At 39.5% G+C, this 144179-nt stretch overlaps 7 protein-coding genes across 12 annotated transcripts; 3 read left to right on the forward strand and 4 right to left on the reverse strand.

The window, feature by feature from the left end:
* Window positions 1–16388: 16388 nt before the first annotated feature.
* LOC116324635 (D(1) dopamine receptor-like) lies at window positions 16389–21149 on the reverse strand. The gene is made up of 3 exons (XM_039616344.1): window positions 21056–21149; window positions 20857–20972; window positions 16389–20064 (listed from the first exon to the last, which is right to left on the reverse strand). The coding sequence occupies exon 3, from the start codon at window positions 19684–19686 to the stop codon at window positions 18574–18576; it is 1113 nt and encodes a 370-aa protein (XP_039472278.1). The 5' UTR covers window positions 19687–20064; window positions 20857–20972; window positions 21056–21149; the 3' UTR covers window positions 16389–18573.
* A 15906-nt stretch (window positions 21150–37055) lies between these two features.
* Window positions 37056–43534, reverse strand: nek12 (NIMA-related kinase 12). 2 transcript variants are annotated; one of them, XM_039616353.1, is made up of 3 exons: window positions 42027–43534; window positions 38308–38463; window positions 37056–37890 (listed from the first exon to the last, which is right to left on the reverse strand). In XM_039616353.1, the coding sequence occupies exons 1-3, from the start codon at window positions 43123–43125 to the stop codon at window positions 37886–37888; spliced, it is 1260 nt and encodes a 419-aa protein (XP_039472287.1). In that variant the 5' UTR covers window positions 43126–43534; the 3' UTR covers window positions 37056–37885. The 2 variants fall into 2 exon arrangements, with proteins under 2 accessions (XP_039472287.1, XP_031601186.2); XM_031745326.2 differs by having other exon boundaries at window positions 38271–38463.
* A 112-nt stretch (window positions 43535–43646) lies between these two features.
* Window positions 43647–46451, forward strand: pin4 (protein (peptidylprolyl cis/trans isomerase) NIMA-interacting, 4 (parvulin)). The gene is made up of 4 exons (XM_031745210.2): window positions 43647–43813; window positions 43987–44054; window positions 45102–45221; window positions 45913–46451. The coding sequence occupies exons 1-4, from the start codon at window positions 43777–43779 to the stop codon at window positions 46069–46071; spliced, it is 384 nt and encodes a 127-aa protein (XP_031601070.1). The 5' UTR covers window positions 43647–43776; the 3' UTR covers window positions 46072–46451.
* A 1170-nt stretch (window positions 46452–47621) lies between these two features.
* On the forward strand, window positions 47622–52977 carry faf2 (Fas associated factor family member 2). Its single transcript, XM_031745232.2, has 11 exons — window positions 47622–47745; window positions 48591–48659; window positions 48757–48891; window positions 49193–49269; window positions 49367–49505; window positions 49610–49695; window positions 49916–50007; window positions 50737–50914; window positions 51877–52048; window positions 52135–52278; window positions 52542–52977. Exons 1-11 carry the CDS (start codon window positions 47683–47685, stop codon window positions 52722–52724), a joined length of 1338 nt encoding a protein of 445 aa, XP_031601092.1. The 5' UTR covers window positions 47622–47682; the 3' UTR covers window positions 52725–52977.
* A 989-nt stretch (window positions 52978–53966) lies between these two features.
* Window positions 53967–67985, reverse strand: rnf44 (ring finger protein 44). Of its 4 annotated transcripts, none has more exons than XM_031745228.2 (11): window positions 67711–67985; window positions 63169–63361; window positions 62763–62985; window positions 62361–62528; window positions 61768–61941; window positions 61486–61647; window positions 59481–59596; window positions 58660–58747; window positions 58286–58407; window positions 58102–58201; window positions 53967–58005 (listed from the first exon to the last, which is right to left on the reverse strand). In XM_031745228.2, the coding sequence occupies exons 2-11, from the start codon at window positions 63273–63275 to the stop codon at window positions 57943–57945; spliced, it is 1323 nt and encodes a 440-aa protein (XP_031601088.1). In that variant the 5' UTR covers window positions 63276–63361; window positions 67711–67985; the 3' UTR covers window positions 53967–57942. The 4 variants fall into 4 exon arrangements, with proteins under 4 accessions (XP_031601088.1, XP_039472312.1, XP_031601087.1 ...); XM_039616378.1 differs by lacking the exon at window positions 67711–67985 and adding an exon at window positions 66116–67138 and having other exon boundaries at window positions 63169–63303; XM_031745227.2 differs by lacking the exon at window positions 67711–67985 and adding an exon at window positions 66116–67132.
* Window positions 67986–72412: 4427 nt separating this feature from the next.
* Window positions 72413–88132, forward strand: cdhr2 (cadherin related family member 2). The gene is made up of 31 exons (XM_039616391.1): window positions 72413–72538; window positions 73153–73198; window positions 73488–73544; window positions 73627–73686; window positions 73789–73928; window positions 74019–74069; window positions 74152–74241; window positions 74672–74761; window positions 74852–74974; window positions 76116–76262; window positions 76503–76578; window positions 76652–76761; window positions 77631–77846; window positions 77956–78105; window positions 78231–78392; window positions 78492–78553; window positions 78660–78903; window positions 81700–81939; window positions 82044–82113; window positions 82195–82779; window positions 82869–82943; window positions 83073–83122; window positions 83214–83365; window positions 83583–83679; window positions 83775–83863; window positions 83979–84047; window positions 84295–84430; window positions 85394–85515; window positions 85601–85714; window positions 85815–85892; window positions 87114–88132. The coding sequence occupies exons 1-31, from the start codon at window positions 72428–72430 to the stop codon at window positions 87301–87303; spliced, it is 4002 nt and encodes a 1333-aa protein (XP_039472325.1). The 5' UTR covers window positions 72413–72427; the 3' UTR covers window positions 87304–88132.
* Window positions 88133–94804: 6672 nt separating this feature from the next.
* Window positions 94805–106517, reverse strand: sncb (synuclein, beta). 2 transcript variants are annotated; one of them, XM_039622681.1, is made up of 6 exons: window positions 106392–106517; window positions 105259–105389; window positions 101271–101300; window positions 101002–101087; window positions 97066–97152; window positions 94805–95625 (listed from the first exon to the last, which is right to left on the reverse strand). In XM_039622681.1, exons 2-6 carry the CDS (start codon window positions 105377–105379, stop codon window positions 95596–95598), a joined length of 354 nt encoding a protein of 117 aa, XP_039478615.1. In that variant the 5' UTR covers window positions 105380–105389; window positions 106392–106517; the 3' UTR covers window positions 94805–95595. The 2 variants fall into 2 exon arrangements, with proteins under 2 accessions (XP_039478615.1, XP_031601168.2); XM_031745308.2 differs by having other exon boundaries at window positions 105259–105392.
* Between the last annotated feature and the right edge of the window lie 37662 nt (window positions 106518–144179).

The raw sequence follows: 144179 nt of genomic DNA on the forward strand, positions 1-144179 counted from the left end.
TATTTATATATGCATTGAACTTTTCACTGAAATACTCTTTTTTGTATTAGAAATTCAAAGGAACCTACATTTACAATTGCTGTAACCCGCCGCAGTCGGTTTCACCCTTCATATTTTACATTGACAGTGTGTTTGAAGGTTTTTTTTTAGAGTCAGTATGAATAAGAGAATATAAATACAAGGGACACATCTGACAACCAAACAACTAATAACTCTGATGATGCACTGGTAGAAAAACAAGACTATAACCTCTAAAGGTCTGCACATTGCTTTTAATTACTTAATATTTTTGTGAAATAAAATTTATTGGTCAGCATCCCCCTGAGACCCAGTATATTCACTATGTCCTCTGTAGTGGACAAAACAAGTTAAACTGAAAGAACCTCTTTGAATTTGTCTTTCAATTCCAATTCTTTTACATATCAGGACATATAAAATTAAGCCAAAACGCAGGAGCAGTTTGGGAAACAGTTAATACAGCTTCCATAGAAATTAAGATGGTAAGTAGCACTTGATTAAAAGATCATCAGCAAGTGTGAGTGCCTGTTTATACAATGCCAAAGAGGAAAGACGTCAGCAATGATCTTTAAGAAGTATGGCTCGTTTGGAAGGATTGCCAGAAGAAAGCCTTTCGTGGTGGGGGGGAAAAAGCAAACGGCAAGACATCTGAAAAAAATGTTCAAGCAATGTTTGGACAGATTAGACTAAAGTGTGCATGTTTGGCCATAATGCACAGCGTCATGTGTGGCAAAACCCAAACACAGCATATCAGCACAAACATCTCGTATCAACTGTCAGGCACGGTAGTGGAGCGGTAATTCTTTGATCTTGTCTTGCTGCCGCAGGATCGCCGCACCTTACAGTTATTGAGTCAACCATGAGCTCCTCTGTATACCAAAGTATTCTAGAGTCAAATGTGAGGCCATCTGTCTGATAGCTGATGAAACGTGAGCTGATTTGATGAGTTCAAGCTCAGCAAGAATTCTACTGCATGGCTGAAATGGCTGAACCAGAGAAGAATCAGGGTGTTGCAATGGCCCAGTGAAAGTCCAGACCTCAGCCTGACTGAAATTTTGTGGTAGTACTCTAAGAGAGCTTTGCATAAACCTACCCAGAAACATCAATGAACTGAAACAGCGATTTATGGAGTAATGGACCCAAATATCTCCACGGTGATGAGAGAGACTGATAAAGTCATATTGAAAACACTTACTCCAAGGTAATGCTGCCAAAGGTGGTTCTACATGTTATTAAATCATGAGGGTGGGTATTTCATTTTTCACAATGCTGCTTCTGAATTTTGGCTTAATTTTTCATAAAGAAGTAATGACATGGTGTGGTGTGCCATGTGTTATTTCTCATCTGAGGTTGTATAGAGCCTGGTAAGATCTAAATGATTGATCACGATTAAGTAAAACCTTAGAACTGTCAGCAAACACAAACAACACCATGACTGTGTCAGTCAGTGCACACAATAGGTGTTACTTGAACCTAATATTCTTGCAGCTCTGCCAGAAATCCACTAGGTGTAGCAGCTTTCCATCTATTGCTGTTCATTGAAACCAACAACACCATACAGTCCTTCTTATTCTAATAACAATATCAGTAAATTCATTCTCGGCATTTAGGATAATTTCACAATAGTTTTGGTTGAAAACAAATCTTCTTGGATAGAGAATTACATGTTATGTAACTGCTGCTAGATAATGTCTTTTTAATTCATCATGAGTAACCTGGTAAATAAAAGATGAAACTCTTCTGTGTTGTTCCACTGTGTTTTTAGTAAATGGCACGAGTTTGGGCTTTGGGGATTTCTAGAGTTCAGTGTGGCAATCCTTTTAACTGCATCACGGTTGAACTGGATCTCCTCACACTCAGAATGAGATTTAATTTGATTGAGAATAAGTGGCCTTCCCCTCCACATTTTTATTTTGACAGATATAAGCAGTAATAGGCATTTGTCTAATTATACCTATTAAGCAGGTCCAATACTGTGCAAAAAGTCTTTAGCCATCCATCACTTCTTTAACTTTTGTTACTAAGGAGGTCTTTTAAAAAAAATAATAATTTAAAGGTCTTTATCAGCAGTTCTTTAGGATTTCTGAAGGTCTTTAAAACTGTTTCTTTGGACTTTGGGCTGATTTTTCTTTGTAACTGACCATTTTCAGAGGAATGTATTTGTTTGTTTGTTAAGTCACTTAACACTACCCTATGAATGATTCATGCATTAAAAGGCACCTAACTGTTGTGTCTGCACATAAGAGATGACTTAGCAAAGATGACTTAGCAAAGAACCAATCTGATTTTGTAAAAACGTTTTTTTACTAGCAGTCTGTCAAAAAAGAAAAACACATAATGTGTTCCCATTTATTTAGCTGAATCTAAGAAAAATGCCAACAATAACAGTTTGACAGGGACAAAATATCATTATTATACCAAAAAGATGATCCTCAAAATGCTATTAGCTGAAACCTTGCTATATCTTGGCAGTGTGTGCTCAAAACATTTTGAAAACTGGAAAGGGGAGGACAGAAACAGAAGTGGCAGGCCTAAAGAGCTATATATAGCAAATGAACAGTATCTGTTAGTTATATCTTTAAGAAATAGGAAAAATCCAGCAAAGACTTGACACAGAACCCAAGAGATGCATTTAGACCTTCAGTTGATCCATCCATTGTTTGCAGAAGGCTCATCAGAAAAGGTCTTGGTGGCTGTCAAGAAGCCATTCTAAAGGAAGGGAAACAGGGAGAAAAGGCTGAGGTAGTAATATAAGTAATATAAAAGGAAGGTATATTACAACAATCCCATGACAGAGAATGGAACAAAAGGTAGCAGACATCCAAAGAAGAGCTTTCAAGAAGCCCAGAGAACTATTCCTGAAGACTAACTAAAGAAATGAGAAGGAAGTGGCCTAAGAGACTTTAGGATGTGTTAAAGAATAAAGGTGGTCACACCAAATATTGTTAGAATTGTATAATGTATGCATGTTTTTGCCTTATTATATATCAATTTATGTTTACACGTTTCAGTAAATTGCTGCACCTATTTCCCATTTTTCTAGAAAAATATAAAGAAATGAGGGGTAGCTAAAGACTTTGGCACAGTACTGTATTAAACATGGCTGCAAATGTGGTAAAATCTGTTTTAGGCTAAATAAAGCAGTCAAATCCGTTCCTTAAAAAAAGAAACCCTAATTTGGTATTTCTCCCTGCATGTCTCCTCTGCTGTCTTTGCCTGTATGGCAAAACTGAAATCCAAGATCAACATTTTAAGATTCAGCTGCACACTCAATCCTGGGATGCAGTGCTTGCTTCACTGCACATGAGAAAAACACACAAATTTAAGGATCACTTCTCAGGAGGGAGGCAGAAATGTGAGCTATGACAAACATAAGAGAGGTGGGATGGAGGGGAGACAGTGTGGCGATAATTTTTTATTTTGGTACAAACCTTGCAGGTCAGGGGAGTTAAAAGCATAGCTTGGTGTCCCTGAGAGCTCAGCACGCTTCATGTGAAAAAAACACAAGCAAACCAAGAAAACATTGTTACCAATTTGACAACACGTGGAGCATTTAAAAAGAAAATAGAGATAGAACAGTGTAGCACAGACTGACACTAAAAAGTGACGGATACGGTTAAGGCATGACTGTCGGTGACTCATGCAGTTACTGACACTGATCACATGATGTCTTTCTGTATTTTCAGTGCAGTCCTATATCTGCTTGTGTTGTTTCACTTGAATACTTTGCGGGCATTGTCAAATCCCTGAATATTTTTGATCGTGTTTTGTGTATTTTTATCGGTTTTCTTTAAAAGTTGCGGTGCATGCACTCAGAGTCACCTGGCACTTGTATTGTTCAAAGTGCAGTGAAAGACATGGCATGCTTTTATCTTGTCTTCAAAGCTTGCAGGCAGGTGTTTCCTTGAACAACCCCGCTCTATCCTCCATCTTTGCCGTTCACTTTTAGGTTCTGATCTGCGTCTCTGAACACTGCTCTGCTTTAATGCCTCCATTTCTTTTTCAGTCCTGGTGTATGATGATGCAGTCATTGTGTAATTAGACTCCCATTCACTTGCACAAACTGTGGCTTAGACAAACTAACAAGTTCAGAAGTTCGTTATCAGTGGAACTTGATCTTAACTAAAACACACATGCACACAACCACACACAGAGGCAGACCTTGTCCTATCCTGAGAGTAATCCCACCTCTAGCACTTTGTGTCTTTTGTTTCGTTCTTTCAGCTGGTTTTCAAGAGATATCGCCCCCAAGCAGGTTTGGCCAAACAGGATGACCTATTTAAACATAAAGGAACACCTAAAAGCTTTGGCTTTAAGGTTATAAGACAGAAAGCTTCTCATGGGTTATGACTGTTTTTGTGACGATCTGGGGCATAGAACAAGACAACCTAAAAAGTAATTAAAAATGAGACAAACAAACTGTAGGATATTCTTTTTATATATATTTAACTTGGAAACCTTAAACATATTCCTTTTTTCACCTTGGAGTTTTGTTCTCTGCTGCTGTGCATTTTTTTCCCCAGGTTATCGTTGTTATCTTTCCCCCCTTATAAAGCAGAAGCCTGATGTTTTGTGTCCTGACACTGTTTCATGTAGGTCTTCTGCTTTCGAGCCCCAGCTCTCTTTTGAAGCACTGAGGTGAACAAAGCTGGAATCAGCACTACAGTTGTTGACCTTTGTAACTAAAGAACATTACAACCTTTCGTGTTTGTTACAGTTTCGTATCGTATTCGCACATGGATTACAAAGTGTTTTTCTCCTCATTTGTTTCACTGTAAGCCTACGACATGCTGTGCCTCTAAGATTAGATGATTTTGTTTCCTCTGAAGTAACTCTTGCAGATAGGACACACTAATGTCAACTGAATTAGCATCTCCCAGTGACATCCATACATTGCCCCGTGGGAGGTTTATACCCCGTGTCTGAGCCTTTTTAGAGCAGTGACATCTTTAGCCTTCACCATTGTCTGTGTTTCCTCACAGATCTGTCTCTCCTTGCTGTCTCCTGAGATCCTGTGACTCATAAATCTTCCCCACGGGCTCTATTGTACTAAAGGAGGCCTAGTTGCCCATCTCTTTGTGATAACTTAGTAACGCACTAGGTGTCATGACATACACAGAATAACAAAGGCTGGTTTACATATATTTAATGGTAATTATGGATAAGGGCGAGCTAGGTAGTAACTTTTTACCCTGTTTTGACTTTTGATTAAAGCAGGGATGCACATATGGCGCACCTTGACCTCTTTGATTCCTCTTTCTATGAGTCATCAGATATCTACACATAAGAAAAATATTTCAGCAATTTCAACAGCAGTTTTTTACATAATGGAGAAATGCAGCTGTAGTAAATAAAGGGAATCTATTAGTGTGGCTCTTTGGGCTTAAACTGTATGTGTAAAAATGTTCTGGTAGCAAAGTTTTTATTCAGTTTCTGTGGACCCACAGTAAAAAATAGACATTTCTATAGTAGATCATCATTTAAATATTAATCTCTTAATTAGTTACTTCTGTGCAATATGAATGGGAATTGGGGAGACTTTATCAGTAGGAAAAGCTTTAAAGCTTATAAAAATACATCTAGAACTCCAAAATCTATGTCCTCCTTCATATTTTCCAGTGGGCTGGGTTGGAGAATAAGCCCTTATGGTTAAAACATATTTCTCAACTAGATAACAATGAAATTAAATCAGGCTTTTAAATGTACTTAAAATATACTGTTCACTAATGTAAGGGATCACATGAAGAAATCTGATTTTGATTTTTGGCAACATATATATATATATATATATATATATATATATATATATATATATATATATATATATATATATATATATATATATATATATATATATATATATATATATATATATATATATATATATATATATATATATATATATATATATATATATATATATATGATAAATTAAAAAATACATGTAACATATAATGTAATTGTAATGAGGTATTTCTGTAGTCTATTGATTACTAGATAGTGGAAAGGGGGTGGGATTAAATAAGCTTACGCTTCTTCCTGCTCCTTTTTGAACATAAAAGTTATTTGTAGTTGTGTTTGCTCATTTTCCTTTTGTTTTGCTTTGTTTGTTTGTCTCTTTTTATTTCTATGTTGTTGTACTTTTTCAACATGTTCAAAATAAAGATTCAATCAATCAATTAATCAATCAATCAAAGGGTTAACAATTTTGGTTTCCACAGTCATGATTTTTTTCTCAACAAATTACACAGCGTACTTGATTTTCAACTTTCAACTGAGGGTTAAAATGATAGAGAAAAAAGTGGAAAAATTTAGAATTCAATTTGAGTGCATGGCCTAAAATAATTAACTAAAATGTGTTGTAGACTTACATTAAAAAATAAATACATTCAAAGTGATTCATGAGTCATTCTGCAAGCCTTAGATGGCAGGAGAAGTAAAGATAAGGAGATAAGGCTGCCACAGCCGTGTCTGTGATGTAATGGTTTTATGGAAACTTGACAGACTTCAAAATCCAACTTAGAGTATTTTCGACTATGTGGGCAGTAGTAAAACATCACGAAAGGACTGTGAGTAGTGTGTGCTTGTTTTTTATCTACAATTATTATTAAAAATGTACACATATGCTAGCTATAGTCAGGTCACTGGTCAGTCTGGTAATTCATATAATGTGGCAAGCATGGTTGGGGATTCACATATTGAATTATTGATGGACAGTAGGTGGTCTAAACAGGAGGTCAGACTTCGATCTGGGACAATTAAAGACGACCGATCCAGTCCACAGAAAAACCATCCATCTCCACTTCCTCTCCCCGGTGTTCATCTAAACCATTTGAATACAGATGCTTCGTTTAAAAAAAGGGTTACAGTTCAACCTCTGTTCATTTAAACACCTTGTTAGCCATATTAGGGGGTTGACTCTTAAATATTAAATATGTAAAATATAACAAGTATATTAAATCACAACTAGTCGGTGACACACTAACAGGAAGAAAGGACCTGAAGTGAACCTGTAGTGAGAAACACCTTAAAAGAAATCAGTCTGCTGATAAGCAGCAAACCAGTGGGTGAAGCAGCTTTACCAGAAACCTACAGTAGAGTAAAAATGGCAGCGCGGTGATGTGATCAGGAAAGGGAACAGGTTCGAAGTACTCACCTTGCTGTCCTTGAGCAACACATTGTAATAGAAGAAACTGGCTGTTCTATTACTGACCCCAACCTTTGACCTCTTTGTGGTGGAGCAGTTGGATTTCTTTCCGTATAGGAGTCTTATTACATTCTTATTTTCACAGTAAGCCCTGACGTGGCTTACAGCAGGTATATGGGTTACAGCCCCATTTGGTGAGCTGGTGAATTGTTTGGGATTTTCTGCTTTATTCTCTGTCATGTTGCTGCTGAATCATAGAACAGATGGCTGGTAGTCTCTCTTATGGGAACTTAATTCCACTTCTTAGTAATAATAAAATCATGCTCTTTGGTAGATGCCATTGACATCCTGTTAGCCGTCCTCTCCTGTCTGAATTTCTCTTGTAATAAGGTAAATGAAGGTGAGAGAATATCCTGAGTTTTCAGGGGGCTGGAGTGCGATGTGCCGTTAAATATTTACGTGAAAGGGTTAAAGCATTTTATGGTACTCGGATAGGACCAAAAGAAGGCTCTGCAATCGTTGTTCCCACAATCCCCCAGCTGTGCCGCTCTCTTTATATGTGTGCGCACATTTGTTTATGCTCGTGTGGTCCCATCTGAACTTTCCAGAGGGTAAAAGAGCCTCCTGCTGCGCTTGACAAGTCCTTTCTTAAAATAGACAAAATTGTGTCCGCTGTCTGCTTCCCTCCTATGGAATTAAAAAAAAAAAAAAAAAGCACAGTTACAGAGCCATCGTACCATCTCAATGCAAAAATAAATGTTTGACATGCTTTTATTTCTGGCCCATCTGAGCGAGACTGTTTTCCTGACTCTTCTCTTTGGTCATATCTTGTACTCAGTTCATTATTAATCCTGGTGTCTTGATTCAGTCACTGCATAAAATATTGTGTGTTTTAAAAATACTACTACAGAAACATTGTAACATATATATACAAATATATATATCTTTATTGCCAAGTAGCGATGAGTAAAACCTGCATATTCAAACTCCAATTAAATGATTGAAAAAACATAACCCTGTGATCAAATAGAACAAATTTGCTCCAGTTATGGAGGTTAAAGCAGAAAATGTTTGCACAAGTTCAATATGATCTCACCCCTCTGTCTATACACCACTGTATTAGTGAAGATGATAACATTTTATGGTGGCGGTATTGTACTAAAGCGTAAACGACTCCTCGTTTACCCTGACCAGCATATGGATCCGGATCATCTAAGTTAACACAGATACAATAAAAGCCACTTATTTTCTTTCTAAGATTAACTCTTTACTTCTTTAGCCCTGTAATTTTCTCTCTTATTACAGACCTTGCCTCAATCTGCTCCCAGTTTCTTCTTTAATTCTCAAACCGTCTTTTCATCTCGTTGTCCTTATCTCCCTCCCCCCGGACTCCTCCTTCCTGTTCTTTCTGTCTCTCTCTTGGGGATGTTTGTTCAGCTTGTCACAGTGCCATCGCTCGAGTGGGATGTCTGTTGCTGAGTGGTCGCCTGTACTGTCCTCCTGCTCTGTTAATCTCCTTTTCACATGCACAGAGCAGAACTTAAAATTTATGCCTGGCATTACATTCATTGGGGTTGTTGTTTTTCATCCCCTTACCTCGCTATTATATTATATTATAATATATATACAACACACATATTTATATAATTGTCATAATAACTTTTTTTTCTCAGCCATTCCTTCAGTCATTCCTTTAAAGAATTGTCATTCATACTTTACATTTTATCAGGTAATACATTGACTCTTAAAAACAGTTTAAATAAGCTTTTCCCTTTGCTTTGCGCAGTTCATTATAGTGCTTCATTATAGGCTTTCTTTCCTTTATACATACTTTATTATGACAAATAATGAATAAAGGTTAAATACAAAAATTTTAAAATCAAAGCTGACTGCCCCTCCACTTCTCCTTAAGATTACTATTACAGCTGCTGTAACAGTGACCTTAGTAATGAGTAAACTGAACTAAATGTGTGAAATAGTGGAGAACCCCTTTGATTGCCAGCGCAGATCTAAAAACTATAAATAAGTATGGTATGGGTCTAGAGAAATGAAAAAGTTCACAAGAAACTGGTACAATTGATGAAAATGTCAAACTATGCTGTCACTGCTTTTTTCGTGTTGCCAGATTAGAGAAACTGTGAATGAAAGCAGAAACTAGTTGCTTTCAAATGAAAGTGCATGACTCACTACCTCATATGGGGGTTTCACTTATGTGCAAGAGTAACACATTACCCATCTGTGAAACATCTTTTCCTTTTGCAAAAGCAAAACACGTGGTTTCTTTGTCATGTAGACATAGCAAATGACTCAGTGGTTATTAGCAAAAAACAGCTCATTTTACAAGCAAAATTAAGTTATTGCAATCTAGTTGACTTTAGAAACTAAATTTTGAGCTACATCTTATGAAGCGTTAACTTGCACAGCACTGTCTGTGCATTTGTATCCATCAGGTTGCCTAATGCTTTCATTTAGTTTTGGATTGGGATTTTTTTTACTTTTAACTGAAAAGGTTAAGATGAGTAAAGCGCTCGAAGTGTGCTTAAAGTCCACCACTTGGCATGCACTGTAGTTGGTGCATTATAATGTAAGTTCTCTGTGGTCAGTCGAGTCCACACGTTCAGAAAACAAAAATTGCAAGAAAAAAACAACAACAAAAAAAGAAAAATTAGCAGCAGACCCATATCCATATGGACCCTCACACTCTCATCCGATGACGAAATTTCCATCACTTTGACACAAGTGGACCCTAGTGAACTCACAGATGCAGAAAGTCTATCCAGCTTGCTGGAGCCTAACCCAGCTACCATAGGGTGAGAGGCAGGGTAAACCCTGGACAGATTACAACGATCACAGGGCTAACATAGAGAGAGACAGACAACCATTCACACCTGTTGGCAATTTAGAATCACCAATTAACCTAACCCCAATAAATGTAGTCAAAGTCTAATCAAGGCTTAAGAATTTATTCAGTCACACACAGAGGTACTGTGGATGATGTTATTATTCAGCGTCATATCTGACTCAGGCAGCAACCTCCGGGGCTGGTGCCAAAAATGGCATTTCCAGGTGAGGCAGTCCTGAGGCGGACTCCAAAAGCTAGTTAATCTCCATAGACCACCGGGTTAACTAAGCTTGCTATCATTAGCTGAGGATTTAGCACTCCACTTTTTCTTCCAAATACAATCACTTCTGGTGTTAGCAAGGCAGCGCAAAAGCAGCCATGTTGCTAACACTGAGGTTCCAGATCAGAACTTCACAAACCAGTGGTTCGTCATTTTGTCTCATGGAGTGACCACCAGGGGACATGAGGTAAAAAAATAAACTGACCTGAGCTAAATGTGTCCTGACCAAAACCACTATAGAAAGCAGATTTAATGTTGGCTAAAAACCGGCTTATATTGCCTTGGTAGCGTACCACAAACTGTCAGTGAGGTGGAGTAGGAAACATCGCTGAAGCATATTAAATGAGTAACAAGCCAAGGCAGTGGAAGCTAATCAAATTATACACTGAATAATAAGCTGGGTGCAAATGAGTTTGGAGGGTGAACAGTGTTCTCAGCAGGGATGCTGTCCACTCCAGCCACGCTCTGCAGCTTAGTTGGGGAGAGAAGAGGTGCTGTCTGGCAGAGACAGCTCTAAGTGGAGAAAATGCTATTAATGATGCTAATGTTAATGTTCTTGCTGGTAGGACGCCCTAGAGGTGAATTGTGGTGATGCTAATGCTAATCAGCTAGCTTGTGGGGGAGAAGATGTGTCTTTTTAAGAAAACATCATCAGCAGAATGAGCTGCCAGACACAGAGCAACAGAGTGATTACAGACAACTCTACTGGGAACTGGGAGATAGTTGCCCTGCTTCATGGGCTTAATGATGGCTGCTGTTTTTCTGGCCTAAGTGAGCTAAACAGTAAACAGTGATGAATGTGAGAGCATTGGAGCTGATGACTACATGTGCTGAGTCATGCCTGTGCTGCTCTCATGCACTTTTTAAAAATATGAAAATTAAATCTTAAGAGTGTTTCCACTCCTTTTATTTACTAAGGGCAGAAGAGAGATTGCTAGAAAGAAGCCAGATGGAGAAAGAAATGCGTATGGCTATTTGCTTCTGTTATCTGACAGTTTAATATTTTAAAACTTGCTTTGAGATCACAGATTTATATGTGATTGATGCAACTACTGAAACAAAGCCACGGTGATGGCACTTTGCAGAAAGCATTTTACTAGAATCTGGATTACCTAAAGTATACACCTCTTCACCATCAGCAGCATCAACTAATCTCTGGCTAGGTTTTAGAATAAGCCCAGATGGGATACAGAAATGGGGAATTCCACACTTTTACATACTTAACATTGTTCTGCACATCACTACTCATACATATATAAGCTGTAGAAAATCAGCAGGACTTATGACACCTTCTAAATGCTCATGTTCAGCTTCTTTGTGACACTTGACATATATTTGTGCACACCAATGTTTTTTTGGGGGGCGGTTGCAAAATTTTACACTGCTTCCTTCTGCTTTTGAAAGGCTTTTTTGTGTGTGTGAATTCATCCACCAGGGTAAGATAGTCACGCAGTGTCCTAGTGTAACATCCTAAGGTGCAAACAGCATGAACATGGTCCTGGGCCACATAAACACAACTTTTATTTGCCATCTGCCAGATTTTACTCACTTTGTCTTCTACCATGGTCTGTTTAAAATTTTCCGCCATTCGTGATGCAACATGTTTCTTTGCCTTGGATGATTGTATGTTTTCACTCATTTTCAGACCAGTCTTTGTACCTGTGCATTTCCAGAGGATTTTAGTTTTCTTAATCCACTTAATACTGACATAATAACCACTCATGCATAAAAATGCACAAAACTCAAGCATGAACCAGTGTAGTGTCTACATGTCAGGTTGGAAAGGGCTTAAGAAATAGGAAAAAATCCACCAAAGACCGGACACAGGACCAGAGAGCAGAGCAAAATATAAAGAATACACGGGTGGCTTGAAGCTTTTCTGCAGTATTGTGCAAAAGTATACTGTACTATGCTTAACCAAGCTAATAGACCAAACTCTTGGCAAGCAATCCAAGATTGCTAAGATTAAACCAGTCTTTTATTGTGCACCCCTCCCTCGCATAAATATTTTTGCTCTCATCTCTCTGAAGTGCTCTCTGTGAGCATTCCTTTCTCTTCGTTCCCTTGGTCCTTTCCCAGTGGTGGGGTCAGAGGGCATGTCCTTTCCACTGGAGCCAGTTAGAGTGACGAATGGTAACGCAGCAATGCCAGCGGGTTTGCAGCACAAACAGTAAACAGTGCGAGGGTGGAGGAAGAGAGCGGAGGAGTGTGATAAGAAAGAGAAATGGTGAGCAAGAGCAAAATCAGAAAGATGAATGAAAGGCTTGCCACAAAGAACGGGCACTAAAGGTCAAACGATTTGCAGGGCAACCTTTGGCTTAAGCTTATGTATCTATTTTTAAAGAGCAGCCTTTTGCCAGAATCAGATATGCAATCACAAGCTTTTTGAATCTACTGTGCCATTTGCAAAGAGAGCCTCCATCGACCCCGACACAAAGAGAATCTGAGTGGCTGGGTGTGTGTTGTGATTGTGCTGTTGCTTTTTCACCTCAGACTAATCGAAAATGATCATAGAACAGCTGTTGATTTCACCAGCGAGACCAGACGCAGACAAAAAAAAGTTAAAAAGCAGTTTTTAACATGCAAAGTGTATTCATGTCTTTCAGCATATAACTGTGTTGCTGCACTTTGGCTGCAGCCACCAACACATTCACTCTCAATTATGCTTATCCTGGTGTTGTGCGAGGTATTAAAAATGCATTAGGCTCTAGTGCAATTATAAGAGCTCTGACAGTTTTGAATAATACATATTTAATGGAGAGTGATACAGATTATGGCAAACTGTTTAATAGCATTTTAATTCTCCGGAGGTGACGGAGGAATCATTAATGACATTAAAAATCCACCTTTGCATGGCCAGGTGTATCTTTCTTGAAGCAAACAGCATGTGGCTGCAGGATCCTTCATTATATATGTGACGGCAGTCAGACTGATGACACTTTCTGGTGGGTTATGTGATATTTACACAGCATCCGCTGTGTCTCTTTTTTTAAGTTGCCATTGCTCGATTCTTACATAAGACTGTCTGTCTCCTTGTCCCTTTTTTCTCTCTCTCTCTGTCTCAGTAAATCATTTCCCTAAGGCCAGTCATTAGCATCATCTAAAGTTACCACATCTAACATCCATTTTCTGAAGTGCCAATCCAAAAAGGCAGGATTGCTCTGAGAATATCACAAGTTCCACAGGAGGGGGGAAAAAGGGCAGCAAACAGAAATTTTCTGTGTTTGCAAAGTGCACATGACATTGCAAGGACTCTGGGTTGGGTGCTGGAGCTAGCAGTTGTAGCACTGCATCACAGACACACATTCCCACACTCACACACACACACTGTCTTGTTGCCACCTCAGCCATCACTCTGAATGATGTCACTCAAATTAATTGCTGTTCCCTTCTCGTGGCACGCTTGAGGAGGTTTCTTAGAGGCAAGGACAGTCCAGAGCCAAGAGAAAGCGGCCTTTAAAGGACAGCTCTGCGTGCGTGTGTGTGTCTGCGTGTTAGTCCGTGAGAGGAAGAGTTTCTCTCACAGTATATAGTTTTTTACATATTTATAATGAGCATTAACTTAATTCAACTGAACCATGTCACTTAGACTTGCTGCTTATTGAGAGTGATTTATTGCCCCGTAATTATTTTAAAATGCTTGACCTGCAAGACAAAGCAACAGTTCTAGAGAAAAATTAATCAAGTTATGATTTTTATGACGCATCTACAGAGATATTCATTAACATTACCGAACATGAACTTCATGTCAAACCATCTTTGAGTGTGATTTATCTTTTAAGACGACACAGCAGGCTAATGTGGAACAGAGTGTGTAACTGGGTCTTGCCAAATATAATTTATTTTGTCCTTGTCGTTGCTCTGCTGTCTTTTCACACTTCAACTACTTCCATTTCCCTCGTACTCCCCATTGAAGCATCTGAGTGGATTAGGTTTTTGTCACAGGTACATCCATAAAAGACAGTGGAACCACCACAAACTAAAATCTACAATCCTCCTTATCCTCTTCTTTTAACAAGAAACTGAAACATGGAGGCGACAAAGGTGCATCGGAATCAAAGTTCTTGTTTAGCCGTTTGGTATTGTTTAAAAATTGATAGCGTGGGAAATGTTGTAATGCAATCAAAGAAAGAAACAAAGCCAACAGTGGGGATAAAGAGGTGCCACAATGGTTGCACTCCTTTATTATGCCAGGCTATTCACAACTTTTGATTAGGCGCTTCACTTTACTAATGATGGCAATACATCACCTGACTGAACAAACACATGAACACCAGGGTTATGTGAGAGTGAAATGTTAGATGTGAAACACAGCTGATCCCATTAGGTTTTGCTCTTTGGATGCTGGTGTGAAATTGGCTTTAGGTAATTTGATGTGTGGAGGTCAAGGCTGTGCAGCCACTCTCTCTGTCTTTATCTCTCACACACACACACACACACACACACACACACACACACACACACACACACACACACACACACACACACACCCTGTGGATTTCATGAAAATGGACAAATACACATTTATTAACATCTGCACTGATGCTTCCACATGGCTGAAGCAGACACTGCACAGCTGTTTCTTCTGATGGCTTTATACAGTTCTAAATGTAACATAACATGTATGCAGTAGTAAGACCGATATAACACCAGCATATTCACTCTCACACACACTTACAGCTTTTGCTTGTCATGAATTCTCACTCTGGCTAACAGATTAGCAATAGTTGTTGATGATGATGTTCTTTATCTTGTTATGTCTCTGATATTTGCTGGGTCTTATTTTCACAGTTTTGGCCACAACATCTGTCAGTCATGATTGATCGTGCCAAGACTACGTCTACATTCACACTGCAGGTCTTAATGCTCAATTCCGATTTTTTGATCAAATCCGATTTTTTGTCTGGTTGTTCACACTACAAATAAAATGTGACACGCATGCGCAAAAGAAGACGTCACACACAACACGTTCTGTTTAGACCCAGACCAAACAGTATTGTTTGACTGATGGCCCTTAATATAAAAACTTGTTTCGGACTTTACGTTTCCCAATTTTGCTTTAAGTTATAAACTTATTTTGTTATTTACATATGGCCTAATAATTATCCTTATTGCTGTTTTAGAGAGGAGCGGTGCTTCAAAGGATAGTTGCAGATTTCTGTCAGAATCTGCAGGTTATACAGTACAAATAAAATGTTGACGTTTCTCCAACGTTGTCTTCCCAACAGTTTCACTAACATCTACACTGGATGGCCAGGAAGCCTTCACAATGTCTTCTCCGGTGCTGATAATTGGCATCTGTCTTGTGTCAGTAAGGTAAAAGACGGATTTAATGCGACATGACCATTCAAACAGCAGTCGCTTTCTAAAACATCAGATATGTATCGCATTCAGTACCACATACGAAAGTGACCTTGGTCGGATTTGAAAATATCGGATTTGTGCTGTTCAAACTGTCATACCATGATCGGATATGGGTGGCATAGGGTCAAAAAAGTCGGATTTGATGTGCTTTCACCTGCAGTGTGAACGTAGCCTAAGATTTAATGGTTAACACCACTCATATCTGACAGCTGAATTTGTGCCTGTCACCCAAGTGGCAACCCCTGGGCCTGAAAAATTAAGCTAATGTTGAATGCAATAGTGGCTAAAGCCTACAGAAACACAATTATTAGCACAGTGATTGGAAGCAGTGTAAAAATGCTAACTAGCTTTGTTTAAAGTTTGGGGTTTTTTCAAAGCTAAAATCAAAATTTACTAATACTTCCAGAGGTAATTAGCTAAAAAAAAAAACAAGAAGCTAAAGCTCATTAGCAAACTAAGTCAGTCGTTAAATACTATAGCTTTGGCCTACACAAAGAGAAAAATTCACTTAGCATAAAGATTGGAAGCAGTGGCAAATGCTAACTTTCTCCAAAGCTAAAAAGAATATTTACCAGCACTTCTAAAGTTAATTCTGATTTGCGGTATAAAAAGTGTTTATTTTACATTGCAATACGTGCAGGACTATTTTATTACTTCCTGGAGTTCTGCTACTGATGAAAGATTTCCAGACAGAAAACCAGACAAGACAGCTAATTTTCCAAAACATGGGCCATTTTTTATTCATTATATGGGAACATAGTGGCCTCACTAAAATAATACAGATAATAATAATTAAGATTTGTCTTGTTTATTCATCTTTTATGAGCAAAATTCTTCTGATGATTACTGATTTTTTATTTTTGGGGGGCTTTATTGGAAATGAAAAGATACATTTGATATAGAAAACATATTATTAAATTTGCAGAGTTTAAGTACAGCCGTAAATAAATGTAAAAATCAGTCTAAAGCACAATTTAAACTGTGGTCTAATGCATTTCGTGTCAAACTAGCAACTTGAATGGTATGATGTAATAAGTTTTTTTTAAAAGGCATCTTTATTACACCAAAATTCATTTATGTTTCAAGTGAAGTAGCATAGCTGATAAGTGGACTTTTATTTCCCAATAGAGTTGTGTGGTTTTTAATTAATTCTTACAAATTATGGTGTCCCTCTGTTTCTTTCTAACTTATATTTTGTATGTGAGTCCCGTTGCCCGTCTTGTGCCACAAGTTGCTTTTTTGCATTGTCCGTCTTGTTAGGTTTAACTCAGAAAAGCAGTAGTTGTAATGCTCTAAACTGTAGGCTGGCTGATTGTCTGGCATCTTGTGTTTATTGCCTTGTTGGAGTTCACTGAGAAATTCAGTAATGTATCCAAACCAATAACAACAGTGACAAAATCAGTGAGAACAAGACCCATTTTAAATAACAGTCACAAAAAATGACACAATTGTCATTTAGATGTGCTTTCACTATGCAATTTATGGCACAACAGAAGTGTCACCAGTTGACACTGTATTTCTGTTAAATTTCACAGGAACATAAAACAACATTACACCAACCCATTTCAATTTTCACATAAAGAACCCATAATCCCATAATAATCCCATCCATAGCAGGTACAATACTGTCTTCTGCCAATAAACACTTTCAAGCACTGGACAAATCAGGCAATTGGATACAACATTAAAACCACAAACAGGTAAAATGAATAACATTCTTTATCTGGTAAAAATGGAATGCTCTGCAGGGAAACTTTGGGCTCAAACACTTATCTAGATGTTACTTTGACATATTCCTCCCACATGAACATAGCGGCAGAACAAACACAATCCAGTGGCAATTTATTCCCTGAATACAGCAGGTCAAGGCACCCCTCCACCCTGCAAAACTGCTCAGTGATGACTCGACACAAGAAGAGCCCGAGGCACTGACCTGGCCTCCGAACTTAGCAGATCTTCAGTCGAGCATCTCCAGGATGCAATCCACCGTTGCCCCAACTCACAACCCACAGGGCCCAAAGTGTTACACAATATTAGGCGAATGGTTTTAATGTTGTCACTGACTGGTGTCATTTCTGAGGTCACAAGTTTGTAAATTTGGTTTAAAGTTATAATGATTCCAAATGTGGATGATTTATAAATAACATTTCAATCAGTAACGAGGCAGTCGGCTTGTTTTTCCCCATCTCTGCATCCTATACGGATTCAGATCACATTTTTACGTCTCCACTTCTCAGGGATTTCCTTTTACACTTGAATCTATTCACTTTTCATTCTAGCTGTAATATTAAGTCACTTGTGGATGTACTTTACCTGTACATATGTTCAACATAATTTGGCTTGATGCTTTACTGCTGGAGTCTTTGCAGGTCCTGAAATGTCAGTGTAAAGACTAACAGTGTTTCTGTGTGCTGTCATGGAATTTGTTGTTGTAGTGTGCATGCTGGGTGCTACATGGTATTTTGGGGAGCATGTTTTGACAGTGTTTGTTTGTGTGTGTGTGTTTGATGATATAGAAGAGAGCAGTGTCTGACATCATTAGGGTGTGTGCTGCCCAGTCATGGGATTATCTATCCCAAGAGCTTGTCAGCACCGCTGCTCTCCCAGATCCCTGTTGCTACAGCGGCGGATTTTAATCTCAATCCCAAATCCTCTCTCCTCTATCGGGAGCTTCTCCGTTCTGAAGACAGTGTAGGGACAATGGCGAGCACAGCAAGCCCGCTATGGTAGACATCACAAAGGCAGACCATTCACCTAATGCAAACATGGGTGCATGTGGGGTCGTCGTACCCTTCAGTCAAAATAAGAGTTAGCGCACGAAAGCAGTCTTTGCATTTCAAGTCAATCAGACCGGCTGCAACAGGACCTCTTGGACTGTTTTAAGAATTAAGGGATGAGTCAGTGCTGTGAGAGAGCTGTGAGTCATTTCTTGTTTAGACTGGCCGTCTCTATGTCGTGGCCTCCTGGATACAGTCTGTGGCATCCCAGCAGGATGGAGAAGGCCTTCCGGAAATCCGCATTGAAGGCATAGATGATGGGGTTTAGGGAGGAATTAGCCCAGCCGAACCACACGAACACATCAAACGTGGTGGGGCTGATGCAGGGGAAAGCCTCCCCTCCGCTCGACTGCTCGCAGAAGGGCACCATGCAGTTGAGGATGAAAAATGGGAGCCAGCAACACACAAACACCCCCATTATAACTGACAGCGTCTTCAGCACCTTTGTCTCCCTCTTGAATGTCAACCTGAAGGAGCTCTCTGAGTCTGCAATGCTGGAACCTCTGCCCATGCTGTCGTGTCTGTTTTTGGCACTTTCGGCTGCCCGCTCTAGAGCAGAGATCCTCCTGATTTGTCTGTGGGCAATGCGGTAAATCTGTGTGTAGGTGGCCACCATGATGACCACAGGGATGTAAAAGCTTATAAGAGAGGTGGAGATGGCGTAGGTCCTATTCAGGCTTGAGTCACAGTTCTCTGGGTAAGATGTAGCGTTTGATGCCGGTGAAACAGAGGACCCAGTAAGAGCAGTGTAAGATTTGGTTTGGGCTTTATGCCAGTTGAGCTGCACTGGAATGAAGGAAATGAGGACAGACAGCGTCCAGGCCACACTGATCATAATATAGGCCACTGTGGGTGTCATCTTCCTCTCATAGCGGAAAGGACTGGAGATGGCCCAATAGCGGTCCAGGCTTATGACGCAAAGGTTCAAAATTGAGGCCGTGGAGCACATAATGTCAAAAGCCACCCAGGTATCGCAGAAAGAGCCAAACGGCCAGAATCCGGCGATCTCCGTCACTGCTTTCCAGGGCATCACCAAGATGGCAACCAATAGGTCGGACACGGCCAGCGAGATCACAAAAAAGTTGGTCACTTTAGAACGCAGATGGCGAAACTTGGTGACGGCCGCGCAAACCAGAGTGTTTCCCAGCAAGGTGGTGAGGATGAGCAGCGAGAGAAAACAACCAGTTAGGACACGACTCGATGGCGCCTCGTCCACAAACCCATTGTCGATGACAGTTGTAAAGTTCATGGGATCCATCCCTGAAAGTGAGTGTGTGCTTGGGGAGGAGGGGGTTCTGTGCTTATGTCATACTGAAGAGTCTTGCTACATTTTATCCACTAGTTTCTATGAGGCTCCTGTTCTCCATCACTGCAAAAAGTCTCCATCAATTTATCTTCTGATAAATGATGAAAGATGAGACATTTTAGGCAAATGCTCTCTGGGACAGACATTTGCCCTCTGACCTTGTAAAATAGATTTGACATCATCTGAGCTGCACTGATGAAGAGGTAGTTGTACCTTAATTCCTCAGTGCAGTGGTGTAGTCACTGATTCTCTTCTGCTTGTTCTGTTTTAGCCCCAAACCCAATGTAATCTCAGGAATCCTCTGTCTGCTTACAGAACACATCAGTAGCCCTGGGGATTAAAAGAAACGAATTAGTCTAGAAAAATTCAATATTGTGTAAGATAAAAGTAATCATAAATACGCATGATTTTCTAAATGTTATATATCTTTTTTGTGGTTTGTTGTGTTGTGGTTTATATAATAGCTCTGATTGTTAATATAGCTGATTACGCAAAAGAATATCAGGGCTGTTGTAAGTAAAAGGTAAAAAGAATTGGGGGAAGGGGCTCATTCAGCCTCATCACACCCCAAGCACCATTAAATGGCCCATGATAGAGCGCAGTTTGGACAATAATAACCAATCATACCTTTGCATATCTCTTTGTAGCTCCTGATGCCCCAAATTTCACCTCATCAAAATCAGTCTCCTTTTGAATAGTTTCCAGTTATAGTTATGTATTTGTAAAATTCGGATGCCTCTCATAATGTGGTAAATCTGGGCTGAATTAAGGAAAGGCCTATTTGCATAAATATAATTGTAAAGTATTATTTACTATTATTTAATCAGTGTGCTAATTACTATTCCCATCTTCCTGTGTGTCCACTAAATTTATTAGTTTATTTTTATTTTTTGCAGTGGCCCCAATAAACCCTCGTACAGATGTAATTTGTATTGCCAATGATCCGATTTAGAATAACACACTCACTGGCTGGAGCTGTCAGAGCAGGATTTTCCCGTGAGCGGGCTGTAATTATTAAGACGTGACTCAAAACAAGAGTCACATCCTCCTACATATATATACATACTGTGCTTGCGGTTTCTCTATTTTACTGTTTTATCACCAAATTCACTTCTTACTTACAGATAAAGTGTGCGGTCAGCTGCAGCTTGATACCACATCTAAAAACAAACGTCCCACCGCTTCCATCCGAACTTCCCAGTGTAAAGTCCCTCCAAAGAGCATCCAGACCCCATTTCCTGCAAACACAAATAAATGCACAGTCCTGTGTCCTCCCTGGAAGCCAGCTCGCTGACTGTTGCTGTGATTTAATAATACACACCACCGGATTCAAATGTCACTCAGCGCTCTCGCTGCGTCCTCCTGCAGCCACAGTGCGCATCTGCGGCCAAATCCCGAAGACCTCTGGCTCGCTTCCACACCGGCGCTCTGACGTTGTCCCATTCAGGAGTAAGTGCGATGGGAATGAAAGCGCGTGACTGTGGCCCTTTGGCGACCGATCTCGGTCACTGCTTTATGACACAACAGGTTTCACGAGAAAATCATCACGCATCCCGTTCACCGTTAAGCCTTGCTGTAGTTATTTTCCAGAGTCTTATTTATATCTGGTGAAGTTTATTGAAATGAAGGGGTAGATTATAAAATAATTGCAAGGTCCGTTCAAGTACATTGGGTCGCTGAGGCCACCTGTTGGAGAAAGAAAAGAAATGCGGGCGCAGCATCCTGATAAGGATTTTTTTTCTGCATTCTTTCGTCACATTAAGATAAAGAAGTATGTTAGTTGTGTATTTGCTTTTAAAGTATATCCATTTTTGTTTAAACTCACCCCAAATCGATGTAGATTAATCAAATTCTGAGGTCCTTTCTTTCCTCTATTATCTATGATTATCCATATATTAGTATCAGTTCACGGGTGCTTAATTTAAAAACAAATCATTTTGATTAGGATATTGTAAGCGTATTCCTTTGGTCCTTTCTCATCTCTTTTGCGGCTCAGGCTCTCTGCCTGGCTGCCAGGACATTAAAGACACAACAGGCAGGGGTAAGAGTTGAAAGGGTCAGAGAATAAATAGACAAGTTGAGGTGCACTGTTGCCTATATTTCTCTCTCTCTGCATCCTCCTCTGTTGGTTTTCTGTGTTCAAAGGTGCACCTGCTACTCTTCTAACTCATGTATACTTCAAAGACATGGATGCCACTCCAAGGTTGCTGCTGACTGTGCTGTGTGATTTCCCACACGTGACGAGTGCCACGATAACCTCTTTATCTTACTTATCTTTTCTAGCAATATAATGAGTCACTGGGTAAGTTACTCTTCAGGAAACATGATGTGACTAAAAATGTGTGATACTAGATAAGCAGAAGTCATCTGTAGATCTTCTTTTCTCAATCTTGATGTGCTCTTGTGGGAACCTAAGAGAATGTGGTTTTCAATCATGAGATATTGGGTTAAAGTCTTTTTAAAGTTGTGAGCTTTTTTTGAAGTCATGAGAAGGCTCTAGAGTGTTTTGTTTCTTTTTCTTTCTTTCTTTTCTTTTCTTTTTTTTTTTTGCTTGGTGATGACCCACAAAATATGCAAAAGGGATAAGTAAGATGGCTAAAAGCAAAAATAAAATAAAACAACAAAAAACAAAAAGCCTGAAATTTTAGGAAGCCAAAAACCCCCAGCCCTTTATCACTCTCCTGTGTGTTAGTGTGAGTGCATGTGTGATACAGCCCTGCATGTTTATCAGACATGCCTGTCTGTGCAACTTCATTCCTGTGCATGCGTGTTTTGTGCCCTGCCATGCAAGCTTGTTAACTTTTACTGCTCTAAAGGAAGTTTAAAAAAAGACGCACTTCTGTCATGCTTTTCCCACTATGCCTTTCACCGAGTTAAATGGGGGTGGGGAACTTTCTGCATCTTCTATCCTCCAACACATCCCTTCCCACTCTTCTTAATTACAGTCTTTTAGTGTCTGTACTTGCAATATTTTTTTTTCTTACACTTATATTACAAGAGGGATTATGAGACTGATTCTAAGATGAGGATAAATAAAATTTAATTAATAAATGTGGCAACTCTTTGTGGCAAGAGTAGCCTAAAGTAGCTTTACGGATTGCTTAACAATTGGTTTAACACTGACATGGTTAAACCAGGGTTATATGGTAAAAATGTACTCTGTGATGCATTTATGATCATTATTTCAGTTGTTATAAAAAGGTTGAATGGGTGGTTTCACTTTCTGAGTGGTTGAGTTACACCAAAAGAACTTGGTTAGGTTTTGGAAAAGATTGTGCTTAAATTATAATATGGTAAGCCAGACTACACATTTGAACCTATACATGCGTCACAGGATCAGTGGTACGGGCTGTGGGTTTCTGTGACAAACCAGTAGCTTTTGACACAGTGGTATTATCTAAGGACCTGGCAATGAGAACTGGCTCACTGATCAGCAATAAACCTTTATTACAACTTTGTAATACAAAATGCTAAGTAAATAGCATTAAGAGTTTTGATAAAATAAAAAAAATTAATCATTAATTAATTTTTATAAAGTGTAAAATTGCGTCTTAAGTGTTATACATGCAGATGCCATCAGAATGTAACTGCTGTAGTGTACAATACATAAAACATAGCGATCAACTATACTGTGTGTATAGTTTGACTAATACCTAAAGATGTAGTATTACTAATGATCCCAATGGGTTTCCACAGCAGAAGGCGTTTTAATTTTGACTGGATGCCTTTCCTTGTGGTTTGGTCAGAATCCACCTGTTTCCTCAATTCCTCTCACCACTCCCGTTGCTGCTTCTACACCATACACCTCTGCCGTTTCCTGAGCGGGCCCTCCTAATTCTCTCTGCCCACTTCACCAACCTTTCCCTCTCCGCTGACACCTCACAGCCCCCCTGAGCCTCCAGAATGAGCATTATCCCCACCAGAGCCTTTCACGAATGAGTTAGAAAAGGCCTAGGGCTTTCTAATACAATGTATGCTGGTATTTAAACAGTTAACGTATGCCTCTGATTAGATTGCGCTCGTAACTAATCTGAAGCAAGGCAGAGCTTTATTATGAGCACAGGCCAGAGAAGAGTTGACTTATGTAGAATTACTGAATAAGTTCAAATGTATTTTTGTTAAGGGAACCAGCGCTGATGCAGCTCAATCTGTAAACTTAGTGTGGCTGATTATTCAGTCAATTTCTGGATACTGGCTGAGGAGAGATGCTGGGAGGAAAAGCACTCAAAGAAGCTTTTCTTAGTTAGTAACTAAAGATCGGCTTGATCTGCTCTCAGTCTGAAAACCCCAAATGCAAAGGTTTTATGCAAAGACCTTTCTCTTTCTTTGCCTCCCCACAGATCATACAACTGTGCCATGGATGCCCTACCTGGTGTTCCTCCCCCCACTGGTTATCTCTACAACCATGGAAAAATGCATCCACGAAAGCAGGTATCATTCGCCCACCTTCTTCTCCTTTGGCCACTGGATTTTTCTTTGTAGAGAAAAAAGATAAAACACTCCATTCCTGCATAGATTACCGCAGTCTAAATCAGATCACAGTAACAAACAAGACTCCGGCACTTTGCTCCCCTAGATGCCCCTGTGGAAGATGAAGTGATCTTACTTTCCTCATGTGTCATTGGGTCCCTTACCTGGGAGGTCGAGACCCTCATCCAATCTGCACAGAAAAACAAACCTGATCCCAGAGGAGGTCCACATAACTGTCTGGGGTCCAGCAGACCATTCGTTTTTTTGCAGTGGCACTTATGGCCTAATTTAGAGACCTCTGGGAGTACATCGGTGAGTGCACCATGTGTGCCCAGAATAAGACTGCCCACACTCCATCTGCAGCACTCCTAAAACCTTTAACTGCTGCTGGGCGGCCATGGTCCCACATCTCTTTGGATTTCGTTACCAGACTTCGTGACAGGTAACACTGTCATTTTAACAATGACCCTACACTTCAATGACTAATATCATGGCAATGAGTATGCTGCGTGATATGCACTCCAAATTGGACTTTCATTGTGATGCTTTAACAAACAGGTTTTAGGTAGTCTCTGACCGATCTTTAGTTTAAGTGTTATCATTAAAAACTACAATGTCAAGTTAAAACCAAACCAAACCAGTTAGAACTACCTCTATATCGCTGTGACTGTTCAAGCATTGCAACAGCGAGACAACTCTGGCATCATGATGTAAAACTAGACACTGCAGCATACATCTCAATGTTCAACCACAGTATTATTTCTCTCAATATTTTTTTTTTTATAAAAGAAGAGAGGGCCACAGCAAAGTTTTCAGAAAAACACTCTCAGCTGGAGGCTGTAAATCTCAGAAAGAAAAGTCTTTGTTTCCAAATTCTTTATTCCACAAAGTTTTCACTATTAGTTCAAGGAAAACCACAAACCTGAGTGCTTAATTTAAAAAAAAAAAGAAAAGAAAAGAAGAGGCAAAACAGCAAACAGTGTTACATAGTCAACTGTTACCACATTTTAAATAAAGTCTTTTAAACAAACTAATTAGTTCAATAAATAAATAAATAAATAGACAATAAAGTATAGTCAAGTTAATTTACTGAAGACAGTAGCGCAGTCCTTTCCCTTTACTATTTTCACATGGTGAATATTACAACAGTATCACTGGGAGGTAAGGTCTTCAGTTGCATACAAAACAGTACATTTTAAATAAATAGATATAAATATGATGAAATAAATACATAAATATATGGAAACTACTTTTTTTTTTTTTGAATATTCAGAATTTTAAATTTGGAAACTTAATACATCAAGGGTTATTAGGAAGGAACACTTCCTGGATCCAAGCTAACGTTACTTGAGGTGCTGTTGTTGTGCTTTTCAAGATTTTAATATTATTTGAAAGTACCTTGATGTGTTCGGATAATTTAGACTATATTTCATATATATTTCAAGTTGCCGTCATTTTATGTTAAAAGTTGCCCTGCATGTAAGTGAAATCAGGTTTTGATTTTCAAACTCTGGTGTTTAGCTTCTTGAAGAAGTTTTTGTACAGACGAAAGGTTTGATTGGACATGTTTGCAGATTTCACACAGCAACTGTGATTCTGGAAAAGGAAAAAAGAAGGTATTATGTTGCATGTCATCTGGATGAAGATGTTGACATAAACAAGCAGATCTAAACAGATCTTGTTAAGAGTTGTTTTGGTTGTCTTACGTTGGTATCATTGTGATGATGTGCCAGAGCATTCAAGTTTCCCTGAAGTTCTTGGATTTTGGATCCGTCGTGAACAGTCACGTTGCTGAGAAGTTTCTTCAGTTCTTTAATGACCACACCTGAACAATTGCGCTGCAATGGTAAAATGATAAGGCATAGTTCATTTATCATAACAAATGTAATGCATCTATCATCTGAGGTGATAATGTGCCTAACTTACAGGCATTTTTAATGAACATCCTGCAGGGACTTTAATGGTCACACTACCATTCTGAAGAAATAGAAAAATAAATCAGTTAATTGTACTATGAACTGAATATTATAACATTGTAATAAACATCAGCGAAGCCACGGTGCACTTTGTAACATAGAGCTGCGAGTGAAATAACGAGTTGCGATAAACATTTCGAGTACTTACGTATGTGAAGTTGACTTTGCTGAGACTTTCGAGTCCACGTATGATCTCAGTAATCAAATTAGTGTCTGACTTAGCACTGACACAGAGATGCAACAAGGCGAGAACAAGGACGCACTTCATCATACTGCAGTGGCTTCTCTCTCTTCCTCAGTAGCGTCGTTCAGCTGTGTTGAGAGTAACACTGACGTGATCAGCACCTCTACCCATGCATTTTATAGGAGGGAAAGCGGAAGAAAAACCCAAACACACCTACATAAAAATACTTCTTTCTTTTTTTTCATAGAGATGCGACCGTTTAAAAAAATACTGTTGTATGGCCAAAAGTTTTAGCGCTTTTTAAACTTTGAAATAGCGCTCCAAAGTTTCACTTCTGTCTCAGTATTGCAGACAGATTGTTATCTTTCAACTTTTGTAAACAATAAAATCATAAAGTAAATACATTTACTTTATGAATTTACTTGCATTTGGTTTAGCGAGTAAAAAAGCTACAACTTGTGTAATACAAAATGAGCATAGCTGTCTTCACAGGCTTGGTGCAGTGTATTTCATGTGGTCTGGAGGTGATGCAATTTATCTGTAAATAACCAGTATAAGGAACCAGTTTTATTTTCATTTCTTTCACAGCACTCATAAGCAGAAAGCTGACATCATAGTGAGAAATCAAATGCATGAGTTGTTTCTCTGTGTCAGAGGGTTACTATATTTTAAATTTCACTGGTTGGTGCAGGTGGTCTTTTGACAAAAACAAATGTAACCAATAAGATGACTGCAAATGACACCGAAATATGACTGATTGTTAGGACAGAACTGTGATGCGGTGTCTCACTTGGCAGAGAGAGGAAATAATGTGTCTATAAATAGACATATTTATAGACATATATTTATCTATCTATATACATATATATATATATATATATATATATATATATATATATATATATATACATATAGAAAGAGAGAGAGAGACTGGGAGAGTTATATACAGATGTAGCAGCTTTCGTCAAGTAAAAGGAAGTACATGCTTGAAGAGTAAGAGAAACCGATATGGGCACCCCTCCTTTTTTTTCTCCTTTTTCTCTCTTTAGCTCCTGTCATCACAGTTTTAACACACACACACACACACACACACACACACACACACACACACACACACACACACACACACACACACACAAATGATACATATGTATATATTTATGTCAGACTATTCCTCAGCACTTTTCGGTGACCTCACAGTTTCTGTGTCGCTTCGATGTGTCACTAGAAGATGTGTGACTAGGAATTTCTTAAACGGGAACTTTCTTAAACAGATGTTAAAGAGGGGCCGTGATGTGTGGGGGTGTTGCCTCTTACCACTGACGTGGTTGTAGATAAGGTTCACACTTTTCACGGGGAAACTACTCTGAATTATTTAGGGTCTCGCTGGTTTTTGCACATTACACACAGTATTTGAAGATTCGAAGGTGAGGTTTGAGATAGTAATACACTTACTGAAGGTGCAGGAGCTACTGAGTACTACAAAAATTAAAAAAAAACATAAAAAACAATATACAGTTCGTGTATTATGGTTTACCTGGTTACTCTGGTTTGACTATTTTATAGCTTGAAATTAGGTAATTACTAGGATCAAGATTTCAACCAACTAATAACAACATTTACACAACTTTGTGACCATGGTGACTGAATTAAATAAGTAAAATTCTATTTTATTCATATAGAGACAAATCACAACATAAATTGCCACTAGGTGCTTTATATTTTAAGGCAAATACTCTACAATAATACAAAGAAAACAGAGAAAACCCCCAAAATCAAATGACCCCCTATGAGCAAGTTCTTTGGTGACAGTGGGAAGGAAAAGCGTCCTTTTAACAGGAAGAAGGCTGTTTAGGGAGAGGCGGGGAACTCAGTTGCCTGAGGGGAGGAAGACGGGACAAAGATATGCTGCAAAAGAGAGTCAGAGATTAATAAGAACTAGTGATTAAATGCAGAGTGGTATATGAACACATATGAGTGAAAAAAGTTGAGTGAATAAGAAAGACTCAGTGCATCATGGAAAGCCCCCAGTAGCCTGGTCAATTGTGTTATTACTAAGGGCCAGCTTATCCAGCCCCAACCCCCAACTATATGCCATCTGTCATGTCACTAATGTCACAGTATTGGTGAGGTATTAGCAAGTGCTTAATTCATCATGCATGTGTCATTGTTTCTCCTTAGTATGTCATTTACAAACACAGATATGTTTGTCCATCTGTTACCGTTACATGTACAGCTATCACTGCCAGTAATAATCATAATCATAGTCATATTCATATATCTGTATTTATAAAATAGCATACTAAGGAGGAATAATGCTTTATGATGAATTAACCCTTTCATGCATGAATTATTACAACCTCAATCTTGATTTTTTTCTTAAGTATTTTAATTAATCTTTAGGCATGAAAAAAAGATTTTTTGAACTTAATTTTTTTTAAAACATGTACTTTTCAAAGAGTTTTTTACATGTCCACTTAGGTGGACAACTGATGAAGTGACACATCAGTGTCCAATGTAGTGGTTTATGTGCAAGTATGCCATCAACACAGACACAAATACAAGAAAACAGCCTTTGAATAGCTGTCCACTGTAGTGACCACTGTGCGTGAAAGGGTTAAGCACTTGCCAGTACCTTGCTAATACCTTCAGACAGACAATGGAATCAGTGTTCGCCAGCGACTCTACTTTCTGAGAAGGCTGAGGAATTTTGGCGTGAATGCCAACATCACCTCAAATTTCTACAGGTGTGCGATCGAGAGTTTGCTGACGAGCTGCATTACAGTTTGGTATGGAAGCTGCTCTGCCACCAGTCGTAAATCACTACAGAGGGTGGTGAAAGCAGCAGAGCACATCACTGGCATGAGGCTTCCGGGCATTCAGGACATCTATCTTCAACAGTGCCCCCATAAAGCACACAGCATCATCAAGGACCACAGCCACCCAGCACATCAGTTGTTCTCCTTGTTACATCTGGGAGATGTTATAGGAGTCTGTCTGCTTGGACTACAAGACTTAAAAGCAGTTTTTAGCACCAAGCCATTCGACACCTCAACCACAACCCTTAAACACACACACCACAAGATGCACACAGAAGCTGTCCTACAGTTTCACAGGTACATACTACACTCTGCATTGGTCACCCCATTTGTATTAGTATATAAATAAAAATAAAACCCCTTACTGTGTGCAATACTGTACTAACTGCCACTTTAACCTCCTAGGACCTGGCGTCCACATATGTGGACATCACATTTTGGGTTATTTAGACCAAAATACTCAATTTTACTCTACAAGGGCCTGATATGCACTTACGAGGACATTATACTGCTACTGTTCTATCGAAATTTTAAATTAATATCCTCATATGTGGCTCTTATTTTTCTTAGAAACAAAAATTAGGTTAAAAATCTGGTAATTCTTTGTTTTTACATTCATCAGGTCCCAATCAGCCCAAATATCAAAGAGAAATTAAAAATGCATGCCGTGGAAAAGTTCGGGTCTTAGGAGGTTAAAATCTTGTACTGCTCAGTTTGTACTGATGCTCACTCCTGCCACTTTATCCCATGTGCAATATCCAATTTGCCTCCTCCCACCCCTCAATACATGTCAACGGTCACGTTTCTATTTAAGATTTCTTTATCTATTTATACAAGTCTGTATATATATTTACATATATGTTTAGTCTGTTAACATTTTTTACTATATTTTTCACTATATTTTATAAATATTTTGTTTTTTACTATATTTTTTACTGTACTATACTGCTGAGTGACTTGTCTTCTGCTCGTCAAATACATGTCAATGCAATGTTGACCCTGTGCTAACTTGCATATGACAAATAAAACTGAACTGAACTGACCTTAATATTGCGTTATAGTGTAACATTATTATAAAGCGCTACCTAATTTTAAACCTAATCTTAAAATTAAAGAGGCCCAATAGGGGAGTTATTTAAAAAAAAAAAAAAAAAAGGAAATCACCTCATCAAATCCTGGCATTATGAAGGGTTAAACTCCCACATTAAAATTGACATTTTAATGGGGGAGTTACTTGGTTTTGGAGACAGCCTCAAGTCTACATTGTAGGAAATGAGTTCTGGCCTTTCATTCCCTTTTTCATCTTTTCAGCTTTAACATTAAATATTGTTTTTAACTCATAGACTAGCGCTAAATAGGGACAGGATCTTTTGTTTCTTTGTTAACAATGGTAATATTAATAGTCGCACGTGGAAATGTCAAATGAACCGTCCTCTCTTTGGATACTTTTTAAATAAAGTGAGTGTTTCCCTTGATACTTTTAGGTTTTGTTCAGTAAACCTTGCTTTAAAGAATTTGCTCCTGTTTTTATTGCTTCCACATGATGTTCCACACATCACATGGATACTAAGACAAATGTGGTCAGACTCTGATATACTATTAAAGTTGTAACTCAAAGCTATTTAATCACTTACATGATTACATTGTATGTTTTCAGGTCAACTGAAAATCTGACTGACATTTTTCAAGTTTCACTTCCTCGGGTAGTTTAGTCCATATATTGTGACAGAGGCCACAAAGACCAGTTAAAATCTCATGCAAATGGTGCACTCACATGCATGTTGTGAAACATATTAACAGTTTATGAAACATGCCTGAATGATTGCATAATATGATACTGGACAGCACGAGTCCTGGCAAATTCATCTGAGAGCAGTTGAGGTTGAAAAGAAAGATAACAAAAGATATAATCAAAGAAGAAATCACAGTTTGAAGAATTTACATGGTCTAATTTTCGAAAAACGTTTATCTACAAAATAAGCATCTTTTAAATGTTGCATGTCATATCTTTTTAGATCTTTGTACTGCCGCAGCCTGATATGACTCATTGCATCTAAGTTTTGTGATGATGCTGCTGCAGCGTTTTGCACCTTTCATCATGGAAGTTAATGAGGCGCCTTTGTCTTAACACCATCAGTGAATTAACATTGAGATGACTGTGCGGGTGTCAGTGTGAGGAGCACTGAGGGGAACATAAGAGCTCTTTCTTTGCACAGGAGGGGAATCTTTATGCAGGGCGACATAAAATCGGCACTCTTGGTTTGCAATCAAAATTCCCAATTCCGCAGAATGTTGTTAACGGAAGCGGATTTAAGCATTGATAGTTAGGCACTCATAGATCTGATGAAACTCATGCCTGGCCTCTAATGTCGTTAATCCTAACAGTCGATCTTGAGATGATATTCACTGTATCATTCACCAGGCAGTTTCTTCTTTAAAGCGGTATATTTAGAGTGAGGATGTGTTTCGAGATGTCTTTCAAAACCATGAAAATGAAATACAAAAATTGTTGGCTTTCGAGACTCATTGTTCCCATTTATAAACAAATTGTGCGTCAATAGTGTGAGGAAAATAAAAGGTTTGTAGCAGGTTTTTTAACACTGACCCATGACTTCATTCATGATCTGTCTACCTGGTTCTCCCCTTTGTTGTGGTAGAGTTTCTGAAAGGAAAATATTGCCAATGCTGCGTTTGTGTGTACAGTATTTACTAATGGAACAATTCACTTGTGTCTGTCATCTCAGAGCGGGACCTTTATGTTGCGATGGCGAAGTTACTGTGGGTGAACTTGAGACTGCTGACTGCAAGCTCGGAAAACCTTGGTTAGCTTATGAAAAGATCGTGTGCTGATAAAAGGTGAATCTTTCCGTTGAGACAACATTTCACCTTGAATTTGGCAGATTCAAAGCTCATTACACTTTCAGAAAGATGGCGGGGAAAACTTACTCTCTACCATCTTCTTGAAAATGTAACGAGATAGTGGTTAGTGTAATGAGTTAGACAGACATTACCTGTCTGCTCTGTTACAGCAGGCCCAGCACCATCGATGACAGCGTGATCCGTATGATCTGAGCGCCTGAGCGTCTTTGTAATATCAAAAAAGGATTACCTTATAAGTTTGACGTGTTTATATAAAAGGTCACCAAAGGGTCATTTTAAGATTGTATTTGATATTCCTGAATTTTAAAACTTGCTTTGATGACTGTTGCTTTGAGGAAAAACACAGAGGTGACAAATGCAATGTAAAAACGTACATGTTGAATGCTAATGCTATAATCGATGAATTATTGTGCCATGACAGTTGATTTGTCCACTTATGATAAAATAACATCATAATAAGGCAGTTTTTTGTCACTCATTTCTACTTGCAACAAAACTGAACCTGTAGTAGTCTGAAATAACCACAAATCACAGGCTGATATGAGAATTCAGCTAATTCTTCTGTTCAATATATGGTTTGATCCAGGAAAGATTGCAATAGTCATTCAAGGTTTCATGAGTTCTATCCATATCTATTTTCTGCTACTTATCTGGGTCTGACTCATGAAGGCAGCTGACAAGAATTCGTCACTTACCTTAGGGCTTAAATTAACTTAATCAGAAGTTAATAGTTTATTTCTTAGACAATGACTGACTCTAAAGTACGAAACCCTTTTGGACATCCTGCTTTGTAGTGTTTTACCAGACCTATACTGCAGTTGTCGTCAGCTATCTTTCTGTCTTCGGTTTTGTCTCTTCAACAAATAAAAAGGTAACTTGCTCAACTGGAATCAGATAATTGACTTGGCTACTGCAGGATATTACATTTCTTTTCCTTCAACAACAAAAGGAGGTTGACCTCCTCATTATCTGTCTAAAGATTTTTCTGGCTGTGACAAATCTGCCTGTCCTGTTTTAGAAGCTGATTGCGCTTTTTTTGTTTTTGTTTTTTTGTCGAATCTTTCCATATTGATTTCTTAAATGATGATTCTTTTGGAGATTGTGATTCACTTGACTGGATGGTGAGAAGTGTTTTTTTCTTTCTTTACCATGGAAATGTGATCATCAGTCCCTGCTGTCTTCTTTAGACTTCCTTAGAAAGTACCGAATGATTGACTTGGCCACTCCTATTATTTTGGAGCTCACGTACGGTCTGTTTCACTTGCATCGATACTGCTTCCATACGCAAATACCAAACCAGCTTAATTGTTGAAGAAATCGTTTAAAAAAATAAGACACTATAATAATCCAACTGTGGACAAATCAATTGTCTAAAAATTAGAGGGGACTATGTATAAACATGGTGGTAACGCTTTAACAGTTAAGGAGTTACAGACTGCTTCGAGCTGATATGAAAGCAACAGCATTTAACACCCAGTTGTTACAGCACAGTTATGCCGAGATTTTCCTCTGCATAACTCTGTAGTAACAACTTTGTTGCATACCTTCTGTTGTAGCCCATCTGCTTCCCACCTTGAAGCACATGGATTACATAAACAGAAGACTGGGTGCCACTGCTTTTAGCTAAGAACAGAAAACTGAGGGTACAGTTCACCCACAATCACCAGTAGTTGACAGTAGACGATTGGAAAAATCCAACTTTCAGATGGTAGGATCCAAATTAGGCACATAAACAACATGAAAGCATGGATCCATCCTGTCTCGTATCAATGGTTGAGGCTGGTGGTGGTAGTGTAATGGTGTGGGAGATATTTTCTTGGCCCACTTTGGGCCTCTTACGACTAACTGAGCATCATTTAAACAAACTTCACAGCTTGAATATTTGAGTTCAAATACCTGGGGTCAACCATTCAAAGAAACAAGAGAGGTAAAGAAGAGAATGCAGGTGGGATTGAATGGGTGGAGACGAGTCTCTGGGGTGACGAGTCTCCAACCTTCCTTTCATATCAAAAATCCTTGAAAGAGTAGTTGTCAAACAGCTAACAGATCATCTGCAGAGGAATGGCTTATCTGAAGAGTTTCAGTCAGGTTTCAGAGCTCATCACAGCACAGAAACAGCTTTAGTGAAGGTTACAAATGATCTTCTTATGGCCTCTGACAGTGGACTCATCTCTGTGCTTGTCCTGCTAGACCTTAGTGCTGCGTTTGATACTGTTGATCATAATATCCTATTAGAGCGATTAGAACATGCTGTAGGTATTACAGGTACTGTGCTGCAGTGGTTTGTATCATATCTATCTAATAGACTCCAATTTGTTCAAGTAAATGGAGAGTCCTCTTCACACACTAAGGTCAATTATGGTGTTCCACAGGGTTCAGTGCTAGGACCAATTCTATTTACATTATACATGCTTCCCTTAGGCAGCATCATTAGAAGACATAGCATAAATTTTCACTGCTATGCAGATGACACACAGCTCTATCTATCCATGAAGCCAGGTAACACACACCAATTAGTTAAACTGCAGGAATGTCTTAAAGACATAAAGACCTGGATGGCCGCTAAGTTTCTGCTTCTTAATTCAGATAAAACTGAGGTTATTGTACTCGGCCCTGAAAATCTTAGAAATATGGTATCTAAGCAGATTCTTACTCTGGATGGCATTACCTTGGCCTCCAGTAATGCTGCGAGGAACCTTGGAGTCATTTTTGACCAGGACATGTCCTTCAACGCACATATTAAACAACTATGTAAGACTGCTTTCTTCCATTTGCGCAACATCTCTAAAATTAGAAATATCCTGTCTCAGAGTGACGCTGAAAAACTAGTTCATGCATTCATTACTTCCAGGCTGGACTACTGTAATTCTTTATTATCAGGATGTCCTAAAAACTCACTGAAAAGCCTTCAGCTGATCCAAAATGCTGCAGCAAGAGTACTGACAGGGACTAGAAAGAGAGAGCATATTTCTCCTGTTTTGGCTTCCTTCATTGGCTTCCTGTTAAATCCAGAATTGAATTCAAAATCCTGCTCCTCACATACAAGGTCTTAAATAATCAGGCCCCATCTTATCTTAATGACCTTGTAGTACCATATCACCCTATTAGAGCACTTCGCTCTCGCTCTGCAGGCCTACTTGTTGTTCCTAGAGTATTTAAAAGTAGAATGGGAGGCAGAGCCTTCAGTTTTCAGGCCCCTCTTCTGTAGAACCAGCTTCCAGTTTGGATTCGGGAGACAGACACTATCTCTACTTTCAAGATTAGGCTTAAAACTTTCCTTTTTGCTAAAGCATATGGTTAGGGCTGGACCAGGTGACCCTGAATCCTCCCTTAGTTATGCTGCAATAGACGTAGGCTGCCGGGGATTCCCATGATGCATTGAGTTTTTCCTTTCCAGTCACCTTTCTCACTCACTATGTGCTAATAGACCTCTCTGCATCGAATCATATCTGTTATTAATCTCTGTCTCTCTTCCACAGCATATCTTTCATCCTGTTTTCCTTCTTTCACCCCACCCGGTCGCAGCAGATGGCCCCGCCCCTCCCTGAGCCTGGTTCTGCCGGAGGTTTCTTCCTGTTAAAAGGGAGTTTTTCCTTCCCACTGTCGCCAAAGTGCTTGCTCATAGGGGGTCATATGATTGTTGGGTTTTTCTCTGTATTTATTATTGTGCTATCTACTGTACAATATAAAGCGCCTTGAGGCGACTTTTGTTGTGATTTGGCGCCATATAAATAAAACTGAATTGAAATTGAATTGAATTGATTTGTCATATAGCGGACAGCAAGTATTAAAGGGAAGGTTTACAAGATGGTAGTGACACCTGCTATTATGTATGATCTGGAGACTGCTGCACAAACAAAAAGATGGAATTAGGAGCTGGAGGTTGCAGAGTAGAAGGTATTTAGATTTTCACTGGGAGTGATCACAATGGACAAGATTAGAAATGAGTACATCAGAGGGACAGCTCAGGTTGAGCAGACTGGAGACAAAAATAGAGATTTGAGACTGAGATGATTTGGGCATGTGCAAAGGATGGATAGTGGATATTCTTGACAAAGATTGTTGAATATGGCATTGCCAGGCAGGAGCAAAAAACCACTGAGATCCATGTATCCATGTATCTAGTGAAGGAGGACATGCAGAGGGTTGGTGTGACAGAAGAGGATGCTAAGGTTAGGATAAGATGGAGGCAGATAATCGACTGCGGCAACCTCTAAAGGGAGCAGCAGAAAGAAGAAGAAGCATACTTGAGCATTGTTACTGCTGCTGTATGACCACAGTGTACCCATCGCCTGAAAGCTGCGTCCAGCAGATAACTTGCCATGTCTCAAAGCTCAAATCGTCACAAACTGGTTTGTTAAACGTGACAATGAGTCCAGTGTACTCAAATGGCCTTAACGGGCAACAGATCTCAATCCAGTTGAGTACCTTTGGGATGTGATGGAACAGGAATTTCACACAATGCATGTCCAGTCATTAAATTTGCAACAGCTGAAGAATGCATTCAGGACCTTGCTGAATCTGCTGCACAAAGAATCACCCACTACTAGTGATGTGTACCTAATGAAGTGGCTAGTGAGCACATGACACCAGGTTCAATTCTAAGTTGATGTAATAATGTTGCGCACACCAACAAAATAGCATGACTTTAAGTGTCAAATAAAGTGAGAGCATTATGAAGCTACTTATTATGATTTTTTTTTAATATATCAAATCTTAGATATGCGGTTTCACTTCTTTTTTTCTTTCTTAACAGACACGATCACAGGAAACACAGCGTTCAGTAGTGCCTGCCCGGAATAATGCTGAGACAGTGAAGGAGGGTGTTGCTATGTGTGCGCTCTGCCAGTCAGCACTGGGTAACCAAACGTTCAAATTAAAAAGTAACAGAAAGCTAAATCAGTGCCGTCCCAGATTACAGCTTTTACCCACAGCGAGCAAATGCTTTAGGTAGATCCTAGCTTTTCAGCAAATATAAACACCACACTTGCGTTGCCCTTTTTTCACCAATTTTTTTATGCTGCCATATTTGGCTCACACTTTGTTTTTCTTTTCGCTGCCAGTATGACTAAGCTACGAATGACATGTAAGATGAGTGAAGAGCATTTACACGTAAACATGATTGCTTGATTGCTTTAGAATTGTGACTGACAGGAAAAAAACGCCTTAAAATCTGCAAATAACGTAAATGGCGTGCGTCACAGGAGTTTGCGTGGATTCGGTGATGGAAAAAAAAATGTCAGTTGCTGGTTTGCGGCATAGTCAGTTTTAGCAAAAAACAATCAGCTCATTGAGTTGAACACAGAAAGATAAGGAGCTCTAACGTTCGCTATGGGGCCTTTTGAATCCTGAATGCAATCTATCAAGTTTAAAGTCGTGCACCGAGTGATGATAACAATGTTTCCTGGCAGTTCTTCTGTTATTTGCAGACCTTTGACTTCTAAGCAGTTTACCCATTATATCTAGGGGCATCAAATATCTAAATATTTGATCAAATAACTGCAATTTCTGCAATATTTTCTGCGCTCATATGTTATCGTGGTTAACTTTATGACCAGCATCGCGCACCACATACTTCCTCTGAACAAATGCATGCCATATAATGAAGCAGAGGTTAAAAAATGGCTGGTAGAAAGGCCGTGTCATTTCACATATATTATGTAATAACACAAAAGACAAAGCATTGAAAGTAATGGAATAAAGATACAAATACAGATACAGATGGGAAGCCTGATATTGGAAGTTGTGTATCAAGGTTTAACATCCACATCCAAATATCCACTGCTGCTTTTGGAAAGCCTTCAGAAGTCATTGCTGGTGTTTCATCCTTCATAAGAAAACAATATCAAACTGAGTCTACAAAATGTATAAAATTATAAAACTTCACCTTCACTTCTGTGGCCATAATGCATCACATTTATTCAGCATTTATCACACAGCTGAGCAGCCACAACGCAATTATTTGTTCTCTTTAGCCCCACTATGTGTTTTGAACATCATCCAGCAGTAAAAGGAACTTATTTATCCCCAAAGGGTCTCTTATGGAGGGGAAATGTGCTATAAGACAGCTGACAGGAGGCCTCATGTCCTTTTCAAACTGAGGCGCATAAAGCTTTTATCAAGCCAGGCACTTTTAAAATACGTTCAGCATCAAAGGTCCCGTTATTTAACACTGTATTTCATTTTAACAATGCATTGTCTCTTTACCCCTTCTCCTTCAGCACTTTCAGTGTAATGGTCAAACCTCCAGCATCGCAGAGCTGAAACTCTTCCACCAGAGCTTCATCGTGTGGCTGCTGAGCAGCATCAGCACGCACACAGTCTCCTTCATGATCGTCCTTGTCCTCAATTTCCTCGAAGTCATCTGGATAGTCAACTTGTTCTGAAGTGTCAGGGATCTCTGGAAAAAAAAACAAGATTAAAAGGATGACACACGTTTGGTTTTAATAATGGCATTGTAAGTCGGTTTATTCTCAACAGACCTGATATAGGAGAGCTGTTAACATTTTTCACACATTGTTTTGATCACTAATAGTGGATTGTTTTGTTTTCACACATCACAGATCAACAGAAGGTCCCACTGGAAAAGCAGGTTTTCCCTCAGTTTATCAGTTGATCACTCTGTTCATCTATCCCTTTAGCAGAGGAATCAGCTATTTAACACATGTTGGTAAGTAGCTGAAAAAAGAACCCATTGTAGTGTTTTCATTTTCCCCCAAACTGTCTACATTATTTATCCATCCATATTTTTCTTATCCCAGCTGTCACAAGGACCTTTTTGGTGCGTGGCCACACTGCTAACCACTGTACCACCCCTTACATTATTAAGTTGGAACAGATAAGGGTAGATATGTTGCACTTTGATGCTGCTGCTGTAAAAGATCTGTAATACTAACTAAATAACTAAAAATAGAATTTCACATTTTTCTGGCCTTAAACAATAATCACTGCATTGTTTGGTAATTTCTGGGTTATTCCAACTTTACTAAGCTGCTGTCATGAAACTACACACTCACTAGTGATCCCTAAAGTGCCACCAGAAATTCTCAGATTTAAGAAGCTGAAACAGTTGAAGAAACTTCTACATAAATGTTACAAATGTGTTTTTACAGTGTTCAGACGATAACCATAGCCCCAGATAGTTCTTACATTAGGCTCATCAGTTCACTATAAGATCTAACAAAAAAAGTTTAGGATTCGATAGAAGTTACTCAATGAACAGTTAACAATATGTGACTGAAGTGATTCAACTTTAAGTCAAGGAATTTAACCACAATTTTACCATTTCCAAGGGCCCAAACTAACTTTGAATATAAGGATTACTTTTAATACAGCCAATGAGTACATGAAGTCCAGAACCTGTGAATATCATCATTGAGATGATGAGATGCTCTGCCAGGCCTGCTTTTTGTGGGTTTTTCTGCATTCAGCTTTGTCTTCATTAGCTGAAAAGCTGCTCTACTGAGTTGAAATCAGGTGACTGAACTCTTGGGTTGCTTTTGCACTTTGCTTTGGTTTGATTTGAACACCTCACAGTTCATCCCGCTACTTCCATTTGCAGTCACAGCATCAATAAACCCCTGAGACCTGTTTCCACCGGCGTCCACATGTGTCGATGCCATAATGCTGCCTTCGCCGTGCTTGACAGATGATGCGGTATGCTTTGGATCATGAGCTTTTTCTCTCCTTCTCCGTAATTGATCCACAGATTCCTTTTACAGAATTGTGCAGACTCGTTTAGATGGTTTTTTTGACAAATCTAATCTGGCCTTCCTGTCCTTGAGTGTAACCAGAGGTTTTCAGCTTGTTTTACACTCGCAGTGTTTCCAACCATGAAGCCATCATTTTGGCAGTGATACACCTGCCTTCTCAAGAGTATTCTTAACTTCATTAAATGTTGTGAAGTTGTCAGGAGATTTATTCTAAAACACTTCTTCAGTTGAGAATCAGAGAGGAGAAACACAGTTTTACTTGTATACAAGGGCAGCACAGAGCACCCACAGTGAGAGTGATGGCTCTGTGACACGCGCTCTGAAACTGCCCTGGCCTTTATTTATACATCAGTGGGTGTTTGTTCCTTACATTGGAATGTGGATGTTTAGGTGAGTGTGTGTGTGTGTGTGTGTGTGTGTGTGTGTATGTGTGTGTGTGTGGGGTCAAAGCATGACCCCATAAATGACTTCCCTAAACCTGCTGGCCTGGAAGTCCAGCAGTTCATCTAAACAAAATGCACTTAGCCTAAAACAGGCATAGATACGTTTATCCTATCATAAAACAATAAAAAAAGGTACGACCTCTCCCATTCTCCCAGAGTGTGGGTGTGAAAACCAGAACACCCTGGAAATGCACACAAAGCCTACTAAAGATCACACATCCTATCACTACACAATCGATTATACACCTCTAAGCATATATGGAAACTTATATCATTAAAAGCTTATACTGACTACTAAGTACAATTTCCCATTGACAGAAGTAGTTTTTCTCAACCTCAAAAAGACCTGTGTGATCATCCACTTTAGTTTTCTTTGTGGTCTCTCAGGCTTTTTCTGATGCTGAGCTGGCCAGTACATTCATTCTTGTTAGGACAGTACTACATAACTGATCTGGCAATTCCCAAATTTTTGTTCATAGACATATTTTCATAGACCCCCTCAGGCCTATTTTAGAATGCCTTAAGGATATCAGAGCATGGCTGGCTCTGAATTTTTTAAACTTCAATGAAAAGAAGACTGAAGTCATTATATTTGGGCCGAATGGACCTGGTGTCCCTCCATCTGACTTGGGTCCTCTTACATCGTGTGTCAAATCAATTGTCACCAACCTCGGAGTAAAATTTGACACAGCTCTTAAAATGGACAAACAAGTAAATACAGTGGTGAGAAAAAGCTTTTTTCAGTTGAGGCAGCTCTCTAAAGTAAAACCTTTTATTTCTTTTTGTGACTTGGAGAGAGTTCTGCACGCATTTGTGACTACTCGACTTGATTATTGTAATGGACTTTATATTGGTATTGATCAGGCCTCACTATCACGCTTGCAGATGGTCCAGAATGCTGCTGTGCGCCTGTTGACAGGGACACGTAAACGTGAGCACATTACCCATGTTCTTGCCTCCTTACACTGGTTGCCTGTCCATTTTAGAATTCATTTTAAAATTTTACTGCTTGCTTTTAAAGTCTTAAATGGCCTGGCTCCTTCTTACCTGTCAGACCTTCTACACCGATACACTCCACAAAGGTCTCTCAGATCATCTGACCAGTCACTCCTTGCTGTCCCCATGTCGAGACTGAAACACCGAGGGGACTGAGCTTTCGCTGTTGTGGCCCCCAAACTTTGGAACAAACTGCCCCTCCATATTAGGTCAGCCCCAACACTTGAAAGGTTTAAATCATTTTTAAAAACACATTTTTTTTCAAAGGCTTTTTAGGAGTATTATCAGAGTCAGTTTGTAGTCAGTTTTTAGTCAGCTGTTGGTCATTCTTAATCTTTTTACTTTCTTAATCTTATTTATTGTATATCTTATTGTTTATTTTACTCATGTTTTGGAAAGCACTTTGGTCAACTTTGTTGTTTTTAAAAGTGCTATATAAATAAAGTTGGATTGGATTGGATTGGATATTTTGTTTTGTTTTTTAAAAAAACCTAATGACAGCTTATGAATCTTTTACGTGATTGATTTGTCATAGAATAACACAAAGGTGCCTCACTGGGCTATTAAAGTACTCATCTGTGAATTTTCCAGTTACTTTCAAGCATCTGAAAATGGAAGAGTTTATAAAAATGTTTCTAATTCCTAAAGAGTTAATGTTTTTTGTTAAACTCTGATTTAAACCTAAAATTGGCCCGTCGGTCACATCATGATTGCTGGATATAAAATCCACTGTGGTGTTTCAATGTTGTTGTTTTTTTAAATGTCATATGCTCAATGTCTGAATACTTATGGACATTGGAGGGATGCATTACCAATGGACTCAGCAGAATTGCTCCTCATTGCCAACCCAGACTGTTTACTTTGTCCCTCCAGAGAAGACAAGCTTCCATCATCATCAAAATCCTCAGGATAGTGGCATTGGTTCTGTTCATCTTCCTCCTCTACATCGGCAGAGGAGAAACTGACCTCCATACTTTGTTCTTTCTCTTCCCAAGAGTAGGACTGACTGGCGAAACAGGGTTGAAGTGTTGTGTTGATGTCTTCTTTTTGAACTTCCAAATTAATGTGAGCCACAGGCGTGCAGCAGTCTGTCTCTGTGTCTTTGATAGATTGCAGGTGATCTCGCACATAGGCACTGCTAAGTATACAAGCAGCACTGGGCCTGTTGTCCGGATTGAGGTTGAGCATGCTCTGGATTAATGAGGAAATACTATCTGAGAACAAGTCAGGCACCGGGTGGTACTCTCCTTTGGTGATCTTATTGAACAGACTCAGGAGATTTGTGGCTGCAAAAGCAGGCCTGAGAGCACAGAGCTCATACAGGAGACAACCAAGAGCCCAGATGTCGGACTTGCAGCTGTACGGGATGTCCTGGCAAAGCTCGGGACTTAGGTAGCTGGGTGTCCCAACACATGTGGAAGCCATATCGGCTGTGTTAGTCATTATTCTGGATATGCCAAAATCCCCTAACTTTACCACACCTTGCTTTGTCAGCAGCACATTAGAGGGTTTGATGTCCCTGTGAAGTATTTTAGCTGTGTGTATGTAATTTACAGCCATAGCGACCTGGACAAACCAGCCCATCACATTGTGCTCTGTGAAGAACTCCCCTGGTTTCCTCTCCTTTACTCTGTCATCCAAAGTCCCTCCATCGCAGTAGCTCATCACAATGTAAACGAACCCATCGTCGGAGTTCACAAAGGCCTCGCTGCATTTCACAATGTGAGGATGCTCCAGCCTTTTGATAATTTCTGCTTCCTGGAGAATGGCCCTCTGCGTTTTTGCCCTCTTCGTGGTCTCCGCCTTTATCCTCTTCACCGCGTACAGGCACTTCCGCTCCACGTGTCTCATGAGAAACACGTCTGCCGCTCCTCCGCTGCCCAACCGCAAGACCATCTCGTACTTTTCCATATTTGTGTCATAGAAACAAAAAACAGAGGCGAACACCCAGACTGCAGCCCGCTCGTCACGAGCCGTTTGTGTTCACTGCCGTTTCCATAGTGACCCATGACGCTGTGAGAATGGGTATGGGGGTGGGTCAGCGGCGTGTGAGAGTTACACATGCGAGTCCAAACATTAGTGTGGTTTCTAAATGGACACACTAATGTATGTACACTGTTTTCTTTATTTAGCGCCTATTTCATTACCTCTGCCCTACACAAACTTTTTTAAAAACCCTTTTAATTTTAAAACTATTTTAAACTGTGGTTCGAGAATATGAATTTATTGTCGAAAATCAAAATATTAAAGCTCGCTAGCTATGCATGCGTGAGCCTTTATGTTGGCAGCAAAGGAGATAACACTGAGTGCCGTCACATAAGAAAAGGAAGAAACATCTCATTAGCGTGTACAGGTATGAATCGCGTTTGTGGTTCTGTACAGTAGATGGCGGTATATTGTATCAATTATCTTTGATCTACCAACGAGTGGCGAAAGAAGAAGAAGCGTTTGGGCTCTCTGCGCAGGTTTATGCGCATGCTAATCACAACATAGCAGGGGTTTCATCTATGACTGTTATTTCTTATTGATTATTGTTGAGTTATAGTTGCACGTTAGCCTAAAATGCCACCAAAGGGAAAAGGGGGAAAGGGTGGTAAAGGTCAGTGTCCTATAACTTACTAATTGAATTTGTATTCTATAATTAAAGTCAGCTAATAACTTTCCCATGTGATCCCAGAAGCGCCTTTATCACAACGGTTACTACTACAGTGCAGTTTTAATGGGTTTAACGGGTGCTGTGGTGTGTTCATCTCCTATCTTGTCACTATGTAGGAGCTGCTTCAGGGAGTGCAGACACCGACAAGAAAGAAAAAGGCCCAAAGGGAGGGACCGCTGTCAAGGTAACGTTACATTGAAGGCAAAGCTAAACTGCAACAATGACAGATTTCATTCCCTTACCAACAAAATGTGACTTTGGGGGAGTTGAAAGGAGAGCACAGATGAACGAGTCCATGTCGCGTGCAGTGTCATGCATCCCGTACGATGCTATTTTAATAATAGAATAATCCAAACCTTTCTGCTTTAACAGAAATGTCTGAACAATTGTTGCCTTTTCTTGTCTTTTTAATAATTATCCTTTGCACAGTATATCATTCCCAACTTATTTAGGTACAATCAGAGAGACTGTTGTTAAACGTTTTTGTTTAAAAAAGGTTTTCTGTTAAAAAATATTCTGTGAAAAAGCACTTCATAAACTTAACTAAACATCAAAATTTAGTACCAATAGATAATATCAAAAGATTCAGAGAATGCGGAGAAATCTCTGTGCACAAGGGCCGCGATCTTTGAGCCCTCAGGGGGCATAACGTTAAAAAAAGGCATGATTCTGTCATGAAAATGACTGAATGGTCTCAGGAACTCTACCAGAAATCACTGGCTCTGTCATGCAAAGAAGAAGTCATGTGAACATGATCCAGAAACCCCCTCGCTCATTTAAAATGGACCAAGGGAAAGTGGAAAACTGTTCTGGGTTCAGGCGATGAATATTTTTTTTTTATTTTTGGAAAACATGGATGCTGAACTAAAGACAAAGAGCGACCATCCAGCTTGTTATATCATCACTCGTCTCTAACGCTAATTTCTCTGATGGTTTGGGGGTACAACAGTGCACTCCTTGGGAGCTCGCACATCTGGAAAGGCACCATCAATGCTGAAAGATATATACAGGTTTTTAGACCAAAGTGTGCTTCCATCTAGACAATGTGTTTTCGAGGGAAAGGCTTGCAAGAGAATGCTAAACTGCATACTACCGCAAACTGCAAAACATTTAACACATCGTGAAATGAAAAACAAAAAAGCCTCAGGGCTATCGAGCAGCTAGAATCCTATATCAGACAAGAGTGGGACAAGTCCAGCAGAATCATCTGTTTTTGTTTTTTTTTCTGCAGGTCCGGCATATCCTGTGTGAAAAACATGGAAAATGCATGGAAGCAATGGAGAAACTGAAGGCTGGAGTTCGTTTCAGTGAAGTAGCTACACAGTACAGTGAAGACAAAGCCAGACAAGGAGTAAGTGCTTGCACTCGTAATCAGACGTGCGGTGTTAGTTTCCCTTTATTGACAGTCTCAGTGTGTTTATAATGCTTAACTGAAATCATCCTAGTCAGAAGTAACGTAACCATGGAAAATTTGTAATATGATTCCTTAGTTATCATATTACACAGTACGTGGCCTAAATGAGGTCATTGTTGAGAGTTTTTCTTGGCTCTGGCAGAAATCTATCCATTTTAGTCCTTTCTCTTAACCATTTGGTAATTGACATTGGGATTATATTAGAGCAAACAAAATCCAAACTAATAGAAATGTTTACAGATTGCTTTATTACACTGCTGTTTATCTTTCTGTGTGTCAGAAAGTCCCGTGAGGGGAAACCTGACTGTTTCATAGGATGTGTAATGTTTAGCATCACAGATAATGAGTTTCAATGGCTGACTATCCCACCACAACATCTACACCGATGTATTTTGAGCTGCTGGGAAACTCCAGTCCAGATTAGGCTATTACTCAGGTCACCACAGAAATATGTGAAGAGTTGCTGCAAACAAGCATTTGCTTCACACCCCCTTTTAAAAATTTTTTTTATTTTTGTTTGTCAAAATATCAGTTTGCCTCTTCAGTACAGCATCAGCATGGTCTTTATTTACACATTTCCCCAGGTGCATATCATGTGATCTCTTCATGACTTTGATGTTTGTGACAGGGTGATCTGGGGTGGATGACGCGAGGATCGATGGTCGGACCTTTCCAGGATGCGGCATTCGCCCTCCCTGTCAGCTCCATGGATAAACCAGTCTACACAGACCCTCCTGTCAAGACAAAATTTGGGTACCACATCATTATGGTAGAGGGGAAAAAGTAACTCGGGCCAGTTCAACACTTGAAATCAAGACATGTAAATTCCCCAGTGTGCTATATTGTTAAACTTCTGATGATTTTCTTATATTTTTCAAAACACATGAGAATAAAAAAGGCATTGATGTAGAATTCTGTCAGATTTGTCTGTGATAAATGTGCTTGCCATACTGAAAATTTAACTTGAGGGAGAAGATATGCATTTATGTAATAAAGAAGTTTACTGGTATGACTGAGAGGGTATAACAAAGACTGCTAGAAGTTAGACTCATTATTGAAAAAGATCTAATGCCTTATTATCTTTTAGAAATGGGGATTTTTTTCTTTAAAGTGATGTCTTTTAATTCTTCGCTTCCATAAATAAAATTACCATAGTAAAAAAGGAAATTCTTCAGTGGGTGTGAATATTGGATGATTGAGTGTTAATGTAGGAGTTTCTATTATTGTATATCCTGAAGAAGAGTTTCATTATAGAGAACATTTTAATTAGAGAGCGTCACATGAATTAGAAATCATCAGAATTGTGTAAAAATGTATAAAAGATGCATACTAAAACATGAACCCTTTAAGCAGAGTTATTACTGTACTGCACATCATCAGTGTATATGGATGGACAGTCTGGTAGACTCCCACCTTATCATCAAGAATTGGACTGCATGCTAAATCTCCAGTAAACAGACTGTAAATATATGATATACAGTCCAGGGTGCTTCTTGGCTCAAAACAGGCTGTAAATTTTCTTGGGTTTTTCAGAAGGATAGGGGGCAGAGGTTCACCAATCTTCAAAAGACTTTACAAATCATTGAACAGTTTCAGCAAAAGAAATTCCTCATTGTAAAATTGTAAAGACTTTGAATATCTTATCATCTGCCGTGCATAATAAGGTCTTAAAAATCAGAGAATCTGAAGAAATCTCTGCGCAAAGAACAAGGTTGAAAATCAGTATTGGATACCCATTATCTTCAAGCTTGGCATCAACACTACATTATAAACAAACATGATCATTAGATGGAAATCACTGCATGACCTCAAGAACGCTTTCAGAAATCACTGTCTCTGAACACAGTTGACTGTGCCATGCACAAATGAAGGTTAAAGCTCAATCATGCAAAGAAGAGCCATATGTGAACATGATCCGGAGACAGCACCTTCTTCATTGCGCCAAATTACATTTTAAATGGCAAAGCAGCAAGCTGTTCTGTGATGAATTGAAATTTGAAGTTTGTTTTGGAAAACATGGACCCGGGGTCCTTCAGACTAAGGAGAAGAGTGACCATCTGACCTGTTATTGTGCATTAGTGCATATGGAATTGGCTGAGTTATTACTGTACTGCACATCAGTGGTATTTGTTGATGAAGAAGTCAGTGAATTTTAGTATTTTATGAACAAATAAATGGAATAAAGCTTGGGTAAATGAACATTTTTGTACTTTTGATTGGTTTTGTGCTTTTCCTTTTAATGGAAAGCAAAAACTTCTTTCATGGGTGCCATAATGAGGGGCTCAAATACATCCACACCGCTAGGTGGCAGCAGCCCGCGTAGCTCGCGCCTGCATGGCTGGAATCAGGAAAAGACAGTTGACGTTGTTAGGCCTTGCTAGATGATTGGCGAGGTAAGATGGCGGCGCCAGAGGAGCCAGAATTATCCCAGGCGCAGACTGAAAAACTCCTCCAATTTCAGGTAGACAGCTGATTTTCCGCCTCAACTCGTGTCCGTTTGAGATCTCGCGTGGCGATGCTCTGTCGTCGATAGTAACAGGGTGTGAACATAGTGGGGGCCGCATGTTTCAACGCTTTTTTGCACAGTCAACTTCGATAACGTTACCCCCAGCCCTCACCCGTCAACTTGAGTCAGAGCTAACGTTAGCGAAGCTAGCGAACACTAGCTAGGCTGGCTAACAAGTTAGCAGCTTTAAACGTTTATATATTTGTCGCACGGCTCTCACGCGGGTATAAACACTCCAGCTAGGTCAGTCAGTTCCACCATTACCTATTGTTTAATGTCATTTTTGACTGAACGTCAACTTGAGCTGAGGCTAGCTTTTCATTGACGCTCCCTACATAACACTTGCTGAGTTAACATTAGCACAGCTGTCACTGAAGTTTCTGAGCCACACAATAGTTGTAGCTACGCGGAGTCACTCTGTCATTATATGATAATAAACCCAATACATGCGATATTGCTCCATCTCCATCTGTAGCCTGCTCTAGCTTTCTTTGGCCGTTGGTAAGCTAACTGTTGGAACCACTTGAATCAACATTACATACCATCGTGCTTTGTTCTCTAGATGATTTATCTTATTTTCGAGGTCAAATTCCTCCCCAAACCCTGTTAAAGGACACTAAATAAGATAGGCGATTCAGGCTATTATTGTGTCATTGTTGCTCATTCTTAATGAAGAATTTGTGAGAGATAATCCAAAGCTTAGAGACGACAATTTTCTTCTTTTATAGTCCACCTATAGTCCATAATGGTCTTTTTAATCTTTCGGGTTTCTTTGTTTGTTTGTTGTTGTTTTTTAATAGGATTTAACCGGTTTGGAATCAATGGACCAATGTCGTCGAACATTAGAGCAGCACAATTGGAACATAGAGGTACAGGAGACATGCTTTTTTATGATTTTCTTATTGACTTAATATACATATGACTACTGAAATAAGAACAATTGGCTTAAAAATGTGTTTATTTCAGGCTGCAGTACAAGACAGGCTTAACGAGCAGGAAGGAGTGCCCAGTGTGTTTAACCCTCCACCATCCAGACCACTTCAGGTCAATACAGCAGATCATAGAGTATATAGTTACATCGTGTCAAGGCCACAACCCAGGGTAGGTCTGGAGACTCGTATGTCTATTGTTTCACTATACAAAAATGGCATACTAGATTCTGGTTTGCTGGTCTTTGGAACTGTTGCACATGCCTCACCTGTTTCTCTTGGAAATAGTGCTACTTATATGCTGTGTGTAATAATATGTGCAACAAATATTAAGTCTAAGTGATTTTGTAGTTTTTAGTTGTAGTTTTAATCGAAACCCTTTTGAGTGCTGATAGAAAATCAATAGATAGAAAATCTCTCATCTTGACACTGTTTAAGGTGTAATGGATGGTGTTTCTGGTGTTTCTTTTCAGGGGTTACTAGGATGGAGTTACTATTTGATAATGCTACCTTTCAGATTTACATATTACACACTTCTGGACATATTCAGGTAATTAGAGCCTTTTGATTTTTAACTCACAGTTGCTGCATAAAGCAATTATGCAATTTCTGATTGCAACTATTATATAAAACATTTTTGTTCCAAGGCTCGCCCTGCGGTTCATCAGGCCTGATCCTCGTGGTCGTGTGACAGACCCCGTTGGAGACGTTGTGTCTTTCATTCATAGTTTTGAGGAGAAGTATGGGCAGGCACACCCTGTCTTTTACCAGGGAACATACAGCCAGGTGAGAACATGTATATGGATGATAAAAATATATTTTGGTTTCTGATGTGATGTAAAGACAGCCAAAAAAGATAAAACCGCTTTTGCTTATTGTGATACTTGTAGGCACTGAATGATGCCAAAAGGGAGCTCCGCTACCTATTAGTGTACCTTCACGGAGACGATCATCAAGACACTGACGAGTTTTGCCGGTATTGTTTTTGTTTTTATGCCCACATCACCTGTAGCCACTATAGGTTCCATACTGCCTGATGCATGTGTTGTACAGTTACTAGTGTACAGGTACATCTGCTTGCTTTTTGCTGCATGATGTAAAGGCACATCCTTTCTTTATTAACAATTAATTAACAATTTATTTGTTTGTTACACATGAAAAACATGTTTTTATGTTCCTGATTTGTCACATTCCAGCTCCACATTATGTACAGAAGAGGTCATTACCTTCCTCAACACACGAATGCTCTTTTGGGCATGTTCAACAAGCAAGCCCGAGGGCTACAGAGGTATGCATGTTTGTTGCTTATTACTGAGTTGCTATGATAAATGGAGAAAAAAAAGTATAAAAAAGGTCGAAGTATTTGAAAGTGAGGAAGTGCCCCTCCTTGTCGTAGACTTAAAGAATGATAAGAAAAGAGAGCACCATCTTTGTTGTGTGGAGGCGGTTTAGTTGTAATAAAAACACGCTCAGTTTGAATTTATTCATTAGCAGGCTTTTCTACCCATCTATAAAACATCCACGTGCAGTTTTATTGCACATGGATGTTTTATAGGTGGGTAGAGCATATAGCAAATCATAACAAGCCAGTCGTGGCTTTCAGACATGCACATAGTTTGGGTTTTGTACAAGTTTGTGTTCTCCTTTAAGACTGTTCTTACCCTAATCCAAGTTTAATGGAATTTTGGTCTGGAAAGCGTAAATGTATCAGACAGACAGGAGGCAGTTATGTGGTTTATCATCATTAATGGGGACGTTGTTTCTAGAAACGGTCACATGCTGAGTCTGTAATGTCATTTTTGATGCTTTGAGAAGACACAAAATTCCTTTTATTGCTTTGAGCTGGCAGTTGAGGGTTTAAAACCTAATTTGAATAGAAATGATTTGCCTGTAAGCTGCCACATGTTCGACGAGGTAGGATTTGTTTGTCCATTTGTGCTTGGTGTGAACTGACTTTTAATTAACATGTAGTGTCACTGTTACTACAGGTGACTTGACAGTGTAATTTCTTTTTAAGTGTCCCAAGCGTTGCGGGAGAACACCTACCCGTTCCTGGCCATGATAATGCTGAAAGATCGCAAGATGACAGTGGTGGGCAGGCTCGAGGGTCTCATTCAGCCAGAGGACCTTATCAACCAGCTGACATTCATCATGGATGCTAACCAAACATATCTAATGTCAGAGCGCCTTGAACGGTACAGAAAATTGATTAACTAACACTGACTTGCATGACTTTAAAAGATCTTCTCGACACTTAAAAAAACCCATTATAATTTGGGGTCTTTGCCTTCATTAAACAGTGTAGTACTGGAGACTGGACAGGAAATGAGAGAGCGAGTAAAGGGCTCTGGGTTGGATTCAAACCTAAGTCGCTGTATTCAGCCTTGTGACATATGGTTGTCCATTCACCCCGTGAGCAAAACTGCTCTCTGTTCTCTGTTTATGTTTAACTTTAATTGTGTGATAGTTTTGATTGAAGTGTAACCATCACAAATTATTTCATCACTTTCTTTCCCCTGATTACTGAAAGCAAAACTGACCATTGTGATCCTTGTGAAAAAAGATAATCATCATCGTAAAAGCTAATCGAAGCCCCATGGGCTCGCCTTTTGAGTGCTGATTGGTTGTTTGCCAGCCGTCAGTCACTGGTGTGTGAAGTACTTCTGCCTTAGGCCTAGTCCACACATACACTAATATTTCTTTTAAAAAACTGTTTCCCCTTTCTCAAATAAGTGTGCTCATGAGAATCCAAAAACACAACTTAGATGTTGTTCAGAGCATGCCCAACCAGCAGGAGGTGACATAACCCTAAAATATAATGTTAACACAAGTGTGCACATATTTTTGCCTTAGAAGGTTTTCCAAAGGTCAGTTTTGTTAATAGATGAATGAAAATGGAAAAGTTCAATTTCTGAAAAACACCCATGTTTGTATTGGTAGGAGGCCCATATTGTTTAATTTAATTGAGGTGCAAGGACAGGACACAAGGCTTATTTAATGACCACAGCATTGTTGGCATGGACAGTGATGTGTAGATGTGGTAGTTAGAGATATAGACATGGCTGGCATTTGCGGATATGCACAAAAACAATAGTATATCATTCACTGCTTAATGCCACACTTCGTGTCGGATAAAGACGTCACCTTTTTGTTTCAGCGAGGAGAGGAACCAGACCCAAGTGCTAAGGCAGCAGCAGGATGAGGCCTATCTGGCTTCGCTCCGTGCCGACCAGGAGAAGGAACGAAAGAAAAGGGAGGAGCAGGAGCAGAAGAGGCAAGAGGAGGAGAAGGTCCGACAGAGTGCTCTTGCTGAAGAGCGGAGACGACGAGTGAGTCCTGTTTTGCATTTATGGAAATAAGAGATTTTTTTTGTGTTTGCATTCTGAGTTTCTGATTAATGTTGTCACTTTTCCAGACACTTGAAGAGGAGAAGGAGAGGAAGTCGGAATGTCTTCCTCCAGAGCCTCTTGCAGATGATCCTGAAAGTGTCAAAATAGTGTTCAAGCTGCCCAACGATACACGAGTAGAGAGGCGATTCCTGTTTGGTCAGTCTCTGACGGTGAGCATCACTCGGTTGTACACTCCCATTTGCCCTTGGTTGATTTATCTACTTTTAATAATTGTTTTGGCAAAGTGTCAGGTTTCTAGTAAATGATGTTGTGTAGCCACATGGTTTAGCTTCCTTATTTGGTTTTCTCATCTAATTGCAGTCTTGATTCAGATGTCAACAAATTCATTTTTACATAATTTCATGTTATTAGAAAAAGTTTCTTCTCTTGTTTCATTATGAAAAGGCATCATTTTGTTATTTTTCTTTCACAGGTAATACACGATTTCCTATTCTCTTTGAAAGAAACTCCAGAGAAGTTTCAGATAGTTACAAACTTCCCTCGCCGAGTCTTGCCCTGCCTTCCCACTGAAGAGCAGCCCAACCCACCCACGCTGAAAGAGGCAGGACTCAGCCGCTCCGAGGTGCTTTTTGTTCAGGACCTTACGGACGATTAATAGATAACATACCTCTTCTACAGCGAGGAAACATTTTCCTCTGACACCAACCCATCCTTTTTTTTTCTTTTTTCTTATTTTGTTCAATGGCCATTATGCATAAGGGATCATTGAGATAAAACCCTAACCTGGAAAAAAAATTAAACCACCCTACATCTAGTCCTTGTTTGGTTGTGTTTACAGGGTTCCCAATAGCCTGGAAAGTCTTGAATTTTATCAAATAAATATTTCTTGAAGTCCTTCCTTGAGCTCATCTTTATGTGTGGACAGAGTTTGATTTCCATCACTTGTACTTGCCCCCAGTTAATTTGTGTTCTTTCACACCAGTATTTGTTGCAGCAACAGATTTAATCATCTACTGAAATGTTCTGAAACAGCACAATAGCTTTGTGCAACACCAGAACCATAACCCAGAGTAGTTCATTTGTGGGCATCTGACCCACCAGAATGTGATAATAGTTACCTTAAGGATGCAGAATGGAGATTTCTATGATGGTGTGTTTCCTTAGTTAACTCCTTTTTTAAAAAAAAAGATTTTGCTCAAAGTTTTGATGTTTGATCCTTATCCTCATTCAACATCCTTTCGCCTTGAGTTTATGTTTCCCTCACACTGTCTAATGAGCACAACAAAATCGATCTGAGTTGGGTTTGTTACCGCTGTGATTGTTAATCCATGTGGTTTGAAGAACAAATGTACCTACTTCAGGGAGCAGGTTAGTGGTTTTGGACTTTGAGGATAAATGGGAACCCTGTTATTAATGAGCCATGACCTGTACATAAGTTAGCTATTTAAAATCCCTAAATTTACCATATGTTTTGTTTGACTCCTATGTGTCATGAAATGACCAAATGCAGATTGGTTACTATGTAAAGCAGACTGCCGCAAGCTCATGAAGTTCAAAGATACATTATTTAACAAGAAGCCACAGCTTTTACATGTGGCTTTATCTAGTATAGTGCGAGTCTGCTCATAGTGTGCCTGTGGTTACTCATAGATGCCTGTTCGCCTGTAACATCTAAATGGGCTCATGTAAAGATGTAATTTTCCAACTATAAATTAAAAACATTTTAAAAACGTGGGTTTATTGAGAATGTACAACACTTGCATGCAGTGATGAGATCATATTTCTCTCTTCTTTGTTTTTTTTTAGGATAACCGGATATTATTTAAAGTACAATGAGCCATGTACCCCCCCCCCCCTTTTTTAAAACCTTGAATAGCGAGTCAGATGACAGTTGTGATATTGGTATACATCATACATTTATTAGTGAACAACCCTCTCAAATCAGCCACAACAATTAAAAAAAAAATATGATTGCACTACTTGGTAAAGCATAACTAGCAACTTTCATTTAAAAAAAGTACAAATCTTAAAAATTTCAAACAGTATACAGATGTATATATATAATACACTAACTAGTTATGTTAAATGCTACAAACAATATGATTCCAATGGAATGAAAAATTATAACATTAATAAGAACCATTTCCTATATATAATATATATTAGTTGTTTTCTCCCCCTCCCACCCGCCCCAATACAAACATGGAAAAAATGAGGTAACTGTAAATGTGCAAGTACCAAAGCAAAATATCTGCCTAACACAGAACACATGCCCCTGGCTCTGTTGGTGGGTGGGTAGTCTGGTGTTCAGGCGAGGGCCCCTAGAGGCCAAGGAGAGTAAGAACAGTAAACCACTATCCCACCACAGCAAAAAAAGAAAAGAAAAAATCATTGGTAAACAATAAATGGCGTCTACTGAGCAATCGATCACAAATCCTAAATAAATTTTAGCTGCTTATTGGAACACAGTTTTCCACCACACAAGCTGTGAGATTATTCAATAACTCTTAACAGAAAGACTACAAGACTCTATTCTCAATTGTCGTTAAAATTACTTCATTACCTAGGCCTTAATGGGAGGTTCTTTTTAATTAATAGGGTAACTGGATATTGTCAATTAAATATTTACTCCAAAAAGAACAGTGCTAACATTAACATGAATTAAGGTAATCTATATGTGAACAATATATTTTTAAGATATTGATACACTGAGAGCAAGAGCCTGATAGGCAGGTACAGTACTACACTGAAATAAGTATGACAACACTTTCTTTTTTTTCCTTTTTTCTTTTTTTAAATCCCTTAAACTATATTGGTTTTCACTTACATTGTTTAGGGGTATTGGTATAACATGCTTTAAGAATACATGGGATCCATGACAAACTATTGCATTCACGCAAGTGAGTTTTCATACCTAAAAGCAGAACATCTAGCACCTTTTCACTATGGCTTTTGATAAACTACAGTAGTTTCAGAGCATGTAATTTTCAGTCGTTAGGGCAAGAACAGTAACACAATGTATGTAAGAATTTCTGGATTCAAGACCAGTCTTTTTTTTTTTCTTCTTCTTCTTTTCTATAAAATGAAGTTAGCGCAATAAAATCTTGTAGTCATTCAGTTCTATTACAAATGTGTGCAGTACAATGCATGGCAGTTATCAGCTGAGCGTTAAGATCCAAACCCCCAGAACCCGAAGCCAACTAGAGCTAGAAATCAGTTGGGATCTGGTTGACAAGCATGCATATTGTGCACCATTAAATAGGTCCCCACCAGATTTTGAGAGATCCTCCGATATAACACTTGTTTTTACTTTTTTTTTCTTCTTCTTTTTTTTTAAAGTCATGCAAAACACCTCTGAAATAGATCTGGGAGTGAATTAGGTAGGATAGTGTGCACTGTGGCACATTTAGAAATGGGATCACAACCGCTATGTCTCAACATATGGTTTGAGTACAAGAACAAAAGTCAAACAGGTTTGAATAATACACTTGTAAATGAGTTGCAGTGTACATTGCCTCTTTTCAGTGAATATTATTAACATATTTACTGATCTTTTTTTCTTGCATGCCTGTCTTTAAATGATGTAATATCTACTATTTCAGACAAAACAATATTATAATTGATTACATTAAATTATTTATGGTCTGAGGAAAATGACCAAACTAAATTCAGATATACCCTTTTCATGGCATCCTTTCCATCTGAAATGGACTGTTCTCCTTTATTTTTATATACCGAGAGGCCCTGAGTGATTTTTTTTAAACTTACAATATATGCCAGCGAATAGATATGTACACATAGGTTAATTCTCAAAGCTGTGGGTTTAACTCATTAAATGGCTTTTTTTCTCTTGAAGGTGGCACACATCAACGACTCACATTCACGTAAGAAACAAAATTAAAAGGAAAAAAAAGGCAAGATCCCTTTACACATAAAAGCAAAGGTTAAAACTGCCTGTTAGTGCTTAGTGGGGCAGTTAGGAGGCAAGAGAGAATTAAAAGCAAAAGTTCATTTGTTGCTCTTTTCCCTCCCACCCCTAATAGATCCTGTTTTCTTTTTTTAGCATCAACACAAGCAGGGAACTAGAAGTCAAACAGTGTTTCTACACTACTGAACACTCCAGCTCTGTGTCATTTGGAGCCCGCTCTGATCACTGTAGAGCTGGTGGAGTGTCATCAGTGACTTCTACAAGGTTTTGTCAACATTCTTCTGTCTTCAAACGTTTATCTAAAAGCATTCACACTGAAGCTATACATACAGTTGCTCTTTTACAACACCATTACCATGGCCTAAGACAATGACCTGACCGAGTTACCAGATTATAACACTTACACAAACATTGTTAGTGCTCTAACTGTTTCCTTCAATGCATTTTCTCTAGAACGTAAAACCAATAAATAAACCTTAAAAAAAAAGGAAATAAAACAGCATACTTTCAAAACAAGTGGAAATGACATAGTATTTTCAGGATTAGTAACAGGTTTGTGCTTGTCAAGGTCATAAAAAGGCAGATCTGAAATCTTCAACAGTAGGCTATATATGTATATAGGATTTGGCTCACAAACAATGAAATAAAAAGCCCAGTCTTCCTAAAAGGGGAAGAAAAATGTTCATTTAAAACTCACCACTCACTGCACATATTGCTTTCTGCACAGGCCTCCAGAGCACTATGGCATCAGCATACCCCTCAGAAGAGTGCTCCCATACATTAAATACACAGTCATGGTGTAAATCACATGCTAAGTCTTCTCTCATGGCGCTTTCTGAACAAGCAAGCAGTTCTTTTAGTATGCTTCTTTGTCTCTTCTATTTCTTTAAAATTTGATAATTTTGGTGGCAATGCTTGATTAAAATATTGCTAGTCTGAATCAACAGTTCATGCAAATCCTAGCATGCTGCCCTGTATCCAGTGGTTACACAATGCATTGGCTCTGTGAACAGGACAAACATACACGCACAATATGCACACACGCGTACACACTTTGCCAGAGGAACAATGCTGATGTGGAGGGTGGATGAAGCACTTGTGCAGTTATGCCGGATGACCTCGAAAAGACGCAGTCCATTAATCTACGACTGCTTTTTGTACAGATCCGTGTTCCAGAGTGGATTATCTGGGGTAGAGGATACCCCATGGTTGCAGTCCATAAACCTCAGGCTTAACAGAATCTGCACTGAACCACAGCAAGTCACACTTTCACAATAGCATTGGCAAAAACAAAAAACTAAAATAAAAACAAACAAACAAAAAAACAACCCTAAAAACAAATAATGGATAAAACCGTTAAAAGGATCAATACATTATTGCAGAACATACATTATTAACAAGTCAATTTGCCCAACACCTACACAAACATGCATCTATGATGGTTAGGCGTCGCCTCCAAACACAGACACCCATGTTGAAGTACTCCTATTATTTTTCTGCTAATTGCACAAGGTGTCCAGCCATCATTCTCCAGGCTTCCAACTCACCTCTTCCAAAGCAGGACCCCCACTTTTCACAAACGCCCCAACCAAATCCACCAAATTTAAAAGAAACCCTGTAAACAAAAGCAGCAAATAATGCATTGTAGGGAAAAATCTTTGGAATCTGCAACGAGGGGGCAGAGAAAGAACTGGCTGGCGATCCCAGAACTCTGGCTATAGGCTGCGATAGGCAGTGGGTTTCATGTGACTCGGGCAATGAAGCACAGCAGAGGTACAACAGGCTCCAGAAACAATCCTGGATTGCTTTTTATTTAGGAAGGGGCAGGAGTAGTGGGTTGGTAAGCTATAATTACTGGAGGACGCAGGGCAGGTGGCAGGTGTCCCCAGCTTTGGGGCAGACTCTGGTGTGTGCAGCTTTCCAGTTCAGCACTCAGAGACAGTTCTCACTCCACCTCCCGGTGTACGTCCGAGGCATCGGCTCGGCAGATAGGACAAGTGCGATTGGTCTGAAAGCCAAACAACACTCAGTGTAAAGACAAAGTCTTCTAAACAAAGTGCTAAAAATATGCCTTTTAAAAAGGTTTAAGCAGACATCCGCTTACCTTTAACCACTTATCCACACACTTGGCGTGGAATTCGTGGTTACACGGTAATACCCGAAGTAGCTGCCTACACTCAAAGTCACTAAAGCACACAACACACCTGAGGGGATGGAGGGGACTGGTTAGTATCATGTAGCCAATCTACACGTACTGAATCCTACTGAAAAGTGGGAGATGATCTTACAGCGTTTGTTCAGATAGATGATTCTCTGAGTTGAATCTATAGGACGGAAGTTGCTCTATATCTGCTTTTGTGAGTCCTCGTGGTTTTGCTTCACCCAACCTCTCTGCCAGATTCAGTAATGCCTAAAAAGAGAGAGACGGAAATGATGTTGATGTTCTTGGTGTTCTCTCTAGGTTTTTAATTAACATATAGAAATTAAAATTTTATTTTATAGGTGTTTTTCAGCACTTGTACATGAAGTCAGAATTCAAGAACAATGAGCGCTATGAGCTTGTACTACTGCAACCCCTTGGTATGTACCCTCAAATCATTGTGGAAACAAGTTTACATGTGACTTAAATTTGTGTTTTCCAGCAATTAACAAATTCACTAACTTCATAGTTCTCCATCTCCACATCATCCACATCCAGGTCTAAACTGATGGCTGGGCCCACTGCTGTTGGAGGCACAGGAAGCATTGACCTGAGCAGACAAAGACACGGAGACAACAGGTGTAAGAAAGAATTGAACCCAAACACATCATCTCTCCTTGACAAAAGGCAGCACATGCCCTGCAAATACTAGCACTGAGTGGCAACTACATTTAATCTCCATTTATTTTTAGACAGCAGAGATTCAAAAGTCATCATCATCAATATCCACATAGTTTTAAAGAGGTTATGAAACACTAAACATATTCCCGTTTGAGTGCAGCTAGCCAAACAATGTAGAGCCACTTACAGCTAAAGAGTAAGTGGGTGAACATGGATATTATATCCTCGGTTTCTCAACATAAAAAACATTGTTGCAGCCAGAGGCAGCTGATTTTTATTTTTAGTGTCGCTAGTTTCCTCTGAGTTATCGATTCTGTCACTAGTTAGCTAATATAAACGAATGTAAGTCTATTAACCACAACCAACCAACCACATGACGTCACACTCTGTACTGACAGAAGATGGCGCTAAACATGTTTTTAAAACTAAGCACTTGTTTCTGAAATCCAGCTTCACAGAGTTGCATCTATGTCAGTTTTTGAGAGCAGGGCTCCTTTATATGTGTAGCATTTCATGTCCCCTTTAACCCTAATGTTGCTGCAGTCAATCATCAAGCCTATGCACTAAAATCGGTGTAATCAGGCAGTTTTTATTTTAAAAAAAGTATATGATTAAAACTGCAATATTTCATCAAGAGGTGTGCTTTTCCTGCAGATACTCACAGGAAGTAAGGGAGGAAGCCTGGGTAGTAAGATGGGGGAGGAGGAGGTGGGGGGAGGGGCTGCTGCAACCGGTATCTCTGTCCACTCATTCGCCGGGGCAGCATGTGTGGATATGGCTGCAGAAAGACACACAGTGTCAAACAATTCAGTGTTTAAAGTTGTACTTTTTCCTCCATTTTACCTCCAAATGACAGCAAATTCAGTATTAATGTTTTACGGAAATTAATTTTCATGCTTTGAAGTTGATGTAAGGCAACATTTGAAACAGCTGGAACAGAATGAGATCAGCTACTTTTAAGCACAGTAATAATATTACATTTTCTGTGTCAAATAAATAGGGAGCCAATTATTAAAATTTGCAAGTAATGTGCCTAAAACTGCTGATTATTCAGAGAAATAATTCTCATACCGGTCACAAACGTGAATCACATGAATTACTGCACAGTGCAAAACAGTTGAGCTACATCCCATTTCTTTATATTTCACTAGATTACTTTATTAAAATGTGCAAACATATGTTGAAAAAAACCAATTTGTACAATTCTAACAAGCTTGAAAGTCAATATTTGTTTGTAGTTACAGTGCATATCGTGAGTTAATATCTGACAGTACTTTTCTCTGTTCATAGTTCCATCAGTTGACAAGATTATCAACACCACAGGCTCAAATGCTTTTCTCACTGTACTGCTACTCTCCTGACCTCCTCTGTACATATTATACCAAATCTTTCAAATTTGCATGACCTGTTGCCAGATTTTCAGTTTTTGTGTAATTTGGCATGACTCTTTTTTCCTCCCATTTCCTCCTTAAGAATGGCTTGACAGCCATCCTCCCAATTTTGATGGACAACTGAAGGGCCAGATGCGTCTCTCAGGTGTCTGTTCTTTGCTTTTCCCTATTTCTTAAGGACACAACTTTCAGACACTGTTCATCTGCTGCAGATAGTTTTTTAGGCATGACACTTTTTCTGTCCTCCAATTGCCCTTAATTTTTAAGGACACACTGGACAACATGTCAAGAAATGCCAAATGTTCAACTAATAGCTCTTTGCATCTTGTTGGCACAAGTGCTATTTTATGCCTGTCAAACTGTGTTTTCATTCTGCAATAGGCTGCTAGTAACAAAATAGCTAAAGATAAAATTTAAAATTGGTTCTTTGCCAAGTTTTCTATTGTGTGTACTGAGTTAGGTATTTTCCTTATGCTTTAATGTTTCATAGGTCAAAAAAACCCAAACTCATCTGAAAATGGTCAGGTACAAGGAATGGACTGAAAACAAGTGAAAAAGGAGCAACTTTGAAAGACCTACAGAAAGTCTGGCTCCTGAGAGTTGACTCAAGACATTGCACAGTAGGAGGAGGAGAAACAAGAAAATACAACTTACAAATGTGTGCAAAAATGTGCTCAGTATTTCAAAAACTCAAAAAGGATTGTTTCAGTTCAGACTGTTATATGAACACAATGTGTCTATTTTTTCATATATACATGAACACATTGCAACCAGAATAAGTATTACTACTTTAGATTGAGATTTCTAACTTCAATTTCACACCTCAAAAATCTTAATTTTCTGCAAAGCTTCTGGCATACTTAAATGCATCAGTGTGTGTGTGCCTACTCAGATTAGAGCACACTGGTGTGTGGATTTGAGATGCTTTCCGTGCTCTCTGCTCAACCCAAAACCTTCAGGGCATGCCAAAAACTGGGAGATCTTTCAGTGGATTCATATTTTCAAAGTGGGAAAAAAGTTTTTTCTAAACAGACAAGTTTGTTATAACTCAACCAGAATTCACGCATTTACCAACTACTGACTTTATCTTGACTTATAAATATAGCTGGTAGAGGCAAAAAGTACATAGCGTTCAATCAAGAGAATGTAACCCTGGGACATTGGAAGGACTCATCCAACTGTTTGCAGCAGTAAAGCTAACACTAATGTTAGTTCCCTGAAAAATAGAGCTCCAGCTGTTAATCTGTTTAACTGTGTGAGTCACAGGCTGTCTTACCACTCCAAAGGGAAGCTCCTGATGCAGAGGCTCTTGAGGAAGATACTGAAGGGGCAAAGAAGGAGGCAGCGCTGGTGGGTGATGAGAGGGAGGGTAGGAGAAGGTGCCTAATGGGTGCTGGTCCCCTCTTAGGTCAACTTCATTGTCTACCCTCTGTAGAGGCTGCCAGGAGACAGATAAGGTCAGCATCGGGTCGAACATGCAGACCAACCAACAAGCGACAATATTCTCTCTTTTTCTACCTTTTTATTACAGAACAAATATATACAGTGCAGCACTCACCATGCGTGGGTGCTGAGGCTGTAAAGGGACAAACTGGCTCAAAGGAGTAAGGTGCGGTGGCTGGTGGGGTGGTACAGATGGGGTTGGGTGCAATACAAAATGTTCGCTGGAGATCAGGGGTGGGAAGGCTTGATAAGACACCGGTATATGCTGCATGGTACATGCCTGTATGAGCTGAGGAGAGAAAACACCACAAGAACAAACATTTAAGTCAATTTAGAATCAAACCCAGTATTTTGAATAAGCCTCCACTTAACCAAAGCAAATTTGCTCCTTATATTCACAATAATGCAGCTATAATGAAAGCGTGTAGTGAATAGAAGCAATGTGCTGCATAAAGCCACACCACTGACATTACTACCACGACACCAGTTTGCTTAATAACAGTTAAAAAAACAAACAAACAAAAAAATTACTTAAATATGCCAAAAATCTTATTTCACGCTGCATGACTCATTTTTATGCTAACATGAACACTAAATTACAAATCCAAGAATCTTGTTTGCTAATCATGAACAGTGACAGATTGCATGGCTGTTATGGCGTGCTACATGGATGCCACTGACATTTGGGCTCTTCCTTTTCAAACTCACAGGAGGAGGAAGGCAGCAGAGCAGAGAGAGCTGTCCGCTGAACATTACCGAGCATGCTGGGAGCTGCTGAGTGTTGCACCCTGGAAGGGGCTGCCCGGTGTGCATGGGAAATCCGTGGGTCGTCACCGTCGTAACAGTGTATGATATAGGAACCGATCCCTGGTGCATCTTTTAAGGGAACAAAGTAAGGGGGCAAGATGAGGCAAAAAAACAGATGTCTGTCTGTTAAAAATTTATTACACATTAACCGACAACACACTTAAAATAATCTATTACTGTGAATACATCCGGTTAGATAGCACAGCTTAACACATTTAGGACTAGGAAAGCGCTATACAAATACAGGCCATTTTACCATTTTACATTTAACAAATGGTAGAAACAAGTTACTCTCACTGTTACCTGGTCATGTAGATCCACCATGATGGGGCTCTGCTGGGGCAGGTGAGCAGCAGGGTGAAGCATGCGTGGTGCTGTGCTGGTGTGGCTGTACTGTCTGGATTCATCTAAAGGAACCTGTTGGTGGTGTTGGGAGAAAAGCAGATGATGGAAGTTCTCATCCTGGACTGGTGAAGTGTGCAGTACAGGTCTGTCTCGTCTCCCCCACTGGCGTCTTATTGGTGGGCTATATGTCCATATAGGGAAAAAAACAAAACAACAAGTGATTGCCACAAACATTGAGTACATTGTATGAAGGTATATGGTCTGAAATTGTTCTAGAAACCATTTGACATGCTTGATGCAAAACTACACTTCAAAATAACTCAAAACAACAATCCCAGAAGGAAAGACCGGGCTGAGAGTTTACCTTCTCCTGAGGTGCACTGGGGCGTTGCAGGGCTCTCCAAGGAACCTCCTCGGGTTTAAGGGGGCTGTTGGTGGCAGCCTATTTACTGCTATTTCCCATGGTCGCATTGGTGACGTCGTGCAGACGAGTCACGCTCTGGGAAAGGAAATTGTACAGTGGAGGCACTTGTATGTTGCCTCTGATTGTCTTAACCCTGCAAAAAAACAACAACAACAACAAAAAATGCCAACTGACACATTAATAATCATGATTATGCTACAGTGCTTATTGCTGTGTCTATTAACTGAGCATGCACCAAGTGACGTTTATGGGTAGAAAATAAAACGCATATTAACCTTTTTAGGACCCCCTATGTAAGATTCACAAAGATTTCCAGGATCTTAACCCAAATTGGATTAAAAAAGAAGGCTAATAACAGGATCACTGACACTATCTGCACACTGTTTTAGTTAGATTAAATATGAAGCAAGAGCATTTTTATGAACTACCCTGTAAATTTCATAATACAAGTAACATAACAAGATATGTGACTTAAGAAAGTGTCTGTAACTTCATGTTTTACTAAGGCACAAGAGGATTTATTTGCTCCTGCTTTGTTTTAATGACCTCATGCAGGACTCAGAATTTATGAAAAATGAGCTAAAATACATTCACCCCAGCTCCCTTTATTTTAAGTGCTAAATTTAAAGGGAAAGCTAACATAGCAGGGTGTTGGGCCACCACGTGCACCTTTGGTGACCATTCTACAAGTCCCTGAAACAAATAGATTAATGGAAAACCATTCCCCTAAAAGATTTTCCCTCATCTGGTGTTTTGATGATTTTAGTGAGAGGGCTGTCTAACACGCATTCACTGTGTCGAGATCTAGTATTTGCAAAGGCCAAAGCTTATGAGTCATATCATTTTCATACTCAAACCATTCAGTGATCCTTGTGTCTATTGGATGTGGGCATTGTCAGGCTGGCAGCACAGTGTTTTTCCAGACTCAAAATGGGCCTTTGGTAGATAAGAAAGTTTGGTCCTCATACAACTAAGGCAACAAGTCTCTGTTACCTTAATTAACTGAGTTTTATGCATTTTGATTGCTTTTATACCCATTCGATAAACAAAAATGCAAATTGAAATGAGTAAATTCAAAAAGATCATATATTTTTATGACAGATTTATAACAGATCTGATGATCGTTTTTGTGGTAAGAGGAGACAAAAAACCCTTTCTAGAGGGGTACAACAATTTTATATTACAGTCGTTGGGGGTGGGCAATAACAAAACAGAAACACATGGTTGATATTCTGAGAAAGAAAAGTTCATTTTCAGATTTAATAAAATAAGATATAAGCAACAAAAAAAGCATTTTACTCTCTTTTTGTCAAGAAAATTCATCTTTATTTTGCAAGGCCAGATAAACCTCCACAACAGATTCCACCAGTTAATAGCAAATGTAACACACACACACACAGTGTTGTGTGAGGAGGTGCAAAAGTAATCATCAATTTCACTGACACGTTCCTACACAGTCATTCTTGATGCTAAATAAATCAGTATGTTGTTCTCTTCTATATGGGCCCAATTCACAGCAACCTGGATTCTTCAGCTAATACAGTGATTCTTTGTAAAACTGCCTGTCAAATCAGAGAGCAAATGCAGCTCTAATTTGATTTAGTCATCTACTAGTGTCTGTTGTGAGAGAGGTTGATCCAGCTTTCCAAAGTGAAGTGGTGTGGTTCCCAGACACACACACAATTATTTTTCCTCATTAATTTCCAACTTAATCACATCAATGTAAGACTTTAAACTTGGATTGTTAGCCACTTTTTAAAAAATACCTAGAACTGTTCTATGCTTTCACAGGCACTGCCATCCGATCAAAAAGGTTTCATCCCAGAATAAAGGTTATTATTCTGGACAACTTTATATTGATTTTCAGCAGCCCTACCTTCCAAGTGAACAAGCAGAGCCAAAGAAAAAAATCATACCATCAGAATGCTCAGATCCCCTTAATTTAAAGTAAGGCTCAAGGTTCCTTTCCTTTCCCCCTTCCCCTTTAATTTGCTACCAGGCTGTACACTAAAACTGACAATTTCTATAACTCATTTATACATTTTCAAATAAATATCACTTGAGCCAAAAAAAAAATTTTATAAAATAGTAAATTCTACACTACACCTCTTCTCTGAGAGGCCTCCTGTCTGATTCACTTACTGTTGTTTAGTCCGAGATGTGAAAATGTAACAAACACATCATGTTGTTAGTTACAGGTGCTTTACTGGGCTAACAGGAACTGGATAATTACATCCAGCGGTACTGCCACTAATAATAAATTGTTTAAAAAGCCAGGTCGATAATATACCGACTTTACTGCATTGTCTGTATTATACGTGTACATGACTTGAGTTTAAACTACAATGATGCAATATCAACAGTTAAGGAATGTGCAAGTGGCGGTATAATTGATGCGATTACATTGTGGGTGCTGATAAACAGGGGTCGCTGCAGCGCACATGAACAAAAACATGGAAAGCCATGTGCTCATAAGACAAAGCAACAACAAAAGATATGGTAGGTAAGCGGGTAAGCTCGATACTGTGCAGCTTGTGAGGCCACTGCACCACAACATAATTTCACAATGACATTATGTAAAAGCTCTACACGCATTGCTGCAAGATGAGAAACAATAGTATCGGGGCATCCACCAGTTCCTTATAACCAGGGCAAATCAGATGTCCCCTGCTGAAGGAGAACAGCTAACTTTAGACGAGCTAGGCTAACGCTTTGTCCAATACAGCAGCTGCTGCAAATAACGGTTGTTAGTTAGCATGCTATTACAAGATTCTGATAGATATTATTACAACTGCACAGCTAAACCCACATAACAATTCTATACCACAGACAGACACAAGTATTATTCAGCAATGAGTTTGGTCACAACACACTGCCCATATCTTACTTTTTTTTAGCTAGTCTGCTTGTTCGACGAGAAAGGGAGATGTCAGGTGTTTCAGCCTTCGAAATGTCGTGTCCCATCAAGTTATCCTTGCACGTAACCGCCTCTAAACGACCACCACCACCGGCAAAAAACCCCCAACGTTAAAGGACTTTCAATCTTCTCTGTCCGACAGCTTTTTTGACACTGAGCCCGAAGAAGCTGCTATTAGCTTGCTAAAGTTAGCCAGCTAGCACACGCTTTTAACAACTGCATAAGGAGTCCGTCTCTCCCCAGAAGCCGCTAAGATGGCCCGTCGGTTAACGGGAGCGTTTACCTGAGCAGGAAATACCGTTAATTGTGTAACAAAGACAACGTTAGCTACCATAAGACAGAAAACATTCCTTGGCGCGTGTATGTTCCTTGAAATGCATTGTTATGGCAAAACCACGCCTCCTTCGCCGAGCGGCCAATCAGCATACAACAAACACAGACGGCAGACATCCAGACAGTCTTAGCTACAATGTATCAAAACAAGCAGCTGCGCTTCTTACTTGTAGCTTATAAACAAAACGCCGCCGGAGGAGTCGCAGGGAAAGTAGTGCAGATGACCGGAAACATTCAATTAAGTGATGAGTTTAAGCGCAATTTTCAGTTTTTACACAATATTTTCAAGGATTTTTTTTCAGAGACATATAGATTGACTAAAAACTATGATGTATTCATTTCTATTTGTTAAACTACCCACCAGTAAATACAGCAACCCCATCTCGACCTCCACATGTTGCTTACTCAATAATGCATTCACAATAATTCAGCAATATTCAGTGCCTGTACCGATCTGTTATTATTTGTCAGTGCGTATTGCTGACTTTTATTCTTATTTTTATTTATTTACTTATTTTACTCAAGTAGTAGGAAACACTAATTTCCATACGTCAGTTTTCCACTTTTTTCACTTTTCCTCACTTAAAAAAATCATTGAATATTTAGGATCAAATTACAATCAAACTTAGCCTACTAATTTTTTTTTTTTTTTTTACTTTACTTTGTAGAGCACACTTTTTGAACTCAACAACAGCACTGTTGCACACAGTCTGTTTTGATTCTCATTGGAGGCCACAGTATCCTACTGTAGACTACCCAGCCGGTTATGTAATATTGCACTTGCATGATCAAGTCAGACATAATAAGGGATTTTATGTTTCTGTTGGCCACTGAATGCAGCTGCAAAACATTTTACGTGATGCTGCACTTTAAGATTACCAAGCTTAAATGGGCTCACGGGCTACCTATTAGGCCCAATTTGTCTTGTAAGACTTAATAAATAATACAGGGCGTTTTGGGTGCTTCAAGGCACAGTACTGGAGCATTTCTGACATTTTGCATGCATTCGAAGGGTGCACCTAATGCAAAGCTGACTGGAGAGTGCAGTAGCCGTATGCAACATAGACTAAATGTAAACATTACAACATCGCACTCGGTAGCAGCAAAACAAGGAGGGGCTGGAGGTTGAGCAGGATGACAGCCCTAATAAGCCGTCTAACCATCTCCCGTAAATAAAAAGCAGCGCAAATCTTCAAAATTGAAAGCAAAAAGAAGAGGAGATGTGTCGTTACCTGATTGTTAATATGCAACCATCTAGTTATGACTGATATTTCCCTTGTAATGTTCACATCTCGTTAGGCTAAGTGCGGCATCCTGTGGTCAGCTGTTCCCGTGTGGAACATTCCGTGGATTTCACCACTGCTGTAAAAAAAAAAGGTGCTAAACATTACACTCTCACATTATCGGCAAGTTCTGTGTATATCTTGTGCGCATTTGTGGCTTGTCAGCCGTCGACACTGATTCCGTTGGAGCCACCTTTTCGTTTTGGAAGTGGCAGTTCAGCCCCGTGTCTGTTTTGACTTTCTGCAGTTCCCTGTTACACCCCCATTTTTGCGTATTTCAAGAGCGGAGAGCACACGGCGCGCTGCCATTTTTACCGTAATGGACAGAAAAAAGTGTGCCAGTCTGACTAGGAAGTTCATAGTTTCCCTACATAAAGTGTTTTATTTGCATTCTGGGATTTGTGCGAAAAGGGGGGGAAAGACATCTTCATCACCTTATTGAAAAAGGTTAATTCTGTTTTTACATAACCTAAGAAATCTTAGCCTGGGGCAAGCAAAATTACCTATTTAAAGACTCACCCATCTTATATTTTCATAGCAAAATGAATATAGGTGCAGCGATTTATTGAAACATGTTCAAACATACATGGAAATACAGGTTATAAGGCAAAAAAAGAGTTAGTGCAATTCTAACAATTTTGAGAGTCAGTATTTGTTTTGACCATCTTTATGCTTCCACGCAGCCTGAACTGTCTTAATAGTAATATCCTTTAGTAGTCTTCTACAGGCATCTTGAAAGACATTCATAGCTCTTGTTAGGATGTTAACTGCCTTTTGCGCAATTTCTTTCAAGATGATTCCGCACTACTTGAATAATGTTGAGATCTGGGCTCTGATTGATAGTGGTCCACTGTGTGTTTTTCTATCCAGCTATGCTTTTAGTGCAGTGAGAGTGTGTTTGGGATCATTGCCATGCTGACAAATAAGGCTGCTCTCAATCTGACAATATTGAACCATGATCTGTGTTTTAAAAGTGGCTGTAGACACTCTCCTGATCTCCTTTGTACATATTAATGATGATTTGAATAAATAAAATACAAATTAGGATTCATCAGTCCATAAGACCTGTTAGCACCTATTTCAGTCCAGTTCTTGTGTAAGAAGGCATACATTAGCTTTTTTCCCCCTGCTTCCTTCCCGTAAGAATGGCTTCTTGACAGCCACCCTTCTACTGACAGTATTTCTGATGAGACATGACTTTCATGTCCTGCTGAAGTTAGAAGATGACCTGAAGCTAATAGGTCTTTGAAAATCTTTCAAGTGTTTGTACCAACAAGGTGAAAATACCTATCTCCTGACCTCACACATTGTCTGCAGTGCATAACAGATACCTAGTTCTTCCCTAGTTCTGTTACTGAACTGGAAGAAATATGTCTACACATGTAGGCACAACACTAGTTCATTCTTTGAGTTCTTTGACTATTTTATAGTATTAATTGGCTTAACAAACAAGGAAACAAAAACAAAATTCTTGAAAACTGTCAAGAAGAAGGACTGGACTAAGTGAAAATCAGCCAATGTCCATGGAAAGGTTTGAAAGACCTTCATAAACCCTTGGGAACTTATTGCTCAAGACCATTTTAAACAACTATTAAGAAAGTCTGGCTTCTGGGAAGGAAAATATAAATGAATGAAGGGTGGCTTGATGTAGGAACTAAATAGCATGAAATATATATATCTATATCTATCTATCTATCTATATACATATTTCACCACTACTATGTATTAAAGCATGTGCAGGGTTGTTATGAAAGCAGACATACATACAGGGGTCAAAAGTTGTATTAATATTTACTCAATTTATGACTCCATCTGTGGAAAGAGGAACCCTTTCACTTTCAAACTATGAGCCACTAGAGGGAGTATTTTACACTGAGCATGAGGCTTGTGTAGCCTGTTGTTCCCATTTGGTTTGGCTCCCTCCGATCATGTTTGCATGACTCAGAGCTCTCAGTCAATGCTTTAAAAAGAAAAAACAGGGGAGAAATCCCACCTATTAACCACAGAACAACACTGCTGGCTGACCTTGACCTCCAGTGCTCTGGCTATTTCTTTATCACAACAACCTGCCAACCTCGGCCGGACTTCCAGATAACTCATATGTCTTTTCCCAGTGTCTTTTTGAATTTTAGTATTCCATTCACATTTTTTTCTTTCCCTCCCTATTGCATTAATCCCAGCAATTCTCACTGCATTCTCAGACTCCCCCCAGACGATTTTTTACCGGGACCTGAATGTAAAATTTGGTTGCACCTGATGTGAAAATATGTTGCAATTACAATAAAAATCCTTAAAAACACACACACTCACATCTGCACCTCTGCTAATCTCCGTACCAACTTCATCTTGTCTTGTTTTTTTGTTTGTCCCCAAGTGTTTTTTGTCTAAGTACCCTGAATTCACAGTTTGTCTTATTCTATTTTAAAAAAATAAAGTTATTAAAAACACACAATAAAACCAAATAAAACACACTGTAGTACATTGGTCTTGATTTGTTGAGGAGGAAACGAGAAGTCAGAAAAATGTGGGGGGAAAAATAGGACACCATTCATCCAACAAGGAAGGTATCAAAGTAGGTCAGAAGAAAGGGTTGATTTGTCCAATTTTTATCAATACTCATATAATTTCCTAGAAGCCTGTCACTGCAAATCGATTTTTGTTGTTGTTTTGGAATTCAGTTATTCTCTTGTCCATTTTGTTACACAATCATATGCCTTAAATCATGATCTAGTTGGCAACATTTATCTTATCAGTATTTGGACTGTGTGGATTGAACAGTTTGAGTGACTCTGAGCTCATTCCTTTTTTTCTTTTTTTTTAAAATTATGTTTCTGTTTACTGGAATTGCTAAGGAAGAGTTTTATTCTGTTACCGCCCATTCATATATTTCTATTGCTGCTCAGGGAGTGGCAGTGCTGTGTTAAATGCTGTAAGTCATAAACCAAAGTCGAACTGGATAAGAGTCTTGGAAAAAATTCTTCGTCGCCAGTATCATGTCTTAATCACTTTATGTCAGCCTGTGAATTATAATATTGCTCTATTTTTTTTTTCTGCATATCATCGTTTGATTACACGTTTGCCTAACTGAAGAGCTCCCCTGTGGTACACGCAATCCATAACCTCTAAAATACATCTTTCCTTTTTTTTTTTTTTACACCTGACACATTTTTTAAATTATAAAATAAATCTTAACATTTATATTAATCGAAAACAGCCCCTGGAGGATGGATTCGTTTTCAGCCTCTGGTGACTGTCCACTGACTTCCTGTAACACTATCAAGAGGCTAACATTTATGTTTTCTGTAAAAAAAAAATAAAGATGCAAAATGTTTCTTTTCTACTAGCTTTGGCTGAGCCATTCTTGTGGCCTACAGGATAAACTTTGTGAACCTTTAAGCTACCACAAAACTATCACCATGTAATAACATGACGAAGACAACACCTGCTTAGCATTAGCATTATTAGTATCACTATTGTCACTGGCATTATCATTTACCTCAAAGCAAACCAAGTATCTGGAATAATTTTTCATCAATGTTTTGATAGTTACTGGTAAGCATCAGCAATCCAGTGGACCCAGTGGATTAATAGTAGACACAGACAGTGAGTTTAGGGACAGTACTAGAATGATAACATGCTAAATCAATATGGCGGCTGTGGTAAGCTTCTTGAAAAAAACATGCAATCAGGACTTGGTGGAAAGCTTTCTCTTCTTTTATATATCTTAAAAATTTCAGTTGCTGTTTATTTTAAAATATAACTTTTCAAATGACTCTTGGAAAGCTGTAGCAAACTTCTTTTGCACTAATATGCCCATATTTTTTTTTTTTTTTTTTTTTTTTTTTTTGCTTATTCAGTAAACCACTGAATAAGCAATTCAGTCAGTGTTACATTAGATATTACCTTGAGTAACATACAGTATATCTTTAGGTTGTGTGTTTTTTTTTCTTTAAATTTAATTTGTTTTTGACAGAAACAAATAAGAATCTTGTCTGATATATATAACATGCATATCAGGAATTTTCTTTTGAGCATTTTGCACATTTGTTCATGCTAGTGTTTTTCAAATGTGTTTTTATTAATAGGCCCATTCTCAACACTTAATTCACTGGCATTTGTTTCAGTCACAGTGAAGATGTTGTTTTCAGTATAATGCCTCATTATGAATGAAGCCAGTGGATACAAGAGAGCATAATCCTTTGTGTGATACCCTTTAATGAGGAGAGTAGGCTGGATGGGTTGTGGAGCTTCACTGGGAAGAGCTCATTAGGGCCTGGAACTGTAGTTTCTGGATAAGGGACTGAACCTCTGATTGATTCTGAAAGCATGGGCATTAGAAAGCCCTGGGTTTCCAAACCTAAGCAATCAGAATAGTATTGTTGCCATGACAGCAGCGCCACTCATTTAGACAAAAGGGCATTTCAGATCCTTGTGGGGTTGTTTGGACACTTGTGGCCCAGTATGGCTCAGTGCCATTTGTTACTGGTGAGGAGCTTGTTTCTAAGCTTAAACAGCCAGCATGAAGTCGTAGTTGAGTCCAGCTTCAACTGTGTGAAGTTTTTCTATTTTACTTATTAGAAAACTGTTAAAACTTTTTTTTCTTTTTTAACAAGCAAACAAGGAAGTGGAGTAAAATGCTATCATATTTGCTGCACGTCACTGGCGCATGTTAATCATTTATATTTACTGCTGCGAGACGACAATCACTAAGAGGAACAAGAGTCAAAGGTCTCATCCAGACATCAGTAAAGAAGAAGCCCTCTGTGAATGTTGGCTGGTAAGTTTGCCTTCTGCATTTGGATTTATTTTTTAGAGCATTAATATATGGATTTAGTTACTATATAATTACTAGATAATGTTTAGATAATTAAGAATAAAAGAAGATAATAACGAACAATACGTAATATCAATTCAGTGTGTTTCTTCAAACACCTGAAACCTGATATAAGCTGATCAGGGTTTTTTTGGTGTTTTTTCTTTCTTACAACAGTAGTGAAAAAAAGTGGTAAATCCCTTTAAAACAAAGGGCTTACATATTCAAGTAAAGACTTGTTTATGTGAGGTCATTCTTAATTTTTATATCTTAATTATTCAAGGTTTTATATCTATATGATCAAAGTGTAAAACTGCCAACCAAATTTTTAACAGTTGAAAATGAACTAAACTGTTCCCAAGTAGGTTTTTAAAAAATAATCAAAATACTGTGTCCACTTTTTTAGTTAATATAAGGGGACAGCAAAAATGTAAATGTATGAGGTTTCATATTATAAAAACTTAGAAAGGTTCTGCTGTGTTCTCTCTGTAAACAAAGATTTCCAGGTGTTTTCACCACCTGCTATGCTGTGAACAGTTTGGGTGTGTCTGTAATAACAATTGGCTGCTAAATTTCAGCCTACAAAAATCAGGACAAGAGCTGCGTACTACCCAGCGTCGGCCAGTATGTGATTCACCTTCTTATATTTCTGTTTGCATCATGACATTTAATGATTTTGTTGTTTTTATAAATATTAAAAAAATGTTCAGCCTCAGCTAGAATTTGCGATTAGGACTAATTAGTAAGGTGGTCAGTGTAAAAACCAGTAATTGAACATTGTCATTATGAACCTGTTAGCATGCTGATAAGTCTACTGAGCGACTGTTTTTAAGGTTTTACCACTTCATGGTGACACTAAGAACAAAAATCGAATATTTGCTACTTTTATGAAATTGTCTCTTTTGATTTGCAGGCATGGAGGGGATCGCAGGAAGCATTCTATTATTATGCCTGATCAGCCTAACTAATGGTGTGTGTTTATTTGATGTTTGATGATTCATTTTTGCTTTTCTTATCTTCACGTCAACATTTAACTTTCAAATCTTCTGCAGCAAATAGCAGTCCTGAAATCACCCAACTTGTTTACAATGTGTGTGAAGACACCCCTAAAGGTATGTTAAAATATTTTTAAAACTTTTTCTTTCTTTTTTTCACATTTGTGATGTTATGTCTCTTTTGCCCATATTTTATGTTTCCATGTTGTTGTTCTTCAGATCAACCAGCATTTACTATAGCTGCATCAGATCCAGATGGTGACCCACTGACTTACACACTCAGTGGGATCGACGCTTCAAACTTCAGAGTTGAAGCATCTACAGGGGTTGTATATGTTGCAAGGGATCTTGATAGAGAGGTGTGGCAGACGTAGAGCAGAGACCCTTTATTCGAAAAACTTTTGGTTAAAGCATGTTCACTTACCAATTTCATCAATTCTCTCTTCTAGACTTCGGTGTTATTGTCACTTGTAGCTACTGTTTCTGATGGCGTGAATCAGGTAAGTGACATTTAACTTACTAAAAGTAATTTTTTAAAGTCAATTTATTCATTATATTCACAGAGTGCATTATGTGTTACAGAGAAATGGAGACTTAAGCATAATATTAGGTGATGACAACGACAACCCACCCATCTTTGAGAGGCCTTCTTATGACACAAGTGTTCCAGAAGTAAGGCAAATATATTTAAATTAATAATTCTACAAATGGTTTACTTACCTTGGTTTACTTACCTTGTTAGTAAAGAATGTTCCTTTAACTATTTACTTCATGTTGCTGTGAGAGAAAAACATTCTTTGGCTTGTTCTAGCTCAGGAGGGAGAGCAGGTCATCTCCTAATCAGAAGGTTACTGGTCTGATCCTTGGCTGATTCAGGCTGCATGCCAAATATGCTTAGCCCAAGTTGCTCTCTGATTCATCTGTTGGAGTCTGTTATAAAGTGCTTTGAGTAGAGTAGATAGAGTAGAAAAGTGCTATGAAAGAAGCTGTTCCTTTACCATTGGCTCATTAATCAAAAGGAAAGAATAAACACTCATTTGTTTACTAAGAGAATAATTTCTGTTTTCATAATTCCGTTTTGTTTTTTGTGTTTTATCAACAGAATATTCCTGTAGGCACAACTTTGTTTCAAGCATCAGCCTCTGATGCTGATACAGGAACTGCTGGCATTGTTACATACGCCATTGATGAAGTAAGCTTCCTCTGCAAAGCATAAAATGTAATAATATTCAATGCAGATGTTCCATGAACCTGTAAAGCACTGTTTACCTGTTTTTTCCAGGTAATCCCAAACGACGGATTTAGTCTGTTCAGCATCGTAAGAGAAACTGGTGTAGTCACACTGAGCAAGCCTCTGAATTATACCTCACTGAGTACTTACTATCGACTGAAGATTAATGCCAGTGTAAGTATGATTGTTCAAGTTTAAACATGATAATGCTTAAAGAAAAGTGTAAATAGCAAAGGTTGCCCTAACACTGAAGCAGCTTTGTATATTCTTGTGGTTCCTAATTCATTAAAGCAATAGTTTGGCATGTTGTGAATTTATCTTACAAGCTGAGAATTACATGAGAATATTTTATTCAACTTTATTCCTTTTATTCAATCAGTATTTTGTGTTTAATAGTTTGGAAACAAAAATGTATCTTGTATCAGTTAGTCTTTTGTTGGTTTCTACAAGAATTCCCAAAGTTATCCCTACTGGCCAAGAAAATAGCCCTAAACCCCTGTACAAATGAATGCAGCTTATTATTTTTACATTTTAGATTTGTAAATAAACAAACTGTAAATTATTAAATAATAATAATAATTAAATAAGTACACAATTTAAGTGCCCTTTAGTGTGATGGGTTGGCAGTTTTTGTGACCTTTAGACCGCTACTAGTTTAACGAGAAGCATGCTAGCTGTTTCCCTCTGCTTTGATTCTTTGACCCACCCTGGTGCTGCTGATTATAATAATAAACAGATATAAGAGTTTCTTATATAACTGTTTGATAAGAAATCGATTGGAGATGTTTCCAAAACAATGTAAAGATAACTTTATATGTGTTCTCCTAAATAAACCTGCAGTTAAGAACACTATAACAACTAACAATGCTAACATAACATAACACACAGGGGCATATTGTAACATTCGGAGTTAGTTTGTTAAGTAGTGAATTGCCCTGTTATTTGCTCCTAATAAGAAAGTGTAAATGAAGCTAGAGCATTCAGGCATAAAAAATGTTGTTGCATGGTCTGTTTGCAAAGGAGAAGTAATAAATTTAAGACTGTGAAAGTGATTTTTACATTTGATTTTTGCTGATTGCCTTTGCTTGTTGTAACAGTAATCAAATTAATTTCCATTTTTTTATACTGTAACTAACACATTTTACTTATTCCGTTTGTTTTTTGTAATTTGATAGCACTGTCAAAAGTGAATAACACATTTTCAGCATCTTTGAGTTTAGCTGTCATGTTTATCTTTGAAATCTGTTTTAATGTATTCTAGATTTATCTGATCACCAATAAAATCTAAGAGATTTTTAAAAATGTTTTCGAACAGGATGGTGGAGGCAGGTGTCATTATACTGATACAGTATACCAGTCAAGGGTTGTTTATTCCTTCGTTACTGTTGAGGATGTCCCAGATCTTGACCCTGAGTTCATCGGCATTCCCTACGTTGGAAGTGTTCGTGAGAATTCACCTGTGGTGAGTGCTGCTAAACCTGACCAATGATTTCAAAGAATTATTGTAAGGCAAACAAAGCTTTTTCCAATATATGACCCAGTGTATACAATGACTTTGACAACTTTTTGTTACCGTTTGTTTGTTACTATTACCGCACAGAACTAAAGGCACTGAGCCTGCTTTGAGTTACATATTTTTTTATGCATATAAAAAGACTTTCAAATGCTTCACATTTCATAAACATTTTCTTTACTTTAATAGGACACATTTGTACTTAAAGTGACTGCTGTGGACCAAGACAGAGGAGTCAATGATGCAATCGTCTATAGCATTGAAGGTAAGCTACAGTATATTGTTGCTTTTAACTTATGAGTGATAGTATAATACATTATTTCCACACTACTTTACAGAGTCCTCAGAAGCTGGCCTGTTTAAAATCTCAAGCAGTGATGGTGTCATATCTGTACAGTCAGGAATCGACAGAGAAGTTATTGGTGACACTGTAACTCTGACTGTGAAGGTACATTTTTATTTAATTGTCAATTTCCTTCTCTCTGTGTATGTTACTACAGTAAGCTTGTCCATTAGTACTAACTAAAGTTATCCCATGAAAGTCATACAGATTACAGCACATTACAGTTTCACTGTGACCAAACTGAGTTTTCTGACACTTTTTAGTCCCTCTATTTTTAGGTTTACATATTAAAATTTAAAGGAATAACTCAATATTTTGTCAAGACTGAACACCAAACACTACCACTCCCTAGAGTCAATATGACGTATTGACCAGCAAGTATAAAATTCTCTTATCTTAATAAGACTTTGCAGCAATGAAAGGCAGGTTGAACGTCACTGTGTGTAGCACAAAAACTTCCGTGTACCACAGACAACCTTAAAGACGGAGCTTCTTTTTAGAACCCAAATCAAAGGTTGTTTTTACAACTCAAGCAAACATGACATAAACTGTGATAAGACCATTTTGAAGGTTGAGGAAGACAAATCTTCACAAAAGTCATGAAACTAATAGTGATGATGTTCCAAAATGGTTTAATTTTCCCTTTTTATTTTCTATTTTTTAACTTTGCATAACAGTTTTACATCAAAGTTGCACTAGTAACAGTTTTTGAAGGTGTTTACAATGACCTTAGAGAGCACATTCAAAATACAGATGGGAACTAAGCACAGGGTCGCTGAAAACAGCGAAGATGATGTCATGGTGGAACCCTCAGAGGGTGCACCATTACACAGGAGCAACTTCTCAATGATGCAAGAAAAAACAAAAAACATTCATGATATTATTATTTAGAACCATTTATTTAATATTATTATTAATATATAGTTATAAAAAATATTGAGAAAGTTATTTTTTTTCATTCTGGCCTATTTAAGGGCACTGAGTCTAAAGAAAACATCCACGGGGTCCGTGCCAGCGTCACAACAACTGTGCAGATCAACATCCTTGATGACAATGACAATGGGCCAATGTTTTACAAGTGTGGAGACTCAGGGGAAGACTGTGTAACAGCAACTGAATTCACTGGTGAGATCTTGGAGCACTCACTGGGATCTATTAATATTGGCATGACTGTCAAAGATCTTGACAAGGTAAGTGACCATTCATCATCTATAGGAAGAGATCCCCCCCCCCCCAAATTTCACCTCTGTGTAACATTATTGATCAAACATAAAACTTTTGGGTTCTGGGATTTTACAGATTTCAAACACTCAGCTAATCCTGGAGGGAGAGGACAAAGCCGTGTTTTCTGTGGAACCTCAATTTACCACCATAGACAGCATCGTTCAGATCATGATCAGGCAACCCGAAAATCTGGATTTTGAAAAAAAACAGCAAATGATTTTACAGGTAAAAAAATGAAAATTTTAAAATAAGCCATATACATACATGCCATCGCATTTGCCAATACCACTCATGTTTGTGACTTTTAAAACTCTTTACAATTCCAATGAGTTGCTCATATCATGGTGCAGGTGACTGCTGTAGATCAAGATGATCCCACTTTCAGCTCCACTGCTCAAGTCACTATAAACATCAAGGATGGCAATGACAACAGTCCAACCTTCGAACAGGACACATACAAGTTAAATGTGCCAGAGCATTCACCCATTGGGACAGAATTGGACACAATTACAGTAAGTTCCTTTCAGTCTCAATTCTCTCTCAGACATCTGGAGCTTTTATTCTTTTATTTTAGAAACTCACACACGTTGTTTTGTTTTTCTCTCTTTTAGGCAGATGATCCAGACACAATGGATAAAGGCAACCTGACATACAAACTTTTTCCCGACAGCATGTATGTCTTCACTTGTGGCCTGCTGCAGTAATTCTTCTTTTTGTGCGCAGCTGCTGTCTGTGTCTTGCACACAACACCTCACCAACTGTCTGCACTTATGTTTCAGATTACCCTACTTTGACGTGGAGTCACGCACTGGCAGAGTTTATGTGAAAAGCCAAGAGCTCCTGGATCGTGAGCTCAGATCTCTGTATACAGCAACTCTACAGGCCAGAGACTCAGATGGGAAGCCTGGCTCTACAGTACTGGAGATCACACTGACTGACATCAACGACCAGCCTCCAGTCATGAACAGAGATTCTTACGTGGCTTTTATTAGAGAGGGCCAAGAGCTTGAAGTCATAATAGAGGTAAGTTTGCAGGGTGAGCACTAAGGACAATAGTTGGCTGGGAGGATTTAACTGCTTAAAGGCACTGACTTCTCATACAAACATGTACTTGTCACTTCTACTTTGAAGAGCCTAGAAGACATGAACAAAAATAACAGTTTTCATGTTGCTGAAAAATTACAAGCGCTTTATTGTGCATGTTAATGTTGGCAGGCAGAGACAGCAAAAGGTTCATGACTATAACGTTGGGCTGCAGTTATGGTCATAATTTTGAGGATGAAAACTGTACTAAACTAAGCTATACTTTTAAAGTGAAGCATAAAAGGTTTTGTATGGAAAAACAGTCATTGTATCTGACCTTAAACTCTTAGTTCAGAGCTTTTTAATAATGTATATTTTTTAAAATCTGCTAAATTCCATTAAAATTAAGAAACATGGATTTAGGATATGTATAAGAGCTAGTGAAGTCTGACTAAACATAAATTTCTGGGGAAATTTGCATCACCCAATATCATGGCCTGTCATGTGACGTGAATGAAGTGTGTAGCCAGGCCTAAAATATTATTTTTAAAAAAACTTTCCCAGAAATTGACAGGGAGTTATAATTTTCAAATGCATACACAGTCAAAACATGTCATCATAAATATGAAATATCACTTTTAAAAAATAATTTAAATGTGACTGAAATAAATAAAAGCAAAGGTTTATTTATATAAATTATTAATTATTAAGTAAATACTCTTGGTATAAACTAAATGTATACCAATCAGGTAAATTTCATTTGACCAGATCCCAATAAATGCTTTACACTGTTTTATACTATGTAACAACATTACATGAAAAATGTTCTTTTAATCAAATGACTTAACCCTATCAAGGCTGATCCATGAAATCATTTCCAGAAAATTGTATTTTGTTTTTTAACTGGAGTGTTTGTTGGACCTTCTTACAAATTATATTAAAAAAACAATTTCAACTTCAATTTACATACAGTGGGATGCAAAAGTTTGGGCAACCTTGTTAATAGTCATTATTTTCCTGTATAAATTGTTGGTTGTTACAATAAAAAATGTCAGTTAAATATATCATATAGGAGACACACACAGTGATATTTGAAAAGTGAAATGAAGTTTATTGGATTTACAGAAAGTTTGCAATAATTGTTTAAACAAAACCAGGCAGGTGCATAAATTTGGGCACCACAAAAAAAAGAAATGAAATCAATATTTAGTAGATCTGCCTTTTGCAGAAATTACAGCCTCTAAACGCTTCCTGTAGGTTCCAATGAGAGTCTGGATTGTGGTTGAAGGTATTTTGGACCATTCCTCTTTACAAAACATCTCTAGTTCATTCAGGTTTGATGGCTTCCGAGCATGGACAGCTCTCTTTAACTCACACCACAGACTTTGAATAATATTCAGGTCTGGGGACTGAGATGGCCATTCCAGAACGTTGTACTTGTTCCTCTGCATGAATGCCTTAATGGATTTTGAGCAGTGTTTCGGGTCGTTGTCTTGTTGAAAGATCCAGCCCCGGCGCAGCTTCAGCTTTGTCACTGATTCCTGGACATTGGTCTCCAGAATCTGCTGATACTGAGTGGAATCCATGTGTCCCTCAACTTTGACAAGATTCCCAGTCCCTGCACTGGCCACACAGCCCCACAGCATGATGGAACCACCACCATATTTACTGTAGGTAGCAGGTGTTTTTCTTGGAATGCTGTGTTCTTTTTCCTCCATGCATAACGCCCCTTGTTATGCCCAAATAACTCAGTTTTAGTTTCATCAGTCCACAGCACCTTATTCCAGAATGAAGCTGGCTTGTCCAAATGTGCTATAGCATACCTCAAGTGGCTCTGTTTGTGCTGTGGGCGGAGAAAAGGCTTCCTCTGCATCACTCTCGCATACAGCATCTCCTTGTGTAAAGTGCACCAAATGGTTGAACGATGCACAGTGACTCCATCTGCTGCAAGATGATGTTCTAGGTCTTTGGTGCTGGTCTGTGGGTTGACTCTGTTCTCACCATTCGTCGCTTCTGTCTATCCGAGATTTTTCTTGGTCTGCCACTTCGAGCCTTAACTTGAACTGAGCCTATGGTCTTCCATTTTCTCAATATGTTCCTAACTGTGGAAACAGACAGCTTAAATCTCTGAGACAGCTTTCTGTATCCTTCCCCTAAACCATGATGGTGAACAATCTTTGTCTTCAGGTCATTTGAGAGTTGTTTTGAGACCCCCATGTTGCTACTCTTCAGAGAAAATTAAAAGAGGAGGGAAACTTACAATTGACCCCCTTAAATACTCTTTCTCATTATTGGATTCACCTGTGTATGTAGGTCAGGGGTCACTGAGGTTACCAAGCCAATTTGAATTCCAATAATTAGTTCTAAAGGTTTTGGAATCAATAAAATGACAACAGTGCCCAAATTTATGCCCCTGCCTGATTTTGTTTAAACAATTATTGCAGACTTTCTGTAAATCCAATAAACTTCATTTCACTTCTCAAATATCACTGTGTGCGTCTCCTATATGATATATTTAACTGACATTTTTTATTGTAATAACCAACGATTTATACAGGAAAATAATGACTATTAACAAGGTTGCCCAAACTTTTGCATCCCACTGTATATGAGGTTTTGGTCATTATTTTACTTTTGTAGCCTTAAAAGTTTATACGATACATGGCATTACTGGATTAAATTCAACATTTTGGCCATAAATATTTGTTTTCAGGCATTTATTGCATTTTTGCAGTATCAGCCACGAAAATCATCTTCCTAAAAGTGTCTCTTCTGATGTTTCTCTGCTTTGGACAGGCTACTGATGGAGATGAGCCCAATACTCCAAACAGCCAAATTGTGTATGATATCGTGTCAAGCACATACAGTAAGAACTTCACTATAGACCGTGACACCGGTGTTTTGACAAACAGCATTGAACTGGATCGTGAGGCCGTGGATCCAGAGCTGGGAGGGGAGATTAACCTTGTAGTGACTGCTACAGACCAGGGTGAACCCCAAAGATCCACCAGTGTCACGGTTACCATCAATGTACAGGTAGGTATTTTAGCAAGTTGACAGTACCAAGTTACAAGAGATGGTGTAAATCCTGGTACAGCTGATGACTGCCAGTGTTTCTTTTTCTTTATCATCCATTTCAGGACATCAATGATAACACGCCAAAATTTTTTGCCCCATCTTACAAATTCTCTGTTAAAGAAGGAGAAAAAGGCAAGTATTTCACACCGCAAAATGTTTCAAGGGTTTACAACTGCGTGTTAGGGTTTTAATTCATATTTATCATTCATTCAGGTGCATTTGTTGGCTCTGTTGAAGCTCAGGATTTGGACCAAACAGCAGAGTTTAATCGCATCTCTTTCAGCATTGTCGATGGGAGCTTTGGGAACTTCATCATTCGAACCTCCGCTGCCACAACAGGTTTCATAGGAAACATCACTGTGGACCCAGACATTGAGCTAGACTATGAGAAAGGCCCCACAAAGTTTAGTATGAAGGTAGATGCAGCAGATCTGGAGCAGAAGAAAGCTACAGTGACGGTGGATGTAGATGTGCTTGACGTAAATGACGAGAGACCCGAGTTCAAGCCAATAGCATCTATGACAGTGAAGGAGAACACCACAGTAGTGGAAGCTGTTGGGATTTTTAAAGCGGAAGATAAAGACGGGGACCATTCTCTGGTCTTTGAGCTGGAATCCGTCAAATGCAGATGCAACAACAGCCTGGATTTCTGCGACTGGTTTGTCCTGGATCCAAACGGAGAGGTCAGGGTCAACCCTAAGGTCACGGTGGATTATGAAAAATGCCACCAGGCGATTGTAGAGGCTCAGGTGGTGGACATTTACACAGAGAAGGGATACAACAACAGTGCCACGACAGGTCAGTAATGGGTTGTTTGCTGATAATGAGAGTAAGACATTAAAACAAACAGCTTACATAAAAACTGGTTCACTGTCATTTCTCTTCAGGCCTAATGGTGATCAACATTGAAGACATCAATGACAATGCTCCAGAATTCATTTTCTCAGACAGTCAGGTGTTTGGTGAGTCCTTCTCTCAGAATAACCACTCGTCTGCAGTACTTATCAACAGGGCCACGTTCTTTCACATATCGCCCTAAATTTTTAAAACATTATATGAATCCAATGCTGATTTTTCTTCTTCTTTTATAGTTGTGGTGTCAGAAAGTGCAAGCAAAGGGACATCAGTTGCGGGGGTTACCGTAAGTACGACTGAAAAGCAAAAACACCTGACCTCATTTTGGCATGTTAACGATGCATAAAATATGATACTCCATTTCATATCTTTCATAGGCTACAGATCGTGACAGTGGCATAAACAGTCAGATTGAGTTTAAAGTGACAGACGTCAAATTCCAAAACACCAACAATCAAATAAGTAACAAGGGGGCACTTTTTGAGGCTGTCACCACACAGCAAAATGACCGCTATGTTGGGATTATTCAGTGAGTACAAAGTCGTCTCCTGCAGTCAAACCTCGGTCTGCTCTGGTAATGTGTTTTTCTCACAAGCGTCGGTGTTTACACTTGCACTCATATATTTAGATTTATATTTTAGCAGGGATAACAGGAGCCCATGCACATGTTGTTTTTTCCAAAATAATATTCTCGTGGGTGTATTTTTATGGTTTTTATGTGTGTGCTTATCTTCAACTATCCACAGATCTACACAGACACTTGATTTGACACTGAAGGGGAAGTATTTGGTAACAGTCTCTGCGACTGATCCCGGCGGCCTGTCCTCTAGCACCGTGCTGGATGTAAGTAACGTGGGATTTACCCTGTGTTGTATACTCCAAACAGGCTATAAAACTTGCAGCACACACCAATGTTTCCATTCTTTTTATAACTGCAGATTTTCACAGTCGATGAATCCTACAAAGTCGAACTCAGGTTTGCAAATAATCAGATTGAGGTTGAAAAAAAGCTCACTGAGATCAGGAGGTAATGTCTGAATCATTAGTAAAGACTATATCTGATCTAATCTGCTAATTTTCATTCAGTCACCACTTAAATCTACCCATTTTCTTTCCCCCGTCATCTTCTGGGACTCTTCTAGAGCACTCATGACTGCCACTAAGGCTGCCGTTGAAATTGTTGCTCTTAGGCCTTACAGTGAGCCATCCAGGTAAGTTACCTTTCACATCTCCTTTAACTTCAGTGAGTGCGGTTTATAAGCTGCTTGCTGCTGTAGGGATTAAGTAAAAAAATGATTATTCAGCTGTTGATTTATGCTTTGTTTTTCCTTACTAGGTGGTGCAATTGCACATGTAGACAAAATGACAATGGCAGCAACTCCAAGTTTTAGGTTTTAAATGCTGAAATGTGTTGATTTAATTTGTGTGTATGTGTGTGTTTTTTAATGGTTCTCTCAGGGCTACAGACAAAACCATTGTGGTAGCTTATTTTGTCTACGCCAATGGAACAGCCCTTACCTCTGTTCAAGTGGAAATAATGCTCTCTGATCCGGAACACTTTCCGAAGCTGATAGAGCTTGGGCTAGATAACATTGTAAGTATGGTTTTATTTTTTAAACATGGCAAAACCCCACTATTTTTCTGCTTCTTCTTTATATCTTCTTGGTCATTTCGTCATCTTTTTTTTATTCTTCTTTTTTGATAAATTCCTGGTGCCAGTCTAATAAAAAGTATTTCAGAGTCAGCACAGGGGTAGGGAACAGTTCACTGATTCTTTTCACCAAGTTCAATATGTGCTACAACAAGCACTCTGGCTCCACCAGCAGGTTAAATTCAGAATTGTTTCATGCGTATCACTTTTAACACACATGCCTAATTTTCAATAATTTAGGATTTATATTTATTAAATGTTAAAAGGCATATGATTTCCCATAAAGGTGGATCATGTGATCTTCAGAAACAGCCGTAACTAAGTTGAGATTAAGAACTCAGTGTATGGTGCATTTGAATGATATTGGCTATAGTTAAAAATTACTTAGGACATTGTAATATACATTTTGAAATTTGAACAAAAACAAAAAAATGTAACAGATTTTTTTTACATGTACATTTTTTCATGTGATTTTATTACATAAGTACAATGTAAAATGCTACATTTAATGGAATCTTGTCAAATGGAGTCACATTTTCTTTATTGATTAATTATTTGAATAAATAAACCTTTTTATAAATTTTATATATTACAGTTGTATTTTACTCAAAATTATTGCTTTGTGTATATTGAGGGTGAAAAAACAATTTTTGAGCGTAGGTTTAGATAAGTAAAGTAAAATATATTTTACAGGGATAAAGACATTTAAAATCTGGTTTAAGGAGACACCAGTAGCAATCGCTTTGGTTCATTTTACAAAGCAGTTAACTCCAGATAAGTAAGAGGTCTGATAAGTCTGATCAGTATTAAAGGACATGTAAAAATTGTGAAGTTAGTGTAAATATAAGTGAATGAAAACTTTAAGATCTACATATGAAACTCGAAACCTGAAACCTCTGTTTTTAGGGGACTGCTCCTGAGGAAGAAAAAACAGTGGACACAGTAAAATATGTCCTGCTGGGGATTGTGGCAGGCCTAGTCATTGTGCTTCTTGTCCTCACCACTTCACTGCTGTGCACTCGCAGAAAGTAAGAAAATGTGACACCTACTATTTCAAACGTCTACGACCATCAGGGAGTCTGTGTACTAACCACTCATCATTCCACCCTACAGCTACAGAAGGAAGCTTAAGGCCGCTAAAGCTGCAGAATCTGCATCCAGTATGAATTATGACAACCAGAAAAACGGTCTTATGCTACCTGGAACCAACAAGTACACCATGGAAGGGTGAGGAGACAAAATCTTTATTCAGATAAATGAAATAGGCAATGGTATGAAACCTATTGTATAAGTTTGCCTTCTAACATGTGTCACTTCTCTCCGATAGTGCTAATCCCGTGCTCAACCTCAACATCGATACAGCCATTGAGTTAGAAGAGAGCAGCTCTGATGATGACAAACACAGGTAAAACAAAAACAGCTGCGCTCACCACTCAGCAGAGATGGGCAGTAACGCGTTACTGTAATCTGATTACTTTTTAAAGTAACGAGTACTGTAAGGGATTACTATTGCAAAAACGGTAATTAGATTACCGTTACTTTCACGTAGGAACGCTGCGTTACTGCGTTACTAAAACCGTGATTTTTTGCGAGAACGTCTCATGACAGTGACGTAAGCGAGTGCGACGTTCGTGACAACAGCTGTCTGCAGATCATAATATATCGAGTGCGGGACAGAGTGTAGCATGCAGCGTTTAAAGCGTGGAAGTACTGACCTTATTTTGAGTTTGATTCCATAAAAAGTGACAAAAACATTAGTGTCCGTTGTGCGTGGGAAGAAAACGTCTTTTTACAGCGAAAAAACCCCCTAAACTTCCAAGCAAGCAGCGAGTGTACTACGACGTAATGAGAAATTCACAGAGAAACTCGCGGAGTCTTCCACTGACCGCTGCGGCACACCTGCACCAGGCTAAACCTCCGCCTACTCCCGTCCTACTTTACAGGTGAAAATAGAGCAACTAGCCTTTGACTTTATTTATTTTCTGCTGTGTTTTACTTGCATCTATTTGAAAGAGTGAGTGTAAACACAAAAAATATTTTATTTTATGTGCTGGAATGTGCAGAAAATAGGTTTAAATGTTAAACAAATTTCTTCCAGTCAGAGAATGTTGCATATAATTTAATTTTTGCTTGATGCATAAAGTTAAAAGATTAAAACTAATAAAACAAGTTTTAAAAAGAGACATTTCCATTTGATTACATTTTGTATGATGGATTATGCAGAAAAAGTAGAATTGGGCTGAAAGATCTATCGCTTTATCACCTATTCAGGTTGTAAATCGTGTTTTTAAAAAGTAACTAAGTAACTAAGTAACTAATTACTTTTGAAAATAAGTAATCAGTAAAGTAACGGGATTACTTTTGGGGGGAAGTAATCAGTAATTAGTAACTGATTACTTTTTTCAAGTAACTTGACCAACACTGCCACTCAGTAGCTGTGCTGGTTAATAATCCGGGAAGATTTCCAGGTGAACATTTTGCCACAGAGTGCCCACTACAGAATGTTGTGACAGAGCTGGCTCTGTGCTTCCAGCAATGCCATGTGATTGTTGTTTTTAAATCAAAAACCTTGAAATGATCATTTGTTCATATTGTCTCCCTCTTTCTCTTTGTTTTCCCCCCAAAGCCATCTAAGCTTCAAGTCCGACGACTCGAGATCTGAAACACTAAACTTTGGACATCAGAAAGAGGATGAGGACAGCGAGCCACCAATGTACGTTGAGCCTTTGGATGCAGCACTGGCCCAGCAAAAGAAAAGCACTGACAACCCCCTCATGGGGTACAGCAACCCTGTATTTGACACCACAGATTTGTAATGTAAATAATGAAGGCCAGATGCCTCAGCTAGACAAATGTAGCTTCTTTGTAATCAGGCTTACCAAATCAAACATATTCTATAGTTCTTGATGAAGACTTCATCTTCAAATAGCCTTCTCTGTATTACAGATTTAACTTTGAAGCCTAAACACCCTTTACAAGCATAAAACTGAACCAAAAGGGGGATCCTATTTTGTGAAAAAGATCTAATTGAATAAAAGTGTAATGATTTCAAAGACCTTATCCTTATCCAGTCAGAGAGCTGAAGTATGTGAATTGCTTGTTTGCTGTAGCCTCATAGTTTGTACATAGGTATGAAAGTGAAATCAATATCGATGGCCTAAAAATATCAAACTCTTCCTTTATCTTTCTGTAGAGACGGTTTCAATCCATGCAGTATAAAAAAATGAATAGCAGCAGTGGTTAAACACACAAACCTCTTGCTTGATGCACATGTGAATCACTTTATTTTTGTTAATATAATAAGCAGTAGTTTAAAAAGGGTTTGAATTGCTTTTGAAAGAAACTATTTCTTAAAGTTATACCAACACAGAAATCAAGAAAAACAGATAAATTTCAAAAAAGGTTTCAAAATGTCAGTGTATGAATGAAATCCTTATTTATAACTGTGTGTCTGCCAAAATCTCTCTCTCTCTTTTCCCTGTTTCATTTGTCAGTGTTTGCTATGACATTCTTGATGAAGAGAAAAAAAAACTCATGCAGAGTGACTTCCAACAAGCAGCAGATTGAAAAGATTATTCACTGTTTACTGACACCTAAATGAATGTAACACAAGTGCAATCCATGAATAAATTCTGATCCTTTGAATGTGGATCCGAAGTTAATGCTGGTGAACGCGTACATTCACTGACACTGTAACAACCGCGGCATTAAAACACATTTAAAATCGTTGCCTTCACATAATTTACAACAGGATCACAGATTATGGCATTAAAATACTGTAAGCAGTCATGACTAAAAATACCCTGATATCAGGAGTCATTACTTTCCTCGAAAGGTGATTGTACGCGTCATCATTTTTTTTTGTTTTTTGTCTTTTTTTTAAAACACTTTTCACAATACAAACAAGTCAAAACACTGTGCCAAATCTAAAGCAATATATAAGACATATAAAAGCCTGCACTGACAGTAGAGACTCCTCTTACAAAGAGATCAAGGCAACACTTAATCGATTTAAATATCCCCCAGGCCACCAGGTCACACATCACACTCAAAACCTGTCATTACACCATCATCTCTCTGTCGAAGCTTAACAAGCTTTGTAGCAACCAGGAGAAAAGCTGGTTGCCATGGCTTCATATTGTGTGAGGTGAGTGGAAAAAACAACAACAAAAAAAAGCACCAACAGCTAAAATGAGTCAGTGGACGGCTGAATGGTTTCAGCGAAAAACACTAAAGGAGGAGAGCCAGGCTGATGATGACGCTGACGCATCGCTCTCGTTTCCCCAAACGTCCATCATCACTCTGTCGGTGTGTGCAGAGAGATTTGTGAATAAGATACCAATCAGCGAGGGTGGGGGGTGTGGGGGATAAAAAGAGAAATCATAATTTATGGCTGCTTTCTCAGCGGTTAATGCTTCTCGGTGCAAACTTCATATTAAATCCTTTTGTGCTTGCTTGTCTTGAGTGAAGGTGTGAATTTTTTCCTTCTTTTTCTCACACCGTCAAGACGACGTCATTCAGTGGATGCACTGGATAGCGACCACGTGTATCGGATACCATGTAAACTTTCTCTCCTGTCACTCAGTGGTATGAGCTCTGGAGCAACAGTGTGGCTGCTGCATATTCTCCATCAGCAGGCGGAAGGGGTTTCTTCTGCGTCGGCCCGCTTTCCCATCATGCTCCCCTCTCCTCCCTGCACGGCCCTTACCTGAACCCCCCTGGGCTATCTCTGAGGTCAGGGGTGTAGCTGAGGGGTTTAGCGGAGGCGGCGGGGGCATGGAGGATTGCCTCTTCTGCTTCTTCACCTGCTTCTCCAGGTGTTTCTGGATGGCAGAGCCCAGCACGGCTACTTCCACCACAGCTCCGTACACCTCCCACGTCATCCCCTTCTCATCCCAGCTCACCTCCTGCACTGGCTCCTCGCATTTCTCCTCATCTTTCTCCTTACAGTTTATTTCCTCCTTTGTGTTCTCTTCAACTCCCTCCACCTTTTTCTCTTGCGTTACTTTCTCCTCTTTCTCCTCCATCACCTCCTCTTTCTTTACCTCTTTCTCCTCTATCGCCTCCTCTTTCTTTTCCTCTTTCTCCTCCTTCGCCCCGTCTTTCTTTTCCTCTTTCTTCTCCGTCGCCTCCTCTTTCTTTTCCCCTTTCTCCTTCTTCGCCTCGTCTTTCATTTCCTCTTTCTCCTCTGTCGCCTCCTCTTTCTCCTCTGTTGCCTCTTCTTTCTTTTCCTCTTCCTCCTCCACTATCTTCTCCTCTATGCTAGGCTCCTTCATGACCTGAGGGAAAGTCATAATCGTGGGAGTTCTCGGGGTCATGGGTGTGGTAGCGACAGAGCGAAATTCCACCTGCTGACCCACCTGCAGCTCAGCATCTTTAGTCTCTGTGCCCACAGCCCCACATTTTCCAAAAGAGCTGGGGAAATAGAAGGCTTGGTCCCCCTCAGGAGGGGTCATGGGGCTGGTGGCCACAGACTGACACTGCACTACCTCCAGGCTCACCTGTGTGCGGATGTTGTGGCAGCCAAAGGGAGCCGGTGATTCAGGGATGGGGGATTTTTTTGCAGAAACAACTCTCTCTTTTTCACCTGCATCTTTGTTGTCTTTGACCTCTGACTGCTCGGATCCCGTGTATGTTTTTGGATGTTCACTGACAGCAGCAGAAGGTTCTTTAGTTTGTGGATCGTTTGTGGTCCCGTGAACACTTTCACTGAAGGACTTTTCCTTTCCGTCCTCCCTGTTTATATCACTGCAGTTTTCTCCAACCTCATCTTCATCTATTTTGACCATCTCCGGTTCAACAGAATAAAAAAACGACTCAGCCTTGTCCATTTCTTCCTCCTCATTGTTGCCATACTGGGTCACCAAGATTGTAATATCTTGATCCATACTTCCCATCCTCTGCTGCTTACACTGCTGATTGCTATCCTCCACACTTACATGTGCACCTATTAACTCAGCATCCACTCCGTTGGTGGAACTCTCAGTCATCTCCTTTGATGCAGTAAATTTTAAAATTTCAGTTGTTTCTGACGCAGCCTCTGCCGAAACTTTTGTCTCCTGCTGACCAGTCTCCCTCTGCTCCTCATTCTTTTTCACTTTCTCATCCCTTTGCGCTGGCTCTCTCCCGATAAACTCTGGGAAAGCCGTGCTATACGGGGACTTTGGGGTCATGGGGGATGTGGCGACAGAGCAGAACTCCACTTGCTGACCCACCTGCAACTCTGCATCTTTAGTGTCGGTGCCCACGGCTTGAGGTTTCCCAAAAGAACTTGGGAAGAAGAAGGAATGGCTGCCCTCTGGAGGAGTCATGGGGCTGGTTGCTGCTGAGCAGCACTGCACCACCTCGAGGCTCACCTGTGTGCGCATGTGGTGCTGCCCAAAAGGGGCCGGGGAGCGTGGGTCACAAGGGTCTGGAGTTGATGGGACAGCAACTGAGATTTTCTCAATTACTGCATCTTTTTCTCTGTTGCGATTTTGATCCTCAAAGTTTTCCTCTTGAATTTCAGGTTTTCCATCTTCATCACTCAGAAACTTGATCGACACCGTTGCATCATTATTTGTAGCTGCTGTTGTTGTTTTATTGTGCTCCACCATTGCAGGCATGGCATCAATTTGTGTGCAGTTTTTAACTCGTTCAGTGTCTGTTAGGTCAGCATTGCCATAATCCCCCCCTGAAAGCACTTGATCTTTAGATATTAGGTTTTTCTCTTTCTCCTCAACAGAGCTGACATTCCCCTGTAGTGCCGACTGATAGTCCCCTTGAGTGGTTGACTCTTGACTCCTGTACAGTTGAGGTCCTTCAGGTGCAGCAGTGCTATCTGAGCCTCCTGGATGCCCCCCATTATCCGTCTTCTCGCAAGGCTGGTGGTCCTCCGCGACACCTCTCATCTCATCCTTAAGGCTTCCCATTCTGTCTCCGCATTAAAGGGCTAGAATTACCTGCAGGGATAACACAGCAGTGTGAAAGTGTCCGTGCAGTTTATAATCGGGAACAAGCACAAGCACAAGCGGAAGATAAAAATATTCTGTCATGCGATATGAAACGAAATTGATATTATTCAGTTATTCAAATAGACACAGGAGCATCACTGCTACTACTTGATCAGAATTGTTTGCACACTTACTTTAATATCGCAGGACTATCTTTTTAAATACTTTAGAGAGACGAAGTCAAACCTTCATGCCCAAAAATATCTCATTATCAGCTCCTGTCTGAATTCTATTTTAGTCCATAATTACATAACACAAACAGCGTGCACATGAATTCAGAGTTGTTTTCAAAATGTAACTATAAAACAAGCATGATTACAAAAGGAGATCTCAGAAAATTAGGACATACCTCAGCAGTCTAAAGTCAGGCTGAAGCCACTCCACAACTCTTCTTCAGATTTGGGTCAAACATTGCAAATCTCAGCACCGATTGAGACAAACATCTGTCCGTGCATCTCCCCCCGGTGATTGATGCTGATCGCAGTGGGTACAGGTTTGTCTCTAGAAGAATCTATCTTAGGCAATCCTCGCTCTTTAGGCTGTGGCTGTGTCTGTTGAAAAGCTTCACATTTCCAGTTTCCCTGGAAACCACGGTCGGGTTTCTGGCAGTGAGTGGTAATGTAATGGCAAAATCTCTCTACAGCTCTCTAATCAGCAGTAAATCATAGTAATTAACTTCAGGTTCTCATAGAAACACAATGGCAGCTACGTGTGCAGAGATAAACCTGTGAACTGGCTAATCTGGAGAAATTTTAAAGGAGGCATAAATTGGTGATAAAACCTCTCACGTCATTACAAATGATCACTGTGAGAGCTTCACGAGGGAGGGAGGGTGAAGTATGCAGAAGAGGGATTTCTCTTAGCAATAATGAAGCAGTGTTTTGAACTAAAACAGCAGTGTCTGTGTGTGTATATGTGTGCATGTACATGTGTGCGTCAAGGCCACATTTGCCCGATCACGGCTGTTTAACAGAATCTTAAGCTTAGTAAAAAATAATAAAAAATAAATAAATAAATGCTTTTAAAACACGTCCTACTTCAGGAAGACAGATAATCACAGGCTCATTACAGGACTTCCAAAAAGTCTATGCAAACTCAAAGCTTGTGGAGGACATCAGAGAGATATTAGTAACAGTGAGTGTTCTGCTGCAGCTGTACATGAAAGACACAACAGAGAATTTAAGCTGAAGGAGCCTGGAAGCAGCAGCTTCGCCTCCCACACAAACAAACACTTGTAAATCACCAAGTCTTTTATACTCATTCGTCATTCCCCTCCAACCTCCCTGCTTTGCGACACATATTTCTCTAGAGCCTCTCTAATTCTGCTCGCCTCTAGCGATTGAGTGGGACTGAGGACGATTATATTTCTTTCATTTTTTTTTTTTTTTTGGGAGAATCTCTAACCGACTTGCTTGTAGCATGGCAGTGGGCTGCTGCGGCTTGGCCAGAACACCGTGTACTGACATAAGTATTCTTGCTGTTAATTCAAAGGCTGCCACAGAGTTCTGTTGCCTAGCAACCACGTAGTGGGATGCAGGGGAGGTGTGCTGCTGAGGACCAAGGTAGACGGGCTCTGATCACACTCTCATCAGGGGCCATCAGCCTGCCAAAGGCCATCTTCTCAGCAATGTGTTGGTAATAATGATGACCGTGGTGATTCACTGATGAGTGCGCTCCACAGAGCAAAAAAACAGGATGCATCATAGATACCGTGCCTGCAGAGCAACTAACAGTGTTATGTCTCCTGAGTGTGGCAGGATATCACATTTTACAAACCCGTAAGAGGTGTTGGAATTCATTTATTTTGCAAAAACAGGCAGAATGCAAAAAAAAAGAAGAAAAAAAGCACAAATGGCAAATTAGAAAAGACAGTTTATAAACATTTCTTTTGGAATGTTAACTATTAAAGCTATATGTCTCTTTCTCTCTATAGATACATATAGTTTATATCTTTTTTAAATCGTTTTTATGGTTTGCATACTTCCATCCCAACAGTTTCCCCTGCCTAAAGGGGATGATCAGACAAGTTGGCTTAACTTTCAGCTGCAAGTGTCCATTCTTTAGGGATCATTTAGATTCCATTTTCTGTCCAAACTCCTTGATGGTGTCCGTGGCCTTGCCCACAGCTTTTCCTATGACTGCTTGAGTCTGCCTGCTGGTTTCTTCAGCAGCTTTGATAAGTCAGAGCAGAACAGAAGAAAAGTAAGTTAAGCAACAAATCCTCTAATATTCAGCTAATATTCAACTGAATAGAGTTGAATTAAAAATATTCAACTAATATTTTCACAGTGCATTCGTTCGTATGATTGTAAAATATGATATTTTCACAACTCCACATTTCAATTGTTTCTAATAACCTGAGGATTTAGTTCTAAAACTAATTTTAAACAAGATAAAATTTGCATTTTTTATTCATACTCTTATAATAATTCCAATATTTCTTTCTATTTTGACTGCATTCATTTTTACAATTCATGTTTCCTTTTAACTGCTCTGCTTTTATTAGCAATTAAACATTTAATTTGGCAGCAATATGACTGACAGCTTGTCTCTGCAATCCATGCCTTAATAAAAACCAACTAATGTTTGCGTTACAGTATATGATGCTAGAAAGAAGGAATGTGCACCTTACCTGTGTTGACTGTTTCTTTGGAGGAGTCTGCCACCTGCTGCACGGCTTCCTCAGCTGCCTGCACTGGAAACACATCACAGGTTTTTAAAGTGACTGACAGTTTTTAAACTTCATTTTACTGCAAAACCTCTTAGAAAGAAAAATAAAATGCTTTATTAATTGCAGTACAACTCTCTGGATTCCAGGTCTGATGTCGATCGTGTCACCTTGTAGCCACCGGTTTGTACCTGCAGTGTCTGTGACTCCTTTAGCGGCTGAGTGGCTCGTGCTTTTCAGGCCCTCAAAGGACTTCTTGAACGATGCCATGGCTCCTGTCTTTGTCCCTGCAGCTTCCACACATCCTTCTGACCCGAGAGCGGCAGGAGCAGCTGTTTAATACCCTCGGCTTGAGCCCGGCACCACCGAGCCTGCACGTTCCAGCTGGATTAACCAAAACAATACCCACCCTAAGAGGCACGATCAGACTGGCATCCCAAATATGGCAGCATTGTGCCAACGGCCAGAGCCTACTCAGCAGATTTTACACACCCTTTAATCAAACCCCAGACAAGAGTGAGCAAAAAAGATAAACATGCGAGGGCGACGCATAATAGATTCTTATTGAGGTCAACTTTAGAAAAGATTTAAAATGCGATGAGCGATCAGCGCAGTAAATTAGTTTGCACATTATTAAACAACGCTAACAAATGTGTGTTTTTTTTAACCTTTTATTTACAGAGGATTTGTATGTCTGGCTTAACATGTAACCCTTTATATTGACAAGTCCTGCAATTTAAAGCACATATTGATATGACAACCATTATGATTCCAAGACGTAATATATTGACTTTAACTTGATAAAATCTTCAGTACACACAAACAAACACACACACACACAAACGTGTACACTCTGTCAGTTTCTAACAGATAGTTTACTGGAATGATTTCACAAGCAATCATAAAGATACAATGTAAAAAACTCTTACTTCAAGAAAAGTTCAAATTAAACTTCCAAAGAAATGCAAAAAGAAAAATAGAATTCCACAAACAGGCATTGTCGACACTTAGGAGGATATTATTGTATTCATATCTGCTTGCAACCGGTCATATTTATTTTTTACCACTCCCAATGTCTCATTGGAAGATGATGAACATCTATTGCACATTTCTAAATACAGATACACACAAGTACAAAGTCACAAGCCCTGGTTCTGGTCTCATTTCATTGGGAGGGAATCAAGGAAATGAGACCGTGAGGACAAATCCTACATCTCAATAAATACCTACACCCAACACATTACATTAAGAACATGACATTTACAATATATAATAATAAAAGATTTGTCTTGAAGGAAGAACATTTTTCAGTGGGAATGCTTGTCTTTTTTGTTGTTTTTTCTTTTTTTTGCAACAGGAATATAATTGTAATAGTTTCAGCATTTGTCCTTTTTATTATTAGAAATATTATTGTGCTGCTGGTTGGACGGTGGCTTCGACTGATGCTCTTATGCTTCTGGCTCGTAGTCCTGGCTCTCCTGGGGAAAAGAAGAACAATTTTTTATGAGGATGGCCAGTAAAATTTGCAGCACACAGAAGCTCTAAAGTTAAATCTACATCCAAAATAATATTCAGCTTTAATCTGATTTAGCAGAGTTTATTAGTCTCAGCAGACGGTAGTGATGTCACTCTGTTGAAGCTGAGCTCATCTGTTCCTTCAGTGCTTCTCTCAAGCCTGCAGAGGGCAGCACAAGACTGCACTTACATCGAGGACGCGCATCGTGAGCACATTCCCCATATCCTTGCAAGCCTGCACACGCCTCCACCACACATGATCATAAAAAAATAAATAAATAACACAGCCTCCAACAGTCTTATGTCATCTAATGTATTCACAAAGCCTTGAGTGATACTGGATGACACAGATTTTTTTTTCAGATCCTCCCAGTGATGGCTTCGTTCACTCTGCAGCACTCAGACTCCATATTTACAGCAATGCAGGGAGACCCTGACATTACCCACAATGCATGAAGGCAGAGAGCGTCATCACCACACCCATTCAGACGGAGCTTGCACACCGCTGGTGTAGCAAAAGATGGGGGAGGGGAAAGAGACACGGAGGAGTAGGAGAGAGATGGGAGGAGAGAGGAGGACAAGGATGATACACATCCGTGGAGAAATTCACTTTGAATTTGGATCTCAGGGAACGCCTCAGGTTTACTCCTTTTCCCAACTAGTGCAAGAATCGATTGATGGAAAGGATGATCAAAGTAAACGCACAGAATATATTATTATTGGAAATCATATAAAATCTCAAAAAAAGTCTTATTTCACCCACTTTAGAAAATGTATATATTCAGTGGCAATAACACAGGATCAGTGCTTTCATACTAGCACGATCAGCCCTTTGACATTATGTACACTGTATGATATTTTTATATTCTACCATCGCTATTTAAAATCTGTACTCAAAGCCATCGGTTCTGCACAGTTTGTCTCGCCCCTGACAGCCAAATTCCAAAAATAACCATCTGTGTCAGACTCACATACCTCCTTCGTGCACACACCCAATGCTCAGTGAAAGTAGGTGGTGCTATATTCACTGTACTAGCTGTGTGGCAATTGGCTTGTTAAGTCCTCTGTTATCATTTCCACAGAAAGGAAAAATTACCTCAGCGTGAGCTGTAGTGTTTGTGTGGGACACAAGTGGAGGGCAAGTGTGGAGTGCCATTGAAATCCAATACAGCTAAAATGTGTATCCATGCAGAGCTCGTGAATACTGATGAACCTCAATCTACTGTAAGTGAATGGACTCATCTCTGCCTGATGTCCACCACTCCACAGTTTTGTTTTTTTAAAGGGTTTTACACAAAAATGATCTGTAATGTAATTATAGTTCAGTTCAAAAGCTGATTCTTGTGATGCTTTGATGACAGAGCAGAGCCATGCGTGCACTTTGCGTATTGTAGGCTGATTACCTGCTGGGACTCATCATATGTCTCCCCTTCTGGCTCCAGCATTGCCTCTCCCTGGCCCTCCATGGCCTCCTGCCCATACTCCTCAGGCTAGAAAATGAGACAAACATAAAGAGATGAAGGGAAGGAAAGATTTACAGAAACAGAAGCAATCATACAAATACATCGTCGTTTATACACTGTCAACCTATTTGTTTTACTATCTGGGAATTCTCAAAAATGACATTTATTAATGCTCTTTCAAGCCATACAGTACCATTTTTTTCTCAATTTTGGTTGTCTGTTCTGCAAAAGACAAGGTTGAGAAAACTAAATTTCTTGGTTTGTCCAATTTCTCGACTCTCTGAAGAGTCTAGAAATCACTTCTGAACAATTAGAAAACCTTGTGGGATTTCAGCTAACTGAAGAGCTCTATGGGTGACACAATTGCTCTGCCTGACTCACTACTTCGAAACTTTTTAATGGACTGCAATAGAGTTTTCTTTAGATATTTTGTCCCCTACAGATTGACAGAATCCCATAAAAAACATCAATCTGAGTCGTATGCTGTGCTTCATGAAACAACCCAGTGACAGTGGTGTCACAGTGTATTCAAGGTAAAAAAAATCTTTCTGGAAAGTCTGAACCTTCACAATATAATATAATATAATATAATATAATATAATATAATATAATATAATATAATATAATATAATAGGAAAGACTCCAACAAACAGCCAGAAGCAACACACAAAACTTTTGTCCCGTTAACATGTTTAGCCAGCATTAGTTTTTGGTGAATGCTGTTCATAAAACCTTTTGCTGATCAGTGTGTGCGACCTTTTCAGCACGTAACTTTTGCACTCCCTGTGATGTTGTTGGAGCTGAAATGTGGACTGTGGAATGATTTTTTTGTTTGCAAGACAAAAACATGTTTAGCAGGTTTTCCATGAAGAATGGACTTGCTCTAATTTTGAGCAAGATTTGTTTGACAGTGTGAGCATAACATTTAAGAACCCTAAACTAAGATGGTGATCAACCGCTTGAAATTAGGACATTCTAAAGAGTATATACTATATATGAGTTTGTGGCATGATTCTGACTGTAGATTTTTGGCCATACAGAGCTGTTAGTATGGATTTAAAGTCTTGGTGTTGTTGCAAATCTATTGCAGACATTGAGCTGTGTGACTGGAGTGTAAGGAAAAGGCTGGTCGAGTGTGGAGATAGAAAAGTCCATTAATCTGTCAGTACTTCCTGCTTACGGAACCACCCCGCGGCAGCTTGCACAAACAAAACTGTCTCTTTCTTCCACTTAAAAGTGAATTTCAAAAAAGAATTACTTTCTAAAACAGCCCTTCTCGGTGGTGGGTAGTAGTAAACTCACTCAAACAGGAACAAAACAGGAGAAAAATATCAAATTTGATGGGGACTATTTTCAGCTGTGGGGAACACACACCTGAGCGATACTTGTTTTTAAGATCAGATCATTGCTGTTTTGTCATTGCGGCAATAACACAATAAATCTGTATAACACAGGTGTAATTCTCCTTTAATGTTTGGAAATCTATTAACTTGATATCCTGACAACACTATGGTTTGTGTACATACAACATGTGATGAGTGCTTCTGAGAGCTTTCTTAAAAAGATAAAGCTCCACTGAAACAAAGCTAGTGGGTCAGCACCACACATTTATTTTTAAACCCAGCACTAATCAAGTCAATTAGGTCAGGAAAGAACAGCCTGTAATCCTGTGTGCTGTATCAGGCTTGTTATTGCTGTATGCCCACCAACACGATTAGCATGGTCGAGGCTGCACAATGGGAAAACTATCGCTAGGACAGCCCTAATCAGATGGATCATTGCCTGAGAAAAAGTGAACATGAAATAGACTGTTTGCATCCGTATTTCTGATTGGTCACGGATTTGAATTCAGTCAAGGCTAAGACAAGGCAAGCCTTTTGTTCAGACTGTGTAACAAATCTTGAATTAGGTTTTTAAAGTATTCTAAGTTATAAAATATGCCACCTGAATGGGTTGTGCAAGGGAAATTTTGTGATTAGACACCAACAGAGCTAAAACCGAACCCAAAAAGTAGCTGTGTGCATTTGATTACAGTGTCAACAGTTTAGCAGTCTGTTGTGAGGGTGCTGAAATGAGGAGCTTTATCACTCAGATAACGCCTTCGAGAAGCCTATTAGAGCAGGCTGTCAGATTTACTAGATTAGCGAGTCAGTGGAGAGGGTCCAGCTCTGAGTGATGAAGGCTTAGGACAGGATGAGGACCTCACTGTGTCACTGACAGTCTGACAGAGATAGACAAAATGTCAACATACTGACAGCGCATCTCCAGGTCATTAAAAGGGAAGGAAAACAATAGAATAGCAGCATCTTAACATAGCATGTGCCACTCAAATGTCCAAACTTTGCTGTATGCAGGTTTCACCACTGCTGTGTCAAGTCAGCTTGATTTTGTGCCTTTCCTTGCATCATAATATCAGAGTGCCTAAAAAAATGATGAAAGCAGGGAATAGAAGGGGTGACACTGAGGTCAATGGGCAAGAGCATTCGGTGATGTTAGTGGGGGGAGGGCATTAATGGAAAAGCAGTGTTTGCTTTAAGAGAGGTGATAGTCCCACAGAGAGATGGTTTCGGTCATAAGACACCTGAACAGTGATCTGCATCCTTAATATACATTGAATGCAGCTCTGTGTGCAGAGCATACTGCAGAAGTCCTCTTCAATGAAATGAGTATATAGCAACAAAGCCCAAGTCTATTTCAGTCAACTCCATTTTTTTCTTTTATAATAACTGTATAAAAGCAATTGCCAGTGTAGTATTCATCCTCAGCAGATGGATAACTATTCCTCTAAACCAAAGACACGAGCAAACTCGTGCAAACAGGAAACATAAATTTAGTACAGTGCATGCTTTTGCTGACAGCAGCAGAATGAAACAGTCCAAATGCACACTAGTAATTCTGTTTTGGAGTGACATGCAGATTCATCAGATTTAACCCTACTGTCTAAATCTGGCTCTGCTGTCATCACGATCCTGTCCAGGCTTTTATGAGTGCAACTTGGCGCAAGTTGCCAGCTCTAATTGAGGCATAAGTTTGGAACAGATTTTTGTTTTCCACTTGTTTTCCGGCACATGTGCAGACCTAAATAAAGCCCGGTCACTTATAAGAGTAAGTTGCTACATTGTTAGTGCACACTGGGTAGTTTGTCATAATGTGAATATCTTTAAGAGTGCACCCCACTAGTAATGCACGTTCAGTTTGATTTACTCATTGAATGCCAAACAACCTGTAAAAACTGTACAGAATTCCTTCTAAAGATATCAAGTCTCAGCTTGTGCTCAAAGGTCAAATTTCCATAAAAAGCCAGTTTTTCAAAGCAAAGTTAAGTTGGCAGACATACATGGACAAGAGAATGCATCATAGGAAAATTGAGGCTTCCGTACTTTTGGACACTAGAATGATGCCTTCTGCTTTTATTTTCCTTTTTAAGTCCAAGTCTCTTAAGTCCACCAATATTGTACAAATGCACTGCTGTATTGCAATAATAAAGCTTGATAAAGAATAACATAAAAAGTAAGGTATATCATAAATAAATGTTTTAAATGTATCCTATTAATGTTATAATGGATGCCTTCTAAATGCAAATGTTATTTTTTCTTTTTTTCTTTTATGCTTTATTTTGCAGGAATTGTGCAAGCTGAAGTTTTTTGTTTTAATGAAAAAAAGCAATTTAAAGACTTATGACATACATATAATAGTTAAAAAAAGTTTTCCAGCATGCGTTGTAATGCAATACTGACCCCACATAAGGCAACACTCCTAATTCAAGTTCACAGGTAATTTATTTCAGGTGTGCCTAAACATGCTGCAGTGCTGCTACTCTGCCTCACTGCAGGCAACAAAGCAGCGTGTTACACCGTAAGGACGTGCAGCACATACGTTCATGTCAGCTGGGAACTCGTCCTTCTTCACCAAGCCGGTAGCAGCGACGATGTTCCCGACAGCTCCGGTGGTCTTTTCAGCCACTGCAGACACACACACACACACACACACACATAGTGAGAGAGAGAGAGAGAGGGAGAGACAAATGCAGACGGATTATTTGCCGTTTTCCAGTTAGCAGTAGTATCTTACCACTGTAATGAAACCAGGCTTCGAACTCCAGTTAACAGAAATTTAAAGAGGTAACGAGCAGATGGGAAACTCACCTGTGCCCACGCTGTCTTTGGCCTTGCTACCTGAATTGAGAAAAAGCAAAATGTAGTCAGAAAACTTTACACTTCTCTGATGCTAATGACAAAAGCAATGCAACAAATGACTTTAATTGAAATCATTAAAATGACTGTCAAGTCTGAAGTCTGGCCACCCTTGGTATTTGTTAAAATTTGTCATTTTTAAGCGATATAGAAAACGATGTGTGAAAAACTCTTAACTTTTGATAACATGGTGACTGCACAGATCAGCTGGTGGAAAACAACCTCCCTCCAAACAATTGTGGTGTGACTCAGACTGGCTGCAGTAACTCTCAGAGAGATTGGCAATGGTTTGCAAATCATTTTTATCTAATAAATAAAAGCAGACAGATAAGCAACATGCTGGAATCAGTCGGAATCAGTCTGCACTGATGAGCGCAACTCATCTGCAAAACATTTTTTTTCCGGTGGGGCACTCATCTCAGCTGACCGTACTCTGTATAGATTCCTATATAGAAGCAATCATTCATATCATTTTGCAATTAAATCATGGTTTTACAACAACTACATTACTATTTGTGGAGGATTTTTTTGAGTCTCTGTGTTTGTACATGGCAACAGAGGTGTGATTTTTGATTGTTCATCTGATTTAATTGCCATATTATGACAAATAAATTGCACACAGTTGCTAACTTGACCACATTCACAAACTAACAGCACACTGACTCCATCCTGTTGCCTTTTTATTGCATCTTGATGCACCAAGATCACTTTGAAGACCGCAACTGATTGCAGCTGGTCGCACACCCGCTCCTGGTCGTCGACGCAACTGTTGCAAAGGCAATAAGATGACAGGTTCACTGCACATGCTTGCACTAATTTGGTCATGCTGCAGTTTCGAGCCACTGTTTTCCTAGTGTGACTGTAGCATTATCCACCTGATAGCACAGTTCCTAATATACTGTTGCTCCAATGCTATATGTCGACATGACAAAAAGCTACAGTAAGTTCTGGAGTCCAGAAAACCTCTTGTGATAAACTGAAATTGAATTAAGATGATTACATTTGGACCATCACCACCAACCAATTACTTTTCATAAATACTGTAATATCATTTTTGTTTATCTTTCACTGTTTGCCTCAGGTCCTGGAGAACAGTGGTGGCTACAGTAGTCGGGCTTCTTGGTTTATTGTAAGGACTTATTAAACCACAACCAAGCCACTGTTCAGTCCTCTGATCCATATTCTTTGGCAGTTGTCATCCATCTACACACTGTACTCCATCATGCTACTGGGGCAATCTACTGCAGGCCCCATCCAGTTCTGATCACTCAAGCCCTGTCATCCTCTTTATTGTGCAACAGTCAGTGGACTTATTGGTCCCCGAGGGCCTTTAAAAACCACCAGAAAAGAGAAGAAATAGTGAAGTACAGAAGCCTCTCTTCAAAAGGCGAGCCTCAAAGCAAAGCATACAGTACATCTGAGTGATGCCTCCATTTAGGTTTGGCTTTGGTAAATTGCAGCTATTGTGCAATGGAGCACAAATGGAAGATAGCTGCAGGTGTGATTGCCAAATGACATTAGAATTATTATTCTTCACAAACTGACTTTGGATATTTTTAGACTACGGATTCAACAAAACATCTGCAACATTTTCCATCATCAGAAAAAAAAGGGTTGATAATGAGTTCTTGTAGTGTTTAAGTAAAAAAAAGAAAAGAAGGATGGAACAAATTAGCACTAATGAAATGATATAATTGAAACCAATTACAGATAACCGCTATTTTTTTGAACTGCAAATGTTAGCAGAAGCAACAACTGTGAATTGTAAATTTCCATATGGTTGGACTGGTGCTGTGTGACTGCAAGGGTCTGCAAAATAAAAACACAGTTTTTAATGTGATGCTGTAAAAAAAATACTCCTTTGTCATAAAAAAATAGGAAACAGATGCTTTATGAGTAGCATCCTATACTATAGGGGTTTCTCTTTCCCACCTCTGCTTGCCTTTCTCAGTTTAGGTGGTTGGGTGGTCTGCAGCTGCAGCAGCAGCAGTAGCAGCTGTCAAAAGGTGGGCCACAGTCCTATTAGATCACTCTTACCCCTCCTCCATGAGGGACTGTCAAGCATATTACATACAGCTTTCTAGGGCACCACCATATTCAACAGCAGCATGCAGAACCACAGAGACACCACAGAAGCGAGCCTTTCCTGCCATTGCGTTAACAAGGACATGATGAAATTGGTCCTGCACATGTTTTGACTACAGTCTGATACGTTTGGTGGTGCTGATCAGTGACAGGGACACTATGCTAAATGTGTAAGATAATGAGATTCTACCGAAATGCGAACACATTTGACAACCTGTGCTGGATGTGTGCTGGATGTTGTAACCCATCATATTGTTGCAGAATCAATTATACAAGCTGGTGACTGTAAAACAAGCAGCAGGCCTGTCACTGGAAATTTGGTTCCTCTCACAACAACTCAGCAGCTGACAAAATAAATTCCAAGCAGGCCTGCTCCGGGTCTCCTGAGTCACACTGATCTCCCGACTAATACGTAAGTAACTATTTGTCATTACAAACAAGACGGGGAAAGTTGCAAATGAAGACTGCTGAAATGCACCTGATAAATCAATTTGTCGATCAATGGAAACTCATCAGCAACTCTTGTGATTAACAGCGCAAGTCATTTGTGGTATCCTCTACCAGTCGTGAGGATTTGCTGCTCTTCTCATCTTATGTAATCACACAGAGAACACCTTTTGGTTTCTGGTACTTGGATTAAAAGAAAGCAGCCAATCTGAAGATGCCAATGTAAAGTTTACCATTTTAGAATAAAAGATCATGGAAACTGTACAACTCAAATAAGTAAAATAAGGACAACTGCTGAAAATGTAACTTTTGTTTAATTTTTTTGAGACATTCAATCATCAGATAATCGGCATAAATGCTGGCATATTAAATCTTAACTGATACCAGTACATAAAAAATTACACTGATTACTTGAGTAATGTATTAGTTATTACCTTTACAGCATAAGAGAAGATGATTTAAATGTTTTAAATGTTGAGAAATAGCGTATTATCATCCTCCATTGCTACATCTATTTAATTAATGATCGAAACCAAGTGATATAGATTGGGTTAATGATGCAAGCATGCATATCTGACACCTACACTTTAAATCAGCAGACAGATTTGCTCGTTAGTTGCAGGCTGTCAATGACAAGTTAGCCAGCACTGAAAAGCACAAAAAGCAGAGGCCTTTGGTCTGTTTGTCCCTGGGAGGAGACTGCTGACACTGTTTTACAATCTGCTGCTATCCATTCCACAGGCATGTTGCAGGAGCTGCTCCCACCATCAGCTGCCCCACCCCCACTCCTATTTCCATCTCCTTCCCATAACCTAGACAGGCTACAAGGACACCCAGATTCCTTGTATCACACACACTTCTACGTCACAACGAAACACTTTGAAACAGAGTTAACTACTATTATTCTGCTGAAATTGAGAGCCAGGGCTGGATTACTAATTTCTGATATGCTGTGATATTTTACACCAAATCGGCCTGCAACATTAGAACAAAAATATTGATCAGCTCAGAGGCTGGCTGGTTCATTATACTGCCACCGCTCAAGTTAATGATACTGGATTTATCAAAGAAGGGAACTGGGATGCACTTTCTCCACACAATGAGCTATGAATAGCTGTAATATTGTCCCCTAACTGTGAACTGAGAACAAGCAAAGACAAACATATATAGGCGAACAATGCGTTCAGCCTCCTGCTTGTTTGTTTCCTGTATGAGAGATTTACACAGCCAGTAAGAAGAGCTACTGTATAATTCAACCATGTGTTTCAGGATGTATACTGCATGATCTAAGTCATAAAATATTCCTTGAGCCTATCTGCCGCTGCTCCTGCATGTAGCGGGAAGATAACGGGCGTGTGTACAATTTGCATGCAAATAATCTGCAAGCATACATTTGGGATCATCTTACCTACAAACATGACTCCTTCCTTTGTCTTTTCAGCAGCAACTGCAACTCCTTCCTTGGTCTTCTCTGCAGCCACAGCCATCCCCTCTTTCGCTTTAGACAAACCCTTCATAAACACATCCATCTTGGCCAAGCTACTGTGGAGAGAAGCACCATTAGCTGATGTCAGTCAATGTGCAGCTTTTGTCTTATTTATATACATTTAAAGCCTCATTATTAATACGGGAGGGTAATTATTTTATTCCCATCCATATTTTATGAACCTTTATATATTCCAGTCTAATATTAGAGCATACATTATGAGAAGAGAAGGCAGCACCGCCTCCTGTGGTGGATCGTGACAGCCACACTCCAGCCATCAGGCTGTAGTAAAAACCTTCTGTTCACTCATGCATTCAACCCCATTTTTCTCCCCCTCACACCCTCCTCGATGCATGAAATATTCAGAGGCAAAAATATTTCAATGAAATGGTTAACCCAGCAGGCAACTCATTAATTATTGCTCGTCTGTAACGCTACTCTTAGTGGCAGAAAGATGACAGGATGACTGCGCCAGGCCCCCTTTTTAAAGGACTGCACGGCGTATTACGATAGAAGGTGGCATCTATTTCCAAGAGCTACATGGCGTTGCTGGGGGAAGGGAAACGCGGTGTAAGCTAGGATTTCTGCACGAATAACGGTTTTAGCGACGAATTGTGTGGTGTGGAAGCGATACGAGGCTGCCCGATTACACGCGGGGGGCACATCGCGATGAAGCAGACTAACAGCTGGCATTCTTCGTTCTGGCATTAAACACGTCCCTCCGAGTCCCATCCTGGATGCTGCAGGTCAAGGATGCAACATCCATGATTTAAAATATGCACCAGTTCACGTCGACCGATTCCCACGTTCACATTCCGCCCCTGGCTTTTGTGTCTTTGCGTCTGCATTAACTTCCACGTACAAACAAACAGTACACAGAAAAAAAAATATGACGATCATTACTAGTATTATTTTTAATGCATTTAATAGTATTTCAAGCACGGTGCAAACATTCCAGTGACGACGCTCACATACATGGCTCTCAAACGGAGGTGACCTCTATATGTTCAGGAATAATAATAATATTATTAAGCCGTAGAAAAACGTGTTCTTACCTATTTACAAATAGCCTTCGACTTGTCCCCGTCTGATGCAGTCGCCACAGTCGAGTCAAACTACCGTCTAAATGGGAGATATCTTCAAATGATCACTAGGTGGGCCTTCCTCGGGCAGATCTCCACCAACAGGGACGGCCCCCTTCACAGTGCGGCTGAGACGATCACGCCCCCCCATACCCCCCTCCCCCTCTCCTCTCTCCACCATTGCCTATTGATCCCCTCATATGTCACAGCAAGGAAAAAAGGGCCACTCCACGTCACCTCGCCCTCTTCTTCTTCTTTTTTTTTTTTTGCAGTAGTCACACCATGTGTCATTAGGACAATAAATACATAAAAATCTACATTTCTTCTCTGGACATACTACATACTCTGCCGAGCTATCTATCTATCTATCTATCTATCTATCTATGACTTTCTGTTGTGAACTTTTATTAAATGAAAAACTGCTAGAACTCAGTTTTTCTATAGCTGGTCCCCATTTTTGATTTAACTGCTGGAACATCTCACCTTCCAGTTACCCAAGTTATCCATTCTGACTTAATACAAGTCAGAATGGCATACATATTAATATGTCTTTAATTCCATATAAATTACACAGCTTTAACATAAAAAGCAAAAAAATATGATGCAAATTTGAATATTAAAAAATAGTTATAAGTAAAAAAAAAACAAAAAAACCCAACAAAACTTTGCTTATCTGTTGTTTTTTCTACATGTTTAGCAGAGGCACCATGGGCTTGTATATTTTGGATGCAATTAACCTGCAAATTTAAAGATCTGCCATAATCTTACAGGAAAATTGTAGGTTTGACCTATATTAATATATGAGCTTTATATATAATAGGTCAAAATATTTTTTATGCAATGTGCATACTTTGTACTCTTTGTACTGTTTAAACTATAACATCTACCCGAAGTGTTTTATTTGCTGTACTGCACACCACAGTCTGGCATATAACCATTTAAAATGCCTTCAGTGACAAATGTAACCACATATTGTGCTTTGTGGATTTCTGCAACTTCAGCTGTAACTGTGTTCTGCATTCAGCTCACTTACAGTAATCTCAGATTATCTCAGATAGATAAGACTAGACTCTTGTCTGTAATCTAACCATTTCTTTGGCATATTGGCATGCTATGTGCAACACGAGCGTGATATCAGGGTGATACCACTTTGTGCGAGAGGTAGGGGTGGACTCATGGTGATGCTTAATGAGATCGTGCCCTATTTACCAGAATATAAAGAATAAAGTTAATGATATTCTCATAAGTAAAACATTTTATTGTAGAACTAATTACTGTGAAAAGTAACTCAACAGGGCGACTATCACGTGTGTCTTAGCGTAACTGTTTTTTTTTTTTCATTTAATTTAATTATTTTTTATTTTATCATGGATGTTCAGATTGTATGACTATAGCAAAAGATCCTCAGCCAATCAGAATGACGATGACCTCAGATGGACTCATGATTTTCCTCGAGTAGTATATGGAGCATGGAGCACTAAACGGTCGTTGGATTTCCTTTTTGTTTAGGCAATTCACAGGCACAATTTAGGGGAGAAGGGGTTAAACACCACCCCTCCCCTTTTACCCCCCTTTCTGACGTATTTGCGCTGACGCGATTCATTTTGTAATGGGAGAAAGATTGCGAAATCCTCCTCCCCCCCACCCCCATTCTGAGGAAATCCCACATAGCCGCATCTCTTTGAATCATCCAGCTCTCTCACGTTTGTGGCTTCTGTGAGAAGGTGACCCATAAAGAGCCCGCAAAGCATAATCGAACACTAAGGTTATCTCCTCCCACAACCTACGAGCTACCCCATTTAATGTGCTATCTACTCCTCAGTTTAAAAAAACCAAACAAATAAATAAAATCCTTTCCTTATGTTCAAGAGTCACGGGATGGTGCTGTCCGTGGTGCTGAAGGGAATCTCTGTCCGTGGTGCTGAAGGGAATCTCTGTCCATGGTGCTGAGCTGCTTCAGCCAGTATTGACACAGTCCCGGAGGTCGTGGTGCAACATAAAAGAGGACACAAACCCCCTTCTAATCATCCACAAACACACTTCAATAATTTTTACATACAGTCAGCCCAGATGCTTTTTTTTTTTTTTCCATTTTGCTTTCAGCCTCAGAGGCTGAGCAGAGGAACTCGCATGTTGGTTTCAGCACATGGCTGTTTGTAAATGTAAGCCACATCTGCCCTCTTGTGGTCTTAAGGAAATTTTCAGCAGCAAACACCTAGGCTGTAGGAATAATTAGCATTTATATTTAAAATAAAATTATGTAAGCAAGTTATATTCAGCATTAACAGTTCGTTACAGATCACTTGATTATAGTTTTTAAAAATTTGTTCTGGTAAAATAGATGTCACTCTGTGGTGTGTAAAAATAAAAGCTTAGAATTTGCAGTTTATGTCCAAATAACCACAACAAGAAAGAAAGAAAGAAAGACAGAAAGAAACCCAGTTCTTTTCAGGTAAATCAAACCAAAGACTTAAGGTGGTTTTTCTATTTTACACTGAGTGTTCATAACAAGTGAACATGTCGTTTTCATTAACAGTTTATGCAGTTACATCTGTTTTTGTCGGACTGGCTTCATGCATCACAGTCACTGGACACAGCTGAGCTCCAAACACAGACGAAGCACAACTTAAGATTCATCTCTTCAAAGAAAAGACGGTCTTGTTGGAGTTGGCAGATTTGAGGCAAGGCTCCTTTTTTAAAGTCCCTGAAGGCTTTATAAAAGTTACCAAATAAACTGACACAGTCAATAAAATGCACAGAGAGGATTTAAGTCAGGTCATATGGCTGATACATGTTTCTTGTAACAATGGAAGTGATCATTACTAACTATGTATGTCAGTACTGATAATTTAGTGATTTATATACACTCATATACCTTCTAAAATGACTCATCATCAATCTAACATGTTTGGTTCATGGGTATTAGCATCCAGCAACTGTTATTTCATGCTGACTAGTCAGATTTGGTCTGTTGTTGCAATAATTAATTATTTTTAAATACAAAAGCTAATCAGTGCCGCTTGAGCTGTGATGCTAACAGATACAGTCAGACTGGGACTATGAACAGATTTCACATCTGTGGTCGTGGTGACTAATGACTGTAGGCGTACTGTTAAAACGGATGCTGAGATTTAAGACCTGCCACTCAACCACACAGGAAAAGACACAGATGCCCCTGTCGTTTAAGCTCACAATAAGGTAGGCACAATGACATTAAGAACTTGTTAATTTCAGTTAATTTCTTTTTTTTAATTAAAATATGAACTTTTTTTTTTACATTAGATGTTTTTCTTCCACATTTTTTACTTGCTTTTGTCATGGACTGATTTTCATCCCAAAAGTTCGTTAATCCAGCTTTGCTCAGTTATCCCAGTAAACACATCACGGTCGGATATACCCCTGATTGGCTCCCCTCAGTGAAAACTTCTGAAAACCCTTCCAGTTAACAGCACTTTAATGAACAGCTGCATGTAAAGTCTCCTCTCGGTAGGTTTACCTTATTTAAATTAGAGGAGCTTGCTGTTTGTTGCTAATAAGTGTCCAGTGTTCAGCTTTTGTGAACATGTTTTTTTCCAATCCATTTAACAAATGCCCCTTTACTACACCACATTACCTCGCACAACACTTTCAAGAAAACAGCTCTCATCCTTCACTGCAGTTTATCTGAATTCAGAATCGTGGAAATTGAATAATATCTGCTCCTTAACCTGTAAATGTTGCAGAAGACATGCTCACTGGTCCACGGCAGAACATTGTGTTTGTACAGCTTTAGTGCCCACAAGTTTATGTGAATGAGTAGCAGGCCGTGTTTGAAGTAGACTGTGCAAGCTCTACAGACCCAGCAGGCCAAAAATAAAGGTGACTCACCATGCGTTATATCCTGGGAAATAAATTGTGACATAAAATGTTCTCTGCGTGCAGCTCCAAAATCGCTAGCACAGTCAGATTTCTCAGCCTCAGTGGGCAGCGGGCCTTTCAGCCCCCAGTGAACTCGGCTTCTTTACGACTCCAGCTCCTGCACGATGCTTTTCCTTTTACAGAGCCATTGAGTAGAGTCAGTCAGTCATGGCAAGCATTATATAATTCTAATCAATCTAAGTAATAAAATGTTGACATAGACTGAGGCCACCGTGCAGTTGAAATTTATAGCTGTTTAGACTGCAAGTCATTTCCCTATGGCATGCGCCTACATGCTGCATCTGCCTTCTCAAGCTGAGTGAAAATAAAAGACTGCATGTGAAAGTCTTCAATTCTGAGTTTTATTCCTTCTTTGAAGCACCTGTGAATGACTGTGTACATTTACCGCATTGGATCGCATTAATATTCTGTAGTCTGCCACAAACTGTCAGTAAAAAAAAAAGTAGGAGTGTTTGCTGTGGGTCTCTGAGTCGAGGAAAAAAAGCTTGACGTTTTTAAGAATGATGAATAAATCCACCAAGCAGAGTGGCAACACCTCTAGGTGGCAGCAGAGACTGTCTTCTCAAGGGCTGTGATTACTATTCCCGGCACTAACCAGGGAGCATATCAGCTCAGGACATACATGAATCGATTCATTCTAATGTATATGCGCCGTTGCAAGGAATTAAATATTTCCTTGTATCTGCCACTCGTCCTCGGCAGCCAGGGTGCGCAGCTGTTAGATGTGGCAGCGATGCTACTGACATCACCTTGAAAAGCCTTGGCTCTCTGTGTCTCACGTCTGCATGTGTAAGAGCAGCAAGTTTAGCGTCAACATCCAAAATGGCACAAGATAAACTCTTGCCTCACAGTCAAGATGGAAGGAAGGAGGAAAGCACATCCTTCGGCTCGAATGGCTTTGTTTATATCACACATAGTGTAACACTGTGGTGTGTTTACAGCTCTTGGATAGGGGTTATGTTCTATTTGTTTTTATCACACAGGTTTGTATTTGTTATACAAAAACTGTGCCAGTAATCACCTATAGCTTTCCATATCTCTTAAGAATACACCCACGCTTTTGATAATGTGCGTTAATTTATGTAACATGATATATTTGTATTGACGAGCCTCCATTCACTATGTACATTACACACATGCTGCCTATAGTCGGCTGATTGAACTATCCTTTGGGTGTAATAGCGGGCGTACTAAAATTAAAGGCATTATGCAAATTATACATACAAAGTGCTCAAAGCAATTCTCCATCTTCTTTATGCGCCCGGGCTCGATGAATCTGTGTGAGAGCACTTTCACCAATGATTGAACTCCATATACAGCACCTGAACATAAGCCAAGCTATACAGATTAACAATGTGACATACTGGAAGCAATATTACGTTATATTATGTCATAGCAATTTATTAAACTGTCTTCAGGCTGACCACATGAGCGGCAAAGGAGAACTTGTGTCTCGTGCGTGCCTTACTGCCTCCAGTAAGGAGTGAATTTTCCTCCTGACTGGAAAAACATTGCTCACTTTCCTTTTTTGACTTGTCAATTTTGGGCAGTTATATAAACCCATCACAGCTGGCTGGTTGCTTGCACAATTGCCTGCTATTAATTGTGATGCATAATTGCATTACATAATGTGTTATGCTGCCTTTTAAAAAGAGTCGAACAGCTGTGGCTATTGGCTGTCTCTGCTGTGCATAGAGTCAAGCTCTCTCCTTGAATACAGTCCCAGACAACAGCCTGATCATAAATGGAAGCTGTCACAGGTCATTGTCAGTCTCAAACCATATCAATAGGTCTTTTGTAACTCCTACAGCACTTCAATATATTATGTCAATGAATTGTAAGATTTTGAGTCCAGGGAGATTTGATTCATTTACATTCTCTTATCAGACTGCCGCTAATTTAAACACAGCAGTCGTACAATGTCATCAGTGACAGACAGAGAAATCAATCTCTGTTATAGAAAGAGAGAGAGAAAGAGATGTGGAACAGGGACAGTGAGGGGCGATCGACTCTGCCTGTAGGTTACCCCAGCAGATGGTGGTGCAGCATCATGGAGGAGCTGCTCTCTGAACAGCATGAAAGTGGTGCAGGGAGATGAGCAGTCTGCAAATGAATGCTAAAGATTCTGAGGCATGGACATTAATGGGATAATAGGATCATGTCTTACCCACACACCCTGCAAGATGGCATATTTGTACAAAAAAAAAAAGACAGACTCACGAGTGACAGCAGCGTATCTTTCAGTATCTCCCATATGGTGTACCCAAGGGGAAGATTAACCCTTACATATTGTTCAGGTCATATTTGACATGTTTTGATATTTGACGGCAGCAAAAATACCGTAAATCTCTTCTTTTTTTGGCCTTTTCCCAAAGTCACTCAAATTTCACAAAAATGAAAATATTTAAAGATTTTATACTTTTGTCTAGATGCTACAAATTTTTGTACACCGAGGCTGTTCTGGACTGAATTTGATCATTTGCATCTTTTGATATGGATTTTAGATCAACCAGTGTAAAGTCAAATAAAGGAAAATGGTGGTTTTATGGGTTTGTGTGTATTTTTTATGAGACAGTGATGGCAGAGGTCATGGGGAACCTTCACATAAGAAGTGTTTGAGCTCCCTCTGTGTTTGTCCAGGTTTTTGCAGAGAATGGCCTTTGCGGGGTCATGGGGTATCCCGAAATGGAGAGACAGTAACACAGCTCAGGAGTGATCATTTATGGTGCACATGAGGAACAGAGGTCACACGGAGGTCAGTGGGTGCCTCAACACAGACACAACATCTGTACTTGCAAGCACAAGCACCGGCAATGTTGTTAAATAACCTAAAAATAAACAAATTTCATCCATCCATCCATGGAGACACTGAGTTGTTCCCAACCTAGCCAAGATATATACTGTCTCCAGCTTGCTCCGTGTCTGCTCCGGTGTCTCCTGCCAGTAGGACATATTTGAAAACCTTCACCAAGGTGGGGTCCAGTGTCCTGGTCAAACACCCGAACCACCTCAACCAGCTCCTTATAATGTGCAGGAGTACAGTCCCACCTCTGAGATCCTCCTGAATGTCCATATGTTGCTTGTATTAACTTGTATTCACAAACCACATAAAGAAGAGAAGATTACTGGGGATGGTTACCCTGACCAAAATAGGGTCAGGGTAACCAGGGCCTCCCTCTTATGATATGTCTTGGTGGGGTGCTCAAGGGACAGTACCTGGTGGCCATGCTTTAGCCAGTGGAGCTTGACTGGGCCCAACCAAAAAAGCGACAAGATGAACCAACACTCCCAGGAGGAGTTGTAGTGGTTCTGTGCTTTTGTGGATCAGGAAGCTGAAGCCCTGTCGATCTGACATGGAACAAAAAAACCCCCCAAACAAACCAAATCCATTTATTCTGATGTAACTGAGATGTATTCTAAGCTAATTGAGATTAAACTCACTGAGCGCTAACTGAGATTAAAGCAGAGATCAAAAGAGGGGTTGTGCGGGTCATAAGATTATAAAACCACCTAAGCTGCCTTTTCAGTGAGTGAGAAAAGTACATGCACAAGTCCCACACATACACGCACTGTGAACACACAGCCTTGTTTGCAATAAACAGATTCTTATGTTTTGTGTTTTACATGTTAGATATGAGAAGGGTTTTTTAAAAATCATAAATCAAAGAGGACAGTGTTGATAACAGCTGTAATGTTTACATATATGGTTACATAATGGATGCTAGAAGTTCCAGAATGTGATTGTCATTTTTACTTTCTATAAAATGTAGTTAAATCAATGTGGCTGATGTATTTTCATGTCTTAGAGGAAATGGGACACGATAGTGGGTGATAATAGATTTATTTGTGGCAAAAATTAATTTAGTGTCAACAGTATGTAAAGGTTAAAAGTGGAGCACAGGGTATGTGTGTTGCTGGAGCTTTGTATCCGTTCACTTACACAAATGAATCTCTGACTGAGTGCAAGCAAAATATTCAAATAGCAGATAAAATACTTGATTCGGCAAGAGCAGAAAGCAAACCCAAAACCAAACTAGGACCAGAGCAAATATCAAATATGCTCTGACGTGATGAGTCCACAAAAAAAAAAAAAAATCTCCATAATGGCTTCATTTGCATAACAAAGAGTTTTTTTTGTTGCAACTGTGACTTCTGTGTCATCAAACACTTTGCTTTGCTGGAGTATTGCTTGTGGTATTACAAGCATTATGTAGTCAAATATAAAGTAAGACTGAAACGCATTACTATTTCCGAGTTGGCCTTTTCAAAATTGCCACACCGTAAGTGCATGCAGAAGCGAGATCAACCTGCCTGATTCATCTGAGATTCCAATTGTCTCTGCCCCTAAACACAAAGTCAAGTATTGTTTCTGCGCTGTATTGTATTCCATTTGGGAAATATCAAATAGGAGCAGATAGATTCACCCTCTCATAGGTGCTTGAAGAAAGTATGGTGAAGGAAGTTTATCACACTGTAGCAGAAGCACAAAAAAAGAAAGAAAGAAAAAAACTCGACGCGGAACAAGGAGTGCTCGTACATGACAATGTGACATTTTCTGTGCTCCCCTCCACCCCACACATAAATGGAAATAAGATGTCAAGGTCTGTTGATGGAAGTTTTCATTAAGGTGAAACATACCTTGCCCTGTATGTTCTGACACAATACATCAGCCCTGGAAACATCAGCCTTTAAGTTCTGAGGCATAACTGTGTCCTTTGAAGTCATGCAAAGTGGCTCTCATCAGATGAGAGCTCTGCAGACGGAGCCATGCAGCATATAAAAAATGCTGTGATTGGAAACCTGGTAAGCTAATGAGTTTGCACTTCTATCTTCTCAATTTGTACAGGCTTTTGTGCCAAGGCCTTTGAGGCTTTTCTGTGCCAAGTCTTGTAATAGTGTTCTCATTGTTCGCCTGAGAATCTGACACTTTTTTCATGAAACTTAGGGGGAATCCATCTCTGAACTTTTTTTTTCATTTCATATGGGAAAGACAAGGAGACATTCTCTGTGAATTATGGATATTACTGCAGTGAAATTAAGATGACAAAGAAATGGCATACAAAAAAAAGAATCTGTCTTAAACGGCTCTAAAGAGTGGACACTTTGCAACTGCATCTGAGCTGCAATGCGGCATAACAAGTGACAAGTAGCTCTTGTTAAAGACTAATAAAACCATATAGACATTTCACCTTTGTTCTCACTTTATGTTAGCCAGAGAGCCTGAAAACATACAGTCTTATACACAATAATTATCTATAACTATTAGTTATTAGTTTGCTCTAATATTGCGTATATCAGAAACAAAATTATTGTCATAAAAGTTCTCCCTCGCTCCCTCCCTCCCTCCTCTCACGTTTTGGTCTCTTGGTGCCTTAGCAAACCACATAACTACTGTATCTGCTAAATGAGCTACAAATTAGAAAGGGCTTTTACACTCGGGAGTTGTTCAAAGTCTACGGAGGGCAGTGACCACAGTGCTTATCTGAGCTTAAGATGGGGGCTGTTGAGATTTGCTGGGAGCGGAACTAGAGGCTGGTTGAGTCTTCAGGCATGTCCAATCCTATCCATTCAACCATTAATGCCCAAGAGTAGACCGGAGGAAACATTACAGCCCTTAGATCCACTCTCAGGCAGATAGGCCAGGGTTTCTCCTCCTCCTCATGCTAACCGCTTCCTTTTCCCAGCTTTAGTAGTGAAAAAAACAGTGCAGAACATTTTTCATATTCTCGTTATACAGTAGATTCACTACAGGAATCTCCTGCACCCACAGAAATTCAGATTTTTTGATGAAATAAACAGCTGTTGGGGGGGCGTTAGATAAACACACAGTAGTTACTCAGCACTATGCACTTTGTTGTGAATGCAAATAAATGCTCATTCACAAATATAATATCCTACGGGTCAATCTACTGAAGAGAGGCACCCTCAAAAATCATTTAAAGCCATTTTGAAGAGAAATTATAACAAATATGTCCCGTAAAAAATTATGATTTCTTCTGCACAGATCAGGCGTGCGATGCATTAATTCACACACAGAGACACGCACACACACGGGCGGTGATTCTATGAGGCTCAAGGTTGTTGCGCTTATTGAATATATCAACTTAACCACTGATGTCATTGATCAAGAAGCCAATTCCAGTTCTATTATTGTGTTAGAGGGTAAAACAATTGCCACACGACTTTGTAAGGTGCACTCACTTGGTAAACAGATCTCAGATCCATTAAAGCCTTGGAGATTATCAAGCCTCAGTCCAACAATTTGTGGGGACCGTTCTAAACACCTTAGTGCTGACCTTCCTCGTCCAGTTGAAAGTCAGTGGGAAACGTGGCAAGGAGCCCGTCATAACCACAAGCACCTCCCTGCACTTTAATTAAGCTGCATCTCGACGGATGGCCATTTCCTTGTCCGCTCGCCCCCCTTATATAACCATGTGTTCATATCAGTACCTCAGACCCACTTACCATATGTGCCATATAGGTTTAACAGCCCCGACGATACTGCTGGCTACAGTTAATCACAGTATACTTACTCCATGATAGATATGGCATAGCATGAACTCCATCATATCGATATTGCTGCCAGGACATTGTGGTAGCTGCCTCTCTGTGACCTCTGAGTGAGGAACGTGGATCCTTTCCATGTGCTTAATCATAATGCACAGTGCCTACTGCATTGATAGGTTAATGTACCCGAGAGGATCAATGCAGTCTCGAGGACGTCTAGTACAACAGACATTCAAAGGTTTGGGAAAGGCTTAACAATGAGCGCAGTCTGGCAATGTTAGGATCTGAATACAGCTTAATTAAATGGAGTTGTGTGAGGTCTGGTGACTGGTGTGATGAGCTACTGTAGATAATTGGCAAGCACAGCAATTCCAGAGAATGCAAATTTGACCGGAAGCTCATTAAAATCACATAAACATTTTCTACAGGTTTGTTTGGAAACTCATTCTTAAAGATCAGCTTCAGTTCAATACTTTGAACCCCCCCTCCCCCCAAAAACAGGCACAGTAATGAATGTTTGCAACCTTTGGGGACCGAAATAAGGTTTAACTCAAACCTGTCTTGATGTGGATTTCTATCAGTTATATAATGTCACAGTGATATTCAGGATGTTTGAAGATATCTGAGGTTGGTCCCTGGATAACGAAGGCTGGCAAGAGATCAACAGCTGAAGCATGTTTGTACTTGTAATCTCCATAAAACTTTACGCAAATCTCTTTGGAGAAAAAAAGAGGCCTCACATGGAAAACTCAGCAATAATTGAAAAACAAGTCAGAAACTATTTTTTATCCCTCTCTGTCAAGATAATTCTTTCAGTTTGATATTTAAAGGGAGGGCATGTGGACAGGAAACATGAAAAAGACTTTCTTTAGAATTTTTCTTTTTAAATTTTGCTACCTAGGTTACTGTATCTTTGTCCGCTGAAGGGGAAAAAAGCATCCGCATGGATACAGAGGAAAACATTTGCTCCCAATGAATAAATAATGAAAGGAAATGAGGTGCTTGCATTAATTTGCAAAGCATAAAATGGGAAAATATTTCACACAGTTTTTAAGCCAAGGTTTTTGGGTGGGATCATTATCCTCGCAGCGGGATGTTACAATATGCAGCCAAAAATAGCAGCACTTTGGAAACTTTAAAAATGCAGCGTACTTTGACAGTAAATGAAATGGAAAGCATTCTACAACCTTTTTATTTTAAAAGGAGTGGTGCTGAATCCAAATGTAAACTAAGATGAGTAGCTGAGTGTGCTTTGATTTGAAGGATGCAGAATCTAAAGAGCTACAAAAAATTCAGACTTTTTTTTTGTTTTTGGAAATGTGCACATTTTATTTTTTCCATCTGTCCTTCTAATATCCATTTTCTGAGTATGAATTCTCAAAAAATTTGAACTTCAAAGCTGCAACATCAAAACAACCTGCCTAATTTTGTGTAGGTGCCCCCTGTGTCACCAGAACTTGTCAGGGGGGGCTAGCAGCAGGAGGTTGGCAAGTGAATCTTATAGCTCGCAGGGTGGATCGAGTTTGTTCCCGCACATCTTTTTTGGCTTTTTTGGCACGACTGCATTGGAATCTAAGGGCGTTTGGAGGCACTGGGGTCTTTGTTGTGTTCCTCGTGCCACTGTTCAACACTATGTTGGAGTGTTCTCGGCCCACAGCAATGTTCTTGTGGGTGGCTCATGTCAGTGTAACATCCACATAAATGCCGGCACCCGAGGCTTTCCCAGCAGAACACTAAAACTGTAACGAGATGACAGACGCTCTGCACTTCACCTGTCGGTGGTTTTAATGTTGTAGCTGATGGATGTAGAGCTGTTTGCCAACTTTGCTAAAAATTCACTGAGCAGATCTGCTTAAGACAATAGTGAGTCATTTTACAGAATATCACTGAGCATCTGCACACCAATTGTCTCTTTTATCGTCTAGAGTCTGGCATGCCATAGCAGAGCTTTACGGTCCAAGAACAGGAAAGCTGTTGTCTTTTCTTGATGCAAACCTGAAAACAGAGAGACTTGTGTGCCAGCGACTGGTCAGAGAGAGACGCAAAAATTCATCTTTGGTGCACAAGCACTATTCTAACCCGCTGCAAAGACAGCAAATTATATCTTTTGCCAAACAGCTCTGCTGGATAATAATTAAAATGTAGCCCTGGGCTCGTGTCTCAGCAGGGGTCCCCACCTATTGTGTGAGTGTAGAAATGCCCCCAGCAGACACGAGTTCAGTCACCTCCAATATTGGGTGATCTACAACCCGAACAATCAGCTCTTTCCTCTTTCTTTAGCTCTCAGAAGCGTGCTCCTTAGCACTGTCTGCTGAAGAAATCGTGATATGGAGGTAAAGATTTCCCTGGCAAGGATTTGAGAAAGCAGAATAAATAACAAGAGCAATGATCTGTCCCACATGGAAAATTATTTGTGACTATGAAGTATTACATCACTTAACGGTGAGACTCGGGGAAAAAAGAGGAAGAAGAAAAAAAAAAACTTAATTAGCACCTCCAGAGAGCAGAAACAGATCCAAGATTTCAAGGGTAACACTCAGCCAAAATCTCAGCCAATACATTATCTCTCACATTAGCTGGTACCCTGCTGCAGGAGAGTGCTCTTTTAGAGATATACAATATGGCAGGCCCTGACAAATAAATATGAGTCCTGGTCATAAGCCTGAATATCTTCTGTTTAATTAACCAAGCTGTCATCAGGCTACTCATGCTCTACTTTTACCTGAGTCAGACTTGTATCATACCACCATTATGTGTGGCTGCCTGCAGAATATATAACAGAACTCCAGAGAGAGAGAGAGAGAGAGAGAGAGCACCTTTGTTTTTCTTTTCTCTTATTTTTAAGGCAGAAAAAAAAATACTACAACGTATGCTGACCTTTTCGAAGAGGAACTAGATGTGTTTCACACTTGTTAAATACGGTTGAGCCACACAGCTCCTGGTTGGAGCCGAAGGTCTTAATTGGCATGTGATTGCCTGTCATGAGTCATCACGGGAAATGCTGGGTGTTTTTCAGTGTCACTGACTGTGTGCAAACACAGATCCAACAGATGGCAACATTGTTCCTTCTTCACCAGAACAGGTTACTTGGCGATCTGCCAGTGAGGTAGGGGTGCATCGACGAACCCTCAAAAATAAAAACAGCCATCAAACGCAAGTGTGGGCGATGACGATGTGACTAATTGTTGCCATGGTGATCTGGTCTTTGAGATAACGTCTAACGGTAAGGGAAAAGGAGCGAGCCGTGTAGACGGCAGAGGAGAAAATGGGAGTGAAAAAGGAAAGGGGAGATTAAGGAGCACTAATGTTGAGTGTGGGAAAAGTGAGAGGGGAGAAGTGACCTTATAATGTAAGGTCAATTCAATGTCCCCCAGCCAATTCAGCGATGTAAATACCTTGCGGTTCATTTATTCAAGAACTGGTCTTCATCCTCAGAGACTATCATTTCTCATTTCGGACTTACTAGTGTTCCAAATGGATTTTAACTGTACCCGGTCACCACCGCCAAGGTTAATGTTAGCAAGGGCTTGTTTCTGTGAGCTCAGGAACACCAAAAGGTGTCGCAAGTGGCATTTAAAGTTTACTTTATGTTTGTAAAATCCCTCTTCGGGTGCATCTAAATGATTATAGTCTCGGCTAATAAAGGCCATGCATAGAAGTAAAAGAAATGACCTGCTTTTGCATTTCTGTCTAAGAAAGAAAAAAGCAGGATGTATACCTGCAGTTGCGGGTGGAGCGTGCACTCATCCCTTCAATCACCTCCAGGATCCTTTCATCAGGCTGTGTCTATGAAGCAGCGTGCTGGCATTATGTGTGCTGTTTGCTCAAGCAGTGTTACCCCACAGCGAGTGCCGAGTCAGTGTCTGCTGTGTTAATGTTGTGCCAGGGAGAGACGCCTGGCCATGGACTGTTGCATCAGCCTTTCCTTTTGTTTAACAGGACAATGAACATGCTTTTGGATGCTTGTAAAAACAAGACAGGGAAAGAGTGAGGCAAATAATAGAGAGCATGAAAAAGAAGAGGCTCTGCATAACACCATCCCATCTCTTTGTTAAAAATAAATCCAACTAATCCAGTTTTCCCATGGTCAAGGTCAGCTCTTTAATAAGACAGATATAAATCATCACTGAGTTCATATTTCCCCTCAGTGCTATCAAGACCCTGCAGTACTGTTGTGTTGTGTTTTATCACATGGGTGCTGCCAGTGGTGTGGCAAACTATGTTGAGCTGTGGCTTGTCACAGAGCTGTGTGTCATATGACAACCCGCTACCTGGCAATAGTTTCCACTGGGGCTGTGCGATAAGAGGGGTGCTGCAGATAAGATGCTTCCTATTCTGGATATGCCAGGAGCCCCTGCCATTTACAAGGGAGGGAACTGATCATTTTTAAAGCAGTGTAAGGACTGCCAGGACTCTGTTTCACTCCGGGTCCCAAGGCGCAAGCTGGATTTGTTTTTCACAGCCGGGATCAGCCTTTTGTAGTGCGTTTGATGTCACTCACCAAAAATGTCATTAACGGCAGGAGCTGCCATTGCTGGCGCCTTTTTTAGTATTGACTAGTGAATAGCAGCCACCACTGTACGTGACTAATCATTACTCACGCCTCCGACTGCAGTGTGCCTGATAACGACGCAGGAATGTGGATTTGTCTTCACTCCCACACAGGCTGGTGCTAAATGACAGTGAAGTGACGAGTCCTGACGATTCTGACATGATACATGTCGTCTTTCACCGAGCCAAATTCGTCAGTAACACCCATCACAGTGCCACTTGTCACTGTGCTCCTGCTACTCAGTGCTGTGCCTGTCACTGTGATGTTGCAACATAAAAAGACGACCCCATTCCATGCTCCACATATATATAGTAAACTGTATCACCTAATGTTCTCTGTAATATACAAAAATTACTATTTTGACATGCCTGCATCAACCAGTCAGGGTGCACATGCCATACATATAGCCTATTATGCATAGCCAACAATTTTATAGGTGTCACACATAACAGTGACCTGTGACCATTAACATCTAATAAAGTCTTCATATTTTAAGAAATTCCCTAAAGGTGCTACAGAGATTTCATGTTTACATGAATGTGGATTTGAGGTGAAGACATAAAGTTCCTGTGACCTTAACCCTTGACCTTGATGGGCTCATGTGGTCGAGTGGGGTGTCCTCTAATTACGCAGTCCTGAATCCTGAATGGTTGAATGTTCAAAAGTCCTCTGTGGGACCTAGCAGAAATTAGAAGGAGCAGTATAAGTGCAGATCATTTATCATTGTTCCATTTCACCAAAATCTAATCAGTTCATTCTCGAGTCCAACTGGACATTTTTGTGTCGAATTTAAATAAATCCCTCGAGGCTTTCAGTAGATATCCTGTTCATAAAAATACATCAGAATGAACAGGCAACGTTGAAAAACACGACGCTTCAGGCCTCTGTTTTGTACATTTTCTAAAGTGGGTAAAAATATTGCAATTTTTGTATTATTTTTCAGCCACAAAAACACATTCTCATATGAGTGAGAATGTGTTTTTGTCATGTAATGCACCCCTGTGTCCCCTCTGCTCCCTCTCTCTGTGTAAAGGACAGTTTGTTTCTGCATCAGCCTCTCAGCAGGAAATTAGTGGGCACAAGGATACAGACCTGTATCTGCAGGCCTGTGCTAGAGCATCAGGCAGGTTTTTCTGTGTATATGTGCATGCATATATGTTAGCCTAAACAAGACGCTTACAAGATACTCTACATAACAGCAATCAGCTAAGGATTCATTAAAATGTAAATTCTATCTAGGCCTCTTGTGAGTCTTTACAGTGCTTCCAAAATAACTGCGCGAAGGCCTTCTGGGGACTTAACTTATGATCTAATCTGTATGTCTTATCTGAAACCTCCTTCTTTCTCTATGCAAGCAGAATTGGAGCGCCCCATCTGATTTGGGGGAAACAGAGCACTTAGAACCGATGCCTGGCTGGCTTTCAGACCGTCCCGCTTTCACTGTTTGTTTGCTTTTCAAGAGCAGCACAAAGATAATTAGACAGCTGGTGCTGAGCCAATTTGTGTCCCTCAGTCTGTTGTTTACCCACTTTTTGCATAATGCAGACGTGATTGTTGACATTGTACGGTGTCGCTGCACGGTCACAAGTGGCCATTTGGGTTATTCTCCTTCGTGTAGCCCGAGTGTCAAGAAGCTGGGCATTTTTGGCTTGGGGAGGCACACGTGTGTCCATTGTGTGTCTTTGTGTCCTGAGTGGCTCACCTATTTACAGTTAACACCAATGCACAATTAACCACCATCAAAAGAGATTACAACACCATTCTTAATCAACTAGCCAAATAAAGCCCACTGACCACTCTACAGTTGCAAAATGGCTCCTATTTCCTCCTCAATACTTTTCAGAGAAGGTTTCAATGAAGACTGACAACAATTAATTTTGGGGGTCAGTAACATCTGCCGCTTTTGATGACCACGGTGAAAGGCATTGTGTTTCGGGGCTAAATGTTTACTTTGACCTAATGAAAAGCTGATAACATTTTGATGATCAGAGGTCAAAGGTCACTGTGACCTTACAAAAACACTTTCTGGCCACAATTTCTGGACATTTCAGTTCTATAACTGAGGAAATAGAAAAGAAAGGAATTTATGATAATATATGGGAATATTTGGTCTGATACTATGGTCATGGCAATAGCTTTGTGTTTCATCAAACTCAGATTTACTGTTTACAAATAAATACATTTAATACAAAGTCTTCACTGCATATATGATCCTGGACTGATATTGTGTGTAACACTTTCCAAAGTGAGTTTTTCTCCAATGCAGCAATCTAACACATTACTCTAAGTTCAGTAATCACACATAAATCTACTAATCAAACGACTGTTTGATTCATTCCTTGTGTTACATGAGCTCTTCGGTTGGCAAAAAAAAAAAAAAATCTCATCAAATGTTCCTTTTTCCTGTGCTATAATCACATCACTTAATTAATAAAATATAAAGTGTTTTAAAACTTTTGAGCAGATATGAAGACATGAACATTGCACATTTTTTATTTTTTATCGCACAAAAGGACAAGAAGGTAAATAAATGGCCTGTATTTGTATAGCACTTTTCTAGTCCCTAAGGACCCCAAAGTGCTTTACACAATCAGTCACCCACCCATTCACACACTGGTGATGGCGAACTACATTGTAGCTACAGCTGCCCTGGGGCGCACTGACAGAGGCGAGACTGCCGGACACTGGTGCCACCGGGCCCTCTGACCACCACCAGTAGGTGGTAGGTGAAGTGTCTTGCCCAAGGACACAACGACCAAGACTGTCCGGGCCGGGGCTCAAACCGGCAACCTTCCAATTACAAGGCGAACTGCCAACTCTTGAGCCACAATCGCCGGTTTGTGCAAAACACAAACCGTCCCTAACAGCATCGGTTCTTTTGAAGTATTAGCAAAGTTAACAGACTTACCTCTTATGATGTTGAAACTAAGCAAGACGCAGAGCAGTCACGCTAGATTTTTATGTAAAACACAGTTATGTAATATATTTTAGTGCCAAAATCGGTAACTCAGTAAAAATTTGGTTACAGTTACAATTATGCAATTACTTGCGTTCAGTTATCTGCAGGCTGGGTGGACTGAAAGAAAAACATATATATCAACCTGCACTACAATCAGTTTATGTACAGGAAGGAGGAAAATGGTGATGTGGCCTACATCTTTTTTATTCGCATTGAACAAATGCCCTTTATTTTTATTTTTGTTATTTTTCACCTTTATTTTTATTGCAGTGCGACAGTAAAGCGCAGAGTGCTTCCAGGATTGAAATAACTGTATTATACTGCTCTTTGTAAGCATGTGCATATAGTAGCATGCTAACAAAAAGCTAGCCAAGAGCCCAGGGTGATGTTAAAGCTGAGTCTATGCTGACCCCATCCCAGCAGTCAGAGCCTGATCTATAACTGGTTTCTACCTGTGCATGTTTCTACAGAGAATTGCAGTGGTGATTGCTTCGTGGGCTTTTATAGGCTTGTTTTTTTTAAACTTTGCTTTGTGTTGTTTGAACATTAGAAAGATTGTATGCATGTCCTCATTAGAACCTTCATTAGGGATTTGTCAGTGCGTAACCTAAGGCTTATATTGCAAACTGGTAATTACGTGACAGTGCGTTTCGGGGGCATGTTATAGAGTAATGCAAAAGTGACAAAACAAATAGTGCTGCAAATTACTTTTTCTGGAGAGTAACTGAATAATGTAACATTACTAAAAACTGATCAATCAATGATTGAGTCACATGTCTTCATGTGTATAACTGCTTTTTCAAGATGTGACTGATACATATCAAATTAATGCACATGGATTTCTAACATCCTTCCTTCTTCTATATCATTCTGCTACCCAGAGTTTCTGAAACCGTTGCCTGTAGGCATAGTACATCCTGTACAAATCATGATAAATTAAAAAAAAGGTTAAAAAAAATAAAAAAAATTTCTTCTTGCAGTGTGAGATGAAGGTTTAATGCTAAATGTACATTATAGGCTCGGATGTTGCAGAAATATGGAAAAAGTAAAGCTTTTATACAATAAAATACAAAAAATTGTGCACATCTGTATTTTGTTGCTTTGTGTCTCACCCAGCTGAAAAGCTTAGACCGTAATGAAGTTGCCAGTTGGCTTCTGTGTTAAACAATAAATCACATGGTCACTCAGAAGAAACAAAATCCCTCTGGTTTCCAGTGTGCTTTTGTGGCACAAACTGTGTTCGTTTTTGAGTCAAATGCTGGTGAGAGCTTATCATGGAAAACAGAGAGTACGACAAAGGAGTCATGAGAGACATTACTGATTAAATCATATTGTAAATTGCTTGCAGTATATAGGAACATTTCATTCCACGAGGGTCAAACATCACACTTATACTTTATCCACTTCCTCAGTGACAAATAGGACATTTGGCTTGAGTGTATTCGATTAAAAGAGCGCAGCACTTGGGAGTGATTAAAGTTTGATGAAGCATGCATCTGCTCACAGACAAAAATGTTGTTTTGGGGTTGTTGCACTGGTGCTTCTGCCCAAGTGACACAGAAATACAGAAACGCAATACTTGCATTGGCAAAAATCTTTATTCATTCAACAGAAATGTCTATTTAGTGTGAGTAGTACCAAATTCAAGGTGAATACTTGTGTGCTTTTTTTTGTTCAGCTTATGTTTTACATTATACTGCAGCCTTGGTGTAGAAGATATAAATTTATGTTTGGAAGATATCAATTTGTCTGTCAATTTGTCATATTGTTCATATTAATGGAGTACTTTTTTATTCATTAAATTTATTGTCATTCTACATATAAAATTATCATTAAGTATTTCTGTAAGGCAAAAAAAAGAAGAAGACAAGCAATTTCACAATATTATAGCTAATAAGAACCTAAGCTACCATCTCTAAATCAGGCCCACATGAGAATATGTGCAATAATAATTATAGCACTAAAAATTGATCCATAGGGAGTCAGTGTGACTGTGTTTTTGACATTTAACTACTTGTATGCACTACTGAGGTGTTTTCACCTTTGGTATGGAAAAGATAAGATTTCTCATTTGATCTCATCTCATCTGTCAGTGTCTGGGATCTGGGGGTGTCTCTGTCAATTTCACATTCCCGTGGCAGCGTGCTAGGTACTTGCTCAGAAGTTTAGGGGTTTTTTTCACTGTAAAAAGAAGTTTTCTTCCCACGCAGCGAACAGCGGACACTAATGTTTTTGTCACTTTTTACTTCCATGCTTTAAACACTGCACGGTCGCACTCTCTCCCACATATATTATCCATTGTTGATCTGCACACGTCTGTTACCACGAACATCACACACGCTTACGTCATTGTCATGAGACACTCTCGCAAACAAAATCACGGTTTAGTAATGCAGTAACTCAGCGTGCTTACAAGAAAGTAACAGTAATCTAATGACCTTTTTTTTGCAATAGTAATCCCTTACTTTACTCGATACTTGAAAAAAGTAATCGGATTACGCGTTACTACCCATCACTGATCTTTACATTGGCAGACTTATTACATTAAATATACATAAAGACATCTGGTCCTCCATGAAAACCAGCTATAAATGACATGTTTGGCAGATGATTATGAGTTTCAGATGCAGCCTTCTTCTTGTCTTCTTGTTTCAGAGTTTACTTCATATTAAATCAGTGAATCTGTGACACCAAGAGTGCAGGTCAATTCCTGTGACAGCATAAACATGAGTGATGTTCTTCTTTTGAAGCCTCACAGATTTTAGCAAGACTGAAGTAATGTTTGTTTGTTTGAAAGGTCAATAAGTAAAAAAACAGAAAAAACAAAAATCTGTTTACCTGAAATATATTTTTGATTTTATATCAACATTTTGGTTTCACAATGTAATGTTGGCTCACTTATTTTGTCCTATAAACTCATACCAATAACAGTTTAAAAACTCTTTCTGGTATCAGTAGATGTTACAGTTAGGCAAGCAAATGTAAAGCGGGAAGTAAAAATTTGAATATTTTATAACTATTTGCAAAATTTCAAAGACTTTTAACTTTTAACAAAGTGCTGTCGCTATGTTGCTTGTAGTGTAACTCATCTGCAGTTTTTTTTATTCATTTTTCTTATTCAGGGAGAAAAATCTAGGCTGTACAAAGAGAACCCACATCTTCTGAGCATGTCTCATATGAGTGGAAAGTTCTCCTCTTTGAGAAAAGAATAAAAATCTAGCAGTGAAACTGACTTGAAGTGCTCTGCTTAGTGAATCAAAAGTGCAACAAACTGTTTGTGATTCAGTGCTCTTTCCCTGATGAAGTTAACTACGTTAGCAACAACAGGAGGGTTCATTTTCAGAAGTGACTTACACCACACTCCCTTGGTGTATGATACAATGAAAAAGTACCAATTAGATGTTGGGTTCATTTCAGTCACTTTATTTTGCAGCTGCTTGAAAAATCCGATATATTTCTCTGGCAGATTTGGATGGCCATCGGTTGCACCACCTGCCAGTTTCCCCCATTTCGGCCCAACCTATAGGGGTAAATGGGGGTAAAATGGGGCAACAGGGAGTGGTTTGTTACCCTCGTGAACAAAATACTCCCTGTCGTAGTCCCTTTCATTGCTGCCAGCTCCTCTGTAATCTCAAACTCTTTCGCTATCTCACATACAAAGAAAACTGGGCTGTGTTGTGGACATCATAGCCCTCGTTGAGAGTCAAGAAGAAAAAATACAAAATTTCCACTTTTTTTCAACTGAAGTTGCAGATTTCCCACAATGTCCTTGATCCATCATGGTTAGCCGAGAGAGGGGCATATTCTCAAACGTTTCTTTCTTCTACGGGAACATTAGCACAGCAGTGTCCACCAAAACTCCCCATCAGAGAATGGCTTACTGTTTGTTTGTGATTTTGTGGGAAATCACAAACTGGTCCTGACTGCTTGGATGTGTAAAGCTTGGTAAAAAGTCCTGTTGCTTTTGCAGCTTTCCTAGCAAAGGTTCAGATGTCTACTCCCGCTCTGCAACAGTCAGGTTCTTGTATTTCTCTGCGTGTTTAGTCTTATAAAGGTGAGGATTCAAAGGATTCAAATTGTAATCCTCAAACACACCAAACTGCTCTCCACAAACTAAGCACACAGCTTTACCTCTGACTTCAGCAAATAAATACATAGAAAACCATGTCCTGCTAAAAACTCCACATTCTGTATCAGTCTTTCTGTTTTGAATGTGAGCTGATGTCTTTCAGGTCTAGCAACCTCACATTTCTCATAAACTGCATGGGAAGCCGCATTCAGTTGCACACAAGAGCATTTGTACATTTAACAAAAAATAGAAGTCCTCTTCAAAGTAAACACAAAAATCTTGTATTGTGAATTCCCACAAAACGGCAAAGAAACCCATTAAGCCATTCTCTGATAGAGTTTGTCTGAAGACTGAAATGGGACAAACTGAATGATGTATAATTATTTATTGTCAAATCCTAATTTTGTATTGATCACACACAGGCTAATCAGTGAAAACCAATGGGCTGGATGTGGCCTGCGGACAGTATGAAGTCCAGGTCTACTGTAACAGGTTTAAAGTGAGACATACACATATGCAAACTTACTAAATAAAAAACAAACAAACATTAGAACTAAACAAAAACTATTTGACTGCTTTTTCCATGATGTGTTAATGATGTAATGACATCATGAAAAATACAAGCATTAGTAATTCACATTTTTTTCTTTCTGGAATTCCAGAAACTACTACTACTTTAGAAGCTGAAAAAGTTCACAAACCACACACCAAACAATCTTTAACAACAAAAAAGGACTCAGGTTGACACTTCCTTCAAAGCTACTGCAGTAACATCAGCAAATATTCACTCAGCTTGTGTTCATTTTATACCTAGTTTCCTGAGCCCCACCTGTATCGGTTCCTCTTTAAGTTATAAAGATTGCTTACAATCAAAGTCACCCACATACACCCACTGAGACCATCCTGCCAAACAGCATGCTGCCAGTTGGTTGAAAATTCTTAAATCTGTGACAACCAAAGCTAAATTTGCATACAGAGTTTTCCCCAGTGCAACGCTAACTGAATGAAGACAGATCAAGAAGATTTCTTTCCTCAAAAGGGCTTAGTGTTGCAGCCTCAAGAAGCTTTTTACTGCAATGAAATTTAGCGTGTGTATCGTGTTCTGCTTGTGATGTGCAGCTCTTTATTTGCTGCAAATACTACTGTTATAGTATTTTTCATGCTACCCCACAGGGAAAACACTTCTTTGTGTCAGGAATGAGTTTGACATAAGTGTGATTAATGGTGCGTAGTTGTGCTGCTGCATACTCACCACCCTGTTATTTGAAGTGCTGCATGGATGCACATAGCGTAAGAATGCTGAATGTATACACCATATGTACGATGACAACATAGTCTCTGGTCTGTTGTGCACGATGTCAGTCCTGCTGGGCCAAGTGAACCAGTTATATATCAGTGCTTGTAGATTATCTGTGCTTCACTTGTCCCACAGTTAGTTATTTTTATTGTAAAGCACTCGACGGTTATTCTGTGTTTTGCTTATTATTTTTAATGTCTTTCTTCTTGTCTTGAAAGATTTTATATTTGCTAGCACATAAGGGAAAATGAAAGCAAGCTTCATTTTGTTATGTACAGTAAAATCCAGAAAAAGTGTCAGAAATAAAGTGGAGAAATCAGAAATAAATAGTTTAATAGTGAATAACTACTGGCTTGGACCAAAGCGTCCTTGGATGAGAGTTGGCATATCGAGCTGCGGAGAAGCTTCAGACAAGGGACTAATTGGTTTCTTTGGGACATGTGGCAGGGTGTCAACTGAAAGGTTAAAAGAGGCCATCAGACATGCAACTCCCCAGACCGGCACACGAGTGACAGTTTTTAAGAAGCCCTCATCATCTCCCATTCACATCATGTTGATCACTTCATCAATATCACCACAGGTGACGAGAGAGAAGCCAATGCCTTCAGATGCCCTCCATGCGGAAACTTTGCTTCGCTGCGGCAACTTTGCAGCCAGTTCACTTTTAGCTCTTACATCCGAAATAATTGCGTGTGGCATCAAAAAGATCAAAAGGAAACAGGATAAAAGTTCGGAGCAGATGGATTCAGAAGCCAGCAATAATGCAAAAATAATAAAGGATGCACGGCTCTAAAGGAGGGTGTTTACTGACTTGTTTGCCTGTGCTTTTGGAGTGCATGCAAGTGTGTGTTCACATTTTCCTTTCATGCATCTCATAGTCGGAGTGAATGAGATGAAAGCCGTGTTTGGATGGGCTCTTTGTTTAAATGTAATTCTTGATTTCCTTTGTCAAGGGGGAGTCAGATCGCGACCCCGTGCTTCTGTCAGTCATCTCTTCACCCCGGAGGGGAACAGTCTGTCTTCATCATCCAAGCCTTCCATCTACTGCTGTCCTTTTGTTTCAGACTCTATTCATAGATCATGAAAAGAGAGACGTTATGCGCTTGTCTTTTGCCTTCTTTAAACCTATTTTTGTCCTTGTGAGGCTTTATTAAGTTGTCATGTGGAGGGGCTTGTAGTCTCTCACGGCGTATTCAACCTTGCAGAGCAATAATTATCAGGACACATGCATACACACCACGCTACAGGTGGGTCGCTCTTGTCACTTATCATCAACAAACAAAAATCAATTAATGATCAGGTGTTTCTCTTATCAAAGCAGGCTAAACAGCCTGACACAGCAGCGCTCCAAAAAATGTATTTATGTGCCTGTTCACGCACGTGTTCGTGTATCTGTGAGTGCATCTGCCCAGTTGCACGATACGCCTGTGTGAGCCATGTACAGTATCTGCTCCTGGAGTACTTAGCCAGAGGAGCTGTCTGCTGTTTGAATAAGGGCAGTCAGTCACCGGCACTAAAGAGAACATTCATCAAGCACTTTCGCAGCTTACACCTGTTTCTGCTGGCTAAGACAGGCAAGCTGGGACGGCTGTGGTGCCACATCACTCTCTGCGCTCTCTCTCTCAAGCGTTCCTGTGTGGGCTACCCACACATATTGTTCCTGATGTTTTTCACATTAGCACCCTGCAATGACCATCGCCACTTATAGGTAAATAAAGCTAACCTGACTCGGCGTGACAGTGGAGCGAGTAAACGAGGACACTGTTGTTTTTAATGTCCTTATATCATAAATTCAGCCGCACCTGCAGCGATGATGAGGTCCAGAACAACATTATAGCATGATGTTGTTATAGTTGACTTGTGCTGTGGAGAGGGAGGGTGTGACCTCACACACCGCCAGCGGTTTCGTAAAGTCGTTGCCAGCAGCAGCAGCAGGCATGGATGCCTTCTGCTCAGTCTTGTACAGTAGGCTATAGCACTGCTTAATTCCCTGCTAATATGACAGATGTGTTCTAATCATGATAAAGAGCTGGCTTAGCTGTGTGAGGACCCACTGGTCTCACCTTAGTGCTTAAAGCACTCTTTCCTTTTTCAGCTATGCTGCATCACACATAATTGCCTTACTCCATTCTGACATGGCCACTCAGTGGAATTAGGCCTTTCTAGCTTCACGTATCACCTTCCCCTTCTTGGCGTGGTGTGTCTCTCACAATTTTACAGCGTTCACTTCAGTGTACTTGAAGAATATGTCCTTATATGGACAGACTGGGCATTATTAGCGTGATCCATCAGAAGATATGCGTCACTACTTCATATTTTCTTTCCAACCCGCTCAGGTTTTGATATTACACTCTTATCTTCTCCTTGCGCCTGTTGTCTGCCGTAGTTCAGGGGGGAAAAAAAGAAGAAGAAGAAAAAAAGAAAGCCTCCCCACTCCTCTCGCATGCAGTACACATTCACGGCATTATTGATTTCCTTTAAAATTGTATTTGCAGTAAACAGGAAGAATGTAGGCTTTAATATTTCCTACTCTCTGCAACACCTGGTTTGGGTTGCTAGGTAACACGTTGCATGGCAGTGTTTGATGTGTGTGTGCTCTTTGCAAATGGCTTTGATCCTCAGCATACTGACAGACTCTCCACAGAGTTACCTTCCCCTGGTAGTTTTGGCACCTCATCACACTGCGGAGACTAAAATGTATCTGAAAGCTCCCAGGTGAAATGGAATACCTAGCTTGTTAAGCAAAGTAGAAAAGGGAAGCTGTCCAGAAAAGTTTTAGCTTTAAACTCTTTTCATTAAGAATTCTACAGGACAAGGCAGGGAGCCTCCGAGTCATGGAGCCACGCTGGAAATGGACAGAGAAAGAAAACAGCACCAAGTTATTCGTTATTCTTTTTTTCATTCAACTTTTACAAGAATTCCTATGTGAATTACAGTATCCCTATACGTATATACTGTAATGGCTGCATAAAGCATCAAAATCACCATAATGAGACGCTCCTTAAAAAGGAGCATGATGCGGAATCTTCAAAGTTATCTCCCCCACAGCAGTCCTCGCACATGATTTTACTTTTAGACTATGACATTTTATTTCTTCGCTGCAATAAATTCTCTCTCTATCCGAAGCACTGAAAAATTACCGACAGCGAAATCAGTCAAATTTAGTGCTTAAAAGCACATTCATACACATTATAGCATCTGCTTTGAGGCTGATGATAACATTTTTACTGGAAACCATTCTGGAGATAAACAAATCCTTTTAGTGCATGATTTACAACAGATGTTTATTCAGGGTAGGTACACAAACAGGTTTATAAAAAGTTACCCGTGTTTTACTGAGATTGTGTACAGTGACGGTTTTCACAAAGATGTTTTTGTGTAAAATTGTTTCTTTACTGTACACCAAAGTGGGCAAGCTGAAAGGTAGCTTCTGGCCTCCGATGACACAAATGAACTCTATTTTACATAATAGCTTACTTTTAATGACTTGGCAATATACTTTGCTGCATTGCACTGCCATGTGAACTAACTTGAAAATTATAGTTGCAGGTGTGCACACTTTGAAGTCAAATAACTGAGGCTGAAATTAATCACGCTCAGTATGCACATGTACATTTGGACAAAGTGAGACAGAGCGAGCGAGAGGGAGAAAGAGGGCGGGGGGAAGGGGATGTGCTCTGGCTGGCCCTGCACACGAGTGCATTTCAGGTTGTGTGAGGTTATTACAGGTTTGATTATTGAGTTCCACAGGGCAATTGGCTCAAATGAGGGCTGACAGCTTTGGAGGGCAGCAAACAGCTGGAGAGCTCGTCTCTGCCAGCAGCCATATTAAAACCATTCCACTCCCAGGTGCATCAGCTGCTATGATCTCTGATTAAGGCATAACTAATGAAGAGTTGATGAAAGTAATCAGGTGCCACTGCATTTGCAGATGCTTTCAAGATGCTGGAACTGTATCTTCACAGCTTTAGAGAGAAGAATAAAGCCTAAGAGGAGGCGTGCTATTAATGAGTCTATATTTAGAATTTAAGGTGGAGCTCAGGCATTGAATGCATTCCTTACAAGCTCTTCAAATAGTCATTTCACCATTAAAGGCTAATTACAGCACAGTGAGCTCATCTGAGCAGCTATTTAAATAAGTGCCAGCATGCTTCATATACTATTAAACAAATATCACACACACACACTCTTTATTCATTAATATACATCTATAGCTAGCTGGGACACAGAGCAGTCAGTCTCACTGCTCTGTACATCTCTGTGTGAACTCTGCAATCCATATCTCTGTGTATACTATATAGACAAAAGTATTGGGAAATACCACTTATTCTTTGAATTCAGGTGTTTTCAGGCCTTTTGCCTGGCCTAGCTATTCAGTTTGCCTTTGCAAACGTTCATTAAAAGATGTCACCATTGCAGCAAGACAGTGTCTAAAATGTAAAGTGTTAAAGCTTGTTGTTTTTCACTTGTGAGAGTTGATCCACAAAGTTTACATTATTTTCCTTGACATCAACAGTGAAATGCACCCATCTACTGTGCTACTCTTTATACCAAGCGTTGACAGTTTGTTGAGTTTTCAGAGAGCATGGAAGCTACTTGTACTGTTACCCCCCCTACTGTTTCTATACTTAATTAGTTCTAATTGGCTCTTGTCTCTCCAGAATATTATTATCTGACTTTAATAAGATCATGAACATTTGTCCTTGTGCATCATTTTTGATATAATTATCGTCTTGTTTTCGTCAGAAAAAAAGGTCACTGACGAAAATGATGTCTATATAGGTTAAAGAAATTAACACTGGTGTGTAAGAACTGCCTGTGGTCTGCTGAGTAAATAACTCATTAACATCAGCACAAAAACAGTTCACCGTTAGCTTCATGGCATGGGTTTCCAATGGCTGAGCAGCTCCCATAGGTGCAGTGTGTAGGTGGTGCAGTGCTGTTGCTCATATATAATGCTTCTTCTTAATCTTTAACTTGAACTCCAAGTTAAATTTCGACACTATGAGGAAGTTCATACGGAGGTCTTTGTTGTTAGATTTGGCTGAGTCCAAGTGCATGAATGATTTTGAGCATTATCACTTGCTGTGAACTGATGTCAAAGCCTGTAGGAAATGTATCGACATAATATCTCTTTAGTGCAATATGTATAAGCAACCACTTACCGTGGCAAAATAAAATTCACCCTAATGCTGCGCAATTTTTGTGTGTTCGGACCCCTGAGCATCTTGCAATTGCATTTCATAATGGTTTTTTTCTTCCCCCTTACTCCCTTTTTGTGTCGGTACTGGACCTAATGGAGAACTGTGCAGAAAGGGATGGATAAGGTGTTTAGCAGCTTCAAAAGATTTGTGTGATTTCACCTGTTACTTCCAGTGTGACTTTGATGTAAGCGACTCTGCAGACATCCTGTCTTTTGGTAGGCAGGGGGCCTATACACACACTGAGATTTTACCAGTAGGTTTCATTTATCATTTAATTCTTTGGAGATGTCTCACCAGCCTGTCACCTGTTGTGCCAACAGTAAACAAGAATGAATGATGAATTACAGAATTCAATTAGATGACAGCAGCTGTCACTGAGGCTAGTTAAACCATTAGCAGCGCTAATCTTGTGAAAGTCTTGCAATCTTTTTTTTTTCTTTTTCTTTTTTTGCAGTCCTGCTTGTGGTCTAGGCTCCTGTTGACAAATGCTACATCACTGTAGAGGACAGGAAGCCGGATTGCATCTCAAGGCTGTTTCCATGTAATATTCATTGTCATCTGAGAACACGGCAGCCTCAAGTTTTAGATCAAAAGCATTTCTATTCAGCAACAAGGGAAAGCACTTGAGTGTGGAGGAGGAATTCACAAAACGCCTCGGTCTGCCTTTGATATTGCAGTCTTCTTTCGGACCTTTGCCAGTTAAGGAACAGAGTCCATCTTTCTCAAGCGTGTAACAAAGAACTGCATCTTTAGGGAGTCAAAAAAATCAATATTCATAACGTTGTATCAATAAGGTCTGTCGTAAAGCAGGGCCGCGTTTTTCCAAGTTCTACACTTCACTTCACTGCCAAGTTATGTACATCACACTATGTGCACATGCAGCAAATCCATAGTTTTTTCTTTCTTTCACTGACATAGAGTTTGATGCCATTTCCCCCCGCACAGCTGTGCTACCATCCATCCAACAACTACAGTAATCTTTTTGTTTTGATATCAGCCACAACACATAATATATTTAATTTATAAGGATTTGAGAGTTATTAAAACAATTCCCAAAAGCTATATAGATGCTGATAATCTTGGTACCCTAGGCAGTTTATATGGTAAGTTTCATGTCGATTGATTAACATGTCTAGTAGGAGTTAGGGAACAGACATACATTCATACACTATGATCATTACAGTGAGATTTAGCTGCCTCTGCTGCTGCTGCACAGAACAGAAATCAATCTAAAGGGAAATACAAAGTGCGGTAGCCAGTGTGTGGGCACGCTCACCACTCACACATTTTAATACAATTCACTCACAATTGATCAGGAGCTCATCTAATTAACACTCAGAGGACATCTCTAATACTAAAAAAAAAACTATCAGGAAGTGCTGGCACTAGAGACGAATACGCTCTTAAGTGTCATTGTACAAAGAGATACCAGCTCAAAGCTCAGCTGGAAGATCAAATGTCTCAGTCAGATAATTCCATGCAGGAGTCCTCTATTTAGAGCAGTTTTCCTGTTTTACATTTGTAATTTGTATTTGTTTAAGTTATTGCATATTTAATTCATTATTCTTGCAGTAATGATACAAATGGCCCTTTTATGCAGCAGTGGTCAGAGAATTAAAACAACCTTGACATCACTGCAAATCTTCACAAGGCCATGTTTAAGTTCAGAATACACACCACATGTTCTTTCTCAGCCAGAGGAGAGTAGCAGAAAGCAGTGCTGTTGGATTTCAAAGGAAATATCTATTTTGAGATCCAACACTAAACCGATTGTACAGCAGTAAACACAAATATTTTCCCTTTCTGAACAGCAGCATAGAAATCACATATCATACATTAAGACATTAGTCAGTGGATTGCCGTGGTGGAAAATTACATGAGTAATTCAACAATAGCTATTCTGGGATGGGAAAACATATGACAAAACAGCACAGCACTTCTAAAGAAATATAATGAATGGATGGCTAAGAAAAGAAGCACCATTATGATCCAACAGCAGGAAAGACACTCAATTCTTTTGCGCTGATGAACACACCAAGGTCTGCTGTACTGATGATAGTCTATAGTGTTAGATTGATAGGATACTTGGGGTGTGAGTAAAACACACCATTTATAACAGCCTCAGTACAGCATGGCCCCGACAGTGCAAATTCACTTAATAATCCTTGAAACCTAGGACAACCTGACAAGCGCACTTAAACCAGTTTCATTTTACAGGGTTAGCATTAGGCTATACATTAATCTTCTCAGATTATTTCATGTGCAAGATCCTCTTGCTGTAACCACGTAAATACCATGAAGTAATTTACACGGTATACAATATCTGCTCACTTGCGAGTTAAATCTGTTGGGATTTTTCCTGAAATGATGAATACATTTGGCATAAGCAATGTCTTTTCGCACTGCATACTTACTTCGGGCCTATTTCTTAGTTTAATTCAGTGCTACAAGTCCTCTGGGATAGTGGAAGGCCAACACTTGTTGTATCTTAACTTCTTTGTCTCTGCAAAGTGGGGTTATGCAGATAAGCTCATACTCCATTTTGGTCAGTCCAGTGTAGCACAGAGTGCGTGCAGGATATTAAGTAATACCCTGACAAATGCTGACAGCAGCTTAGCAGGGAAAAAAGAGGTTAATGGGACCCCTCACATTCATATGCCAGTATCTAATAAATGTGTTAGACAGAAACACAGTTATTAGTTTATCAATGGCATCTCTCAATGAAAGTCATTTAAATAATTCCGAGATGTCGTTTTCCTCCCAAAAGAGCAAATGTGAATGTGAGTTGCCAGGCAATCAGCCCTCCTAGCACTGAAGGCTGGGGTAATAGTATGCATGATCCAAAGGGACAAAGACTGTTTCAGCCGTGTGCTGCCTTGAGCCGGATTTACAAAGCAAGTAAACAGCTGATTGCATGGGTTGAGGGCCTTGATATGTGCCTCACGTGCAATCCGTGCACCATGCAGTCAGTCTCCTCGGCTCTTTAAAGACACAAGAGAGAAAAAAGCATCTACATCAAAAGCAAGAGACAGGTTAAGAGCCTTATGAGTACACTCAAATTTAGGGTATAACATAACATATACCCCAGGTGGGAACTGGTAGAGAAAGTATGAACTGACAGTGCATGAAAGTTAAATATTGTCTTGGCAAAGCAGAGAGCCAAGAACAGGGCATTTTTTAAGATACTTCAAGCAGACCTACCGCATCCAGTGGTTCAAAAGGGGATTCATATTGTGACTCAATAAGGACAGACCCCCAGAGAGTCTGGAGACACTCAGCTGGGATCACTGATAAAACATGATGAGGTAAACATAGACAGCTGCCAACTAAACTGTGAGGATGGCTAGGAAACCTAATTTTATAATATGGTTTTTTAGATCATTGATTTCCTAATATTAAGTTACTAATGACATTTCGAGTTAAATCACTGTGGAGTTTCAAGCTTATTTTAAATCGGTAATTACAAAGAATAATTTAAGAATAAATATAATAAATTTGTTGTAGATTTGTTGTAGCATAATGTCAAAGTGTGCTATTTTTTCACAGCAGATGGCTGCCTCTCCCTGAGCCTGGTTCTGCTGGTTTCTTCTTGCTAAAAGGGAGTTTTCCCTCACCACAGTTGCCAAGTTTTCCATGATTGGCCCAACCTGTGACAGCTATGGTTGGGTCATGGGCTATGATAGCTGGAATAGGCTCCAGTTTGGCTGTGGTGCTGAATTGGACAGACTGTTAAGAAAGTGGATGGATGGATGTTCATACTATGCTTTTCTGTGCAGTACACAGGTAATACTGCGGAAGAAAATTACTTGGGTTCCTATATTGCACTTGTAAATTATTATTTTAACCTACTGTCAGCATGGGAATTAAGACTGGCTACCATCAAATTACTTAGCCTCTGAGGGCAGTGGCCAGTGTCTCACAGGCTTTCAGCCAGTTGAAGTCCAGATAGTAGACAGAAATCTGGCCAAGACTCAGAGTACTGGTCATTGCTCACAATCTGACTCTGAATGCAGATAATTTTTTAAAAAACAAAAAAAGCTCATAAAAAGCTAAATTGTGGTAAGGCAGTAGCTGAAGACTTCGAGCTCTTTGGCTAATGCCTTTCCTCCCCTCCTACTCTCTGACTGTCCCTGCATGCAGCTACAGTAAATCCTGTGCAAATGTGATTGATCAGTACTTCACAGACTACCAGAAAGGTTCCAATATCACAAATCGCATCCTTCCCCTACTGATTCAGCATACTCATGTTTACTATTCTCTGCCTCTGCTCCACATTACAGAGGGAAATATTGTACTACCTTAACCTAATAAATTGTATCTGTGACTAGTTACAGCACTTTACAGACCATAATTTCATTTTAAAATAGATTCTCTAAAACACAATTCATTGTTCAAAGACTAATTTAGTACATATTGTCCTGTGAGACTTGTAAATAAATCCAACTCACACCATCAGAACATTTACCTTTAAACTGTGTGTAGCCCAGAGAGGTAAAATTATCCAACATTTAACAAAAAAAGTGAATTAGCCATGATCCAAAACATAGGGAGGATGCTGCTTACACACTGATACATCAGTATTAATATTTTTAACAATCTAGTTATACTGTTTTTATGGTTTTGATGGAAAGAGCTTTAAAAGTGAAGGATTTTGCATTGAGGTTTAGATATTTTTATTAAAGTACAGGCCTCTAAACTACTTCCACTGCAGGTGATAATAAGGGATGTTGTCTCCATGGTGCTGTGAGCAGGAATCCTATTAAGCTGTTGCAGTGTTTGTATGAATAATGTTGGCCTTCTTAAATTCTGATGTTGACAAGCTTACCTGGGTTAAAAAAGCTGACAGATTCAGCTGATAACAATATGATCTTTAACCAATACACCTGACTAAATTAGGACATGGGATATTGGAAGAATTCAGCGTGATAGTAAAATCTGCTTGTCTGTAATAGTTGGATCTTTGAAGGGTTCAACAAAGAGTTAAGCTACAATGGAAGGAAGAAAGCACAGCGCCCTGGATGGGGCAGCAGGCCAAGCTACCTTAAGGGAATTCACACCTCTACAACTCAGTGAGAAAGATGGGGGCAGAGCTGGAGTTTGACGTTTCTTTGAGCGAGATAGGTTAAAGCTCTCTCCTCAAATAGATCGCAACCTGATGCAAACAGGCCTGTCAGCTGAATTGGGATGAGACTGTCACAATGAAAGGAGGCTGAGGACTGCACAGAGGATAGTGTGGTCAAACGAGGTGAGTATACCTTGTCCAGCATTTACTACAAGGGAAGCTAGCTCTTTGTGCATCATCTCTATCATACTTCACATCCAAAGAAAGTCGATTGTAGTGCTTTAAAGAAAATATCAAAGCACAGCTGTAGGTATGTCTTTCCCACATGGATGCAGCGGCAGCGAAAGCAGTGTTTACCCACGGTTTGTTGGACATTTGCCAAGCTGATAGACGAGGCAGATTGAGCGTGCGCCCAATGAAGAGAGGTTGAAGTAACAACCAAAACACAACCTGCCAAAACTTACTAGCAATGCCTACCCGGCAAGTCATCGAAAATGACTGGCTGGCAGTAAACATCTAAGCACAGCAGAGAAACAAAAGGTCAGCTAAAGAAACCCAACTCTCTCTAGTAAGTCTAGGCCTAGTAACTCTCCCAAAGTACATCAACAAGTTTAGATCACAATAAAAAGCTTAATCTTTAAATAAGGCTTGCATTGGATGCCTAATTGTATAATATAATCGCTTTAATGATTAGTTTATTTTTCATTTGGTCATTAACCTCCTAGGACCTGGTGTCCACATATGTGGACATCACATTTTGGGTTATTTAGACCAAAATACTAAATTTTGCTCTGCATCGGCCTGATATCCACTTACGAGGACATTATACTGCTACTGTTCTATCAAAATTTTAAACGAATATCCTCATATGTGGCTCTGATTTTTCATAAAAACAAAAATAAGGTAAAAAAAAAAATCTGGTAATTCTTTGTTTTTACATTCATCGGGCCCCAATCAGCCCAAATATCAAAGAGAATTTAAAAATGCATGTTGTGGAAGAGTTCGGGTCTTAGGAGGTGTTAAAATCTCCCAATTCTTTTAATCTTTGGGCTGAAGGAAGGACAATACTCGGTGTATAAATGCTCAATCAACAATTCTTTATTTCCATACAATTCAACACTTATGAGCACAAACCATCCGGATGGGGAGAGATGCATGAAGAGGGTCACAGCAAATCTCAAACTGGTGGAGGGTTACTCAAGCTCTTATAGCCTCTAGTGGCCCCCACCTAGTCATAAAAATCTAAACATTCACATTCTTTCTCTCACACGGCGCCTAAGTTATGACCTCGGCTCCTTGTTTTATCTCCTCCTGATGAGATGGGGCAGAAAATCTCTCTGGTATATTCTGTTCTCTTCTAATCAGACAAATAAGGCCATGACTTTCTGAAAATGGTATTTCTTATAACTCAGCAGTATAATGCATCATAAAACAATATCATTCATTCACAATAAATCAGCAGTCTAATCTAATACAAATCAGTTTAATAAATCTAATAGTTATCACCTCTTCAGGAGAATAAAGCAAACTACTACTACATAATAATTTCACAGTCATTAATCAGGGATATAACATGGCATAAGATAATATAATAATCTCACAGAGGTTAAAGTTTTGCAAAATAAGTATCAAAGGTATAGCTTCCCACAAGTAAAGGTGATGTCTTCAGATTTTCTTATAAATGTGCAAAAACTCAACAGAGATTATAAGCGTATGATGCTAAAACTTGAACAACAGAAAAGTCTTACATCAGCAAAAACAGACCAAAATAGAATTTTGTCTATTTTTTTATATTAGTAGGTGGTAAATACGTTTGCATTAGTCAGCAATTAGTCCAGATGTAATCAGTTTGTGTTTTAACCATGTAAATTTCTTTTTTCTTTCTAGCAATATGCCTTTAGGATACCTTGATTGCAAGAAAGTAATTATTTTTGCAAAATCTTATTTTTCTCTTTTTTCCATTGTATGCATGCATTTGTGTCTGCGGCCCCCGTGGATCAGAATTTGTTTCCGTCCATGACCTGGATTATGAGGATGTTGCGTCCTGCTTGAGAACAGGTTCTGCTTCAGCTGAGCAATTTAGCCCTTGGTAGTTGTCAACTGTTCTTCTAAAAAGCTCGATATACAATTACGACAACCTTCTTGCTTCATATACTCCGCAGGCTGTGTATTGGAGTGAGATTATGAATTTGACAGATGGAGGAGGAAGAAAAAAAAAGTGAAGAACTTCCCTCGGGGACATCTTAAGGGAATCCATTTTATTCTATGACTGCATTTCTAAATAGAGAGAAATGCAATGAGCTGACACATCAAACATTATCATGGAGGGCTAAAAGCAGAGTTAAGCTCTTTATGTTTACCTCTATGGTTTGAAGTTTTGTTGAACCCTTTTCAGTGAAGCCATTCATACTGTAGCACATGTTGATCGCCTGTTCCCCATCAAATGAGACTCCCTTTCTTGCGCCTTTAAATCTCAAGTTTAATATACACAAGTCTTTTTAATCACTATTATTCCATGCGTATGAAAGCTTTATGTGTGACAACACCATGAAAATAGCGTTGTTTATTAGCCTGGTAACCTTGAATTGCGACGGGAAGCAAAGAGTAGCATTTCAGGATCTCCACAGAGGAGAATCTAAAATGCCATAGTCGACTAATAACTTGAGGAGCATTTATCTCCGTGTCAAGAAAGTGAGGAGAGAAATGATGAAGGCCGACAACCTGTAGAGCTGCTCACATTACACCATGGATTTCCGCAGCCCTCAGGCTAAGAAGGAGGGGGGGTGTCGAGGAGGGGGAGACTTTGAAAGGAGCAGAGAGTGAAAGGAATAAAGGCAGGGTCTTGAGACGGCATGCCAAATAGTGAATAGAGCTGAGACCTTTTGAAAAGTCAGACAGTTAACTTCTGACTGATTCACTTCATCTCCATCGGCATTGTTTATTTATGTGGCAGATGGGTTGCATAAATTTCATCGTGGAACTCACCGTTATAAACCTAACTCAATTAGCCAGCCGGGGTGTTAGCAGACACTTAGTCGGATCCATTGCAGCAAATCACAATAGGCAGAAGGGTGATATTTTTCATTTTTGGTGGCTAAGGCTCAAACCCATTATTTTTCCTTGTTTGTGAGTGCCTGACTCATTGAATAATCAGTTTGATTAATAAAACCAGTCACCGTAGGCATAATGTATTTGGCTCACATGAGTGTTTCTGTAGTAAGGGGGGAGCCTCTGTGGTACACTATGTGTTCATGTGCTGGATGAATTCTTTTTGTTTTTCCGGCTCTCTAACACCGCTACGAATAATGTGACAAATTCATCATTAATGCTCAGAGCTTTAATTCAGATTAACTTGGCTCCCCACATGATGTTTTCTCCACCTTTCGCCTTTTGTCTTCAACTTAACCCGTCATTATTCTCTTTCACTGCTGCTTCTATAGTTACTCCTTCTGTATTCTCTCTAATCGATCTCGCCCTCCATCATTTTTCGTTCTCATTTTAAATATTTCTCACGTCCCCACTTCATCTACATACCAGCCTCCTCTGCCCGCCTCCCCATCCATCGCTCACTTCATATCTGCTTCTTTCTCTCCCCGCCAGTGAGCCCACCCTGGCAGCCTTGGCCCTCTTAAATGCATCATTTCTTCCAAGAGATATCCTTCTGCACTGACCTCTGTGCTAGCTGGCTGACTGCCATCTTCACTCAATGGACTCATCAATCCATCTTGGTTCTTGGATGGCCTTGATTTTATTGTCTCACACAGCCCTCTGTCATCCTGTTCATCTCTCATCCTTAATGTCATCCTTTCAGATTTTAACATGTCTGCATTTTCTGAGCATACAGCGTTTGATTACATTGAGCTGGAATGGCAGAGTCCAGGTGGGCTATTGTTGTCAAGTCCTTGCTGGGGCAGCTGATATAGAGTCATGGATGTGCCATTTTTGCAGACTTAATCATTTGGGTGGAAGCAGGCAGCTACTTTGAAACTCTATTTATTTTTCTACTTATTATTACAGATGGCTGGCAGCACCTTTTAATGCATTAATGCTTTACATTAAACAATGCTTGTAGACACTTATCAGTAACATTTAAGTGACAAACAGTATTCGATTTTTGGTGTGTGTATAAGTTTCATAATGAAACATTAACCTCGTCTGTGTGTAGTTTGTAGAAGAACAACTGTATATGGCAG

Source organism: Oreochromis aureus, linkage group 2 (assembly GCF_013358895.1).
Source record: "Oreochromis aureus strain Israel breed Guangdong linkage group 2, ZZ_aureus, whole genome shotgun sequence".
Classification (NCBI taxonomy): domain Eukaryota; kingdom Metazoa; phylum Chordata; class Actinopteri; order Cichliformes; family Cichlidae; genus Oreochromis; species Oreochromis aureus.

Excerpts from the sequence above, each read along its gene's own strand:
- LOC116324635 (XM_039616344.1), bottom strand. The coding sequence starts at position 19,686 with ATGGATCCCATGAACTTTACAACTGTCATCGACAATGGGTTTGTGGAC.
- nek12 (XM_031745326.2), bottom strand. The coding sequence starts at position 43,125 with ATGGAAAAGTACGAGATGGTCTTGCGGTTGGGCAGCGGAGGAGCGGCA. Across the intron at positions 38,464-42,026 it reads CAATTCTGCTGAGTCCATTG|AGATCCCTGACACTTCAGAA; the intron begins GTAATGCATCCC and ends TTTTTTTTCCAG.
- pin4 (XM_031745210.2), top strand. The coding sequence starts at position 43,777 with ATGCCACCAAAGGGAAAAGGGGGAAAGGGTGGTAAAG. Across the intron at positions 43,814-43,986 it reads AGGGGGAAAGGGTGGTAAAG|GAGCTGCTTCAGGGAGTGCA; the intron begins GTCAGTGTCCTA and ends GTCACTATGTAG. Across the intron at positions 44,055-45,101 it reads AGGGAGGGACCGCTGTCAAG|GTCCGGCATATCCTGTGTGA; the intron begins GTAACGTTACAT and ends TTTTTTCTGCAG.
- faf2 (XM_031745232.2), top strand. The coding sequence starts at position 47,683 with ATGGCGGCGCCAGAGGAGCCAGAATTATCCCAGGCGCAGACTGAAAAA. Across the intron at positions 48,892-49,192 it reads TGTCAAGGCCACAACCCAGG|GGGTTACTAGGATGGAGTTA; the intron begins GTAGGTCTGGAG and ends GTTTCTTTTCAG. Across the intron at positions 49,696-49,915 it reads GACACTGACGAGTTTTGCCG|CTCCACATTATGTACAGAAG; the intron begins GTATTGTTTTTG and ends GTCACATTCCAG.
- rnf44 (XM_031745228.2), bottom strand. The coding sequence starts at position 63,275 with ATGCGACCATGGGAAATAGCAGTAAATAGGCTGCCACCAACAGCCCCC. Across the intron at positions 61,942-62,360 it reads TCTGCTGCCTTCCTCCTCCT|CTCATACAGGCATGTACCAT; the intron begins GTGAGTTTGAAA and ends TTCTCTCCTCAG. Across the intron at positions 59,597-61,485 it reads AGGAGCTTCCCTTTGGAGTG|CCATATCCACACATGCTGCC; the intron begins GTAAGACAGCCT and ends GTCTTTCTGCAG.
- cdhr2 (XM_039616391.1), top strand. The coding sequence starts at position 72,428 with ATGTTAATCATTTATATTTACTGCTGCGAGACGACAATCACTAAGAGG. Across the intron at positions 78,106-78,230 it reads AACAGCAAATGATTTTACAG|GTGACTGCTGTAGATCAAGA; the intron begins GTAAAAAAATGA and ends ATCATGGTGCAG. Across the intron at positions 84,048-84,294 it reads CCTTACAGTGAGCCATCCAG|GGCTACAGACAAAACCATTG; the intron begins GTAAGTTACCTT and ends TGGTTCTCTCAG.
- sncb (XM_039622681.1), bottom strand. The coding sequence starts at position 105,379 with ATGGATGTGTTTATGAAGGGTTTGTCTAAAGCGAAAGAGGGGATGGCT. Across the intron at positions 101,301-105,258 it reads GGAAGGAGTCATGTTTGTAG|GTAGCAAGGCCAAAGACAGC; the intron begins GTAAGATGATCC and ends TTCTCAATTCAG. Across the intron at positions 101,088-101,270 it reads CAAAGACAGCGTGGGCACAG|TGGCTGAAAAGACCACCGGA; the intron begins GTGAGTTTCCCA and ends GTGTGTCTGCAG.